Source organism: Salmo salar, chromosome ssa22 (assembly GCF_905237065.1).
Source record: "Salmo salar chromosome ssa22, Ssal_v3.1, whole genome shotgun sequence".
NCBI classification, from domain to species: domain Eukaryota; kingdom Metazoa; phylum Chordata; class Actinopteri; order Salmoniformes; family Salmonidae; genus Salmo; species Salmo salar.
This window is the reverse complement of record NC_059463.1, coordinates 62,645,814-62,758,313: the sequence shown is the minus strand read 5'-3', so window position 1 is coordinate 62,758,313 and position 112,500 is coordinate 62,645,814. Positions and strand designations below refer to the sequence as shown.

The 112,500-nt window shown below is 44.0% G+C and overlaps 2 protein-coding genes across 2 annotated transcripts in view; both read left to right on the top strand.

Annotated features, from left to right (window-relative positions):
• The window catches only part of fbln2 (fibulin 2), a 118,414-nt gene extending 111,866 nt beyond the window's left edge, over nt 1-6,548 (top strand). Inside the window, exons 12-15 of the mRNA XM_045705572.1 lie at nt 4,123-4,239; nt 4,317-4,445; nt 5,011-5,134; nt 5,545-6,548. Coding sequence (XP_045561528.1) covers nt 4,123-4,239; nt 4,317-4,445; nt 5,011-5,134; nt 5,545-5,905 — 731 coding nt within the window. The 3' untranslated portion in view covers nt 5,906-6,548. The remainder of the gene's footprint in view (nt 1-4,122; nt 4,240-4,316; nt 4,446-5,010; nt 5,135-5,544) is intronic.
• A 28,635-nt stretch (nt 6,549-35,183) lies between these two features.
• wnt7aa (wingless-type MMTV integration site family, member 7Aa) lies at nt 35,184-91,756 on the top strand. Its single transcript, XM_045705474.1, has 4 exons — nt 35,184-35,637; nt 36,157-36,383; nt 61,536-61,807; nt 91,242-91,756. Exons 1-4 carry the CDS (start codon nt 35,567-35,569, stop codon nt 91,719-91,721), a joined length of 1,050 nt encoding a protein of 349 aa, XP_045561430.1. The 5' UTR covers nt 35,184-35,566; the 3' UTR covers nt 91,722-91,756.
• Nucleotides 91,757-112,500: the final 20,744 nt, after the last annotated feature.

Below are 112,500 nucleotides of genomic sequence, written 5' to 3'. Positions count from 1 at the left end.
CAGAGTCAGCCTCCAGGGTAAAGCATCAGGGTTTAGACCCAGAGTCAGCCTCCAGGGTAAAGGTCGTCAGGGTTTAGACCCAGAGTCAGCCTCCAGGGTAAAGCATCAGGGTTTAGACCCAGAGTCAGCCTCCAGGGTAAAGCATCAGGGTTTAGACCCAGAGTCAGCCTCCAGGGTAAAGCATCAGGGTTTAGACCCAGAGTCAGCCTCCAGGATAAAGCATCAGGGTTTAGACCCAGAGTCAGCCTCCTGGGTAAAGCATCAGGGTTTAGACCCAGAGTCAGCCTCCAGGGTAAAGCATCAGGGTTTAGACCCAGAGTCAGCCTCCAGGGTAAAGCATCAGGGTTTAGACCCAGAGTCAGCCTCCAGGGTAAAGCATCAGGGTTTAGACCCAGAGTCAGCCTCCAGGGTAAAGCACCAGGGTTTAGACCCAGAGTCAGCCTTCAGGGTAAAACATCAGGGTTTAGACCCAGAGTCAGCCTCCAGGGTAAAGGTCGTCAGGGTTTAGACCCAGAGTCAGCCTCCAGGGTAAAGCATCAGGGTTTAGACCCAGAGTCAGCCTCCAGGGTAAAGCACCAGGGTTTAGGCCCAGAGTCAGCCTTCAGGGTAAAGCACCAGGGTTTAGACCCAGAGTCAGCCTTCAGGGTAAAACATCAGGGTTTAGACCCAGAGTCAGCCTCCAGGGTAAAGGTCGTCAGGGTTTAGACCCAGAGTCAGCCTCCAGGGTAAAGCACCAGGGTTTAGACCCAGAGTCAGCCTCCAGGGTAAAGCACCAGGGTTTAGACCCAGAGTCAGCCTCCAGGGTAAAGCACCAGGGTTTAGACCCAGAGTCAGCCTCCAGGGTAAAGCACCAGGGTTTAGACCCAGAGTCAGCCTCCAGGGTAAATGTCGTCAGGGTTTAGACCCAGAGTCAGCCTCCAGGGTAAAGCATCAGGGTTTAGACCCAGAGTCAGCCTCCAGGGTAAAGCACCAGGGTTTAGTGGCTTGGTGACTTGGTTAGCTGGGTGGCTTGGTGACTTGGTTAGCTGGGTGGCTTGGTGATTTGGTTAGCTGGGTGGCTTGGTGACTTGGTCAGCTGGGTGGCTTGGTGACTTGGTTAGCTGGGTGGCTTGGTGGCTTGGTGACTTGGTTAGCTGGGTGGCTTGGTGATTTGTCCTTGGTGACAGTTGGCTGGGTGGCTTGGTGACTTGGTTAGCTGGGTGGCTTGGTTAGCTGGGTGGCTTGGTGACTTGGTTAGCTGGGTGGCTTGGTGATTTGGTTAGCTGGGTGGCTTGGTGACTTGGTTAGCTGGGTGGCTTGGTGACTTGGTTAGCTGGGTGGCTTGGTGAGTTGGTTGGCTGGGTGGCTTGGGACTTGGTTAGCTGGGTGGCTTGGTGACTTGGTTTGCTGGGTGGCTTGGTGACTTGGTTAGCTGGGTGGCTTGGTGACTTGGTTAGCTGGGTGGCTTGGTTAGCTGGGTGGCTTGGTGACTTGGTTAGCTGGGTGGCTTGGTTAGCTGGGTGGCTTGGTGACTTGGTTAGCTGGGTGGCTTGGTGACTTGGTTAGCTGGGTGGCTTGGTGACTTGGTTAGCTGGGTGGCTTGGTGATTTGTCCTTGGTGACTTGGTTAGCTGGGTGACTTGGTTAGCTGGGTGGCTTGGTGACTTGGTTAGCTGGGTGGCTTGGTGACTTGGTTAGCTGGGTGGCTTGGTGATTTGTCCTTGGTGACTTGGTTAGCTGGGTGGCTTGGTGACTTGGTTGGCTGGGTGGCTTGGTGACTTGTCCTTGGTGACTTGGTTAGCTGGGTGTCTTGGTGACTTGGTTAGCTGGGTGGCTTGGTGACTAGGTTGGCTGGGTGTCTTAGTGACTTGTCTTTGGTGATTTGTCCTTGGTGACTTGGTTGGCTGGATGAGTTGGTGACTTGGTTGGCTGGGTGTCTTAGTGACTTGGTTAGCTGGGTGGCTTGGTGACTTGGTTAGCTGGGTGGCTTGGTGACTTGGTTAGCTGGGTGGCTTGGTTAGCTGGGTGGCTTGGTGACTTGGTTAGCTGGGTGGCTTGGTGACTTGGTTAGCTGGGTGGCTTGGTTAGCTGGGTGACTTGGTGATTTAGTTAGCTGGGTGGCTTGGTTAGCTGGGTGGCTTGGAGACTTGGTTAGCTGGGTGGCTTGGTGACTTGGTTAGCTGGGTGGCTTGGTGACTTGGTTAGCTGGGTGGCTTGGTGACTTGGTTAGCTGGGTGGCTTGGTGACTTGGTTAGCTGGGTGGTTTGGTGACTTGGTTTGCTGGGTGGCTTGGTGACTTGGTTAGCTGGGTGGCTTGGTTAGCTGGGTGGCTTGGAGACTTGGGTAGCTGGGTGGCTTGGTGACTTGGTTAGCTGGGTGGCTTGGTGACTTGGTTAGCTGGGTGGCATGGTTAGCTGGGTGGCTTGGAGACTTGGGTAGCTGGGTGGCTTGGTGACTTGGTTAGCTGGGTGGCTTGGTGACTTGGTTAGCTGGGTGGCTTGGTGACTTGTCCTTGGTGACTTGGTTAGCTGGGTGGCTTGGTGACTTGGTTAGCTGGGTGGCTTGGTTAGCTGGGTGGCTTGGAGACTTGGTTAGCTGGGTGGCTTGGTGACTTGGTTAGCTGGGTGGCTTGGTGACTTGGTTAGCTGGGTGGCTTGGTGACTTGGTTAGTTGGGTGGCTTGGTGACTTGTCCTTGGTGACTTGTTTAGCTGGGTGGCTTGGTGACTTGGTTAGCTGGGTGGCTTGGTTAGCTGGGTGGCTTGGAGACTTGGTTAGCTGGGTGGCTTGGTGACTTGGTTAGCTGGGTGGCTTGGTGACTTGGTTAGCTGGGTGGCTTGGTGACTTGGTTAGCTGGGTGGCTTGGTGATTTGTCCTTGGTGACAGTTGGCTGGGTGGCTTGGTGACTTGGTTAGCTGGGTGGCTTGGTGACTTGGTTTGCTGGGTGGCTTGGTGACTTGGTTAGCTGGGTGGCTTGGTGACTTGGTTAGCTGGGTGGCTTGGTTAGCTGGGTGGCTTGGTTAGCTGGGTGGCTTGGTGACTTGGTTAGCTGGGTGGCTTGGTGATTTGTCCTTGGTGACTTGGTTAGCTGGGTGGCTTGGTGACTTGGTTGGCTGGGTGTCTTAGTGACTTGTCTTTGGTGACTTATCCTTGGTGACTTGGTTGGCTGGATGAGTTGGTGACTTGGTTGGCTGGGTGTCTTAGTGACTTGGTTAGCTGGGTGGCTTGGTTAGCTGGGTGGCTTGGTGACTTGGTTAGCTGGGTGGCTTGGTGACTTGGTTAGCTGGGTGGCTTGGTGATTTGTCCTTGGTGACTTGGTTAGCTGGGTGGCTTGGTGACTTGGTTGGCTGGGTGTCTTAGTGACTTGTCTTTGGTGACTTGTCCTTGGTGACTTGGTTGGCTGGATGAGTTGGTGACTTGGTTGGCTGGGTGTCTTAGTGACTTGGTTAGCTGGGTGGCTTGGTTAGCTGGGTGGCTTGGTGACTTGGTTAGCTGGGTGGCTTGGTGACTTGGTTAGCTGGGTGGCTTGGTGATTTGTCCTTGGTGACTTGGTTGGCTGGGTGTCTTAGTGACTTGTCTTTGGTGACTTGTCTTTGGTGTCTTGGTTGGCTGGATGACTTGTTGACTTTTGGCTGGGTGGCTTGGTGACTTGGTTGGCTGGGTGGCTTGGTGACTTGTCCTTGGTGACTTTGTTGGCTGGGTGACTTGTCCTTGATGACTTGGTGACTTGTCCTTGGTGACTTGGTGAGTTGTTCTTGGTGACTTGGTTGGCTGAGTGACTTGTCCTTGGGTTACTTGGTGAGTTGTTCTTGGTGACTTGGCTGGCTGAGTAACTTGTCCTTGGTTGATGTGAACCTGTTCATTACCCAAGGTTTATAGATTTGATTTCAAGGACTTTGCTGTGTGACTTTGCCTTGGTTGCTGAGCCTGGGGAGCTCTGAGGGGAAATAGCATCCAGAGGACTCATGCAAATTCGTACACATCATTACAGAGCACAGCATTCCCTTGATCTCGGCAGATGTGTTGTTAATCTCTCTCTCTCTCTGTCTCTCTCTCTCTCTCTCTATCGCTCTCTCTCTCTCTTTCTCTCTCTCTGTCTCTCTCTCTCTCTGTCTCTCTCTCTCTTTCTCTCTCTCTCTCTCTCAGATCTGAATGAGTGTGACTCTAGTCCGTGTGGTCAGGAGTGTGCTAACATCTATGGGTCCTACCAATGTTACTGCAGACAGGGCTTCTACCTGAAGGAAGACGGACACACCTGTGAAGGTATCACACCATGACAGCTCTACCACCATGTTACCAATAGCCTGTGTGTTTTGTATTGACATGTTTCTCTATTGCAGATATTGATGAGTGTTCCCAGAGTATTGGCAACCTGTGTGTGTTCCAGTGTGTGAACGTCCCAGGTAGCTATCAGTGTGCCTGTCCCCCTAACGGATACACCATGTCCACCACCGGACACACCTGCAGAGGTACGGACTGACCCAGCGTCTCTCACGCTTTATATACAGGGCTGTTCTATATCCTTATTTCCATATGGGCTGAGCTGTCGCAGGGGTCAGTACCTTCTGATACATATTGATAAATACCTTCTGATACATATTGATCAATACCTTCTGATACATATTGATGAATACCTTCTGATACATATTGATCAATACCTTCCATATGGGCTGAGCTGTCGCAGTGGTCAGTACCTTCTGATACATATTGATCAATACCATCTGATACATATTGATCAATACCTTCTGATACATATTGATAAATACCTTCTGATACATATTGATAAATAGCTTCTGATACATATTGATAAATACCATCTGATACATATTGATAAATACCATCTGATACATATTGATCAATACCTTCTGATACATATTGATAAATACCTTCCATATGGGCTGAGCTGTCACAGTGGTCAGTACCTTCTGATACATATTGATCAATACCATCTGATACATATTGATAAATACACACTGTTTTGTTTTAGTCTGTCTGTTGTAGATATTGATGAGTCTGTCTGTCTGTCTGTTGTAGATATTGACGAGTGTTCAACAGGAGTTCATAACTGCTCTACAGAACAGACCTGCTCCAACGTCCAGGGAGGCTACAGGTGTCTCTCTTTCTCCTGCCCTCCATATTACAGAAAGGTCTCAGATACGTGAGTACAGGGCAGTCACACACACACAACTCTCTCTCTCTCTCTCTCTCTCTCTCTCTCTCTCTCTCTCTCTCTCTCTCTCTCTCTCTCTCTAACCCCCTCACTCTCTCACCAATCCTCTCTCTCTAACCCCCTCTCTCTCTAACCCTCTCACCAATCCTCTCTCTCTAACCCCTTCTCTCTCTAACCCTCTCACTCTCTCCAATCCTCTCTCTCTAACCCCCTTTCTCTCTCACCCTCTCACTCTCGCTCACCCTCTCTCTCGAACCCTCATTCTCTCTCTCTCTAGCCCTCTAATCCACTCTCTCTCTCTCCCTCTCTCTCTATCTAGTCCTTTCTCGCTCTTTAACCCTAACCCTCCCCTCTCTCTAACCGTAAACCATTTTCTCTCTCACCCTAACTCTCTCCAGTCGTTGTGAGCGCAGTGGTTGTCCAGCTAACTCTGTAGACTGCCAGACCTCTCCTCTGAGAATCACCTACTACCAGCTGAGCTTCCAGACCAACATTGTCATCCCCGCTCAGATCTTCAGGATTGGCCCCTCGCCCGCCTACAGGGGAGACAACATTGCTATCTCCATCACCCACGGTAACGAGGAGAACTACTTTTCCACGCGGAAGCTGAACAGTTTTACGGGGGCGGTGTATCTGCAGCGGCAGGTGAGACAGCCGAGAGACTTCCTGATCGATGTGGAGATGAAGCTGTTGAGACAGGGAGCGTTCACTACCTTCCTGGCCCGGATATACGTCTTCATCACCTCTAACACACTGTAGAGTCTAAACACACACCATCCCAGAACAGACTGTCACCTCGCCACTTCTCTAATATTCATATGGTGCTGAACTTTATACTAGTAACTTACATATATATATATTTCATCATACGATCTTATCCAGAGCGACTTACAATATCAAGTGCATACATTTTCATAGTTTTTCATACTGGTCCTCCGTGGGAATCGAACCCACAACCCTGGCGTTATAAGGACCATGCTCTACCAACTGAGACACACACTTCATCAACTGGATTGTTACTAAAGACTAAGTCAGTCTTCTGTTTATACAAGTCTTTTATAATGTAATCTCTTTCAATGCATGTGTCTCAAGCTGAGTGGTTTGACTCTGCCAAGGTGGTCCTCAGAGTGCTAGGATCTGTCCTCCTGCTCCTTAACCTCTTGAACCTTCCAATCTCAACATGAACTTTCAGAGGTTTTGAAGCATGAGTTACTGAATAGAATGGAGAACCCTGGAGCAGTGCTTAGACCAGAGCTTGTAGACACACTGAGGGTACCTCTGTATCTCTCCTCTCTCTCTCTCTCTCCGCTCTCTCTCTCTGCTCTCTCTCTCTGCTCTCTCTCTCCGCTCTCTCTCTGCTCTCTCTCTCTCCGGTCACTCTCTCCGCTCACTCTCTCCACTCTCTCTCTCTCTCCGCTCTTACTCTCTCTCGCCGCTCACTCTCTCCGCTCACTCTCTCCGCTCTCTCTCTCTCCGCTCTGTCTCTCTCTCTCCGCTCACTCTCTCCGCTCTCTCTCTCTCCGCTCTGTCTCTCTCCGGTCACTCTCTCCGCTCTCTCTCTCTCCGCTCTGTCTCTCTCTCTCCGCTCTCTCTCTCTCCACTCACTCTCTCCGCTCTCTCTCTCTCCGCTCTGTCTCTCTCTCCGCTCTCTCTCTCTCCGCTCACTCTCTCCGCTCTCTCTCTCCGCTCTGTCTCTCTCCGCTCTCTCTCTCTCTCTCTCCGGTCACTCTCTCTGCTCTCTCTCTCTCCGCTCACTCTCTCCACTCTCTCTGAGCTCTGTTGCTCTCTCTTTCAATTCAATTCAAGGGGTTTTATTGGCATGGGAAACATATGTTTACATTGCCAAAGCAAGTGAAGTAGATAATGATAAAAGTGAAATAAACAATAAAAATGAACAGTAAACATTACACTCAGAAAAGTTACAAAAGAATAAAGACATTTCAAATGTCATATTATGTCTATATACAGTGTTGTAACAATGTGCAAATTTAAAGTACAAAAGGGAAAATAAATAAACATAAATATGGGTTGTATTTACAATGGTGTTTGTTCTTCACTAGTTGCCCTTTTCTTGTGGCAACAGGTGACAAATCCTGCTGCTGTGATGGAACACTGTGGTATTTCACCCAGTAGATATGGGAGTTTATCAAAATTGAGTTTGTTTTCGAATTCTTTGTGAGTCTGTGTAATCTGAGGGAAATTTGTGTCTCTAATATGGTCATACATTTGACAGGAAGTTAGGAAGTGCAGCTCAGTTTCCACCTCATTTTGTGGGCAGTGTGCACATAGCCTGTCTTCTCTTGAGAACCAGGTCTGCCTACGGCGGCCTTTCTCAATAGCAAGGCTATGGTCACTGAGTCTGTACATAGTCAAAGATTTCCTTAAGTTTGGGTCAGTCACAGTGGTCAGGTATTCTGCCACTGTGTACTCTCTGTTTAGGGCCAAATAACAGTCTAGTTTGCTCTGTTTTTTTGTGAATTCTTTCTAATGTGTCAAGTAATTATCTTTTTGTTTTCTCATGATTTGGTTGAGTTTAATTGTGCTGCTGTCTTGGGGGTCTGTTTGTGTTTGTGAACAGAGCCCCAGGACCAGCTTGCTTAGGGGACTCTTCTCCAGGTTCTCTGTAGGTGATGCCTTTGTTATGGAAGGTTTGGGAATTGCTTCCTTTTAGGTGGTTGTAGAATTTAACGGCTCTTTTCTGGATTTTGATAATTAGTGGGTATCGGCCTAATTCTGCTCTGCATGCATTATTTGGTGTTTTACGCTGTAAACAGAGGATATTTTTGCAGAATCCTGCATGCAGAGTCTCAATTTGGTGTTTGTCCCATTTTGTGAATTCTTGGTTGGCGAGCGGACCCCAGACCTCACAACCATAAAGGGCAATGGGTTCTATAACGGATTCAAGTATTTTTAGCCAGATCCTAATTGGTATGTCGAATTTTATGTTCCTTTTGATGGCATAGAATGCCCTTCTTGCCTTGTCTCTCAGATCGTTCACAGCTTTGTGGAAGTTACCTGTGGCGCTGATGTTTAGGCCGAGGTATGTATAGTTTTTTGTGTGCTCTAGGGCAATGGTGTCTAGACGGAATTTGTATTTGTGGACCTGGTGACTGGACCTTTTTTGGAACACCATTATTTTGGTCTTACTGAGATTTGTTGTCAGGGTCCAGGTCTGACAGAATCTGTGCAGAAGATCTAGGTGCTGCTGTAGGCCCTCCTTGGTTGGGGACAGAAGCACCAGATCATCAGCAAACAGTAGACATTTGACTTCAGGTTCTAGTAGGGTGAGGCCGGGTGCTGCAGACTGTTCTAGTGCCCTCGCCAATTCGTCGATATATATGTTGAAGAGGGTGGGGCTTAAGCTGCATCCCTGTCTCACCCCACGGCCCTGTGGGAAGAAATATGTTTTTTGCCAATTTTAACCGCAGACTTGTTGTTTGTTTACATGGATTTTATAATGTCGTATGTTTTTCCCCCAACACCACTTTCCATCAATTTTTATAGCAGACCCTCAGACCCTCATGGCAAATTGAGTCGAAAGCTTTTTTGAAATCAACAAAGCATGAGAAGACTTTGCCTTTGTTTTGGTTTGTTTGTTTGTCAGTTAGGGTGCGCAGGGTGAATATGTGGTCTGTCATATGATAATTTGGTAAAAAGCCAGTTTGACATTTGATCAGTACATTGTTTTCACTGAGGAAATGTACGAGTCTGCTGTTAATGATAATGCAGAGGATTTTCCCAAGGTTGCTGTTGACACATATCCCATGGTAGTTATTGGGGTCAAATTTGTCTCTAATTTTGTGGATTGGGGTCATCAGTCCTTGGTTCCAAATATTGGGGAAGATGCCAGAGCTGAGGATGACGTTAAAGAGTTTAAGTTTAGCCATTGGGAATTTGTTGTTTGTATATTTTATAATTTCATGTAGGATACCATCAACACCACAGGCCTTTTTGGGTTGGAGGGTTTGTATTTTGTCCTGTAGTTCATTCAATGTAATTGGAGAATCCAGTGGGTTCTGGTCGTCTTTAATAGTTGATTCTAAGATTTGTATTTTATCACGTATATGTTTTTCCTGTTTGTTCTTTGTTATAGAGCCAAAAAGATTGGAGAAGTGGTTTACCCAGACATCTCCATTCTGGATAGATAACTCTTCGTGTTGTTGTTTGTTTAGTGTTTTCCAATTTTCCCAGAAGTGGTTAGATTCTATGGATTCTTCAATTATATTGAGCTGATTTCTGACGTGCTGTTCCTTCTTTTTCCGTAGTGTATTTCTGTATCGTTTTAGTGATTCACCATAGTGAAGGCGTAGACTCTGGGTCTCAATGTTTTTGGTTGCACACGTTTCTCATTTTCTTTCTTTGCATTCTTCATCAAACCATTTGTCATTGTTGATCATTTTCTTTGGTTTTCTGTTTGAAATGTTTAGAATTGTTAGGGAAGTTGAGAGTTTAGGTTTTCTACTGCCAAGTTTACACCTTCACTATTACAGTGAAATGTTTTGTTCAGGAAGTTGTCTAAAAGGGATTGGATTTGTTGTTGTCTAATTGTTTTTTTGGTCGGTTTCCACACTACTTTCCTTCCATCTATAGCATTTCTTAATATTACTCAGTTCCTTTGGCTTTGATGCTTCATGATTTGAGTATTGCTGTGTTCTAGTAGACTGTGATTTTGTTGTGATCTGATAGGGGTGTCAGTGGACTGACTGTGAACGCTCTGAGAGACTCTGGGTTGAGGTCAGTGATAAAGTAGTCTACAGTACTGCTGCCAAGAGATGAGCTATAGGTGTACCTACCATGGGAGTCCCCTCGAAGCCTATGACTATGTACATACCCAGCGTTCGACAGAGCTGTAGGAGTTGTGACCCGTCTATGTTGGTTATGTTGTTTGTCATTTCGTTATGTTATGTTTGTCATAGTTGTGCCTAGGAGGGTATATGGGGGTGAGAATGCTGTCACCTCCAGGCAGGTGTTTGTCCCCCTGTGTGTCTCTCTGTCTCTCTCTCTCGCTCTCTCGCTCTCTCTCTCTCGCTCGCTCTCTCACTTTCAATCCAAGGGGCTTTATTGGCATGGGAAACATGTGTTAACATTGCCAAAGCAAGTGAAGTAAATAATTAACAAAAGTGAAATAAACAACAAAAATTAACAGTAAACATTACACACAACAGTTCCAAAAGAATAAAGACATTTCAAATATCATATTATGTCTATATACAGTGTTGTAACGATGTGCAAAGAGTTAAAGTACAAAAGGGAAAATAAATAAACATAAATATGGGTTGTATTTACAATGGTGTTTGTAATTCACTGGTTGCCCTTTTGTATGTTTCTCTCTCTGTCTCTCTCTCTTACTTTGTCTTTTCCTCTCCCCCGAAGCAGAGTGAGCACAGCCTGTCCTCTCTGGGCAGCTAGGTTTGTCTGTGACGACCGGTCTCTATAGCCAGACTGTCCTCTCTGGGCAGCCAGGTTTGTCTGTGACGACCAGTCTCTGTAGCCAGACTGTCCTCTCTGGGCAGCCAGACTGTCCTCTCTGGGCAGCCAGACTGTCCTCTATGAGTCTGTACCTAGTCAGTGTTTTCCTCAGTTTTCTGTCAGTCACAGTGGTCAGATAGTCTGCCACCATGTACTGTCTGTTTAGAGACAAATAGCATTGAAGTTTATTTTAATATTTTGTGGTGTCTTTCCAATAGGTGATATATTTTTGTTTTTGTTTTGTGATGATTTTGTTGGGCCAGATGTTCTGAGTGCTGTCCTGAGGCTCTATGGGGTTGGTTTGGGTTAGTGAACCAGCTGGCTGAAGGGACTCTTCTCTGGTTTCATCTCTTGACATTGTAGAGCTGTGTGATGGAATGTTTTGGGATCACTTATTTTTAGATGGTTGTAAAATTTGATGGCTCTTTTTTCTATTTGAAAAAGGAGGGGGTATTGGCCCCATTCTGCTCTACATGCGTTATTTGGAGTTTTTCTTTGCACTTCCAATACAGTCTGGCAAAACTATGCATGCAGTATTTCGATTGGATGTTTGTCCCATTTGGAAAATTCATTATTAGAGATTGGACCCCATACTTCACTGACATATAATGTCTCTTCTTGCTTTGTCTCTCAGCTCGTTCACAGCCCTGTGAAAGCTTCCTGTGTTGCTGATATTTAGTCCTAGATATGTGTAGTTTTTGGTGTGTTCTAATAGAACTGTGTCCAAATAGAATTTATATTTGTCATCCTGATTTCCGGACCTTTTTTTGGGTTATCTTTAGATTAGTTTTTTTAGGATAACTGTCAGAGGCCAGATTTGACATAACCTGTGGGAGGCAGCAGCACCAGGTCATCTGTCTACAGCAGACCCTCCTTAGTGGGAGACAGCAGCACCAGATCATCTGTCTACAGCAGACCCTCCTTAGTGGGAGACAGCAGCACCAGGTCATCTGTCTACAGCAGACCCTCCTTAGTGGGAGACAGCAGCACCAGGTCATCTGTCTACAGCAGACCCTCCTTAGTGGGAGGCAGCAGCACCAGGTCATCTGTCTACAGCAGACCCTCCTTAGTGGGAGACAGCAGCACCAGGTCATCTGTCTACAGCAGACACTTGATTTCAGTGTTGTGTAGGGTGAAACCAGGTGCTGCAGATTCTTCTAATGTTTTGGCCAATTCATTAATGTAGATGTTAAATAGTGTTGGACTTATTGGGCAGCCCTGTTTCACTCCCCGTCCCTGAGAGAAGAAGTCTGTTTTCTTGTTGGCAATTTTAACCGCACATTTGTTTTTAGTGTACATTGATTTAATAACATCATATGTTTTCCCTCCAATACCACTTTCTATTTGTTTATAAAAAAACTTTGTGCCAAATTCTTTCTTGAAGAATACAAAATACGAGTAGATCGTGCCTTTGTTTTGGTTTGCTTGATTGTCAATTAGAGTGTGGAGGGTGGAATTGTGGTCTGTTAAAAATCCAATCTGTCTCCTACTTAGGACGTTGTGTTCATCAAGGAAATTATGTAGTCTGCTATTTATGATTCTGATTTTCCCAAAGTTGCTGTTAACGCAAATTCCTCTGTAATTATTTGGGTCAAATTTGTCTCCATTTTTATAGATTGGTGTGATCAATCCCTGATTCCAAATATCGATGAAAATACCTGCAGTGAGGATAATGTTGAAGAGTTTGAGTATAGCTGTCACGTCCTGACCAGTAAAGGGGTTATTTGTTCATATAGTTTGGTCAGGACGTGGCAGGGGGTATTTGTTTTGAGTGGTTCAGGGTGGTTGTGTATGTAGAGGGGTATTTGATTTATTAGTCCAGGGTTTTGGTTATTGTTCTATGTTAGTTTATTTCTATGTTCAGTCTAGTCGTTTGTATTTCTATGTTTAGCTAATTGGTGTCGGGGCTTTCAGTTGGAGGCAGCTGTCTATCGTTGCCTCTGATTGAAGGTCCTATAAATAGGAATGTGTTTGTCATGGGATTTTTGTGGGAGATTGTTTCTTGTTTAGCTGTATGCCTGACGAGACTGTCCAGTTCGTTTGTTTATGTATACGTTGTTTGTGTTTTCCTTCTTATTTTGCCTAGGTAAATAACGGTAAAATAAAATGTTTTTATTTCCTTCTTATTTTGCCTAGTTAAATAACGGTAAAATGTATATTTCACCTTTATTTAACTTGGCAGGTCAGTTAAGAACAAATTCTTATTTTCAATGACGGCCTAGGAACATTGGGTTAACTGCCTTGTCCAGGGGCAGAACGACACATTTGTACGTTGTAGATGTTTACCTTGTCAGCTCGGGGATTTGATCTTGCAACCTTTCAGTTACTAGTCCAACACTCTAACCACTAGGCTACCTGCTACTTGAACTCTGTGAAGCATTTATTTGGGCTGCAATTTCTGAGGCTGGTAACTCTAATGAACTTATCCTCTGCAGCAGAGGTAACTCTGGGTCTTCCTTTCCTGTGGCGGTCCTCATGAGAGCCAGTTTCATCATAGCACTTGATGGATTTTGCGACTGCACTAGAAGAAACTTTCAACGTTCTTGACATTTTCCGGATTGACTGACGTTCTTGTCTTAAAGTAATGATGGACTGTTGTTTCTCTTTGTTTATTTGATCTGTTCTTGCCATAATGTGGACTTGGTCTTTTACCAAATAGGGCTATCTTCTGTATACCATCCCTACCTTGTCACAACACAACCGATTGGCTCAAACTCATTAAGAAGGAAAGAAATTCCACAAATTAACTTTAACAAGGCACACCTATTAATTGAAATGTAATCCAGGTTACTACCTCATTAAGCTGGTTGAGAGAATGCCAAGAGTGTGAAAAGCTGTCATCAAGGCAAAGGATGGCTACTTTGAAAAATCTGAAATATAAAATATATTTTGATTTGTTTAACACCTGGTTACTACATGATTCCATATCTGTTATTTCATAGTTTTGGTGTCTTCACTATTATTGAATGAGTAGGTTTTTCTTTATTTTTACTATTTTCTGTTTACTGAGGAGTGTCTTCTGTCTGGCTACCATAAAGGCCTGATTGGTGGAGTGCTGCAGAGATGGTTGTCCTTCTGGAAGCTCAGAGTGACCATCGGGTTCTTGTTTACCTTCAAGACCCTTCTCCCCAGATTGCTCAGTTTGGTCGGGCGACCAGCTCTAGGAAGAGTCTTGGTGGTTCCAAACTTCTTCCATTTAAGAATGATGGAGGCCACTGTGTTCTTTGGGACCTTCAATGCTGCATACATTTTTGGTTCCTTTCCCCAGATCTGTGCCTCGACACAATCCTGTCTCGGAGGTCTACAGACAATTCCTTTGACCTCATGGCTTGGTTTTTGCTCTGACATGCACTGTGAACTGTGGGACCTTATATAGACAGGTGTGTGCCTTTCCAAATCATGTCCAATCAATTGAATTTACCACAGGTGGACTCCAAGTTGTAGAAGCATCTCAAGGATGATCAATGGAAACAGGATGCACCTGAGCTCAATTTTGAGTCTCATAGTAACAGGTCTGAATACCTATGTAAATAAGGTACACTACCGTTCAAAAGTTTGGGGTCACATAGAAATGTCCTTGTTTTTGAAAGAAAAGCATTTTTTTTTGTCCATTAAAATAACATCAATTTCATCAGAAATACAGTGTAGACCTTGTTAATGTTGTAAATGACTATTGTAGCTGGAAACGGCAGATTTTTTTATGGAATATCTACATAGGCGTACAGAGGCCCATTATCAGCAACCATCACTCCTGTGTTCCAATGGCACGTTGTGTTAGCTAATCCAAGTTTATAATTTTAAAAGGCTAATTGATCATTAGAAAACCCTTTTGCAATTATGTTAGCATAGCTGAAAACCTTTCTAAACAAAGAAGCAATAAAACTGGCCGCCTTTAGACTAGTTGAGTATCTGGAGCATCAGCTGAAAACTGTCGTGGTGAAGCAATACAATAGAAGCAATACAACTGGCTTTGTGCTTTTCTTTCAAAAACAAGGACATTTCTAAGTGACTCCAAACTTTTGAACGGTAGTATATACAATGAGGGAAAAAAGTATTTGATCCCCTGCTGATTTTGTACGTTTGCCCACTGACAAAGAAATGATCAGTCTATAATTTTAAATGCAGGTGTATTGAACAGTGAGAGACAGAATAACAACCAAAAAATCCAGAAAAACGCATGTCAAAAAATGTTATAAATTGATTTGCATTTTAATGAGGGAAATAAGTATTTGACCCCCTCTCAATCAGAAAGATTTCTGGCTCCCAGGTGTCTATTATACAGGTAATGAGCTGAGATTAGAAGCACACTTTTAAAGGGAGTGCTCCTAATCTCAGTTTATTACCTGTATAAAAGACACCTGTCCACAGAAGCAATCAATCAATCAGATTGCAAACTCTCCACCATGGCCAAGACCAAAGAGCTCTCCAAGGATGTCAGGGACAAGATTGTAGACCTACACAAGGCTGGAATGGGCTACAAGACCATCGCCAAGCAGCTTGGTGAGAAGGTGACAACATTTGGTGCGATTATTCGCAAATGGAAGAAACACAAAAGAACTGGCAATCTCCCTCGGCCTGGGGCTCCATGCAAGATCTCACCTCGTGGAGTTGCAATGATCATGAGAACAGTGAGGAATCAGCCCAGAACTACACGGGAGGATCTTGTCAATGATCTCAAGGCAGCTGGGACCATAGTCACCAAGATAACAATTGGTAACACACTACGCCGTGAAGGACTGAAATCCTGCAGCGCCCGCAAGGTCCCCCTGCTCAAGAAAGCACATATACATGCCCGTCTGAAGTTTGCCAATGAAAATCTGAATGATTCAGAGGACAACTGGATGAAAGTGTTGTGGTCAGATGAGACCAAAATTGAGCTCTTTGGCATCAACTCAACTCGCCGTGTTTGGAGGAGGAGGAATGCTGCCTATGACCCCAAGAACACCATCCCCACCGTCAAACATGGAGGTGGAAACATTATGCTTTGGGGGTGTTTTTCTGCTAAGGGGACAGGACAACTTCACCGCATCAAAGGGACGATGGACGGGGCCATGTACCGTCAAATCTTGGGTGAGAACCTCCTTCCCTCAGCCAGGGCATTGAAAATGGGTCGTGGATGGGTATTCCAGCATGACAATGACTCAAAACACACAGCCAAGGCAACAAAGGAGTGGCTCAAGAAGAAGCACATTAAGGTCCTGGAGTGGCCTAGCCAGTCTCCAGACCTTAATCCCATAGAAAATCTGTGGAGGGAGCTGAAGGTTCGAGTTGCCAAACGTCAGCCTCGAAACCTTAATGACTTGGAGAAGACCTGCAAAGAGGAGTTGGACAAAATCCCTCCTGAGATGTGTGCAAACCTGGTGGCCAACTACAAGAAACGTCTGACCTCTGATTGCCAACAATGGTTTTGCCACCAAGTACTAAGTCATGTTTTGCAGAGGGGTCAAATACTTATTTCCCTCATTAAAATGCAAATCATTTTATAACATTTTTGACATGCGTTTTTCTGGATTTTTTTGTTGTTGTTATTCTGTCTCTCACTGTTCAAATAAACCTACCATTAAAATTATAGACTGATCATTTCTTTGTCAGTGGGCAAACGTACAAAATCAGCAGGGGATCAAATACTTTTTTCCCTCACTGTAACTGTTTTCACTTTGTCATTATGAGGGGTTGTGTTTTTTTTAATGTAATCCATTGTAGAATAAGGCTGTAACAAAACAAAATGTGGAAAAAGAGAAGAGGTTCGAATACTTTCCGAATGCACTGTGCCTGCCTTGATGTTATAGCCAGTGGAAACTTCTAGCTGAAAACATGCTCCCAAATGGCAGAATGTGTCATAAATCATGTGTTGACTGATGGAATTGGGAGATGTGGATCACAAGCCCAACTATGGGGTCTCAGGTTAAGATTCTGTCCCGTCAGAGCTCCATGTGACTGACTGGCTGACTGGCTGACTGACTGACTGACTGGCTGACTGGCTGCCTGAATGAATCACTTATATACTGACTGACTGACTGACTGCCTATCTGACTGACTGACTGACTGACTGACTGCCTGACTGACTGACTGACTGACTGAATGAATCACTTATATACTGACTGACTGACTGACTGACTGACTGCCTGACTGCCTGACTGACTGACTGACTGACTGCCTGACTGACTGACTGACTGACTGACTGACTGGCTGACTGTCTGCCTGAATGAATCACTTGTAGACTGACTGACTGACTGACTGACTGACTGACTGGCTGACTGCCTATCTGACTGTCTGCCTGAATGAATCACTTGTAGACTGACTGACTGACTGACTGACTGACTGACTGGCTGACTGCCTATCTGACTGTCTGCCTGAATGAATCACTTGTATACTGACTGACTGGCTGACTGACTGGCTGGCTGGCTGACTGACTGGCTGGCTGGCTGGCTGGCTGGCTGGCTGGCTGACTGACTACCTGAATGACCGCATGTGTCTCTTGCCATGAGCAGACTGACTAAATTGTGACCATCCTCTGTGAATGGTCTGTACAACAGGACATGAGGTCATCACTCTTGACTGTAGTTGTACTTGAAGTCTCCACGTGATAAAAGTGTTTGCCACTAGATAATGATACTAACCACTAATCTGTCAGAGTGGGTCCTCTCTAGATAATGATACTAACCACTAATCTGTCAGAGTGGGTCCTCTCTAGATAATGATACTAACCACTAATCTGTCAGAGTGGGTCCTCTCTAGATAATGATACTAACCACTAATCTGTCAGAGTGGGTCCTCTCTAGATAATGATACTAACCACTAATCTATCAGAGTGGGTCCTCTCTAGATAATGATATGACCACTAATCTGTCAGAGTGGGTCCTCTCTAGATAATGATACTAACCACTAATCTGTCAGTGGGTCCTCTCTAGATAATGATACTAACCACTAATCTGTCAGAGTGGGTCCTCTCTAGATAATGATACTAACCACTAATCTGTCAGAGTGGGTCCTCTCTAGATAATGATACTAACCACTAATCTGTCAGAGTGGGTCCTCTCTAGATAATGATACTAACCACTAATCTATCAGAGTGGGTCCTCTCTAGATAATGATACTAACCACTAATCTGTCAGTGGGTCCTCTCTAGATAATGATACTAACCACTAATCTGTCAGAGTGGGTCCTCTCTAGATAATGATACTAACCACTAATCTGTCAGAGTGGGTCCTCTCTAGATAATGATACTAACCACTAATCTATCAGAGTGGGTCCTCTCTAGATAATGATATGACCACTAATCTGTCAGAGTGGGTCCTCTCTAGATAATGATACTAACCACTAATCTGTCAGTGGGTCCTCTCTAGATAATGATACTAACCACTAATCTATCAGAGTGGGTCCTCTCTAGATAATGATACTAACCACTAATCTGTCAGTGGGTCCTCTCTAGATAATGATACTAACCACTAATCTGTCAGAGTGGGTCCTCTCTAGATAATGATACTAACCACTAATCTGTCAGAGTGGGTCCTCTCTAGATAATGATACTAACCACTAATCTGTCAGAGTGGGTCCTCTCTAGATAATGATACTAACCACTAATCTGTCAGAGTGGGTCCTCTCTAGATAATGATACTAACCACTAATCTGTCAGAGTGGGTCCTCTCTAGATAATGATACTAACCACTAATCTGTCAGAGTGGGTCCTCTCTAGATAATGATACTAACCACTAATCTATCAGAGTGGGTCCTCTCTAGATAATGATATGACCACTAATCTGTCAGATTGGGTCCTCTCTAGATAATGATACTAACCACTAATCTGTCAGTGGGTCCTCTCTAGATAATGATACTAACCACTAATCTGTCAGAGTGGGTCCTCTCTAGATAATGATACTAACTGCTAATCTGTCAGAGTGGGTCCTCTCTAGATAATGATACTAACCACTAATCTGTCAGAGTGGGTCCTCTCTAGATAATGATACTAACCACTAATCTGTCAGAGTGGGTCCTCTCTAGATAATGATACTAACCACTAATCTATCAGAGTGGGTCCTCTCTAGATAATGATACTAACCACTAATCTGTCAGAGTGGGTCCTCTCTAGATAATGATATGACCACTAATCTGTCAGAGTGGGTCCTCTCTAGATAATGATACTAACCACTAATCTGTCAGAGTGGGTCCTCTCTAGATAATGATACTAACCACTAATCTGTCAGAGTGGGTCCTCTCTAGATAATGATACTAACCACTAATCTGTCAGAGTGGGTCCTCTCTAGATAATGATACTAACCACTAATCTGTCAGAGTGGGTCCTCTCTAGATAATGATACTAACCACTAATCTGTCAGAGTGGGTCCTCTCTAGATAATGATATGACCACTAATCTGTCAGAGTGGGTCCTCTCTAGATAATGATACTAACCACTAATCTGTCAGAGTGGGTCCTCTCTAGATAATGATACTAACCACTAATCTGTCAGAGTGGGTCCTCTCTAGATAATGATACTAACCACTAATCTGTCAGAGTGGGTCCTCTCTAGATAATGATACTAACCACTAATCTGTCAGAGTGGGTCCTCTCTAGATAATGATATGACCACTAATCTGTCAGAGTGGGTCCTCTCTAGATAATGATACTAACCACTAATCTGTCAGAGTGGGTCCTCTCTAGATAATGATACTAACCACTAATCTGTCAGAGTGGGTCCTCTCTAGATAATGATACTAACCACTAATCTATCAGAGTGGGTCCTCTCTAGATAATGATACTAACCACTAATCTGTCAGTGGGTCCTCTCTAGATAATGATACTAACCACTAATCTGTCAGAGTGGGTCCTCTCTAGATAATGATACTAACCACTAATCTGTCAGTGGGTCCTCTCTAGATAATGATACTAACTGCTAATCTGTCAGAGTGGGTCCTCTCTAGATAATGATACTAACTGCTAATCTGTCAGAGTGGGTCCTCTCTAGATAATGATACTAACCACTAATCTGTCAGAGTGGGTCCTCTCTAGATAATGATACTAACCACTAATCTGTCAGAGTGGGTCCTCTCTAGATAATGATACTAACCACTAATCTGTCAGAGTGGGTCCTCTCTAGATAATGATACTAACCACTAATCTGTCAGAGTGGGTCCTCTCTAGATAATGATACTAACCACTAATCTGTCAGAGTGGGTCCTCTCTAGATAATGATACTAACCACTAATCTGTCAGAGTGGGTCCTCTCTAGATAATGATACTAACCACTAATCTGTCAGAGTGGGTCCTCTCTAGATAATGATACTAACTGCTAATCTGTCAGAGTGGGTCCTCTCTAGATAATGATACTAACCACTAATCTGTCAGAGTGGGTCCTCTCTAGATAATGATACTAACCACTAATCTGTCAGAGTGGGTCCTCTCTAGATAATGATACTAACCACTAATCTGTCAGAGTGGGTCCTCTCTAGATAATGATACTAACCACTAATCTATCAGAGTGGGTCCTCTCTAGATAATGATATGACCACTAATCTGTCAGAGTGGGTCCTCTCTAGATAATGATACTAACCACTAATCTGTCAGTGGGTCCTCTCGAGATAATGATACTAACCACTAATCTGTCAGAGTGGGTCCTCTCTAGATAATGATACTAACTGCTAATCTGTCAGAGTGGGTCCTCTCTAGATAATGATACTAACCACTAATCTGTCAGAGTGGGTCCTCTCTAGATAATGATACTAACCACTAATCTGTCAGAGTGGGTCCTCTCTAGATAATGATACTAACCACTAATCTGTCAGAGTGGGTCCTCTCTAGATAATGATACTAACCACTAATCTGTCAGAGTGGGTCCTCTCTAGATAATGATATGACCACTAATCTGTCAGAGTGGGTCCTCTCTAGATAATGATACTAACCACTAATCTGTCAGAGTGGGTCCTCTCTAGATAATGATACTAACCACTAATCTGTCAGAGTGGGTCCTCTCTAGATAATGATACTAACCACTAATCTGTCAGAGTGGGTCCTCTCTAGATAATGATACTAACCACTAATCTGTCAGAGTGGGTCCTCTCTAGATAATGATATGACCACTAATCTGTCAGAGTGGGTCCTCTCTAGATAATGATACTAACCACTAATCTGTCAGAGTGGGTCCTCTCTAGATAATGATACTAACCACTAATCTGTCAGAGTGGGTCCTCTCTAGATAATGATACTAACCACTAATCTATCAGAGTGGGTCCTCTCTAGATAATGATACTAACCACTAATCTGTCAGTGGGTCCTCTCTAGATAATGATACTAACCACTAATCTGTCAGAGTGGGTCCTCTCTAGATAATGATACTAACCACTAATCTGTCAGTGGGTCCTCTCTAGATAATGATACTAACTGCTAATCTGTCAGAGTGGGTCCTCTCTAGATAATGATACTAACTGCTAATCTGTCAGAGTGGGTCCTCTCTAGATAATGATACTAACCACTAATCTGTCAGAGTGGGTCCTCTCTAGATAATGATACTAACCACTAATCTGTCAGAGTGGGTCCTCTCTAGATAATGATACTAACCACTAATCTGTCAGAGTGGGTCCTCTCTAGATAATGATACTAACCACTAATCTGTCAGAGTGGGTCCTCTCTAGATAATGATACTAACCACTAATCTGTCAGAGTGGGTCCTCTCTAGATAATGATACTAACTGCTAATCTGTCAGAGTGGGTCCTCTCTAGATAATGATACTAACCACTAATCTGTCAGAGTGGGTCCTCTCTAGATAATGATACTAACTGCTAATCTGTCAGAGTGGGTCCTCTCTAGATAATGATACTAACCACTAATCTGTCAGAGTGGGTCCTCTCTAGATAATGATACTAACCACTAATCTGTCAGAGTGGGTCCTCTCTAGATAATGATACTAACCACTAATCTGTCAGAGTGGGTCCTCTCTAGATAATGATACTAACCACTAATCTGTCAGAGTGGGTCCTCTCTAGATAATGATACTAACCACTAATCTGTCAGAGTGGGTCCTCTCTAGATAATGATACTAACCACTAATCTGTCAGTGGGTCCTCTCTAGATAATGATACTAACCACTAATCTGTCAGAGTGGGTCCTCTCTAGATAATGATACTAACCACTAATCTGTCAGTGGGTCCTCTTCACAACATTTTCCCATTGGATGGCTGATACAAAAGCTGACCACTAGGGGGGGCTGTACTGACGTTAACCACAACATCACACTGTCCTTCAGGTTATAGTGACTAAAGACTAGGAGAACAGTAATATGAATGACAAATGAGAAAAATCAACAACGAAATGACAAAATAAAAATAAAAAATACATAAATATCAAATAACAAAGTCAAGGGTATATTTTCTGAAACAGGGAGAACTATTGTAATGTTAAATCCATAACATTTGTCAGTGAACAAGCGGTAGGTTAATAGAAATGCCCATTAGTTAATTTACATGGTGTTAGCGGGGTTCATCAAACTCCAGGCTGCTTCATTATGTGACGCTATGATGCTTGAGTCTTCCTCAAGGAAGACTGTTAACGTAGTAAAACACAAAAAAAATAGTCTGGAAATGGGAGGAGCCTTCCTGTTTTCAAGGACAAGTTTAACCGTCCTGAGAGACACTATATATACAGCAGTATGACGACACCCCTTCATCCACTATATATACAGCAGTATGACGACACCCCTTCATACACTATATATACAGCAGTATGACGACACCCCTTCATCCACTATATATACAGCAGTATGAGGACACCCCTTCATTCACTATATATACAGCAGTATGAGGACACCCCTTCATACACTATATATACAGCAGTATGAGGACACCCCTTCATACACTATATATACAGCAGTATGAGGACACCCCTTCATACACTATATATACAGCAGTATGAGGACACCCCTTCATCCACTATATATACAGCAGTATGAGGACACCCCTTCATTCACTATATATACAGCAGTATGAGGACACCCCTTCATCCACTATATATACAGCAGTATGAGGACACCCCTTCATTCACTATATATACAGCAGTATGAGGACACCCCTTCATCCACTATATATACAGCAGTATGTGGACACCCCTTCATACACTATATATACATCAGTATGAGGACACCCCATCATACACTATATATACAGCAGTATGAGGACACCCCTTCATCCACTATATATACAGCAGTATGTGGACACCCCTTCATACACTATATATACAGCAGTATGAGGACACCCCTTCATACACTATATATACAGCAGTATGTGGACACCCCTTCATACACTATATATACAGCAGTATGAGGACACCCCTTCATTCACTATATATACAGCAGTATGAGGACACCCCTTCATTCACTATATATACAGCAGTATGAGGACACCCCTTCATACACTATATATACAGCAGTATGAGGACACCCCTTCATTCACTATATATACAGCAGTATGAGGACACCCATTCATTCACTATATATACAGCAGTATGAGGACACCCCTTCATACACTATATATACAGCAGTATGAGGACACCCCTTCATCCACTATATATACAGCAGTATGAGGACACCCCTTCATACACTATATATACAGCAGTATGAGGACACCCCTTCACACACTATATATACAGCAGTATGAGGACACCCCTTCATACACTATATATACAGCAGTATGAGGACACCCCTTCATCCACTATATATACAGCAGTATGAGGACACCCCTTCATACACTATATATACAGCAGTATGAGGACACCCCTTCATACACTATATATACAGCAGTATGTGGACACCCCTTCATACACTATATATACAGCAGTATGAGGACACCCCATCATACACTATATATACAGCAGTATGTGGACACCCCTTCATACACTATATATACAGCAGTATGAGGACACCCCTTCATACACTATATATACAGCAGTATGAGGACACCCCTTCATTCACTATATATACAGCAGTATGAGGACACCCCTTCATACACTATATATACAGCAGTATGAGGACACCCCTTCATTCACTATATATACAGCAGTATGAGGACACCCCTTCATTCACTATATATACAGCAGTATGAGGACACCCATCATACACTATATATACAGCAGTATGAGGACACCTCTTCATCCACTAAATATACAGCAGTATGAGGACACCCCTTCATACACTATATATACAGCAGTATGAGGACACCCCTTCATACACTATATATACAGCAGTATGAGGACACCCCTTCATCCACTATATATACAGCAGTATGAGGACACCCCTTCATCCACTATATATACAGCAGTATGAGTACACCCCTTCATCCACTATATATACAGCAGTATGTGGACACCCCTTCATTCACTATATATACAGCAGTATGAGGACACCCCTTCATACACTATATATACAGCAGTATGAGGACACCCCTTCATCCACTATATATACAGCAGTATGAGGACACCCCTTCATACACTATATATACAGCAGTATGAGGACACCCCTTCATACACTATATATACAGCAGTATGTGGACACCCCTTCATTCACTATATATACAGCAGTATGAGGACACCCCTTCATACACTATATATACAGCAGTATGTGGACACCCCTTCATTCACTATATATACAGCAGTATGTGGACACCCCTTCATCCACTATATATACAGCAGTATGAGGACACCCCTTCATACACTATATATACAGCAGTATGAGGACACCCCTTCATACACTATATATACAGCAGTATGAGGACACCCCTTCATACACTATATATACAGCAGTATGTGGACACCCCTTCATACACTATATATACAGCAGTATGAGGACACCCCTTCATCCACTATATATACAGCAGTATGAGGACACCCCTTCATTCACTATATATACAGCAGTATGAGGACACCCCTTCATACACTATATATACAGCAGTATGTGGACACCCCTTCATACACTATATATACAGCAGTATGAGGACACCCCTTCATACACTATATATACAGCAGTATGAGGACACCCCTTCATCCACTATATATACAGCAGTATGAGGACACCCCTTCATCCACTATGTATACAGCAGTATGAGGACACCCCTTCATCCACTATATATACAGCAGTATGAGGACACCCCTTCATACACTATATATACAGCAGTATGAGGACACCCCTTCATCCACTATATATACAGCAGTATGAGGACACCCCTTCATTCACTATATATACAGCAGTATGAGGACACCCCTTCATTCACTATATATACAGCAGTATGAGGACACCCCTTCATACACTATATATACAGCAGTATGTGGACACCCCTTCATCCACTATATATACAGCAGTATGAGGACACCCCTTCATCCACTATATATACAGCAGTATGTGGACACCCCTTCATACACTATATATACAGCAGTATGAGGACACCCCTTCATACACTATATATACAGCAGTATGTGGACACCCCTTCATACACTATATATACAGCAGTATGTGGACACCCCTTCATACACTATATATACAGCAGTATGTGGACACCCCTTCATACACTATATATACAGCAGTATGAGGACACCCCTTCATACACTATATATACAGCAGTATGTGGACACCCCTTCATCCACTATATATACAGCAGGATGAGGACACCCCTTCATACACTATATATACAGCAGTATGAGGACACCCCTTCATTCACTATATATACAGCAGTATGAGGACACCCCTTCATTCACTATATATACAGCAGTATGAGGACACCCCTTCATACACTATACAGTTGAAGTCGGAAGTTTACATACACTTATGTTGGAGTCAGTAAAACTTGTTTTTCAACCACTCCACAAATTTCTTGTTAACAAACTATAGTTTTGGCAAGTCGGTTAGGACATCTACTTTGTGCATGACACAAGTCATTTTTCCAACAATTGTTTACAGACAGATTATTTCACTTATAATTCACTGTATCACAATTCCAGTGGGTCAGAAGTTTACATACACTAAGTTGACTGTGCCTTTAAAAGTTTGTAAAATTCCAGAAAATGATGTCATGGCTTTAGAAGCTTCTGATAGGCTAATTGACATCATTTGAGTCAATTGGAGGTGTACCTGTGGATGTATTTCAAGGCCTACCTTCAAACTCAGTGTCTCTTTGCTTGACATCATGGGAAAATCAAAAGAAATCAGCCAAGACCTCAGAAAAACAATTGTAGACCTCCACAAGTCTGGTTCATCCTTGGGAACAATTTCCAAATGCCTGAAGCTACCACATTCATCTGTATAAACAATAATATGCAAGTATAAACACCATGGGACCACGCAGCCGTCATACCGCTCAGGAAGGAGACGCGTTCTGTCTCCTAGAGATGAACGTACTTTGCTGCGAAAAGTGCAAATCAATCCCAGAACAATAGCGAAGGACCTTGTGAAGATGCTGGAGGAAACAGGTACAAAAGTATCTATATCCACAGTAAAACGAGTCCTATATTGACATAACCTGAAAGGCCGCTCAGCAAGGAAGAAGCCACTGCTCCAAAACCACCATAAAAAAGCCAGACTACGGTTTGCAACTGCACATGGGACAAAGATTGTACTTTTTTTGGAGAAATGTACTCTGGTCTGATGAAACAAAAATAGAACTGTTTGGCTATAATGACCATCGTTATGTTTGGAGGAAAATGGGGGATGCTCGCAAGCCGAAGAACACCATCCCAACCGTGAAGCACGGGGGTGGCAGCATCATGTTGTGGGCGTGCTTTGCTGCAGGAGGGACTGGTGAACTTCACAAAATAGATTGCATAATGAGAGTGGAAAATTAGGTGGATATATTGAAGCAACATCTCAAGACATCAGTCAGGAAGTTAAAGCTTGGTCGCAAATGGGTCTTCCAAATGGATAATGACCCCAAGCATACTTCCAAAGTTGTGGCAAAATGGCTTAAGGACAACAAAGTCAAGGTATTGGAGTGGCCATCACAAAGCCCTGAACTCAATCCCATAGCAAATGTTTGGGCAGAACTGAAAAAGAGTGTGCGAGCAAGGAGGCCTACAAACCTGACTCAGTTACACCAGCTCTGTCAGGAGGAATGGGCCAAAATTCACCCAGCTTATTGTGGGAAGCTTGTGGAAGGCTACCCGAAATGTTTGACCCAAGTTAAACAATTTAAAGGCAATGCTACCAAATACTAATTGAGTGTATGTAAACTTCTGACCCACTGGGAATGTGATGAAAGAAATAAAAGCTGAAATAAATCATTCTCTCTACTATTATTCTGACATTTCACATTCTTAAAATAAAGTGGTGATCCTAACTGACCTAAGACAGGGAATGTTTACTAGGATTAAATGTCAGGAATTGTGAAAAAGGTGAATGTATTTGGCTAAGGTGTATGTAAACTTCCGACTACAACTATATATACAGCAGTATGAGGACACCCCTTCATTCACTATATATACAGCAGTATAAGGACACCCCTTCATTCACTATATATACAGCAGTATGAGGACACCCCTTCATTCACTATATATACAGCAGTATGAGGACACCCCTTCATACACTATATATACAGCAGTATGAGGACACCCCTTCATCCACTATATATACAGCAGTATGAGGACACCCCTTCATCCACTATATATACAGCAGTATGAGGACACCCCTTCATACACTATATATACAGCAGTATGAGGACACCCCTTCATACAATACAGCAGTATGAGGACACCACTTCATACACTAATACACAGCAGTATGAGGACACCCCTTCATACACTATATACACAGCAGTATGAGGACACCCCTTCATCCACTATATATACAGCAGTATGAGGACACCCCTTCATACACTATATATACAGCAGTATGAGGACACCCCTTCATACACTATATATACAGCAGTATGAGGACACCCCTTCATATACAGCAGTATGAGGACACCCCTTCATACACTATATACACAGCAGTATGAGGACACCCCTTCATCCACTATATATACAGCAGTATGAGGACACCCCTTCATACACTATATATACAGCAGTATGAGGACACCCCTTCATACACTATATATACAGCAGTATGTGGACACCCCTTCATACACTATATATACAGCAGTATGAGGACACCCCTTCATCCACTATATACACAGCAGTATGAGGACACCCCTTCATACACTATATATACAGCAGTATGTGGACACCCCTTCATTCACTATATATACAGCAGTATGAGGACACCCCTTCATACACTATATATACAGCAGTATGAGGACACCCCTTCATCCACTATATATACAGCAGTATGAGGACACCCCTTCATCCACTATATATACAGCAGTATGAGGACACCCCTTCATACACTATATATACAGCAGTATGTGGACACCCCTTCATTCACTATATATACAGCAGTATGTGGACACCCCTTCACACACTATATATACAGCAGTATGTGGACACCCCTTCATTCACTATATATACAGCAGTATGTGGACACCCCTTCATCCACTATATATACAGCAGTATGAGAACACCCCTTCATTCACTATATATACAGCAGTATGAGGACACCCCTTCATTCACTATATATACAGCAGTATGTGGACACCCCTTCATTCACTATATATACAGCAGTATGTGGACACCCCTTCATACACTATATATACAGCAGTATGAGGACACCCCTTCATACACTATATATACAGCAGTATGAGGACACCCCTTCATACACTATATATACAGCAGTATGAGGACACCCCTTCATTCACTATATATACAGCAGTATGAGGACACCCCTTCATACACTATATATACAGCAGTATGTGGACACCCCTTCATCCACTATATATACAGCAGTATGAGGACACCCCTTCATCCACTATATATACAGCAGTATGAGGACACCCCTTCATCCACTATGTATACAGCAGTATGAGGACACCCCTTCATCCACTATATATACAGCAGTATGAGGAAACCCCTTCATCCACTATATATACAGCAGTATGAGGACACCCCTTCATCCACTATATATACAGCAGTATGAGGACACCCCTTCATTCACTATATATACAGCAGTATGAGGACACCCCTTCATACACTATATATACAGCAGTATGAGGACACCCCTTCATACACTATATATACAGCAGTATGAGGACACCCCTTCATCCACTATATATACAGCAGGATGAGGACACCCCTTCATCCACTATATATACAGCAGTATGTGGACACCCCTTCATCCACTATATATACAGCAGTATGAGGACACCCCTTCATCCACTATATATACAGCAGTATGTGGACACCCCTTCATACACTATATATACAGCAGTATGCGGACACCCCTTCATACACTATATATACAGCAGTATGTGGACACCCCTTCATACACTATATATACAGCAGTATGTGGACACCCCTTCATACACTATATATACAGCAGTATGTGGACACCCCTTCATACACTATATATACAGCAGTATGTGGACACCCCTTCATCCACTATATATACAGCAGGATGAGGACACCCCTTCATACACTATATATACAGCAGTATGTGGACACCCCTTCATCCACTATATATACATTAGTGTGTGGACACCCCTTCATACACTATACAGTTGAAGTCGGAAGTTTACATACACTTATGTTGGAGTCAGTAAAACTTGTTTTTCAACCACTCCACAAATTTCTTGTTAACAAACTATAGATTTGGCAAGTCGGTTAGGACATCTACTTTGTGCATGACACAAGTCATTTGTCCAACAATTGTTTACAGACAGATTATTTCACTTATAATTCACTGTATCACAATTCCAGTGGGTCAGAAGTTTACCTACACTAAGTTGACTGTGCCTTTAAACAGCTTGGAAAATTCCAGAAAATGATGTCATGGCTTTAGAAGCTTCTGATAGGCTAATTGACATCATTTGAGTCAATTGGAGGTGTACCTGTGGATGTATTTCAAGGCCTACCTTCAAACTCAGTGTCTCTTTGCTTGACATCATGGGAAAATCAAAAGAAATCAGCCAAGACCTCAGAAAAACAATTGTAGACCTCCACAAGTCTGGTTCATCCTTGGGAACAATTTCCAAATGCCTGAAGCTACCACATTCATCTGTATAAACAATAATATGCAAGTATAAACACCATGGGACCACGCAGCCGTCATACCGCTCAGGAAGGAGACGCGTTCTGTCTCCTAGAGATGAACGTACTTTGGTGCGAAAAGTGCAAATCAATCCCAGAACAATAGCGAAGGACCTTGTGAAGATGCTGGAGGAAACAGGTACAAAAGTATCTATATCCACAGTAAAACGAGTCCTATATTGACATAACCTGAAAGGCCGCTCAGCAAGGAAGAAGCCACTGCTCCAAAACCACCATAAAAAAGCCAGACTACGGTTTGCAACTGCACATGGGACAAAGATTGTACTTTTTTTGGAGAAATGTACTCTGGTCTGATGAAACAAAAATAGAACTGTTTGGCTATAATGACCATCGTTATGTTTGGAGGAAAATGGGGGATGCTCGCAAGCCGAAGAACACCATCCCAACCGTGAAGCACGGGGGTGGCAGCATCATGTTGTGGGCGTGCTTTGCTGCAGGAGGGACTGGTGAACTTCACAAAATAGATTGCATCATGACAGTGGAAAATTAGGTGGATATATTGAAGCAACATCTCAAGACATCAGTCAGGAAGTTAAAGCTTGGTCGCAAATGGGTCTTCCAAATGGACAATGACCCCAAGCATACTTCCAAAGTTGTGGCAAAATGGCTTAAGGACAACAAATCAAGGTATTGGAGAGGCCATCACAAAGCCCTGACCTCAATCCCATAGCAAATGTATGGGCAGAACTGAAAAAGAGTGTGCGAGCAAGGAGGCCTACAAACCTGACTCAGTTACACCAGCTCTGTCAGGAGGAATGGGCCAAAATTCACCCAGCTTATTGTGGGAAGCTTGTGGAAGGCTACCCTAAATGTTTGACCCAAGTTAAACAATTTAAAGGCAATGCTACCAAATACTAATTGAGTGTATGTAAACTTCTGACCCACTGGGAATGTGATGAAAGAAATAAAAGCTGAAATAAATCATTCTCTCTACTATTATTCTGACATTTCACATTCTTAAAATAAAGTGGTGATCCTAACTGACCTAAGACAGGGAATGTTTACTAGGATTAAATGTCAGGAATTGTGAAAAAGGTGAATGTATTTGGCTAAGGTGTATGTAAACTTCCGACTACAACTATATATACAGCAGTATGAGGACACCCCTTCATTCACTATATATACAGCAGTATAAGGACACCCCTTCATTCACTATATATACAGCAGTATGAGGACACCCCTTCATTCACTATATATACAGCAGTATGAGGACACCCCTTCATACACTATATATACAGCAGTATGAGGACACCCCTTCATCCACTATATATACAGCAGTATGAGGACACCCCTTCATACACTATATATACAGCAGTATGAGGACACCCCTTCATACACTATATATACAGCAGTATGAGGACACCCCTTCATATACAGCAGTATGAGGACACCACTTCATACACTATATACACAGCAGTATGAGGACACCCCTTCATCCACTATATATACAGCAGTATGAGGACACCCCTTCATACACTATATATACAGCAGTATGAGGACACCCCTTCATACACTATATATACAGCAGTATGTGGACACCCCTTCATACACTATATATACAGCAGTATGAGGACACCCCTTCATCCACTATATACACAGCAGTATGAGGACACCCCTTCATACACTATATATACAGCAGTATGAGGACACCCTTTCATTCACTATATATACAGCAGTATGAGGACACCCCTTCATCCACTATATATACAGCAGTATGAGGACACCCCTTCATTCACTATATATACAGCAGTATGAGGACACCCCTTCATACACTATATATACAGCAGTATGAGGACACCCCTTCATACACTATATATACAGCAGTATGAGGACACCCCTTCATCCACTATATATACAGCAGTATGAGGACACCCCTTCATCCACTATATATACAGCAGTATGTGGACACCCCTTCATACACTATATATACAGCAGTATGAGGACACCCCTTCATACACTATATATACAGCAGTATGAGGACACCCCTTCATACACTATATATACAGCAGTATGAGGACACCCCTTCATCCACTATATATACAGCAGTATGAGGACACCCCTTCATTCACTATATATACAGCAGTATGTGGACACCCCTTCATTCACTATATATACAGCAGTATGAGGACACCCCTTCATACACTATATATACAGCAGTATGTGGACACCCCTTCATACACTATATATACAGCAGTATGAGGACACCCCTTCATCCACTATATACACAGCAGTATGAGGACACCCCTTCATACACTATATATACAGCAGTATGAGGACACCCTTTCATTCACTATATATACAGCAGTATGAGGACACCCCTTCATCCACTATATATACAGCAGTATGAGGACACCCCTTCATTCACTATATATACAGCAGTATGAGGACACCCCTTCATACACTATATATACAGCAGTATGAGGACACCCCTTCATCCACTATATATACAGCAGTATGAGGACACCCCTTCATCCACTATATATACAGCAGTATGAGGACACCCCTTCATCCACTATATATACAGCAGTATGTGGACACCCCTTCACTCACTATATATACAGCAGTATGAGGACACCCCTTCATACACTATATATACAGCAGTATGAGGACACCCCTTCATACACTATATATACAGCAGTATGAGGACACCCCTTCATCCACTATATATACAGCAGTATGAGGACACCCCTTCATTCACTATATATACAGCAGTATGTGGACACCCCTTCATTCACTATATATACAGCAGTATGAGGACACCCCTTCATACACTATATATACAGCAGTTTGAGGACACCCCTTCATACACTATATATACAGCAGTATGTGGACACCCCTTCATACACTATATATACAGCAGTATGAGGACACCCCTTCATACACTATATATACAGCAGTATGAGGACACCCCTTCATCCACTATATATACAGCAGTATGAGGACACCCCTTCATACACTATATATACAGCAGTATGTAAACACCCCTTCATCCACTATATATACAGCAGTATGAGGACACCCCTTCATCCACTTTATATACAGCAGTATGTGGACACCCCTTCATCCACTATATATACAGCAGGATGAGGACACCCCTTCATCCACTATGTATACAGCAGTATGAGGACACCCCTTCATCCACTATATATACAGCAGTATGAGGACACCCCTTCATCCACTATGTATACAGCAGTATGACACCCCTTCAAATGAGTGGATTCTATTTCAGCCACACCCATTGCTGACAGGTGTATAAAATCGAGCACATAGTCATGCAATCTCCTTAGACAAACATTGGCAGTAGAATGGCCATACTGAAGAGCTCAGTGACTTTCAACGTGGCACCGTCACAGGATGAAACCTTTCCAAAAAGTCTGTTTGTAAAATTTCTGCCCTGCTAGAGCTGCCCCCCGATCAACTGTAAGTGATGTTATTGTGAACTGGAAACATCTAGGAGCAACAACGGCTCAGCCGCGAAGTGGTAGGCCACACAAGCTCACAGAATGGGACCGCCGAGTGCTGAAGCGCGTAGCGTGTAAAAATCGTCTGTCCTCAGTTGCAACACTCACTACCGAGTTCCAAACTGCCTCTGGAAGCAACGTCAGCACAAGAACTGTTAATCGGAAGCTTCATGAAATGGGTTTCCATGGCCGAGCAGCCGTACACAAACCTCAGATCACCATGCATAATGACTACCGTCGGCTGGAATGGTGTAAAGCTCATCGCCATTGGACTCTGGAGCAGTGGAAACACGTTCTCTGGAGTGATGAATCATGCTTCACCATCTGGTAGTCCAACGGACGAATCTGGGTTTGGCGGATGCCAGGAGAACGCTACCTGCCCCAATGCATAGTGCCAACTGTAAAGTTTGGTGGAGGAGGAATAATGGTCTGGGGCTGTTTTTCATGGTTCGGGCCCCTTAGTTCCAGTGAAGGAAATCTTAACACTACAGAATACAATGACATTCTAGACTATTCTGTGCTTCCAACTTTGTGGCAAAAGTTCAGGGAAGGCCCTCTCCTGTTTCAGCTTGACAATGCCCCTTTGCTCAGTAGTCGGCATCAGTGTGGAAGAACTTGACTGGCCTGCACTGAGCCCTGACCTCAACCCCTCAACCTCCATATTAATGTCATGATTTTGGAATGAGATGTTCGATGAGCAGTTGTCTACATGCCGTCGGTTGTGTAGTGTAGACAGTCTACATACCGTTGGTCGTGTAGTGTAGATAGTAGACAGTCTACATACCGTTGGTCGTTACATACCGTTGGTCATGTAGTGTAGATAGTAGACAGTCTACATACCGTTGGTCTGTAGTGTAGATAGCAGACAGTCTACATACCGTTGGTCGTGTAGTGTAGATAGTAGACAGTCTACATACCGTTGGTCGTGTAGTGTAGATAGTAGACAGTCTACATACCGTTGGTCATGTAGTGTTGATAGACAGTCTACATACCGTTGGTCATGTAGTGTAGATAGCAGACAGTCTACATACCGTTGGTCATGTAGTGTAGATAGCAGACAGTCTACATACCGTTGGTCGTGTAGTGTAGATAGCAGACAGTCTACATACCGTTGGTCGTGTAGTGTAGATAGTAGACAGTCTACATACCGTTGGTCATGTAGTGTAGATAGCAGACAGTCTACATACCATTGGTCGTGTAGTGTAGATAGTAGACAGTCTACATACCGTTGGTCATGTAGTGTAGATAGACAGTCTACATACCGTTGGTCGTGTAGTGTAGATAGTAGACAGTCTACATACCGTTGGTCATGTAGTGTAGATAGCAGACAGTCTACATACCGTTGGTAGTGTAGATAGTAGACAGTCTACATACCGTTGGTCATGTAGTGTAGATAGTAGACAGTCTACATACCATTGGTCGTGTAGTGTAGATAGTAGACAGTCTACATACCATTGGTCGTGTTGTGTACCGTTGGTCATGTAGTGTAGATAGTAGACAGTCTACATACCGTTGGTCTGTAGTGTAGATAGTAGACAGTCTACATACCGTTGGTCATGTAGTGTAGATAGTAGACAGTCTACATACCGTTGGTCTGTAGTGTAGATAGACAGTCTACATACCGTTGGTCTGTAGTGTAGATAGTAGACTGTCTACATGGCTTTAAACTAATACCCCACGCTACATTCATTCACTCTGTCATGCAAACTGCGACAGGAACATTATCAATATAAACTTTCAATGCCGTTTATTATATGAATACTTCAAATCGATATTTTGTATCAACAATGTAATAATTTGGAAGGACATGTCAATCGTTTTTTTTTATATATATATATATATACAAATTCGGTCAGTCACTGTTCCAGACGATCCTAGCGAGTGTCGGTGACTTTGTTTCGGGGGGCAGCAGCGGTGTGTCTCAGTGAGAGTCAGTGAGCCGCTCCTGGTGCGTGTATTAGCAGCACGCCCTGATAGATATCAGAGAGAGATACCATCGGCCCTGCAGGCGAGCACTCGGATCTGTTAGATATCTCTTTCTCTTACGGTAACCGGGGAGACAGGCTGACCAATGCGACACAAACAACTTCAGATATACCCCAGGATATTTCAGACTCGTATGCAGAGGAACTTTCATTTGTCCCCCGGAGGCTTTTCTTTCTGTCGCCAATAAGTTTACCTGGAATTCCCGTCTGCCTGTCTGCCCGTCTGCCTGCCTGCCTGCCTGCCCGCCTGCCCGCCCGCCCGCCTGCCTGCCTGCCCGTCTGCCTGCCTGCCTGCCGGTCTGGTTGCAGCGGTCACATCAAACCAACTGGCTGGTTGATCATGAGCATGAAAACGCGCTGCTGGATGTTCCACATGTTTCTCTGCTTGGGAATAGTGTATTTGAAAATAGGGTGAGTAGATTGTGCATGTTGAGACCTGATAGCGTGGAATTAGGGATGAGAGCTGGGGAATGTTGTCAGTGGATAGCTATGGACACAGATCATATGGGACATGTGGGCAGGAAATAATACCTAGATCATTTATTGTCAACGAAATAATATTAGGTAGGACTAGTTTTTTTTATTTCATTGTTCCATTAATTGTGACATCTGAGTAAATGAGCTGTTAGCCCCAATAGACATGTATTAGCGTACTGTTCTGCACAGTGGGATTTATATATAAATAGAGTTTTAACATTAAACAGAGAATGAAACATGAAGAATAACAATAACTCGGATTGAAAATATGTTGAATGGTTTTTGTGTTGTAACGTATGTATGATTCATAGTCCCTGTAAAAAAAAATGTCAATATACTCGCATGATTGTCATTCTCCACTATGTCCAACTATTTTGAAACCATGTTGATGACAAGTATCCAACGCATTATTCATTATTTGCCATAATTGAATGTAACTAATACAATTGACAGGGTTTTTTCGTCCGTGGTGGCATTAGGCGCCAGTATCATCTGTAACAAGATCCCGGGTTTAGCTCCTCGACAGCGGACGATCTGTCAGAGCCGACCGGACGCCATTATAGTGATCGGAGAAGGAGCTCAGATGGGCATCGATGAATGCCAGTTTCAGTTTAAACACGGACGGTGGAACTGTTCTGCCCTGGGACAGAGGACCGTATTTGGAAAAGAGCTGAAAGTGGGTATGTTACAATAATTTCAGTTTCACCACTTACAGAGATATTAAATCGATATTATTAGGATACACCTGACAGCACTCCGTTCCCAATGTATTTGCCAAGTTCTCAGAAATGTTCTTCCTTTTTTGTGAATGGTTTAACACGTGTTCCCCTCTCACTTTAGTTCTGTTTCACCCATCATATGGCATTAGTCCAATTAAAAAGTTGTTTACACTCATCATGTGATAGACTTTAATCATGTCTGGTATCCTGTAATGTGGACATCAGATAGCTGAACAGTGATAGACTTTAATCATGTCTGGTATCCTGTAATGTGGACATCAGATAGCTGAACAGTGATAGACTTTAATCATGTCTGGTATCCTGTAATGTGGACATCAGATAGCTGAACAGTGATAGACTTTAATCATGTCTGGTATCCTGTAATGTGGACATCAGATAGCTGAACAGTGATAGACTTTAATCATGTCTGGTATCCTGTAATGTGGACATCAGATAGCTGAACAGTGATAGACTTTAATCATGTCTGGTATCCTGTAATATGGACATCAGATAGCTGAACAGTGATAGACTTTAATCATGTCTGGTATCCTGTAATGTGGACATCAGATAGCTGAACAGTGATAGACTTTAATCATGTCTGGTATCCTATATTATGGACATCAGACTTGAATTAATTTACCAATTTCTTCCTTTCATAGTTTTTATTCCTGAGATCAAAGTGTTACGTAATCATGTGATGTCTATGCTATGCTATAACCTGACTTTTACTGAATGCTATTCATTACATTTACATTATTTAGCAGACGCTCTTATCCAGAGCGACTTACAGTAGTGAATGCATACATTTCCTAAAAAAAATTTCTCCGTACTCGTCCCCCGTGGGAAACGAACCCACAACCCTGGCGTTGCAAACACCATGTTCTACCAACTGAGCCACATTGGACCTATTCCAAATGAATACCTCCACCTGGCCCAATCTGTAGGTCTAGAATACAGAGGTATGAGATGCTTCAAAAACATGATGGATGGTGGGGCTGGAGATACTGTATCTAACCACTCTCAGATTCATAGACTGGTAGACTGTATGTAATCACTCTGAGATTCATAGACTGGTAGACTGTATGTAACCACTCTGAGATTCATAGACTGGTAGACTGTATGTAACCACTCTCAGATTCATAGACTGGTATGTATGTAACCACTCTCAGATTCATAGACTGGATAGACTGTATGTAACCACTCTCAGATTCATAGACTGGTAGACTGTATGTAACCACTCTCATATTCATAGACTGGTAGACTGTATGTAACCACTCTCAGATTCATAGACTGGTAGACTGTATGTAACCACTCTCAGATTCATAGACTGTATGTAACCACTCTCTGATTCATAGACTGTATGTAACCACTCTCAGATTCATAGACTGTATGTAACCACTCTCATATTCATAGACTGGTAGACTGTATGTAACCACTCTGAGATTCATAGACTGTATGTAACCACTCTCAGATTCATAGACTGGTAGACTGTATGTAACCACTCTCAGATTCATAGACTGGTAGACTGTATGTAACCACTCTGAGATTCATAGACTGCATGTAATCACTCTCAGATTCATAGACTGGTAGACTGTATGTAACCACTCTCTGATTCATAGACTGTATGTAACCACTCTCAGATTCATAGACTGTATGTAACCACTCTCAGATTCATAGACTGTATGTAACCACTCTCATATTCATAGACTGGTAGACTGTATGTAACCACTCTCAGATTCATAGACTGTATGTAATCACTCTCAGATTCATAGACTGTATGTATCACTCTCAGATTCATAGACTGTATGTAATCACTCTCAGATTCATAGACTGGTAGACTGTATATAACCACTCTCAGATTCATAGACTGTATGTAACCACTCTCAGATTCATAGACTGTATGTAATCACTCTCAGATTAATAGACTGTATGTAACCACTCTCTGATTCATAGACTGGTAGACTGTATGTAACCACTCTCTGATTCATAGACTGGTAGACTGTATGTAACCACTCTCAGATTCATAGACTGTATGTAATCACTCTCAGATTCATAGACTGGTAGACTGTATGTAACCACTCTCAGATTCATAGACTGTATGTAACCACTCTCTGATTCATAGACTGGTAGACTGTATGTAACCACTCTCTGATTCATAGACTGTATGTAACCACTCTCAGATTCATAGACTGTATGTAACCACTCTCTGATTCATAGACTGGTAGACTGTATGTAACCACTCTCAGATTCATAGACTGTATGTAACCACTCTCAGATTCATAGACTGTATGTAACCACTCTCATATTCATAGACTGGTAGACTGTATGTAACCACTCTGAGATTCATAGACTGTATGTAATCACTCTCAGATTCATAGACTGGTAGACTGTATGTAACCACTCTCTGATTCATAGACTGTATGTAACCACTCTCAGATTCATAGACTGGTAGACTGTATGTAACCACTCTCTGATTCATAGACTGTATATAACCACTCTCTGATTCATAGACTGGTAGACTGTATGTAACCACTCTCAGATTCATAGACTGTATGTAACCACTCTCTGATTCATAGACTGTTAGACTGTATGTAACCACTCTCTGATTCATAGACTGTATTCAACCACTCTCTGATTCATAGACTGTATGTAACCACTCTCAGATTCATAGACTGTATTCAACCACTCTCAGATTCATAGACTGACTGACCATCAATGATATACAATCATAGTTTGAACCATGTTTTGAGGCTATACTGTGTTTGTTTACTTTGTTTACAAACATTGGAGTAAAACGAAGTGATATGTTGTGTTCTGATGAGGTCGCCAGTTGAACTGAGTTCATGAGGCATTTTTCAGTTAAATTCTTCATCAGTCAATGGGTACATATCCATTATTCAATCAATGGGTACATATCAATTATTCAATCAATGGGTACATATCAATTATTCAATCAATGGGTACATATCCATTATTCAATTATTCAATCAATGGGTACATATCCATTATTCAATTATTCAATCATTGGGTACATATCAATTATTCAATCAATGGGTACATATCAATTATTCAATCAATGGGTACATATCCATTATTCAATCAATGGGTACATATCCATTATTCAATCAATGGGTACATATCAATTATTCAATCAATGGGTACATATCAATTATTCAATCAATGGGTACATATCAATTATTCAATCAATGGGTACATATCCATTATTCAATCAATGGGTACATATCCATTATTCAATCAATGGGTACATATCCATTATTCAATCAATGGGTACATATCCATTATTCAATCAATGGGTACATATCCATTATTCAATCAATGGGTACATATCCATTATTCAATCAATGGGTACATATCCATTATTCAATCAATGGGTACATATCAATTATTCAATCAATGGGTACATATCAATTATTCAATCAATGGGTACATATCAATTATTCAATCAATGGGTACATATCAATTATTCAATCAATGGGTACATATCAATTATTCAATCAATGGGTACATATCCATTATTCAATTATTCAATCAATGGGTACATATCAATTATTCAATCAATGGGTACATATCAATTATTCAATCAATGGGTACATATCAATTATTCAATCAATGGGTACATATCAATTATTCAATCAATGGGAACATATCCATTATTCAATCAATGGGTACATTTTATTTATAAGTCCACAAATGGATGTTGCAACTGCAGATTTCCCCTTTGATTTGCCTGTTTATGGATTTTATACAAATAGCCATAAATATAATAGAATTTACAATCAAATGTAGGCTATTCCTTCTATAGTATGATGTTGTTACATGGAGTAATGGTTGGATTAATATTTAAGTAATGTGTTCAAGTTAATTTGTTTTCAGACTACATTTTTTTACCCCAATGGCTTTGGTGCAAGTCTGTAGTAAATGTACAAAACTCTTAGTACAAAACTAAAATACAGTTACAAATCTGTAAGCACATTTTCAATTGGCTTTAGTACAACTCACAACATCATACAGTCACTTTGTCACCCAACTTAAACAGTGTTTTGTGATACACATTGCAATGCATGTTCATACAGAGCATTTGCTTTTCACAATACAATGTCCAAATGACTGATTGTCTTCTCATTTGCTAAAATGAGAAGACTAGCCCGGATTAGCCCGGACTGTTCTTTCCCCAACAGATGGCGCCCCACTGCTTGTGTTGTGAGACAGAAAAAATATAGAGCTTGAAGGAAAACATGGGGGGTTTTGCTTAGCCATATCTGCTGGGCTGGTCTGGCCATATCTGCTGGGCTGGCCATATCTGCTGGGCTGGTCTGGCCATATCTGCTGGGCTGGCCATATCTGCTGGTCTGGGCTGGCCATATCTGCTGGGCTGGCCATATCTGCTGGGCTGGTCTGGCCATATCTGCTGGGCTGGCCATATCTGCTGGGCTGGTCTGGCCATATCTGCTGGGCTGGCCATATCTGCTGGGCTGGGCTGGCCATATCTGCTGGGCTGGCCATATATGCTGGGCTGGCCATATCTGCTGGGCTGGCCATATCTGCTGTGAGCTGGCCAAATATGCTGGTCTGGCCATATCTGCTGGTCTGGCTATATCTGCTGGGCTGGTCTGGCCATATCTGCTGGGCTGGTCTGGCCATATCTGCTGGGCTGGTCTGGCCATATCTGCTGGTCTGGCTATATCTGCTGGGCTGGTCTGGCTGTATCTGCTGGTCTGGCCATATCTGCTGGTCTGGCCATATCTGCTGGGCTGGTCTGGCTATATCTGCTGGTCTGGCCATATCTGCTGGCTTGGCCATATCTGCTGGGCTGGCCTAGCCATATCTGCTGGCCTGGCTATATCTGCTGTGAGCTGACCTAGCCATATCTGCTGTGAGCTGGCCTAGCCATATCTGCTGTGAGCTGGCCTAGCCATATCTGCTGTGAGCTGGCCTAGCCATATCTGCTGTGAGCTGGCCTAGCCATATCTGCTGTGCTGGGCTGGCCTAGCCATATCTGCTGTGAGCTGGCCTAGCCATATCTGCTGTGAGCTGGCCTAGCCATATCTGCTGTGAGCTGGCCTAGCCATATCTGCTGTGAGCTGGCCTAGCCATATCTGCTGTGAGCTGGCCTAGCCATATCTGCTGTGAGCTGGCCTAGCCATATCTGCTGTGAGCTGGCCTAGCCATATCTGCTGTGAGCTGGCCTAGCCATATCTGCTGTGAGCTGGCCTAGCCATATCTGCTGTGCTGGGCTGGCCTAGCCATATCTGCTGTGAGCTGGCCTAGCCATATCTGCTGTGAGCTGGCCTAGCCATATCTGCTGTGCTGGGCTGGCCTAGCCATATCTGCTGTGAGCTGGCCTAGCCATATCTGCTGTGAGCTGGCCTAGCCATATCTGCTGTGCTGGGCTGGCCTAGCCATATCTGCTGTGAGCTGGCCTAGCCATATCTGCTGTGAGCTGGCCTAGCCATATCTGCTGTCTGGCCATATCTGCTGGGCTGGTCTGGCTATATCTGCTGGTCTGGCCATATCTGCTGTGAGCTGGCCTAGCCATATCTGCTGTGCTGGGCTGGCCTAGCCATATCTGCTGTGAGCTGGCCTAGCCATATCTGCTGTGAGCTGGCCTAGCCATATCTGCTGTGAGCTGGCCTAGCCATATCTGCTGTGAGCTGGCCTAGCCATATCTGCTGTGCGGGCTGGCCTAGCCATATCTGCTGTGAGCTGGCCTAGCCATATCTGCTGTGAGCTGGCCTAGCCATATCTGCTGTGAGCTGGCCTAGCCATATCTGCTGGTCTGGCCATATCTGCTGGGCTGGTCTGGCTATATCTGCTGGTCTGGCCATATCTGCTGTGAGCTGGCCTAGCCATATCTGCTGTGCTGGGCTGGCCTTGGGGAAAAGTGTGTCTTTGCGTAAATGCCGTCCACTTGAGGACCTACATTGTGCCTCGCTCTGGGAGCCAGTGGTGAGAGGAAGCCTCTCCAGCTTGTTACTGCTGCCGCCAGACTGAAACACAGCCTACACATACTGACAAGTGACAAAGTCACAAATAAATGGCCAACGTTCTCCTGTTCAGGTCAGTGTTGATATTGTTGCCTTTATAATCAAGTTAATCTGCTAGCTAGGTAGCCTAGTGGTTAGAGCGTTGGGCCAGAAAGTTTGCTGGATCGAATCCTCGAGCTGACATGGTAAAAATCTATCGTTCTGCCCCTGAGTAAGTTCAGTTAACCCACTGTTACCCGGGCCCTGAGTAAGGCAGTTAACCCACTATTCCCCGGGCCCTGAGTAAGGCAGTTAACCCACTGTTCCCCGGGCCCTGAGTAAGACAGTTAACCCACTGTTCCCCGGGCCCTGAGTAAGACAGTTAACCCACTGTTCCCCGGGCCCTGAGCAAGGCAATTTACCCACTGTTCCCTGGGCGCCGAAGACGTGGATGTCGCTTAAGGCAGCCCCCCTTACCTCTCTGATTCAGAGGGGTTGGGTTAAATGTGGAAGACACATTTCAGTTGAATACATTCAGTTGGACAACTGACTAGGTATCTCCACCTTCCCTTAGCTACTTGCTATCTAACCTTAGCTAGATAGCAAGCATGTTTGATGAGTATGCAGGCCATGGAAGAACTGGGATTTTTATTTGTTTTACTTACAGGAATTGTGTCTAGATCCTTGCGACATGGAGCTGTACATTATCATGCTGAAACATGAGGTGATGGCGGCGGATGAATGACAATGGGCCTCAGGATCCATCAATAAAATGCAATTGTGTTCATTGTCTGTAGCTTATGCCTACCCATACCATTTAAGTGTATTTCTTTTAATTGTATTTCATTTAACCTTTATTTAACTAGGCAAGTCAGTTAAGAACAAATTCTTATTTACAATGATTACCTTCCCCGGCCAAGCTCGGACGACGCTGTGCGCCGCCCTATGGGACTCCCAATCACGGCCGGATGTGATACAGCCTGGATACCATAACCCCACCGCCACCATGGGGGACTCTGTTCACAACATTAACATCAGCAAACCGCTCGGCCACACGACACCATACACGTGGTCTGGAAACACGACGCCATACATGTGGTCCGGCCACACGACGCCATACACGTGGTCTGGCCACACGACGCCATACACGTGGTTTGGCCACACGACGCCATACACGTGGTCCGGCCACACGACGCCATACACGTGGTTTGGCCACACGACGCCATACACGTGGTCTGGCCACACGACGCCATACACGTGGTCTGACCACGCGACGCCATACACGTGGTCTGTGGTTGCTCTCTAAATCGCCATTGGAGGTGGCTTATGGTTGTTTAACATCTAAAGTGAACTAGATACACTGAGTGTACAAAACATTAGGAACAGATTCCTAATATTGAGTTGCAGCCCCTTTTGTCCTTAGAACAGCATCAATTCGTCGTATTTTGTATGTTTGTTGTTTCCTTGGGACTGAGATGTTTACCCCCCTTATGAACTTACCTATGACTGCATTGTTACAGCCTCAAGTCATCGGGGCGTGGACTCTACAAGGTGTCGAAAGCCGTTCCACAGGGATGCTGGCCCCATGTTCACTCCAATGCTTCCCCACAGTTGTGTCCAGTTGGCTGGTAGTGGATCTCTACCTCAAATAGCTAATTTCATCTCATCCCGCAGATGTTTCATTGGACCTTCCCTGTGGCTCAGTTGGTTAGAGCGTGGTGTTTGCAACGCCAGGGTTGTGGGTTCGATTCCCACGGGGGGCCAGCACAGAAAAAAATAAAAATAAATTAAATGTATGCATTCACTACTGTAAGTCGCTCTGGATAAGAGCGTCTGCTAAATGACTAAAATGTAAAATGTATATTGAGATCTGGTGGGCAGAGGCCACTGCTGTAAGCAGATTTCACAACATTCCTAGCCTTGTGGCGTGGGGCATTATCCTGCAGAAAAAAATATGTTCGCAGATGTATACACTGCTGCCATGAAGGCATCTGATTGGCACTAATGTTGAGATATCCTGTGGCATTCAAAAGTTGCTCCACTTTTATTAAGGGGAACCAATGTGTGCCCTGAAAACACAACACCAGCACCAGACTGCAGTGTTGACACGCGGCATAATGGATGCATGTACTCGTGGTATTCTCCATATCCTAGTCCTCCCATCACAACATGATGGATGCAGGTACTCGTGGTATTCTCCATACCCTAGTCCTCCCATCACAACATGATGGATGCATGTACTCGTGGTATTCTCCATATCCTAGTCCTCCCATCACAACATGATGGATGCAGGTACTCATGGTATTCTCCATACCCTAGTCCTCCCATCACAACATGATGGATGCAGGTACTTGTAACCGATGTGAAATGGCTAGTTAGTTAGCGGTGGTCCGCTTGCTTTCAATCGGTGACGTCACTCGCTCGAGACTTGAGTAGGGTTGCCCCTTGCGTTGCAAGGGCCGCGGCTTTTTGGCCGATGGGTAACGATGCTTCGTGGGGTGTCAGTTGTTGATGTGTGCAAGGGTCCCTGGTCGACAGGTTGGCGAGAGAGCTGTTACATCATGGTATTCTCCATACCCTAGTCCTCCCATCACAACATGATGGATGCAGGTACTCATGGTATTCTCCATATCCTAGTCCTCCCATCACAACATGATGGATGCAGGTACTCGTGGTATTCTCCATATCCTAGTCCTCCCATCACAACATGATGGATGCAGGTACTCATGGTATTCTCCATACCCTAGTCCTCCCATCACAACATGATGGATGCAGGTACTCATGGTATTCTCCCTACCCTAGTCCTCCCATCACAACATGATGGATGCAGGTACTCATGGTATTCTCCATACCCTAGTCCTCCCATCACAACATGATGGATGCATGTACTCATGGTATTCTCCATACCCTAGTCCTCCCATCACAACATGATGGATGCAGGTACTCGTGGTATTCTCCATACCCTAGTCCTCCCATCACAACATGATGGATGCAGGTACTCATGGTATTCTCCATACCCTAGTCCTCCCATCACAACATGATGGATGCAGGTACTCATGGTATTCTCCATACCCTAGTCCTCCCATCACAACATGATGGATGCAGGTACTCATGGTATTCTCCATACCCTAGTCCTCCCATCACAACATGATGGATGCAGGTACTCGTGGTATTCTCCATACCCTAGTCCTCCCATCACAACATGATGGATGCAGGTACTCATGGTATTCTCCATACCCTAGTCCTCCCATCACAACATGATGGATGCAGGTACTCATGGTATTCTCCATACCCTAGTCCTCCCATCAGCGTGAAACCGCATGAACCGGGATTCATCAAACCAGGTTTATCCAATTCTCCTGTGTCCAGTGTTTTCGTTCCATAGCCCACTGCAATAGCAGGTTCTTGTTTGGTCGTCAGCTGCCATACCCCATTCGTGTCAAGGTACGACAACTTGTGTATTATTTTATGGGTCTTTGGGAACCAATGTTGTACCGGACTGTTGGTCTGCATAATTTGTGTCAGCCTCCTTTGTCCTTTTTCATCAGTGACCCGTTCTCCACCACTGGCCTGCTGTTGGCTGGATGTCCTTTGGGTGGTGGACCATTCTTGATACACACGGGAAACTGTTAACTAAAAGTTAACTAGACCTATCTAGCTGTTTAGTATCTAACGTTAACTAGACCTATCTATCTGTTTAAGATTTAAAGTTAACTAGATCTATCTAGCTGTTTATATGAAGTTAACTAGATCTATCTAGCTGTTTAGTATCTAATGTTAACTAGACCTATCTATCTGTTTAGGATCTAAAGTTAACTAGATCTATCTAGCTGTTTATATGAAGTTAACTAGATCTATCTAGCTGTTTATATGAAGTTAACTAGATCTATCTAGCTGTTTAGTATCTAATGTTAACTAGATCTATCTAGCTGTTTATATGAAGTTAACTAGACCTATCTAGCTGTTTAGTATCTAAAGTTAACTAGATCTATCTAGCTGTTTAGGATCTAAAGTTAACTAGATCTATCTAGCTGTTTATATGAAGTTAACTAGATCCATCTAGCTGTTTATATGAAGTTAACTAGATCTATCTAGCTGTTTATATGAAGTTAACTAGATCTATCTAGCTGTTTATATGAAGTTAGCTAGATCTATCTAGCTGTTTATATGAAGTTAACTAGATCTATCTAGCTGTTTATATGAAGTTAACTAGATCTATCTAGCTGTTTATATGAAGTTAACTAGATCTATCTAGCTGTTTATATGAAGTTAACTAGATCTATCTAGCTGTTTAGGATCTAAAGTTAACTAGATCTATCTAGCTGTTTAGGATCTAAAGTTAACTAGATCTATCTAGCTGTTTATATGAAGTTAACTAGATCTATCTAGCTGTTTATATGAAGTTAACTAGATCTATCTAGCTGTTTATATGAAGTTAACTAGATCTATCTAGCTGTTTATCTGAAGTGTTCCTGAGGAGAGCCAGGCCTCACTTCACTCCACATGATATTTTAAAACATTTCAATTGATTGCCCTGTCAGTTATTCAGTGTGCAATGTTCTGCATACCTGTAGCTATCGGTCCAGAACTGTGAAACTCATAACGCTGGCAGACAGAACATATATCATCTACTGGTGTAGACACAGAAACATGGTGTACATTTCCTACAATTACATTTTCGGACAAAGAGTACTTCCTCTCACCTGCAGGTGCTCAGACATGATTGGTCAGGATTAACCAGAGTAAACTAGTGAACCATTTTCACTGCCTCTGCTCTGGGTTGCAAGGGTTAGGATATTATACACACTAAAACAAATGGTTCTATATAGTTTCAAATAGGAGTTATTTGGCTTGTTAGCAAAGGGGAACCATTTTTAGCGCTATTGTAAATAGAAACTTGTTTTGAAGGTTCTATAAAGAACCGTTAATAAAATGTTCTATATAGCACCAAAGAAGGGTTCTGCTATGATTAAAACCCCTTTTTTTGGGTTTTAAATCAAATTCAAATCAAATTTTATTTGTCACATACACATGGTTAGCAGGTGTTAATGTGAGTGTAGCGAAATGCTTGTGCTTCTAGTTCCGACCATGCAGTAATATCTAACAAGTAATCTACCAATTCCACAACAATTACCTTATACACACAAACGTAAAGGAAAGAATAAGAATATGTACATATAAATATATAAATGAGTGATGGCCGAACGGCATAGGCAAAGATGCAGTAGATGGTATAGAGTACAGTATATACATATGAGATGAGTAATGTAGGGTATGTAAACATTATAAAAAGTGGCATTGTTTAAAGTGGCTAGTGATACATTTATTACATCCAATTTTTAATTATTAAAGTGGCTAGAGATTTGAGTCAGTATGTTGGCAGCAGCCACTCAATGTTAGTGATGGCTGTTTAACAATCTGATGGCCTTGAGATAGAAGCTGTTTTTCAGTCTCTCGGTCCCAGCTTTGATGCACCTGTACTGACCTCGCCTTCTGGATGTTAGCAGGGTGAACAGGCAGTGGCTCGGATGGTTGATGTCCTTGATGATCTTTTTGGCCTTCCTGTGACATCGGGTGGTGTAGGTGTCCTGGAGGGCAGGTAGTTTGCCCCCGGTGATGCGTTGTGCAGACCTCACTACCCTCTGGAGAGCCTTACGGTTGTGGGCGGAGCAGTTGCCGTACCAGGCGGTGATACATCCCGACAGGATGCTCACGATTGTGCATCTGTAAAGGTTTGTGAGTGTTTTTGGTGACAAGTAAAATTTCTTCAGCCTCCTGAGGTTGAAGAGGTGCTGCTGCACCTTCTTCACCACGCTGTCTGTGTGGGTGGACCATTTCAGTTTGTCCGTGATGTGTACGCCGAGGAACTTAAAACTTTCCACCTTCTCCACCACTGTACCGTTGATGTGGCTGCTCCCTCTGCTGTTTCCTGAAGTCCACGATCATCTCCTTTGTTTTGTTGACATTGAGTGTGAGGTTATTTTCCTGACACCACACTCCGAGGGCCCTCACCTCCTCCCTGTAGGCCGTCTCGTCGTTGTTGGTAATCAAGCCTACCACTGTAATGTCATCTGCAAACTTGATGATTGAGTTGGAGGCGTGCATGGCCACGCAGTCATGAGTGAACAGGGAGTACAGGAGAGGGCTGAGAACGCACCCTTGTGGGGCCCCAGTGTTGAGGATCAGCGGGGTGGAGATGTTGTTACCTACCCTCACCACCTGGGGGCGGCCCGTCAGGAAGTCCAGGACCCAGTTGCACAGGGCGGGGTTGAGACCCAGGGTCTCGAGCTTAATGACGAGTTTGGAGGGTACTATGGTGTTAAATGCTGAGCTGTAATCGATGAACAGCATTCTTACATAGGTATTCCTCTTGTCCAGATGGGTTAGGGCAGTGTGCCATGTGATTGCGATTGCGTCATCTGTGGACCTATTGGGGCGGTAAGCAAATCGGAGTGGGTCTAGGGTGTCAGGTAGGGTGGAGGTGATATGATCCTTGACTAGTCTCTCAAAGCACTTCATGATGACGGAAGTGAGTGCTATGGGGCAATAGTCATTTAGCTCAGTTACCTTAGCTTTCTTGGGAACAGGAACAATGGTGGCCCTCTTGAAGCATGTGGGAACAGCAGACTGGGATAAGGATTGATTGAATATGTCCGTAAACACATCAGCCAGCTGGTCTGCGCATGCTCTGAGGACGCGGCTAGGGATGCCGTCTGGGCCGGCAGCCTTGCGAGGGTTAACACGTTTAAATGTTTTACTCACGTTGGCTGCAGTGAAAGACAACCCGCGGGTTTTGGTAGCGGGCTGTGTCAGTGGCACTGTATTGTCCTCAAAGCGAGCAAAGAATTTGTTTAGTTTGTCTGGGAGCAAGACATCGTGGTCCGTGACAGGGCTGGTTTTCTTTTTGTAATCCGTGATTGACTGTAGACCCTGCCACATACCTCTCGTGTCTGAGCCGTTGAATTGCGACTCCACTTTGTCTCTATACTGACGCTTAGTTTGTTTGATTGCCTTGCGGAGGGAATAGCTACACTGTTTGTATTCGGTCATGTTTCTGGTTGCCTTGCCCTGATTAAAAGCAGTGGTTTGCGCTTTCAGTTTTGCACAAATGCTGCCATCAATCCACGGTTTCTGGTTAGGGAAGGTTTTAATCGTCACAGTGGGTACAACATCACCGATGCACTTGCTAATAAACTCACTCACCGAATCAGCGTATTCGCTGTATTGTTCGACGCTATGCGGAACATATCCCAGTCCACGTGATCGAAGCAATCTTGAAGCGTGGAATCCGATTGGTCAGACCAGCATTGAACAGACCTGAGCGCGGGAGCTTCCTGTTTTAGTTTCTGTCTATAGGCTGGGAGCAACAAAATGGAGTCGTGGTCAGATTTTCTAAAAGGAAGGCGGGGGAGGGCTTTGTATGCGTCGCGGAAGTTAGAATAACAATGATCCAGGGTTTTGCCAGCCCGGGTCGCGCATTCGATATGCTGATAAAATTTAGGGAGCCTTGTTTTCAGATTAGCCTTGTTAAAATCCCCAGCTACAATAAATGCAGCCTCAGGATATGTGGTTTCCAGTTTACATAGAGTCCAATGAAGTTCTTTCAGGGCGGTCGATGTGTCTGCTTGGGGTGGGATATACACGACTGTGATTATAATCTAAGAGAATTCTCTTGGTAGATAATGCGGTCGGCATTTGAATTCTAGGTCAGGTAAACAAAAGGACTTAGCTATAGAACCCTTTTTAATGGTTCTTTATAGAGAATGATTCTATAAAGAAACTTTCTCAATCTTTAGGTTCTAGAAAGAACATTTTGAAGAACCAAACAGGGTTATTTTTTCTGGTTAGCCATTTTATATTGTTACAATTTCGTTGGTTTTATTATTGTGTTAACCTCTTGGGGCTAGGTGGGACGCTAGCGTGCCACCCGTGGTGCACTCCATCAACAGCAGGTGCATTTCAAGAGCGGCAAATTTGAATCCAAATAAATGTCAAAATTCAAATTTTTCAAAAATACAACTATTTTACACCATTTGAAAGATAAACATCTCCTTAATCTAACCACGTTTTACGATTTCAAAAAGGTTTTACGGCGAAAGCATAAATTTAGAGTATGTTAGGACAGTACATTTACAAGAGTTGTGTGTAATGTTTTGTCAAGTCAAAGACAGGGTCACCAAAACCATAAAACCAGCTAAAATGATGCACTAACCTTTTACAATCTCCATCAGATCAAATTCAAATCAAATTTATTTTTATATAGCCCTTCGTACATCAGCTGATATTCTCAAAGTGCTGTACAGAAACGCAGCCTAAAACCCCCAAACAGCAAGCAAAGCATGTGAAAGAAGCACGGTGGCTAGGAAAAACTCCCTAGGAAAAACTCCCTAGAAAGGCCAAAAACCTAGGAAGAAACCTAGAGAGGAACCAGGCTATGAGGGGTGGCCAGTCCTCTTCTGGCTGTGCAGGGTGGATATTATAACAGAACATGGTCAAAATGTTAAAATGTTAAAATGTTCATAAATGACCAGCATGGTCAAATAATAATAATCATAGTAGTTGTCGAGGGTGCAACAAGCACGTCCGGTGAACAGGTCAGGGTTCCATAGCCGCAGGCAGAACAGTTGAAACTGGAGCAGCAGCACGGCCAGGTGGACTGGGGACAGCAAGGAGTCATCATACCAGGTAGTCCTGAGGCATGGTCCTAGGGCTCAGGTCCTCCGAGAGAAAGACAGAAAGAGAGAAAGAGAGAATTAGAGAGAGCATATTTAAATACACACAGGACACCGGATAAGACAAGAGAAATACTCCAGATGTAACAGACTGACCCTAGCCCCCCGACACATAAACTACTGCAGCATAAATACTGGAGGCTGAGACAGGAGGGATCAGAAGACACTGTGGCCCCATCCGATGATACCCCGGGACAGGGCCAAACAGGCAGGATATAACCCCACCCACTTTGCCAAAGCACAGCCCCCACACCACTAGAGGGATGTCTCCAACCACCAACTTACCGTCCTAAGACAAGGCCGAGTATAGCCCACAACGATCTCCGCCATGGCACAACCCAAGGGGGGGGGCGCCAACCCAGACAGGAAGACCACGTCAGTGACTCAACCCACTCAAGTGACGCACCCCTCCCATGGACGGCAAGGAAGAACACCAGTAGGCCAGTGACTCAGCCTCTGTAAAAGGGTTAGAGGCAGAGAATCCCAGTGGAAAGAGGGGAACCGGCAAGGCAGAGACAGCAAGGGCGGTTCGTTGCTCCAGCCTTTCCGTTCACCTTCACACTCCTGGGCCAGACTATACTTAATCATAGGACCTACTGAAGAGATAAGTCTTCAGTAAAGACTTAAAGGTTGAGACTGAGTCTGCGTCTCTCACATTGGTAGGCAGACCATTCCATAAAAATGGAGCTCTATAGGAGAAAGCCCTACCTCCAGCCGTTTGCTTAGAAATTCTAGGGACAATTAGGAGGCCTGCGTCTTGTGACCGTAGCGTACGTGTAGGTATGTACGGCAGGACCAAATCGGAAAGATAGGTAGGAGCAAGCCCATGTAATGCTTTGTAGGTTAGCAGTAAAACCTTGAAATCAGCCCTTGCCTTAACAGGAAGCCAGTGTAGGGAGGCTAACACTGGAGTAATATGATCAAATTTTTTGGTTCTAGTCAGGATTCTAGCAGCCGTATTTAGCACTAACTGAAGTTTATTTAGTGCTTTATCCGGGTAGCCGGAAAGTAGAGCATTGCAGTAGTCCAGCCTAGAAGTAACAAAAGCATGGATTAATTTTTCTGCGTCATTTTTGGACAGAAAATTTCTGATTTTTGCAATGTTACGTAGATGGAAAAAAGCTGTCCTTGAAACAGTCTTGATATGTTCTTCAAAAGAGAGATCAGGGTCCAGAGTAACGCCGAGGTCCTTCACAGTTTTATTTGAGACGACTGTACAACCATCCAGATTAATTGTCAGATTCAACAGAAGATCTCTTTGTTTCTTGGGACCTAGAACAAGCATCTCTGTTTTGTCCGAGTTTAAAAGTAGAAAGTTTGCAGCCATCCACTTCTTTATGTCTGAAACACAGGCTTCTAGCGAGGGCAATTTTGGGGCTTCACCATGTTTCATTGAAATGTACAGCTGTGTGTCGTCTGCATAGCAGTGAAATTTAACATTATGTTTTCGAATGACATCCCCAAGAGGTAAAATATATAGTGAAAACAATAGTGGTCCTAAAACGGAACCTTGAGGAACACCGAAATTTACAATTGATTTGTCAGAGGACAAACCATTCACAGAGACAAACTGATATCTTTCCGACAGATAAGATCTAAACCAGGCCAGAACTTGTCCATGTAGACCAATTTGGGTTTCCAATCTCTCCAAAAGAATGTGGTGATCGATGGTATCAAAAGCGGCACTAAGATCTAGGAGCACGAGGACAGATGCAGAGCCTCGGTCTGACGTCATTAAAAGGTCATTTACCACCTTCACAAGTGCAGTCTCAGTGCTATGATGGGGTCTAAAACCAGACTGAAGCGTTTCGTATACATTGTTTGTCTTCAGGAAGGCAGTCAGTTGCTGTGCAACAGCTTTTTCTAAAATTTTGGAGAGGAATGGAAGATTCGATATAGGCCGATAGTTTTTTATAATTTCTGGATCAAGATTCGGCTTTTTCAAGAGAGGCTTTATTACTGCCACTTTTAGTGAGCTTGGTACACATCCGGTGGATAGAGAGCCGTTTATTATGTTCAACATAGGAGGGCCAAGCACAGGAAGCAGCTCTTTCAGTAGTTTAGTTGGAATAGGGTCCAGTATGCAGCTTGAGGGTTTGGAGGCCATGATTATTTTCATCATTGCGTCAAGAGATATAGTACTAAAACACTTAAGTATCTCCCTTGATCCTAGGTCCTGGCAGAGTTGTGCAGACTCAGGACAATGGAGCTTTGGAGGAATACCCAGATTTAAAGAGGAGTCTGTAATTTGCTTTCTAATGATCATGATCTTTTCCTCAAAGAAGTTCATAAATGTATTACTGCTGAAGTGAAAGCCATCCTCCATTTGCGAAGGCTGCTTTTTAGTTAGCTTTGCGACAGTATCAAAAAGAAATTTCGGATTGTTCTTATTTTCCTCAATTAAGTTGGAAAAATAGGATGATCGAGCAGCAGTAAGGGCTCTTCGATACTGCACGGTACTGTCTTTCCAAGCTAGTCGGAAGACTTCCAGTTTGGTGTGGCGCCATTTCCGTTCCAATTTTCTGGAAGCTTGCTTCAGAGCTCGTGTATTTTCTGTATACCAGGGAGCTAGTTTCTTATGACAGATGTTTTTAGTTTTTAGGGGTGCAACTGCATCTAGGGTATTGCGCAAGGTTAAATTGAGTTCCTCGGTTAGGTGGTTAACTGATTTTTGTCCTCTGACGTCCTTGGGTAGGCAGAGGCAGTCTGGAAGGGCATCAAGGAATCTTTGGGTTGTCTGAGAATTTATAGCACGACTTTTAATGCTCCTTGGTTGGGGTCTGAGCAGATTATTTGTTGCAATTGCAAACGTAATAAAATGGTGGTCCGATAGTCCAGGATTATGAGGAAAAACATTTAGATCCACAACATTTATTCCATGGGACAAAACTAGGTCCAGAGTATGACTGTGGCAGTGAGTAGGTCCAGAGACATGTTGGACAAAACCCACTGAGTCGATGATGGCTCCGAAAGCCTTTTGGAGTGGGTCTGTGGACTTTTCCATGTGAATGTTAAAGTCACCAAAAATTAGAATATTATCTGCTATGACTACAAGATCCGATAGGAATTCAGGGAACTCAGTGAGGAACACTGCATATGGCCCAGGAGGCCTATAAACAGTAGCTATAAAAAGTGAGTGAGTAGGCTGCATAGATTTCATGACTAGAAGCTCAAAAGACGAAAACGTCATTGTTGTTTTTTTTTTGTAAATTGAAATTTGCTATCGTAAATGTTAGCAACACCTCCGCCTTTGCCGGATGCACGGGGGTATGGTCACTAATGTAACCTGGGGGTGAGGCCTCATTTAACACAGTAAATTCATCAGGCTTAAGCCATGTTTCAGTCAGGCCAATCACATCAAGATTATTATCAGTGATTAGTTCATTGACTATAACTGCCTTGGAAGTGAGGGATCTAACATTAAGTAACCCAATTTTGAGATGTGAGGTATCACAATCTCTTTCAATAATGGCAGGAATGGAGGAGGTCTTTATACTAGTGAGATTGCTAAAGCGAACACCGCCATTTTTAATTTTGCCCAACCTAGATCGAGGCACAGACACGGTCTCAATGGGGAAAGCTGAGCTGACTACACTGACTGTGCTAGTGGCAGACTCCACTAAGCTGGCAGGCTGGCTAACAGCCTGCTGCCTGGCCTGCACCCTATTTCATTGTGGAGCTAGAGGAGTTAGAGCCCTGTCTATGTTCGTAGATAAGATGAGAGCACCCCTCCAGCTAGGATGGAGTCCGTCACTCCTCAACAGGCCAGGCTTGGTCCTGTTTGTGATGACACTCCTAGGACATTATGTTATGTAGGATGTTATGTTAGACAATGCATGCATTTTTAGTTCTATCAAGTTCATATTTATATCCAAAAACAGCGTTTTACTATGGCATTGATGTTGAGGAAATCGTTTCCCTCCAATAACCGGCAGACAAGTCAGCGTCACAAATTAAATAATTAAAATTAGAAAACATTGGTAAAATATTATATTGTCATTTAAAGAATTATAGATTTACATCTCTTGAACGCAATCAACTTGCCAGATTTAAAAATAACCTTACTGGGAAATCACACTTTGCAATAATCTGAGCACTGCGCCCAGAAAAATACGCGTTGCGATACAGACTAGACGTCATGTTGGGGAGATCTAAAATCGAAAATACTATGTAAATAATCCATTACCTTTGATTCTCTTCATCAGATGTCACTTCCAGGTATCACAGGTCCATAATGAATGTAGTTTTGTTCAAAAAAGCTCATCATTTATGTCCAAAAATCTCCGTCTCGTTAGCACATGATGTAAGCCAGCCGGACTTCTCGTCATGAACGAGGGGAAAAAATATATTTCCGTTCGTTCAAACATGTCAAACGTTGTATAGCATAAATCATTAGGGCCTTTTTAACCAGAACATGAATAATATTCAAGGTGGACGAATGCATACTCTTTTATAACGTATTGGAACGAGGGTACCCAACATGAACTCGCGCGCCAGGTGTCTAATGGGACATCATCGTTCCATGGCTCTTGTTCGGTCAGATCTCCCTCCAGAAGACTCAAAACACTTTGTAAAGGCTGGTGACATCTAGTGGAAGCAATAGGAAGTGCCAAAATATTCCTAAGCCCCTGTGTTTTTCAATGGGATAGGTTTAAAGTCAATACAACACATCAGGTATCCACTTCCTGTCAGAAAATGTCTCAGGGTTTTGCCTGCCAAATGAGTTCTGTTATACTCACAGACACCATTCAAACAGTTTTAGAAACTTTAGAGTGTTTTCTATCCATATATAATAAGTATATGCATATTCTAGTTACTGGGTAGGATTAGTAACCAGATTAAATCGGGTACATTTTTTTTTATCCAGACGTGCAAATGCTGCCCCCTAGACCCAACAGGTTAACTAAGTTGAATCAGGCGTTCTAGATCGGCAATGGCTGGGGGGGGTCCTTGAGGAGAACCACTGGTTTAGACATCAGTTAACAATTGACTCAAGGCCGTACGTGAGTCTTTCACTAGACACCATCACGGGCCGTAGTCACCTTTTAATTATCACTAAAAGAGCCAAGAACCCTTTTGTGAACCATTGAAGAGCTCTAATCGTTCTTAGAGTCATTATGGTTCCACATAGAACCATCAACCTTCCCAAAGAACCCTTGAGGAACCCTCTTTTCTAAGTGTTTAGGGGGGCTAGGGGTTGATTTGGAATACAGGGTCTGTTTCCTTGGTTGTAGGGTCAGAGTGTTGTAGGGTTAATTAAGGTGTAAATGATTGATCGGGGGGAGAGTTGACCAGGCAAGCCAGTAACACTGCTTATCAATACTGTAATGATGATGATGATGATGATGATGGGACTCTGAAACTGCTGAGGCTACAGCATTCAATCAATCCCCAAAAAATGTAGCCCTTACATCAGCTGATGTCACAAAGTGCTGTACAGAAACCCAGCCTAAAACCCCAAACAGCAAGCAATGCAGGTGTAGAAGCACGGTGGCTAGGAAAAACTCCCTAGAAAGGCCAAAACCCAGGAAGAAACCTAGAGAGGAACCAGGCTTTGAGGGGTGGCCAGTCCGCTTCTGACTGTGCCGGGTGGAGATTATAACAGAACATGGCCAAGATGAACAAATGTTCATAGATGACCAGCAGGGACAAATAATAATAATCACAGTGGTTGTCGAGGATGAACAGGTCAGCACCTCAGGAGTAAATGTCAGTTGGCTTTTCATAGCCGATCATTCAGAGTATCTCTACCGCTCCTGCTGTCTCTAGAGAGTTGAAAACAGCAGGTCTGGGACAGGTAGCACGTCTGGTGAACAGGTCAGGGTTCCATAGCCGCAGGCAGAACTCCAGAAACTGGAGCAGCAGCACGGCCAGGTGGACTGGGGCCAGCAAGGAGTCATCAGGCCAGGTAGTCCTGAGGCATGGTCCTAGGGCTCAGGTCCTCTGAGAGAGAGAGAAAGAAAGAAATAAAGAGAGAGAAAGAGAGAGAGAGAGAATTAGAGAGAGCATACTGAAATTCATACAGGACACCGGAGAAGACAGGAGAAATACTCCAGATATAACAGACTGACTCTAGCCCCCCAACACATAAACTATTGCAGCATAAATACTGGCTTCAAATCTACTGAGATTTGTCCTGATAGGATGTGATTAGATTACAGTATGGTACTATTACTGACCAGCTCATGGGTGTTTTCATTTCCTGTGTATTTTATTTTCAATAGTATATAGACCTGTAAATTGTTATCTGCATTTTAATTAAGAATGAGGCTAACCTGGTAGTGGTGTATGGGGTGGAACCCTGTGGTATCAGAACCATGTGGTATCAAAACCATGTGGTATCACAACCCTGTGGTATCAAAACCATGTGTTATTAAAACCCTGTCGTATCAGAATCTAGTGGTATCAGATCAGAACCCTGTGGTATCAGAATATAACTCGGTGGTATCAGAATCTAGTGGTATCAGAACAGAACCCTGTGGTATCAGAACAGAACCCTGTGGTATCAGAACCCTGTGGTATCAGAACAGAACCTTGTGGTATCAGAACAGAACCCTGTGATATCAGAACAGAACCTGTGGTATCTGAACAGAACCCTGTGGTATCAGAACCCTGTAGTATCAGAACAGAACCTTGTGGTATCAGAACATAACCCTGTGGTATCAGAACAGAACCTTGTGGTATTAGAACCCTGTGGTATCAGAACAGAACCCTGTGGTATCAGAACAGAACCTTGTGGTATTAGAACCTTGTGGTATCAGAACAGAACCCTGTGGTATCAGAACAGAACCTTGTGGTATTAGAACCTTGTGGTATCAGAACAGAACCCTGTGGTATCAGAACCCTATGGTATTAGAACAGAACCTTGTGGTATCAGAACAGAACCCTGTGGTATTAGAACCCTATGGTATTAGAACAGAACCCTGTGGTATCAGAACAGAACCCTGTGGTATTAGAACCCTATGGTATTAGAACAGAACCCTGTGGTATTAGAACAGAACCCTGTGGTATTTTTTATTTATTTTATTTTATTTACCTTTATTTAATAACCAGGTAGGCCAGTTGAGAACAAGTTCTCATTTACAACTGCGACCTGACCAAGGTAAAGCAAAGCAATTTGACACATACAACAACACAGAGTTACACATGGAGTAAACAAACATACAGTCAATAATACAGTAGAAAAAAGAAAACAAAAAGTCTATATACAGTGAGTGCAAATGAGGTAAGTTAAGGCAATAAATAGGCCATGGTGGCGAAGTAATTACGATATAGCAATTAAACACTGGAATGGTAGATGTGCAGAAGATGAATGTGCAAGTAGAGATACTGGGGTGCAAAGGAGCAAGATAAATAAATAAATACAGTATTGGGATGAGGTAGATAGATGGGCTGTTTACAGATGGGCTATGTACAGGTGCAGTGATCTGTGAGCTGCTCTGACAGCTGGTGCTTAAAGCTAGTGAGGGAGATAAGTGTTTCCAGTTTCAGAGATTTTTGTAGTTCGTTCCAGTCATTGGCAGCAGAGAACTGGAAGGAAAGACGACCAAAGGAGGAATTGGCTTTGGGGGTGACCAGAGAGATATACCTGCTGGAGCGCGTGCTACAGGTGGGTGCTGCTATGGTGACCAGTGAGCTGAGATAAGGCGGGGCTTTACCTAGCAGAGACTTGTAGATAACCTGTAGCCAGTGGGTTTGGCGACGAGTATGAAGCGAGGGCCAACCAACAAGAGCATACAGGTCGCAATAGTGGGTAGTGTATGGGGCTTTGGTGACAAAACGGATGGCACTGTGATAGACTGCATCCTGTTTGCTGAGTAGGGTGTTGGAGGCTATTTTATAGATGACATCACCGAAGTCGAGGATCGGTAGGATGGTCAGTTTTACGAGGGTATGTTTGGCAGCATGAGTGAAGGATGCTTTATAGCGAAATAGGAAGCCGATTCTAGATTTAATTTTGGATTGGAGATGCTTAATGTGAGTCTGGAAGGAGAGTTTACAGTCTAACCAGACACCCAGGTATTTGTAGTTGTCCACGCATTCTAAGTCAGAACCATCCAGAGTAGTGATGCTGGACGGGCGGGCAGGTGCGGGCAGCGATCGGTTGAAGAGCATGCATTTAGTTTTACTAGCATTTAAGAGCAGTTGGAGGCCACGGAAGGAGAGTTGTATGGCATTGAAGCTCGTCTGGAGGTTAGTTAACACAGTATCAGAACAGAACCCTGTGGTATTTCATCAGAACCCTGTGGTATTTTATCAGAACCCTGTGGTATTTTATCAGAACCCTGTGGTATTTCATCAGAACCCTGTGGTATTTCATCAGACCCCTGTGGTATTTTATCAGAACCCTGTGGTATTTCATCAGAACCCTGTGGTATTTCATCAGACCCCTGTGGTATTTTATCAGAACCCTGTGGTATTTCATCAGAACCCTGTGGTATTTTATCAGAACCCTGTGGTATTTCATCAGAACCCTGTGGTATTTTATCAGAACCCTGTGGTGTTAGAAAAGATGGCTGCAGAGACAGAATGTTGCTCTTTTAAAGTTTGTTTCATGCAATTCTACACATTTTGTCATGGGGCGGAATTTTTGTTGTTGTTGAGTTTAAAGCTAATTTCCTAGAATTATACACATTTTGCCGTGGCTTATCCTGTGTTGTGGTATCAGAACCCTGTGGTGTCAGAACAGAACCCTGTGGTGTCAGAACAGAACCCTGTGGTGTCAGAACAGAACTCTGTGGTATCAGAACAGAACTCTGTGATATCAGAACAGAACTCTGTGATATCAAAACAGAACCCTGTGGTGTCAGAACAGAACTCTGTGGTATCAGAACAGAACTCTGTGGTATCTGAACAGAACTCTGTGATATCAGAACAGAACTCTGTGGTATCAGAACAGAACACTGTGGTATCAGAACAGAACTCTGTGCTGTCAGAACAGAACACTGTGGTATCAGAACAGAACTCTGTGATATCAGAACAGAACTCTGTGGTGTCAGAACAGAACACTGTGGTATCAGAACTCTGTTGTGTCAGAACCCTGTGGTATCAGAACAGAACTCTGTGGTATCAGAACAGAACTCTGTGGTATCAGAACTCTGTGGTATCAGAACAGAACTCTGTGGTATCAGAAATCTGTGATATCAGAACAGAACCCTGTGGTATCAGAACTCTGTGGCATCAGAACTCTGTGGTATCAGAACAGAACTCTGTGGCATCAGAACTCTGTGGCATCAGAACTCTGTGGTATCAGAAATCTGTGGTATCAGAACAAAACCCCGGTCTGATCAGAACCTTGTGGTACCGTATTAGTGTGGGGTGTAATGGTGTGGTATCAGGCGGTCCATCTAGGGAGGGTCTGCATGCCTCTCAGCCCTCAGGCTCACCTCAAGGAGCTGCCAGCTGTGCGACAGGAGCTGGGCTGCAGGCCAGATTCTAAACATCACAACATTATCTCTCCCTCTGGGTGCACTGTTAAATACAGCTCTGACCATTGTATTGTTGCAATACATGGACTTTCCCTTCCTGGATTGACCTGGTTGACCAGTGTTGACCTGGAGGTTGACCTGCTGAGAGACCGTGTTGACCTGCTGAGAGACAGTGTTGACCTGGTACTCTGTCTGTCTGTCTGTCTGTCTGTCTGTCTGTCTGTCTGTCTGTCTGTCTGTCTGTCTGTCTGTCTGTCTGTCTGTCTGTCTGTCTGTCTGTCTGTCTGTCTGTCTGTCTGTCTGTCTGTCTGTCTGTCTGTCTGTCTGTCTGTCTGTCTGTCCAGAGACTGGTGGTTGCTGCCTGTCTTGACTAATGATTCCTCTGTCTGACAGCAGAATAAAGGACAGTGTTTGCTGTACATCTAGTATGCCCTCTGAGATTGATACTTTCTCTTCTGCATAGTAAACTAAGTTTGGATTCTATCTCCTACAGATATCTGTGAGCTCACAATACTCAGAGCCCTTCAGGTGCATTAGTCTCCCCCCTTTCCCTCCTCTCCTCCTTTCACCGTGCCCTCCTCCTCCTCTTCTCCTCTCCCCCTTTCTCTGCTCTCCTCCCCCCCTTTCCCTGCCCTCCTCTCCTCCTCTCCTCCTCTCCTTCCTCCTTCCCCCTGCTGCCCTCCCCCTGCCCCTCACCCCCCTACCGTCATTAATCTGTTTAAAGCAGCCGTGATAAATGAACTAAACTTGGCTTACCTCGCACATTTTATGATTTGGTTTGAACAAGCTATGTCAGGTATGTGAGGAGGCTTGATACCGCCCTGACAGAGGGTCATGTTGTCAGCGATTAATGATTCAAAATGTTCTTTCTTTATATATTTCATTTCTGTGCAAAACAAATTCCCATCAGGGAAATGGTTTCAATCAATCAACCTGTCAACCAATCAAATCCTCTCTCCTCTCTCCCAGGTAGTAAAGAGGCAGCGTTTACCTATGCCATCATCGCCGCAGGTGTGGCCCATGCCATCACAGCAGCGTGTACCCAGGGGAAGCTGTCCGACTGCGGCTGTGATAAGGACAAGCAGGGGACCTACAGCCAGGACGAGGGCTGGAAGTGGGGAGGTTGCTCGGCTGACGTGAGCTATGGCCTGGGGTTCTCTAAGGTCTTCGTAGACGCGCGAGAGATCAAACAGAACGCCAGAACTTTAATGAACCTCCACAACAACGAGGTGGGACGCAAGGTATGTAGATACGAAAGTGGACATTCCACTTCCTGTAGGAAGTCATGTCAATGTTTCCCCTCACTAAACAATGTCTAACAGGAAGATCATTTTATTATATTGAGACGTGGTATAAAACACCTTTATTGTAGTCTGATAGACCACCATAGCATGAGGTAGAGCAACAAACAGACCCTCCTCTCATGTAATCATTATAACCTGGAAGACTCCGGTCGCAAGAAGAGCTGGAAGCAGCGGACGGTGCTGTAACCTTGTCTGTATGCTCTGGAGAATACACCACAGGAAGTAGTCAGACGCATCAGAGAGGAAGTAACCTGTAATGGAACCATGGCAGGCGTTACAGAGGAGGGAAAACACAGGAAGTAGTCAGACGCATCAGAGAGGAAGTAACCTGTAACGGAACCATGGCAGGCGTTACAGAGGAAGGAAAACACAGGAAGTAGTCAGATGCATCAGAGAGGAAGTAACCTGTAATGGAACCATGGCAGGCGTTACAGAGGAGGGAAAACACAGGAAGTAGTCAGACGCATCAGAGAGGAAGTAGCCTGTAATGGAACCATGGCAGGCGTTACAGAGGAGGGAAAACACAGGAAGTAGTCAGACGCATCAGAGAGGAAGTAACTTGTAATGGAACCATGGCAGGCGTTACAGAGGAGGGAAAACACAGGAAGTAGTCAGACGCATCAGAGAGGAAGTAACCTGTAATGGAACAATGGCAGGCGTTACAGAGGAGGAAAAACACAGGAAGTAGTCAGACGCATCAGAGAGGAAGTAACCTGTAATGGAACCATGGCAGGCGTTAAAGAGGAGGGAAAATACAGGAAGGTGTGATCACATCTTAAATCTGGACCTGGTGTGGACCTGGAAACTGTTCTCTCTCTGTTCTCGGACTCTTCCATCAAAAGAAAGTACATGGTGAGCTATATTAAGTACTTCCTCTATGAACAGTCTGAATTTAGATGTAGTAACTGTTTTGATGACATGATGAGATCAATTAAGAAAACAAGCTCGACATGTTGTGATGATGTTTCCACTTCACAGAGCCCTCTCTCTCTCTCTCTCTCTGTGTCTGGAGATGCACCACTGGCTGATAGGACCTTTACATTTATTAAGGTTCAAAATTTTCTTGGTTTTATGACATGTCTTTCTTGCTCCATGTTGATATATTGCCCTCACTCTGCAGAGATGAGGAAAGTGTTTCAGCACTCTGGACAGAGCTGGTTGGGGATATGACCTGACCCTACAGGGCTGAATGGGGATATGATATGATATGATATGACCCTACAGGGCTGGTTGGGGATATGATATGTTATGATATGATATGACCCTACAGGGCTGGTTGGGGATATGATATGATATGACCCTATAGAGCTGGTTGGGGATATGATATGATATGACTCTACAGGGCTGGTTGGGGATATGATATGATATGACCCTATAGAGCTGGTTGGGGATATGATATGATATGACCCTATAGAGCTGGTTGGGGATATGATATGATATGACCCTACAGGGCTGATTGGGATATGATATGATATGATATGACCCTACAGGGCTGGTTGGGGATATGATATGATAAGATCCTACAGGGCTGGTTGGGGATATGACATGACATGATATGACCCTACAGGGCTGGTTGGGGATATGATATGATATGACCCTACAGGGCTGGTTGGGGATATGATATGATATGATATGACCCTACAGGGCTGGTTGGGGATATGATATGACCCTACAGGGCTGGTTGGGGATATGATATGACTCTACAGGGCTGGTTGGGGATATGATATGATATGACCCTACAGGGCTGACTGGGGATATGATATGATATGACCCTACAGGGCTGGTTGGGGATATGAGATGATATGACCCTACACGGCTGGTTGGGGATATGATATGATATGACTCTACAGGGCTGGTTGGGGATATGATATGATATGATATGACCCTACAGGGCTGGTTGGGGATATGATATGATATGATATGATAATATGACCCTACAGGGCTGGTTGGGGATATGATATGATATGACCCTACAGGGCTGGTTGGGGATATGAAATGACCCTACAGGGCTGGTTGGGGATATGACATGACCCTACAGGGCTGGTTGGGGATATGATATGATATGATATAATATGACCCTACAGGGCTGGTTGGGGATATGATATGATATGATATGACCCTACAGGGCTGGTTGGGGATATGATATGATATGACCCTACAGGGCTGGTTGGGGATATGATATGATATGATCCCTACAGGGCTGGTTGGGGATATGATATGACCCTACAGGGCTGGTTGGGGATATGATATGATATGACCCTACAGGGCTGACTGGGGATATGATATGATATGATATGACCTGACCCTACAGGGCTGGTTGGGGATATGATATGATATGATATGATATGACCCTACAGGGCTGGTTGGGGATATGACATGATATGATATGACCCTACCGGGCTGGTTGGGGATATGACATGATATGATATGACCCTACAGGGCTGACTGGGGATATGATATGATATGATATGATATGGCCCTACAGGGCTGACTGGGGATATGATATGATATGACCCTACAGGGCTGGTTGGGGATATGACATGATATGATATGACCCTACAGGGCTGGTTGGGGATAAGATATGATATGACCCTACAGGGCTGGTTGGGGATATGATCAGATATGACCCTACAGAGCTGGTTGGGGATATGATATGATATGATATGATATGACCCTACATGGCTGACTGGGGATGTGATATGATATGACCCTACAGGGCTGGTTGGGGATATGATATGATATGACCCTACAGGGCTGATTGGGGATATGATATGATATGACATGATATGATATGACCCTACAGGGCTGGTTGGGGATATGATATGACCCTACAGGGCTGGTTGGGGATATTATATGATATAACCCTACAGAGCTGGTTGGGGATATGATATGATATGATATGACCCTACAGGGCTGGTTGGGGATATGATATGATATGACCCTACAGGGCTGGTTGGGGATATGACATGACATGATATGACCCTACAGGGCTGGTTTGGGATATGATATGATATGACCCTACAGGGCTGGTTGGGGATATGATATGATATGACCCTACAGGGCTGGTTGGGGATATGATATGATATGATATGACCCTACAGGGCTGGCTGGGGATATGATATGATATGACCCTACAGGGCTGGTTGGGGATATGAGATGATATGACCCTACAGGGCTGGTTGGGGATATGATATGATATGACTCTACAGGGCTGGTTGGGGATATGATATGATATGATATGACCCTACAGGGCTGGTTGGGGATATGATATGATATTATATAATATGACCCTACAGGGCTGGTTGGGGATATGATATGATATGATATGACCCTACAGGGCTGGTTGGGGATATGAAATGACCCTACAGGGCTGGTTGGGGATATGATATGACCCTACAGGGCTGGTTGGGGATATGATATGATATGATATAATATGACCCTACAGGGCTGGTTGGGGATATGATATGATATGATATTACCCTACAGGGCTGGTTGGGGATATGATATGATATGACCCTACAGGGCTGGTTGGGGATATGATATGATATGATATGACCCTACAGGGCTGGTTGGGGATATGAGATGATATGACCCTACAGGGCTGGTTGGGGATATGATATGATATGACTCTACAGGGCTGGTTGGGGATATGATATGACCCTACAGGGCTGGTTGGGGATATGATATGATATAATATGACCCTACAGGGCTGGTTGGGGATATGATATGATATGATATGACTCTACAGGGCTGGTTGGGGATATGAAATGACCCTACAGGGCTGGTTGGGGATATGATATGACCCTACAGGGCTGGTTGGGGATATGATATGATATGACCCTACAGGGCTGACTGGGCATATGATATGATATGATATGACCTGACCCTACAGGGCTGGTTGGGGATATGATATGATATGACCCTACAGGGCTGGTTGGGGATATGACATGATATGATATGACCCTACAGGGCTGGTTGGGGATAAGATATGATATGACCCTACAGGGCTGGTTGGGGATATGATCAGATATGACCCTACAGGGCTGATTGGGGATATGATATGATATGACATGATATGATATGACCCTACAGGGCTGGTTGGGGATATGATATGATATGACCCTACAGGGCTGGTTGGGGATATTATATGATATAACCCTACAGAGCTGGTTGGGGATATGATATGATATGATATGACCCTACAGGGCTGGTTGGGGATATGATATGATATGACCCTACAGGGCTGGTTGGGGATATTATATGATATAACCCTACAGAGCTGGTTGGGGATATGATATGATATGACCCTACAGGGCTGGTTGGGGATATGATATGATATGATATTACCCTACAGGGCTGGTTGGGGATATGATATGATATGACCCTACAGGGCTGGTTGGGGATATGATATGACTCTACAGGGCTGGTTGGGGATATTATATGATATGATATGATATGACCCTACAGGGCTGGCTGGGGATATGATATGATATGACCCTACAGGGCTGGTTGGGGATATGAGATGATATGACCCTACAGGGCTGGTTGGGGATATGATATGATATGACTCTACAGGGCTGGTTGGGGATATGATATGATATGACCCTACAGGGCTGGTTGGGGATATGATATGATATAATATGACCCTACAGGGCTGGTTGGGGATATGATATGATATGATATGACTCTACAGGGCTGGTTGGGGATATGAAATGACCCTACAGGGCTGGTTGGGGATATGATATGACCCTACAGGGCTGGTTGGGGATATGATATGATATCATATAATATGACCCTACAGGGCTGGTTAGGGATATGATATGATATGATATGACCCTTCAGGGCTGGTTGGGGATATGATATGATATGACCCTACAGGGCTGGTTGGGGATATGATATGATATGACCCTACAGGGCTGGTTGGGGATATGAGATGATATGACCCTACAGGGCTGGTTGGGGATATGATATGATATGACTCTACAGGGCTGGTTGGGGATATGATATGATATGACCCTACAGGGCTGGTTGGGGATATGATATGATATGATAATATGACCCTACAGGGCTGGTTGGGGATATGATATGATATGACCCTACAGGGCTGGTTGGGGATATGAAATGACCCTACAGGGCTGGTTGGGGATATGATATGACCCTACAGGGCTGGTTGGGGATATGATATGATATGATATAATATGACCCTACAGGGCTGGTTGGGGATATGATATGATATGATGTGACCCTACAGGGCTGGTTGGGGATATGATATGATTTGACCCTACAGGGCTGGTTGGGGATATGATATGATATGATATGATATGACCCTACAGGGCTGGTTGGGGATATGATATGACCCTACAGGGCTGGTTGGGGATATGATATGATATGACCCTACAGGGCTGACTGGGGATATGATATGATATGATATGACCTGACCCTACAGGGCTGGTTTGGGATATGATATGATATGATATGACTCTACAGGGCTGGTTGGGGATATGAAATGACCCTACAGGGCTGGTTGGGGATATGACATGATATGATATGACCCTACAGGGCTGGTTGGGGATATGATATGATATGACCCTACAGGGCTGGTTGGGGATATGATATGATATGATATGACCCTACAGGGCTGGTTGGGGATATGATATGACCCTACAGGGCTGGTTGGGGATATGATATGATATGACCCTACAGGGCTGACTGGGGATATGATATGATATGATATGACCTGACCCTACAGGGCTGGTTGGGGATATGATATGATATGATATGATATGACCCTACAGTGCTGGTTGGGGATATGACATGATATGATATGACCCTATAGGGCTGGTTGGGGATATGATCATGATATGATATGACCCTACAGGGCTGACTGGGGATATGATATGATATGATATGGCCCTACAGGGCTGATTGGGGATATGATATGATATGATATGACCCTACAGGGCTGGTTGGGGATATGACATGATATGACCCTACAGGGCTGGTTGGGGATAAGATATGATATGACCCTACAGGGCTGGTTGGGGATATGATCAGATATGACCCTACAGAGCTGGTTGGGGATATGATATGATATGACCCTACAGGGCTGACTGGGGATATGATATGATATGACCCTACAGGGCTGGTTGGGGATATGACATGATATGATATGACCCTACAGGGCTGGTTGGGGATATGATATGATATGACCCTACAGGGCTGGTTGGGGATATGATATGATATGATATGACCCTACAGGGCTGGTTGGGGATATGATATGACCCTACAGGGCTGGTTGGGGATATGATATGATATGACCCTACAGGGCTGACTGGGGATATGATATGATATGATATGACCTGACCCTACAGGGCTGGTTGGGGATATGATATGATATGATATGATATGACCCTACAGTGCTGGTTGGGGATATGACATGATATGATATGACCCTATAGGGCTGGTTGGGGATATGATCATGATATGATATGACCCTACAGGGCTGACTGGGGATATGATATGATATGATATGGCCCTACAGGGCTGATTGGGGATATGATATGATATGATATGACCCTACAGGGCTGGTTGGGGATATGACATGATATGACCCTACAGGGCTGGTTGGGGATAAGATATGATATGACCCTACAGGGCTGGTTGGGGATATGATCAGATATGACCCTACAGAGCTGGTTGGGGATATGATATGATATGACCCTACAGGGCTGACTGGGGATATGATATGATATGACCCTACAGGGCTGGTTGGGGATATGATATGATATGACCCTTCAGGGCTGATTGGGGATATGATATGATATGACATGATATGATATGACCCTACAGGGCTGGTTGGGGATATGATATGATATGACCCTACAGGGCTGGTTGGGGATATTATATGATATAACCCTACAGAGCTGGTTGGGGATATGATATGATATGATATGACCCTACAGGGCTGGTTGGGGATATGATATGATATGATATGACCCCCCTACAGGGCTGGTTGGGGATATGATATGATATGACCCGTACAGGGCTGGTTGGGGATATGATATGATATGACCCTACAGGGCTGGTTGGGGATATGATATGATATGACCCTACAGGGCTGATTGGGGATATGATATGATATGATATGATATGACCCTACAGGGCTGGTTGGGGATATGATATGATATGATATGATATGACCCGACCCTACAGGGCTGGTTGGGGATATGATATGATATGACCTATGATATGATATGATATGACCCGACCCTACAGGGCTGGTTGGGGATATGATATGATATGACCCTACAGGGCTGGTTGGGGATATGATATGATATGACCCTACAGGGCTGACTGGGGATATGATATGATATGATATGATATGACCTGACCCTACAGGGCTGGTTTGGGATATGATATGATATGATATGACCCTACAGGGCTGGTTGGGGATATGACATGATATGATATGACCCTACAGGGCTGGTTGGGGATATGATATGATATGACCCTACAGGGCTGGTTGGGGATATGATATGATATGATATGACCCTACAGGGCTGGTTGGGGATATGATATGACCCTACAGGGCTGGTTGGGGATATGATATGATATGACCCTACAGGGCTGACTGGGGATATGATATGATATGATTACCTGACCCTACAGGGCTGGTTGGGGATATGATATGATATGATATGACCCTACAGTGCTGGTTGGGGATATGACATGATATGATATGACCCTATAGGGCTGGTTGGGGATATGATCATGATATGATATGACCCTACAGGGCTGACTGGGGATATGATATGATATGATATGGCCCTACAGGGCTGATTGGGGATATGATATGATATGATATGACCCTACAGGGCTGGTTGGGGATATGACATGATATGACCCTACAGGGCTGGTTGGGGATAAGATATGATATGACCCTACAGGGCTGGTTGGGGATATGATCAGATATGACCCTACAGAGCTGGTTGGGGATATGATATGATATGACCCTACAGGGCTGACTGGGGATATGATATGATATGACCCTACAGGGCTGGTTGGGGATATGATATGATATGACCCTTCAGGGCTGATTGGGGATATGATATGATATGACATGATATGATATGACCCTACAGGGCTGGTTGGGGATATGATATGATATGACCCTACAGGGCTGGTTGGGGATATTATATGATATAACCCTACAGAGCTGGTTGGGGATATGATATGATATGATATGACCCTACAGGGCTGGTTGGGGATATGATATGATATGATATGACCCTACAGGGCTGGTTGGGGATATGATATGATATGACCCTACAGGGCTGGTTGGGGATATGATATGATATGACCCTACAGGGCTGGTTGGGGATATGATATGATATGACCCTACAGGGCTGGTTGGGATATGATATGATATGATATGATATGACCCTACAGGGCTGGTTGGGGATATGATATGATATGATATGATATGACCCGACCCTACAGGGCTGGTTGGGGATATGATATGATATGATATGATATGATATGATATGACCCGACCCTACAGGGCTGGTTGGGGATATGATATGATATGACCCTACAGGGCTGGTTGGGGATATGATATGACCCTACAGGGCTGGTTGGGGATATGATATGATATGACCCTACAGGGCTGGTTGGGGATATGATATGACCCTACAGGGCTGGTTGGGGATATGATATGACCCTACAGGGCTGGTTGGGGATATGATATGACCCTACAGGGCTGGTTGGGGATATGATATGATAATCCCTGAAGTGTTCTACTTCCTCCTCTCTGCAACAACAAATGAATTCACTGGACTCATTACGGACAAAAATGCCATCATTGATGCATTTAGTCACTATTTTTTTCAGTATTTTATTTCTCTTTGAATGAGCTAATTCTATTTACAGTGATATTGAGCTGGTTGCTGACAGGGGAAACTTGCTGAATGATGAAAGTATTGCTATTTACAGAGAAAGAGGTCCTGGATGGTTTGCTAGGAATAGACAACAAGAAATCCACAGGGATTGGCCAATTGGATCCTGGTCTGCTTACGTGTACAGTGTTGGCTCGATAACCCACAATCTTTTATTTAACATTATAAACTGGGTGGTTCGAGCCCTGAATGCTGATTGGCTGAAATCTGTGGTATATCAAACCGTATACCATGGGTATGACAAAACATTTTTTTTTTACTGCCCTAATTACATTAGTAACCAGTTTATAATAGCAATAATACACCTCGGGGGTTTGTGGTATATCAACAATATACCACGGCTAAGGGCTGTTCTTAGACACGCAACAACTAGGTCTATTTCCCATACACATTATACACATTAAAATACAAAAACACAGCCATGGGAAGCACAAATAAAACACCACAAATCACCCAGAAAAACAGTTACATTTCTCCACAAATAAATCCCCAATCAATACTTTAAATTGCCCCAACGGCACCAGAACATCCAGATGAAATAGTTTAGAATTTTATTCCAGCAGTACGGCGCATTAAAACTAAAAGCAGATTTCCGTAGCTCGGTGGAGACCATAGGATTCTCAAGAGTTAACAAATCCTGTGAAAGGGTTAGGCAACTTCGGTGCCTTCGGAAAGTATTCAGACCCCTTGAATTTTTCTACATTTTGTTACGTTACAGCCTTATTCTACAATTGATTCAATTCTTCCCCCCCCCCCCTCATCAATCTACACACAATACCCCATAATGACAACGCAAAAACAGATTTTTAGAAATGTTTGCTAATTTATTAAAAATAAAAAACAGATATCACATTTACATAAGTATTCAGACCCTTTACTCAGTACTTTGTTGAAGCACCTTTGGCAGCGATTACAGCCTTGAGTCTTCTTGGGTATGACGCTACAAGCTTTGCACACCTGTATTTGGGGAGTTTCTCCCATTCTTCTCTGCAGATCCTCTCAAGCTCTGTCAGGTTGGATGGGGAGCGTTGCTACAAAGCTATTTTGAAGTCTCTCCAAGTCCGGGCTCTGGCTGGCCCACTAAATGACATTCAGAGACTTGTCCCGAAGCCACTCCTGCATTGTCTTGACTGTGTGTTTAGGGTCGTTGTCCTGTTGGAAGTTGAACCTTCACCCCAGTCTGAGGTCCTGGGCACTCTGGAGCAGGTTTTCATCAAGAATCTCTCTATACTTTGCTCCATTCATCTTTCCCTCGATCCAGACTAGTCTCCCAGTCCCTGCCGCTGAAAAACATCCCCACAGCATGATGCTGCCACCACCATGCTTCACCGTTTGGAGATTCCCAGGTTTCCTCCAGACGTGACGCTTGGCATTCAGGCCAAAGAGTTGAATCTTGGTATCATCAGACCAGAGAATCTTGTTCCTCATGGTCTGAGAGTCCTTTAGGTGCCATTTGGCAAACTCCAAGGGGGCTGTCATGTGCCTTTTACTGAGGAACGGCTTCTTTCTGGCCACTCTACCATAAAGGCCTGATTGGTGGAGTGCTGCAGAGATGGTTGTACTTCTGGAAGGTTCTTCCACAGAGTGACCATCGGGTTCTTGGTCACCTCCCTGACCAAGGCCCTTCTCCCCTGATTGCTCAGTTTGGCCGGGCGGCCAGCTCTAGGAAGAGTCTTGGTGGTCCCAAACTTCTTCCATTTAAGAATGATGGAGGCCACTGTGTTCTTGTGGACCTTCAATGCTGCAGACATTTTTTGGTGTCCTTCCCCAGATCTGTGCCTCGACACAATCCTGTCTCGGAGCTCTACGGACATTTCCTTCGACCTCATGGCTTGGTTTTTGCTTTGACATGCACTGTCAACTGTGGGACCTTATATAGACAGATGTGTACCTTTCCAAATCATGTGCAATCAATGGAATTTACCACAAGTGGACTCCAATCAAGTTGTAGAAACATCTCAAGGATCTTCAATGGAAACAGGATGCACCTGAGCTCAATATCAAGGCTGAATTTCGAGTCTCATAGCAAGTGGTCTGAATACTTATGTAAATAAGGTATTTCTGTTTTAATTTTTTCAGCAAAAAAAATCTACAAACCTGTATTCGAATTGCCATTATGGGGCTATTGCTGAGGATTTTTTTTATTCAATTCATTTTAGAATAAGATTATTAAGTAACAAAGTTGAAAAAGTCAAGGGGTCTGAATACTTTCTGAAGGCACTGTACTTCAACATCAAAGTTAGATAAGATGGACGTTTATGAATGTAGACATCTATGGGTCTTTAGTGAAGTCCAGCCAACCTTTAGATACAGGATGCAGTGATGAGTATCAAACCTTTCACCTGTAACAAAACAAAGGGCATTATGGGAAATGGCATCCAAAGGTTTAACAGTAGTACAGTAGCAGCTGCACTTTGATTAATAATATCACCATAATCAACAGATAAAAAGGTTGACTGAATAATCTGCTTCCTACTGCTTAGAGAAAGGCACCATCTGTTTCTGTAGAAAAAGACAACTTTAAATCTTAGTTTCTTAACCAGATCATCTGTTATATAAACATCAAATCCATATCAGCCCAAATGCCTCAGTATTTATATGTGGGAACACATTCCAATGGAGAACCGTCTAATGAGTGAACATGCAGTTAATCTGGAACCTTCTCACTACCTGGCACCAGGTACCCTCCAGACTGGCACTATGCTGGCACCAGGTACCCTCCAGACTGGCACTATGCTGGCACCAGGTACCCTCCAGACTGGCACTATGCTGGCACCAGGTACCCTCCAGACTGGCACTATGCTGGCACCAGGTACCCTCCAGACTGGCACAATGCTGGCACCAGGTACCCTGCAGACTGGCACTATGCTGGCACCAGGTACCCTCCAGACTGGCACTATGCTGGCACCAGGTACCCTGCAGACTGGCACTATGCTGGCACCAGGTACCCTCCAGACTGGCACTATGCTGGCACCAGGTACCCTCCAGACTGGCACTATGCTGGCACCAGGTACCCTCCAGACTGGCACTATGCTGGCACCAGGTACCCTCCAGACTGGCACTATGCTGGCACCAGGTACCCTCCAGACGGCACTATGCTGGCACCAGGTACCCTCCAGACTGGCACAATGCTGGCACCAGGTACCCTCCAGACTGGCACTACGCTGGCACCAGGTACCCTCCAGACTGGCACTATGCTGGCACCAGGTACCCTCCAGACTGGCACTATGCTGGCACCAGGTACCCTCCAGACTGGCACTATGCTGGCACCAGGTACCCTCCAGACTGGCACTATGCTGGCACCAGGTACCCTCCAGACTGGCACTATGCTGGCTGCTGGCACCAGGTACCCTGCAGACGGGCACTATGCTGGCACCAGGTACCCTCCAGACTGGCACAATGCTGGCACCAGGTACCCTCCAGACTGGCACTATGCTGGCACCAGGTACCCTCCAGACTGGCACTATGCTGGCACCAGGTACCCTCCAGACTGGCACTATGCTGGCACCAGGTACCCTCCAGACTGGCACTATGCTGGCACCAGGTACCCTCCAGACTGGCACTATGCTGGCACCAGGTACCCTCCAGACTGGCACTATGCTGGCACCAGGTACCCTCCAGACTGGCACTATGCTGGCACCAGGTACCCTCCAGACGGGCACCAGGCTTTTTGTGACACATCAAGACTGGCACATTGCTAGGTTAATGATCTGAGAATCCCTGTCCTGTAGTTTGTCATCATTAGATCCTGCACACCCAGTATTTCTCCGCTTGGCCAGCGTAGTCTGTCACCTGGGCACCGACTGGCCAAGTCATTGCTCTGGGACAGAGCATAGCTTTGATGACATCAAAGGGCTTTGAGCTTTGATGTCTGCAACTGTCTTCCTACTTGAGCTTCCAGGGGGTCTGAATGTTAAACCGACAACAACATCTTCATGGGCATGTACCTTCAACGTAGCTTCAATCAGCTCCATGAATGTAGTGTTTCTCAGGAGTCTGAGGCATTAACATACTAAGCTGCTGTGCTCCCAGGGCTTCTGATGATTACCCACCTGACTCCAGCCTGTCTGAGGGGGGGAGAAAGAGAGGAGGGGAGAGAAGGAGGAATTGAATCATTAAGAATAGGGTGAGGGTAGAAGAGCGAGAGATAGACAGGGAGTGGGATATGAGAGAAGGGGGAATCATTAAGAACAGAGAGAGAGAGGTGAGTGAGCAAGATATAAAAGGGGGATATTTTTATTTTACCTTTATTTAACTTGGCAAGTCAGTTAAGAACAAATTCTTATTTTCAATGAGGGCCTAGGAACAGTGGGTTAACTGCCTTGTTCAGGGGCAGAACGACAGATTTTTACCATGTCAGCTCGGCTATTCGATCTTGCTATTTTTCAATTACTGGGCCAACGCTCTAACCACTAGGCTACCTGCCGCCCCGAGATGGGGGGAGAGAGAGAGAGATGGGGGAGAGAGAGGGGGGAGAAGGGGGAATGGAGTCATTAAAGACAGAGGTGAGTCAGAGAGAGAGAGCGAGAGAGAGAGGTGAGTGAGCAAGAGCGAGAGAGACAGAGGTGAGTCAGAGAGAGAGAGCGAGAGAGAGAGGTGAGTGAGAAAGAGAGGGGGGAGAAAATGAGGGAGAGATATAGTGTAATGAATAAAAGGGGTGCGGCTTCTGTCTGGGAAGGAGAGAGATGATGTCATTCAGTGGATTTTTTGGGGGATTTTTTTTATTTCACCTTTATTCAACCAGGTAGGCTAGTTGAGAACAAGTTCTCATTTGCAACTGCGACCTGGCCAAGATAAAGCGTAGCAATTCGACACATACAACAACACAGAGTTACACATGGAATAAACAAAACATACAGTCAATAATACAGTAGAACAAAAGAAAACAAAAAGTCTATATACAGTAACTGCAAATGAGGTAAGTTAAGGCAATAAATATGCCATGGTGGCGAAGTAATTACGATATAGCAATTAAACACTGGAATGGTAGATGTGCAGAAGATGAATGTGCAAGTAGAGATACTGGGGTGCAAAGGAGCAAGATAAATAAATACAGTATGGGGATGAGGTAGTTGGATGGGCTATTTACAGATGGGCTATGTACAGGTGCAGTAATCTGTGAGCTGCTCTGACAGCTGGTGCTTAAAGCTAGTGAGGGAGATATGAGTCTCCCGCTTCAGAGATTTTTGTAGTTCGTTCCAGGCATTGGCAGCAGAGAACTGGAAGGAAAGATGACCAAAGGAGGAATTGGCTTTGGGGGTGACCAGAGAGATATACCTGCTGGAGTGCATGCTATGAGTGGGTGCTGCTATGGTGACCAGTGAGCTGAGATAAGGCGTGGCTTTACCTAGCAGAGACTTGCAGATAACCTGTAGCCAGTGGGTTTGGCGACGAGTATGAAGCGAGGGCCAACCAACAAGAGCATACAGGTCGCAATGGTGGGTAGTGTATGGGGCTTTGGTGACAAAACGGATGGCACTGTGATAGACTGCATCCAGTTTGTTGAGTAGAGTGTTGGAGGCTATTTTATAGATGACATCACCGAAGTCGAGGATCGGTAGGATGGTCAGTTTTACGAGGGTGTGTTTGGCAGCATGAGTGAAGGATGCTTTGTTGCGATATGGGAAGCCAATTCTAGATTTAATTTTGGATTGGAGATGTTTAATGTGAGTCTGGAAGGAGAGTTTACAGTCTAACCAGACACCCAGGTATTTGTAGTTGTCCACAAATTCTAAGCCCAAACCGTCCAGAGTAGTGATGTTGGACGGGCGGGCAGGTGCGGGCAGTGATTGATTGAATAGCATGCATTTAGTTTTACTTGCATTTAAGAGCAGTTGGAGGCCACGGAAGGAGAGTTGTATGGCATTGAAGCTCGTCTGGAGGGTTGTTAACCTCTTGGGGCTAGGTGGGACGCTAGCGTGCCACCCGTGGTGCACTCCATCAACAGCAGGTGCATTTCAAGAGCGGCAAATTTGAATCCAAATAAATGTCAAAATTCAAATTTTTCAAAAATACAACTATTTTACACCATTTGAAAGATAAACATCTCCTTAATCTAACCACGTTTTACGATTTCAAAAAGGTTTTACGGCGAAAGCATAAATTTAGAGTATGTTAGGACAGTACATTTACAAGAGTTGTGTGTAATGTTTTGTCAAGTCAAAGACAGGGTCACCAAAACCATAAAACCAGCTAAAATGATGCACTAACCTTTTACAATCTCCATCAGATGACACTCCTAGGACATTATGTTAGACAATGCATGCATTTTTAGTTCTATCAAGTTCATATTTATATCCAAAAACAGCGTTTTACTATGGCATTGATGTTGAGGAAATCGTTTCCCTCCAATAACCGGCAGTCAAGTCAGCGTAACAAATTAAATAATTAAAATTAGAAAACATTGGTAAAATATTATATTGTCATTTAAAGAATTATAGATTTACATCTCTTGAACGCAATCAACTTGCCAGATTTAAAAATAACCTTACTGGGAAATCACACTTTGCAATAATCTGAGCACTGCGCCCAGAAAAATACGCGTTGCGATACAGACTAGACGTCATGTTGGGGAGATCTAAAATCGAAAATACTATGTAAATAATCCATTACCTTTGATTCTCTTCATCAGATGTCACTTCCAGGTATCACAGGTCCATAACGAATGTAGTTTTGTTCAAAAAAGCTCATCATTTATGTCCAAAAATCTCCGTCTCGTTAGCACATGATGTAAGCCAGCCGGACTTCTCGTCATGAACGAGGGGAAAAAATATATTTCCGTTCGTTCAAACATGTCAAACGTTGTATAGCATAAATCATTAGGGCCTTTTTTAACCAGAACATGAATAATATTCAAGGTGGACGAATGCATACTCTTTTATAACGTATTGGAACGAGGGTACCCAACATGAACTAGCGCGCCAGGTGTCTAATGGGACATCATCGTTCCATGGCTCTTGTTCGGTCAGATCTCCCTCCAGAAGACTCAAAACACTTTGTAAAGGCTGGTGACAAAATATTCCTAAACCCCTGTGTTTTTCAATGGGATAGGTTTAAAGTCAATACAACACATCAGGTATCCACTTCCTGTCAGAAAATGTCTCAGGGTTTTGCCTGCCAAATGAGTTCTGTTATACTCACAGACACCATTCAAACAGTTTTAGAAACTTTAGAGTGTTTTCTATCCATATATAATACGTATATGCATATTCTAGTTACTGGGTAGGATTAGTAACCAGATTAAATCGGGTACATTTTTTTTATCCAGACGTGCAAATGCTGCCCCCTAGCCCTAACAGGTTAACACAGTATCCAAAGAAGGGCCAGAAGTAAATAGAATGGTGTCGTCTGCATAGAGGTGGATCAGAGAATCACCAGCAGCAAGAGCGATATCATTGATGTATACAGAGAAGAGAGTCGGCCCGAGAATTGAACCCTGTGGCACACCCATAGAGACTGCCAGAGGTCTGGACAACAGGCCCTCCGATTTGACACTCTGAACTCTATCAGAGAAGTAGTTGGTGAACCAGGCGAGGCAATCATTTGAGAAACCAAGGCTGTCGAGTCTGCCGATAAGAATGCGGTGAGGGTCGGATAGATATAGGGTAGGATAGATATAGGTCTATAGGGGGATTACTGTGGCGGCTTTCCAACCTTTGGGAATCTCAGACGATACGAAAGAGAGGTTGAACAGGCTAGTAATAGGGGCTGCAACAATTTCGGCAGATCATTTTAGAAAGAGAGGGTCCAGATTGTCCAGCCCGGCTGATTTGTATGGGTCCAGATTTTGCAGCTCTTTCAGAACATCAGCTATCTGGATTTGGGAGAAGGAGAAATGGTGGGGGCTTTGGCGGGTTGCTGTGGAAGGTGTCGGGCAGTTGACCGGGGTAGGGGTAGCCAGGTGGAAAGCATGGCCAGCCGTAGAGAAATGCTTATTGAAATTCTCAATTATCGTGGATTTATCGGTTGTGACAGTGTTTCCAAGCCTCAGTGCAGTGGGCAGCTGGGAGGAGGTGCTCTTATTCTCCATGGACTTTACAGTGTCCCAGCACTTTTTTGAGTTTGTGCTACAGGATGCAAATTTCTGTTTGAAAAAGCTAGCCTTAGCTTTCCTAACTGCCTGTGTATATTGGTTCCTAACTTCCCTGAAAAGTTGCATATTGCGGGGGTTATTCGATGCTAATGCAGTACACCACAGGATGTTTTTGTGCTGGTCAAGGGCAGACAGGTCTGGAGTGAACCAAGGTCTCTATCTATTGCTAGTTCAAAGTTTTTGATTGGGGCATGCTTATTTAAGATGGTGAGGAAGGCACTTTTAAAGAATAGCCAGGCATCATCTACTGACAGGATGAGGTCAATGTCATTCCAGGATACCCCGGCCAGGTCGATTTGAAAGGCCTGCTCGCAGAAGTGTTTTAGGGAGCGTTTGACAGTGATGAGGGGTGGTCGTTTGACCACAGACCCATTACGTATGCAGGTAATGAGGCAGTGATCGCTGAGATCTTGGTTGAAGACAGCAGAGGTGTATTTGGAGGGCGAGTTGGTTAGGATGACATCTATGAGGGTGCCCGTGTCTACGGATTTGGGATTGTACCTGGTAGGTTCATTGATAATTTGTGTGAGATTGAGGGCATCAAGCTTAGATTGTAGGATGGCCGGGGTGTTAACCAGAACATGAATAATATTCAAGGTGGACGAATGCATTCTCTTTTAAAACGTATTGGAACGAGGGTACCCAACATGACCTCGCGCGCCAGAGTCTAATCGGCCATCACCGTTCCAAGGCTCTTGTTCAGTCAGATCTCATAGTAGAAGACTCAAAACACTTTGTAAAGGCTGGTGACATCTAGTGGAAGCAATAGGAAGTGCCAAAACATTAATCAGCCCCTGTGTGTTTCAATGGCATAGGCTTAAAGGTAATTCAACACATCAGGTATCCACTTCCTGTCAGAAAATGTCTCAGGGTTTTGCCTGCCAAATGAGTTCTGTTATACTCACAGACACCATTCAAACAGTTTTAGAAACTTTAGGGTGTTTTCTATCCATATATAATAAGTATATGCATATTCTAATTACTGGGTAGGATTAGTAACCAGATTAAATCGGGTACGTTTTTTTATCCAGCCGTGAAAATACTGCCCCCTAGCCCCAACAGGTTAAACATGTCCCAGTTTAGGTCACCTTGTAGCACGAGCTCAGAAGATAGATGGGGGGCAATCAATTCACATATGGTATCGAGGGCACAGCTGGGGCAGAGGGAGGTCTATAGCAAGCGGCAACAGTGAGAGACTTGTTTCTTGAAAGGTACATTTTTAGAAGTAGAAGCTCGAATTGTTTGGGTACAGACTTGAATAGTAATACTGAACTCTGCAGGCTATCTTTGCAGTAGATTGCAACAACGCCACCTTTGGCAGTTCTATCTTGGCGGAAAATGTTATAGTTAGCGATGGAGATTTCAGGGTTTTTGGTGGTTTTCCTAAGCCAGGATTCAGACATGGCTAAGACATCCGGGTTGGCAGAGTGTGCTAAAGCAGTGAGTAAAACAAACTTAGGGAGTAGGCTTCTAATGTTAAAAACCTCTTACATCTAGACGTTCCGCTAGCGGAACACCTGCTCCAATATCCAATGATAGGCGTGGCGCGAATGACAAATTCCTCAAAAATACAAAAACTTCAATTTTTCAAACATATGACTATTTCACAGCATTTTAAAGACAAGACTCTCCTTTATCTAACCACACTGTCCGATTTCAAAAAGGCTTTACAGCGAAAGCAAAACATTAGATTATGTCAGCAGAGTATCAAGCCAGAAATAATCAGACACCCATTTTTCAAGCTAGCATATAATGTCACAAAAACCCAGAAGACAGCTAAATGCAGCACTAACCTTTGATGATCTTCATCAGATGACACACCTAGGACATTATGTTATACAATACATGCATGTTTTGTTCAATCAAGTTCATATTTATATCAAAAAACAGCTTTTTACATTAGCATGTGACGTTGAGAACTAGCAAACTTCCGGGGAATTTGCTAACAATTTACTAAATTACTCACGATAAACGTTCACAAAAAGCATAACAATTATTTTAATTATAGATACAGAACTCCTCTATGCACTCGATATGTCCGATTTTAAAATAGCTTTTTGGTGAAAGCACATTTTGCAATATTCTAAGTACATAGCCCAGGCATCACGGGCTAGCTATTTAGACACCCGGCAAGTTTAGCACTCACCAATATCAGATGTACTATTATAAAAGTTTGATCACCTTTTGTTGTCTTCGTCAGAATGCACTTCCAGGACTGCTACTTCAATAACAAATGTTGGTTTGGTCCAAAATAATCCATCGTTATATCCGAATAGCGGCGTTTTGTTCGTGCGTCCCAGACACTATCCGAATGGTAAAGAAGGGTCGTGCGCATGGCGCAATTCGTGACAAAAAAAATCTAAATATTCCATTACCGTACTTCGAAGCATGTCAACCGCTGTTTAAAATCCATTTTTATGCCATTTTTCTCGTAAAAAAGCGATAATATTCCGACCGGGAATGTCCATTTAGCTAAACAGAGGAAAGAAAACAAAGCTTTCGGTCGACGCGGGCACGAGCCTGAGTCTCACAGTACTGTAACCAGCCACTACCCAAACGCGCTACTTTGTTTCAGCCAGAGCCTGCAAAGCCACGATTCAGCTTTTTTCCGCCTTCTGAGAACCTATGGCAGCCGTAGGAAGTGTCATGGGACAGCTAAGATCCTCACTCTTCAATAAACAGAGACAAGAAGAACGACACCTTGTCAGACAGGCCACTTCCTGCATGAAACCTTCTCAGGTTTTTGCCTGCCATATGAGTTCTGTTATACTCACAGACACCATTCAAACAGTTTTAGAAACTTTAGGGTGTTTTCTATCCAAAGCCAATAATTATATGCATATTCTAGTTACTGGGCAGGAGTAGTAACCAGATTAAATCGGGTACGTTTTTTATCCAGCCGTGAAAATACTGCCCCCTAGCCATAACAGGTTAACATGCATGAAACCAAGGCTTTTACGGTTACAGAAGTCAACAAATGAGAGCACCTGGGGAGTGGGAGTGGAGCTAGGCACTGCAGGACCTGGATTAACCTCCACATCACCAGAGGAACAGAGGAGAAGTAGGATAAGGGTACGGCTAAAGGCTATACGAACTGGCCGTCTAGCACGTTCGGAACAGAGCATAAAAGGAGCAGGTTTCTGGGAACGATAGCATAGATTCAAGGCATAGTGTACAGACAAAGGTAAGGTAGGATGTGAGTACATTGGAGGTAAACCTAGGCATTGAGTAATGATGAGAGAGATATAGTCTCTAGAGATGTTTAAACCAGGTGATGTCATCGCATATGTAGGAGGTGGAACAACATGGTTGGTTAAGGCATATTGATCAGGGCTAGAGGCTCTACAGTGAAATAAGACAGTAATCACTAACCAGGACAGTATTGGACGAGGCATATTGATATTAGAGAGAGGCATGCGTAGCCAAGTGAACATATGGGTCCAGTGATTGGTTGGGCTGACTGGGGACACGGCGATTCAGACAGTTAGCGGGCCGATGCTAACAAGCTAACAGTTAGTAGGCCGGGGCTAAACAAGCTAGCAATTAGCAGACCAGGGCTGGCAAGCTAGCAGTTAGCAGACCGGGGCTAGCAGTTAGCAGACCGGGGCAGGCAAGCTAGCAGTTAGCAGACCGGGTTAGCAAGCAAGCAGTTGGCAGACCGGGGCTAGCAGTTAGCAGACCGGGGCAGGCAAGCTAGCAGTTAGCAGACCGGGTTAGCAAGCTAGCAGTTAGCGACCGGGGCAGGCAAGCTAGCAGTTAGCAGACCGGGGCAGGCAAGCTAGCAGTTAGCAGACCGTGGCTTGCAAGTTAGCCTTTGGGGGACGTTGCGATGGGGGTAAGTCTGTTTTTGCCTCTTCGTGCTGTGACATCGATAGACCAGACGTGGAATTAGTAGGGTTCCAAGTAGCTCTAGATAGCTAGAAGGCCGGTTAGCAGAATGGGCCTTCAGCAGATGTCGCGCCTGAGGGGCCTGTTGGAATCCTCAGGCAGATCATGTCGGTATTCCAGTCGTAGAGGATCGGCGGGGTTCCGTGCCCCGTACCGGCAGTAGAAGGGGTCCGGATATTGTAGCCCAGGAGTGGGCTTCGGTGGTAGCACAGAAGCCCTGGCCGGGCTAGCTTCAGGCTAATTGGTTCTTGCTCCGGGATGGAAACGCTAGCCAGGAGTAGTCACCCGGGATTGCGGTTAGCTAGTTGCGAAGATCCAGATGAAAATGTTCAGAGTTTGCGGTAGGAATCTGGGGATATGGGGGGAAAAAAATATATAAAATAATAATAGGTCCGTTATGCTCTGGTTTGAGTCACGTTGTTCAAACTGGCGAGAGCTTTCCGAGCTAAAGGTTAGCTTATGACCGCTAGCAATGGTTTGCTGACTGATAGCTGGTAGGTAGTTAGCTGGCTAGCTTCAGTTGAGGGATTCCAGATCCGAAGTAAATAGAAATACTTGAGAAAAAAAATATATATCCACGCCACATTGGGTGAGGCGGGTTGCAGGGGAGTATTTAGAAGTTGAGGTTTAGGAAAATATTTAAAAAAGATATGCGAAGAAAAATATGTAAAAAGCTATATACAAGGGACACGACAGGACAAAGATGTCTGACTGCTACGCCATCTTGGAAATCGGGGAGTAGACTGAAAGAGAGAGATGGAAACAGACTGAAAGAGAGAGATGCAGAGAGAGATGGAGACAGACTGAAAGAGAGATATGCAGAGAGAGATGGAAACAGAATGAAAGAGAGAGATGCAGAGAGAGATGGAGACAGACTGAAGAGAGATGGATACAGACTGAAAGAGAGAGATGGAGACAGACTGAAAGAGAGATGGAGGCAGATTGAAAGAGAGAGATGGAAACAGACTGAAAGAGAGATGGAGGCAGACTGAAAGAGATAAATGGAGACAGACTGAAGAGCGATGGAGACAGACTGAAAGAGAGAGATTGATGCAGAGACTAAAAGAGAGATGGAGGCAGAAAGAGAGAGACTAGAATACCAACCTCTAACAGGCTGTTTACATTTTTGTCATTTAACAGACACTCTTATACAGAGTGACTTACAGGCGCAGTTAGGGTTAAGTGCCTTGCTTGTTCACCTAGTCAGCTCGGGGATTCAAACCAGCAACCTTTTGGTTACTGGCCCAACCTCTGAACCGCTAGGCTACTTGCCACCAGTCAGCAAGACCTTTATAGATTCCTCTAGACACCTAGTCTGTATTCCAACTATCACCCTATTCCCTAGACTGTATAGTGAACCACTACCCTATGGCCCTGGTCTAAAATAGTGTACTACATAGGGAATAGGGTGCCATATGGGACTAATACATTGAGCCCCATAGGCATTCAGGATTCACCGGCTTTATCAAATCAAAATCAAATCAAATTTATTTTTATATAGCCCTTCGTACATCAGCTGATATTCTCAAAGTGCTGTACAGAAACCCAGCCTAAAACCCCAAACAGCAAGCAAAGCATGTGAAAGAAGCACGGTGGCTAGGAAATACTCCCTAGGAAAAACTCCCTAGAAAGGCCAAAAACCTAGGAAGAAACCTAGAGAGGAACCAGGCTATGAGGGGTGGCCAGTCCTCTTCTGGCTGTGCAGGGTGGATATTATAACAGAACATGGTCAAAATGTTAAAATGTTAAAATGTTCATAAATGACCAGCATGGTCAAATAATAATAATCATAGTAGTTGTCGAGGGTGCAACAAGCACGTCCGGTGAACAGGTCAGGGTTCCATAGCCGCAGGCAGAACAGTTGAAACTGGAGCAGCAGCACGGCCAGGTGGACTGGGGACAGCAAGGAGTCATCATACCAGGTAGTCCTGAGGCATGGTCCTAGGGCTCAGGTCCTCCGAGAGAAAGACAGAAAGAGAGAAAGAGAGAATTAGAGAGAGCATATTTAAATACACACAGGACACCGGATAAGACAAGAGAAATACTCCAGATGTAACAGACTGACCCTAGCCCCCCGACACATAAACTACTGCAGCATAAATACTGGAGGCTGAGACAGGAGGGATCAGAAGACACTGTGGCCCCATCCGATGATACCCCCGGACAGGGCCAAACAGGCAGGATATAACCCCACCCACTTTGCCAAAGCACAGCCCCCACACCACTAGAGGGATGTCTCCAACCACCAACTTACCGTCCTAAGACAAGGCCGAGTATAGCCCAGCCCTTTATGAAGGAGAAAGGCAGGCAACATGGAGTAGCTGAAACCTGACTCTTGAGATTAATCTGTGTACACTACACACATATAAACACTACACACATATAAACACTACACACATATAAACACACCCACATACAAACACACCCACATATGAACACACACACATATGAACACACACACATATGAACACACCCACATATAAACACACCCACATATGAACACACCCACATATAAACACACCCACATATGAACACACACACATATGAACACACCCACATATGATCACACCCACATATAAACACACACACATATGAACACACCCACATATGAACACACCCACATATGAACACACCCACATATGAACACACCCACATATAAACACACCCACATATAAACACACCCACATATGAACACACCCACATATAAACACACCCACATATAAACACACCCACATATAAACACACCCACATATAAACACACCCACATATGAACACACCCACATATAAACACACCCACATATAAACACACCCACATATAAACACACCCACATGTTGTTTTAGGCACGAGGTGCTCATCATTCATACTGTGTTCAAATCAAATGTTATTGGTCGCATACTAGCAGATGTTATTGCAGGTGTAGAGGAATTTTTGTTCCCAGCTTCAACAGTGCAGTAATATCTAACAATTCACAACAATACACACAAATCTAAAAGTAAAAGAATGGAATTAAGAAATATATTAATATTAGGATGAGCAATGTCAGAGAGTCCAGAGTATAAAAAAAATATATATTATTTTTTATTTATTTAAATAAGAACAAATTCTTATTTACATTGACTGCCTACCAAAAGGCAAAAGGCCTCCTGCGGGGACTGGGGCCTGGGATTAAAAATAAAAATATCATGACAAAACACACATCACGACAAGAGAGACACCTCAACACTACAGAGAGACTTAAGACAACAACACAGCATGGCAGCAACACATGACAACACAGCATGGTAGCAACACAACATGACAACACAGCATGGCAGCAACACAACATAGTAGCAGCACAAAACACGGTACAAACATTATTGGGCACAGACAACAGCACAAAGGTCAAGAAGGTAGAGACAACAATACATCACGCAAAGCAGCCACAACTGTCATTAAGTGTGTCCATGAATGAGTCTTTCAATTAAGAGATTGAGATAAAACTGTCCAGTTTGAATGTTTTTTTGCAGCTCGTTCCAGTCGCTAGCTGCAGCGAACTGAAAAGAGGTGCGACCCAAGGATGTGTGCGCTTTGGGGACCTATGAGTACGGCCTTAGCACAAATGACAGATGATTGGTTAAAGAGTATGGATGACAGGAAGTTAGTTGGTGCGGTGTTGCTAGATTTCAGTGCTGCTTTTGATGTAATTGATCATGAACTGTTACTCGCAAATGTTATGTTCTTTAATGGTAGCTTTTCAAACAGTAAAGATATACACTGTGGTGTTCCTCAAGGAAGCTGCCTAGGCCCACTGCTCTACTCTATCTTTACTAATGATTTACCTTCAGTAATGAACAAAGGAAGAGTGGTCATGTATGCTGATGACTCTACAATGTATAGCGCAGCATCAGAATGTAATGAGCTAACAGATGTACTGAGCAGTGAACTAAGAATGGTGTCTGAGTGGGTTGATATGAACAAATTGGTGTTGAACATTTCTAAAACTAAGTGTATTGTATTTGGTTGAAGATATGTGCTTGCTGATGAATAGAACACATGTAGAGGAAGTGAAAAAAAAAAAAATGCAAGGCATCATGTTGGAAGCAGCTTCATCACGGTCAGAACACATAGATAATATCGTTATTAAGATGGGTGAGGGAATTACTGTTACAAGAACATGTTCAGAGTATGTAACATCTAGCACTCTGAATCAGGTGATTCAATCCCTGGTCCTGTCACACTTAGAGTACTGTCCAGTTATATGGTCAATCCCTGGTCCTGTCACACTTAGAGTACTGTCCAGTTATATGGTCAATCCCTGGTACCATCACACCTAGAGTACTGTCCAGTTATATGGTCAATCCCTGGTACCATCACACCTAGAGTACTGTCCAGTTATATGGTCAATCCCTGGTACCATCACACTTAGAGTACTGTCCAGTTATATGGTCAATCCCTGGTCCTATCACACTTAGAGTACTGTCCAGTTATATGGTCAATCCCTGGTCCAATCACACTTAGAGTACTGTCCAGTTATATGGTCAATCCCTGGTCCCTGGACCATATGACTGGACAGGAAATAGAAAGAACATCTAATGCATAAGACCATATGACTTGACAGGAAATTGTTACGGCTGTCGTAGAGAGGGGACCAAAGCGCAGCGTGGTAAGTGTTCATATTATTTATTAAACAATGAAACACGATAACAAAGAAACAAACCGAAAAGCCAAACAGTTCCGTCAGGTAACGAATACAAAACCAAAAATAACTACCCACAAAACACAGGTGGGAAAAGGCTGCCTAAGTATGATTCCTAATCAGAGACAACGATAGACAGCTGCCTCTGATAAGGAACCATACTCGGCCCAACACAAAGACATACAAAACATAGACTGCCCACCCCACACGCTGACCTAACAAAATAGAGAAATAAACCGTCTCTCTCAGGTCAGGGCGTGACAGAAATAGAAAGAACATCTAATGTGTAAGACTATATTACTGGACAGGAAATAGAAAGAACATCTAATGCGTAAGACAGTATTACTGGACAGGAAATAGAAAGAACATCTAATGTGATAGACCATATTACTGGACAGGAAATAGAAAGAACATCTAATGTGATAGACCATATTACTGGACAGGAAATAGAAAGACGATCTAATGCGTAAGACCATATTACTGGACAGGAAATAGAAAGAACATCCAAGGCAGCAGCTACTCTTCCTGGGGTTTATTATGGATCCCCATTAGTTCCTGCCAAGTCAGCAGCTACTCTTCCTGGGGTTTATTATGGATCCTCATTAGTTCCTGCCAAGGCAGCAGCTACTCTTCCTGGGGTTTATTATGGATCCCCATTAGTTCCTGCCAAGGCAGCAGCTACTCTTTCTGGGGTTTATTATGGATCCCCATTAGTTCCTGCCAAGGCAGCTGCTACTCTTCCAGGGGTTTATTATGGATCCCCATTAGTTCCTGTCAAGGCAGCAGCTACTCTTCCTGGGGTTTATTATGGATCCCCATTAGTTCCTGCCAAGGCAGCAGCTACTCTTCCTGGGGTTTATTATGGATCCCCATTAGTTCCTGCCAAGGCAGCAGCTACTCTTTCTGGGGTTTATTATGGATTCCCATTAGTTCCTGCCAAGGCAGCAGCTACTCTTCCTGGGGTTTATTATGGATCCCCATTAGTTCCTGCCAAGGCAGCAGCTACTCTTCCTGGGGTTTATTATGGATCCCCATTAGTTCCTGCCAAGGCAGCAGCTACTCTTCCTGGGGTTTATTATGGATCCCCATTAGTTCCTGCCAAGGCAGCAGCTACTCTTCCTGGGGTTTATTATGGATCCCCATTAGTTCCTGCCAAGGCAGCAGCTACTCTTCCTGGGGTTTAATATGGGTCCCCATTAGTTCCTGTCAAGGCAGCAGCTACTCTTCCTGGGGTTTATTATGGATCCCCATTAGTTCCTGTCAAGGCAGCAGCTACTCTTCCTGGGGTTTATTATGGATCCCCATTAGTTCCTGCCAAGGCAGCAGCTACTCTTCCTGGGGTTTATTATGGATCCCCATTAGTTCCTGCCAAGGCAGCAGCTACTCTTTCTGGGGTTTATTATGGATCCCCATTAGTTCCTGCCAAGGCAGCAGCTACTCTTCCTGGGGTTTATTATGGATCCCCATTAGTTCCTGCCAAGGCAGCAGCTACTCTTCCTGGGGTTTATTATGGATCCCCATTAGTTCCTGCCAAGGCAGCAGCTACTCTTCCTGGGGTTTAATATGGATCCCCATTAGTTCCTGCCAAGGCAGCAGCTACTCTTCCTGGGGTTTATTATGGATCCCCATTAGTTCCTGCCAAGGCAGCAGCTACTCTTCCTGGGGTTTATTATGGATCTCCATTAGTTCCTGCCAAGGCAGCAGCTACTCTTTCTGGGGTTTATTATGGATCTCCATTAGTTCCTGTCAAGGCAGCAGCTACTCTTCCTGGGGTTTATTATGGGTCTCCATTAGTTCCTGCCAAGGCAGTATCTACTCTTCCCGGGGTTTATTATGGATCCCCATTAGTTCCTGCCAAGGCAGCATGTCAGTGGTGGGTGTAGCTGGTGCATGGAAGTCAGGCGCAGGAGAGCAGAGATGAGTGGACAAAGCACTTTACTGAGGCAATTATATCAACAGAATGCAATCGTGTCACAAAAACAAAATGCCCAAAGAACAAGTGAGGCAGCACAAAGTACCACAAACAAAGTACAAAGTACCGGCTGCCACAAAGCACGGGTATAAAACAAAACCCGGCGCAAACCAGCCGGAAGCGTGCCAACCTGACAAATAAACAATACCCCACACAGACATGGAGGGAACAGAGGGCTAAATACACATAGTAATTAGTAGGAGATGAAAACCAGGTGTTCAGGAAAACAAGACGAAACAAATGGAAAATGAAAGGTGGATCAGCGATGGCTAGAAGACCGGGGACGTCGACCACCGAACGCCGCCCGAACAAGGAGAGGAACCGACTTCGGCGGAAGTCGTGACAGTACCACCCCCCCCCCCCCTTGCTCCAGCCGTGCGCCGACACCGGCCTCGAGGACGACCCGGAGGGCGAGGCGCAGGGCGATCCGGACGGAGATGGTGGAACTCCAGCAGCATTGAAGGGTCCAACACGTCCTCCACCGGAACCCAGCACCTCTCCTCCGGACCGTACCCCTCCTAGTCCACCAGGTACTGATGGCCCCTCACCCGACGCCTCGAATCCAGTATGGAGCGAACGGAGTACGCCGGGGCACCCTCGATGTCCAGAGGGGGCGGAGGAACCTCCCGAAACCTCAGACTCCTGGAGCGGGCCAGCCACCACCGGCCTGAGGAGAGACACATGGAACGAGGGGCTAATACGGTAATCGGGGGGAAGCTGTAACCTGTAACTCACCTCATTCAGTCTCCTCAGGACTTTAAATGGCCCCACAAACCGCGGACCCAGCTTCTGGCAGGAGGGGCAGGTTTCGGGTCGAGAGCCAGACCCGGTGGGGGCCTCACTGCGGTGACGGTCTGCGCCGGCTTTCTGGCGCAGCACGGTACGCTGAAGGTGAACATGGGCGGCGTCCCATGTCTCCTCCACACACCGGAACCAGTCGTCCACCACAGGAGCCTCGGTCTGACTCTGATGCCAAGGAGCCAGAACCGGCTGGTACCCCAGTACGCACTGGAAGGGGGAGAGGTTAGTGGAGGAGTGGCGGAGTGGCGGAGCGAGTTCTGGGCCATCTCTGTCCAGGGCACGAACGCCGCCCACTCCCCCGGCCGGTCCTGGCAATAAGACCTCAGAAACCTACCCACATCCTGGTTAACTCTCTCCACCTGCCCGTTACTCTCGGGGTGAAAACCTGAGGTAAGGCTGATCGAGACCCACAGACGTTCCATGAACGCCCTCCAGACCCTCGAAGTGAACTGGGGACCCCGATCAGACACTATATCCTCAGGCACCCCGTAGTGCCGGAAGACGTATGTAAACAAGGCCTCCTCAGTCTGTAGGGCCGTAGGGAGACCGGGCAGAGGGAGGAGACGGCAGGACTTAGAAAAAAACCAACAGCCCGAGACTAATAAAATAGAAAAAGGCTTTATCGTTGAGTTTTTTACAGAAAGGTTTGGCGATAGACTAGAAATGCCTTGGAGATCGACAAGTTGATCGCGATCGACTGGTTGGTGACCACTGCTGTAGACTGAACCATGTTGTTGTGTACTGTAGACTGAACCATGTTGTTGTTGTTGTGGTCTGTCTGTCTGTCTGTCTGTCTGTCTGTCTGTCTGTCACTAAAGCATAGTCTAAATTGAAATCAAATCAAAACTTGTTGTTCTGATTGGTTTCTTACACAGATTTGCATATGTCATCGAAGGTGCAGAGAAATGCTTGTGTTTGTAGCTCCAACAGTGAATTGAAGGCGATGTATATGACCCTGTGTTCCTCTCTCTCTCTGTGTGTGTTCCAGATCCTGGAGAAGAGTATGCGTTTGGAGTGTAACTGTCATGGAGTGTCGGGATCCTGCACCACTAGGACGTGTTGGACCAGGCTGCCGATGTTCCGCCAGCTGGGGTACATGCTGAGGGACAAGTACAACCAGGCCGTGCACGTCGAACCGGTACGCGCCACGCGACACAAACGACCCACCTTCCTGAAGGTCAAGAAGGCCCACTCTTACAGGAAGCCCACGGAAACAGACTTGGTGTACGTAGAGAGGAGCCCTAACTACTGCGAGGCTGACCTGGTCACGGGCAGCGTGGGTACTCACGGGAGGTCTTGTAACAAGACAGCCCAGCAGACTAATGGCTGTGACCTGTTGTGTTGTGGACGAGGCTACGACACTCACCTGTACTCTAGAGTCTGGCAGTGCAACTGCCACTTTCTCTGGTGCTGCTATGTGAAGTGTAATACCTGCAGAGAGAGGACAGAGGTATACACCTGTAAATAAGGGTAATATGTGGGTTACAGTGTCTTATCATTTGGGGGGGGAGACTTCACTAGTCTCCTTAGTGTCTTATCATTTAGGGGGGGTGGAGACTTCACTAGTCTCCTTGGTGTCTTATCATTTAGGGGGTGGAGACTTCACTATTCTCTTTAGTGTCTTATCATTTAAGAGGGTGGAGACTTCACTAGTCTCCTTAGTGTCTTATCATTTAGGGGTAGTGGAGACTTCACTAGTCTCCTTAGTGTCTTATCATTTAGGGGGGTGGAGACTTCACTAGTCTCCTTAGTGTCTTATCATTTAGGGGTAGTGGAGACTTCACTAGTCTCCTTAGTATCTTATCATTTAGGGGGTGGAGACTTCACTAGTCTCCTTAGTGTCTTATCATTTAGGGGGTGGAGACTTCACTAGTCTCCTTAGTGTCTTATCATTTAGGGGTAGTGGAGACTTCACTAGTCTCCTTAGTGTCTTATCATTTAGGGGTAGTGGAGACTTCACTAGTCTCCTTAGTGTCTTATCATTTAGGGGTAGTGGAGACTTCACTAGTCTCCTTAGTGTCTTATCATTTAGGGGTAGTGGAGACTTCACTAGTCTCCTTAGTGTCTTATCATTTAGGGGGGTGGAGACTTCACTAGTCTCCTTAGTGTCTTATCATTTAGGGGTAGTGGAGACTTCACTAGTCTCCTTAGTATCTTATCATTTAGGGGGTGGAGACTTCACTAGTCTCCTTAGTATCTTATCATTTAGGGGGTGGAGACTTCACTAGTCTCCTTAGTGTCTTATCATTTAGGGGTAGTGGAGACTTCACTAGTCTCCTTAGTGTCTTATCATTTAGGGGTGTGGAGACTTCACTAGTCTCCTTAGTGTCTTATCATATAGGGGGGTGGAGACTTCACTAGTCTCCTTAGTATCTTATCTCATACATCTCTCTCCAGAACCTAATCCAGCATCTGTCACAATGAAGTGTTCATAAGTCTGAGAGAGAGAGGCTTATTTCAGTGACAGGGATGTCTGTGGCTGACATGGATGTTACAATGATAGGAGTGGAGAGTAAGAGATGTATGGTATCTTCTGGTCTGTTCATGGACATACTGTTTACTATGATGACCCAGAGCTGGACAGTACTTCCTGTGCTACTGGACTACTACAACACTGGACTACTATTGTACAAACTCCCTGCTCCTTCAGTCACAAGCTGTCCCTTCGAGCCGGATGATAGACTTCCCTTATCACTGCTTTGATGGCCCAGAACTGGACAATAGAACTGGACAGAACTGAACAGAGCTGCCAGAACTACTGCACTACTAACTGGAAATCTACAGTGCCATGGTCCAGAACTGGACAGAACTGCCTCTGTGGATAACAGTGACTGGTGTAGCTTGTAATTGATCCCTACTTGTTCAGTGAGTCTTCGGCAGGTGGATTGACATTATCCATGTCTGAAGTCTGGTTTGCCTACTACCTACTTAAACTACGTACTAATCATACGACATATTATTTACAACATTTAGCAAAAACGTATGCAGTAAGCTACAAATATCAGCATGCTAGGCTCCTCCTACTGAGAATATCAGCATGCTAGGCTCCCCCTACTGAGAATATCAGCATGCTAGGCTCCTCCTACTGAGAATATCAGCATGCTAGGCTCCTCCTACTGAGAATATCAGCATGCTAGGCTCCTCCTACTGAGAATATCAGCATGCTAGGCTCCTCCTACTGAGAATATCAGCATGCTAGGCTCCTCCTACTGAGAATATCAGCATGCTAGGCTCCTCCTACTGAGAATGCATAATCTAATGCTCAATTCATTTTGGTACAGCGTGTCACATTATGTGATTATCAGCTGTTGTCAGATACAACGGTCTTGAAAGACGATTCTATAAACCTTTTTTTTTCACCTACTATTTAGAAGAAGCAAGTTATGAAGAAGCACATTATGATCTTCTGGCATGAATCAACTGAAGCAGGATTGCAATATCTAACTTTATTTTTTAGGAACCACTAGACTAAAATTAATTTATTTAAATGAGCAAACTACTGATGTTTGTCAGAATTCTTTGGTCAGATCTGGTCAGATCTGGTGTGATCTGGTGTGATCTGGTATGATCTGGTGTGCTCTGGTCAGATCTGGTGTGATCTGGTGTGATCTGGTATGATCTGGTGTGATCTGGTATGATCTGGTCAGATCTGGTGTGATCTGGTATGATCTGGTGTGATCTGGTGTGATCTGGTATGATCTGGTGTGATCTGGTCAGATCTGGTGTGATCTGGAGTGATCTGGTCAGATCTGGTATGATCTGGAGTGATCTGGTGTGATCTGGTCAGACCTGGTGTGATCTGGTGTGATCTGGTGTGATCTGGTGTGATCTGGTCAGATCTGGTATGATCTGGAGTGATCTGGTGTGATCTGGTCAGATCTGGTTAGATCTGTTATGATCTGGTGTGATCTGGTCAGATCTGGTGTTATCTGGTCAGATCTGGTGTGATCTGGTCAGATCTGTTATGATCTGGTCAGATCTGATCCCTGTGAAGTCTATCAGTGTTGTTTTAAGACGGAATACTAAATACCCACTCTCTCATACGCTATCTGTAAACCAAATGATACACGCTGTGATTTACTGGAGCTAGCTATGTGAACTCAAGTTTATACACTGGACCTGTACTTACTGTAAGAGTGGAAGATGATTTGTGTCAACGTTTATGCAACTAGCTACATCACATTCAAACTTGAAAAATCAAACGTTCTTAAATTAATTTAACAGAATACACCACGGCCAATCAGATGCAGCTTCATCTTGAAGGATGATATTTCTGAGAATCTGATCGATTCACAGAAAATAAATAGTTTTTGGACAATTTGGCTTCCATTCACAAGAGCAACAAGATTGGACTGGAGGGCCAGGATGTATTTGTCTTTATTATGGATCCCCATTAGTTCCTGCCAAGGCAGCAGCTACTCTTCCTGGGGTTTATAATGGATCCCCATTAGTTCCTGCCAAGGCAGCAGTTACTCTTCCTGGGGTCTATTATGGATCCCCATTAGTTCCTGTCAAGGCAGCAGCTACTCTTCCTGGGGTTTATTATGGATCCCCATTAGTTCCTGCCAAGGCAGCAGCTACTCTTCCTGGGGTTTATTATGGATCCCCATTAGTTCCTGCCAAGGCAGCAGCTACTCTTCCTGGGGTTTATTATGGATCCCCATTAGTTCCTGCCAAGGCAGCAGCTACTCTTCCTGGGGTTTATTATGGATCCCCATTAGTTCCTGCCAAGGCAGCAGCTACTCTTCCTGGGGTTTATTATGGACCCCCATTAGTTCCTGCCAAGGCAGCAGCTACTCTTCCTGGGGTTTATTATGGATCCCCATTAGTTCCTGCCAAGGCAGCAGCTACTCTTCCTGGGGTTTACTATGGATCCCCATTAGTTCCTGCCAAGGCAGCAGCTACTCTACCTGGGGTTTATTATGGATCCCCATTAGTTCCTGACAAGGCAGCAGCTACTCTTCCTGGGGTTTATTATGGACCCCCATTAGTTCCTGTCAAGGCAGCAGCTACTCTTCCCGGGGTTTATTATGGACCCCCATTAGTTCCTGTCAAGGCAGCAGCTACTCTTCCCGGGGTTTATTATGGATCCCCATTAGTTCTTGTCAAGGCAGCAGCTGTTCTTCCTGGGGTTTATATGGATCCCCATTAGTCCTGCCAAGGCAGCAGCTACTCTTCCTGGGGTTTATTATGGATCCCCATTAGTTCCTGCCAAGGCAGCAGCTACTCTACCTGGGGTTTATTATGGATCCCCATTAGTTCCTGTCAAGGCAGCAGCTACTCTTCATGGTGTTTATTATGGATCCCCATTAGCTTCTGCCTTGGCAGGAACTACTCTTCCTGGGGTTTATTATGGATCCCCATTAGTTCCTGTCAAGGCAGCAGCTACTCTTCCTGGGGTTTATTATGGATCCCCATTAGTTCCTGCCAAGGCAGCAGCTACTCTTCCTGGGGTTTATTATGGATCCCCATTAGTTCCTGCCAAGGCAGCAGCTACTCTACCTGGGGTTTATTATGGATCCCCATTAGTTCCTGACAAGGCAGCAGCTACTCTTCCTGGGGTTTATTATGGACCCCCATTAGTTCCTGCCAAGGCAGCAGCTACTCTTCCTGGGGTTTATTATGGATCCCCATTAGTTCCTGCCAAGGCAGCAGCTGCTCTTCCTGGAGTTTATTATGGATCCCCATTAGTTATTGTCAAGGCAGCAGCTGCTCTTCCTGGGGTTTATTATGGATCCCCATTAGTTCCTGTCAAGGCAGCAGCTACTCTTCCCGGGGTTTATTATGGATCCCCATTAGTTCTTGTCAAGGCAGCAGCTGTTCTTCCTGGGGTTTATATGGATCCCCATTAGTCCTGCCAAGGCAGCAGCTACTCTTCCTGGGGTTTATTATGGATCCCCATTAGTTCCTGCCAAGGCAGCAGCTACTCTACCTGGGGTTTATTATGGATCCCCATTAGTTCCTGTCAAGGCAGCAGCTACTCTTCATGGTGTTTATTATGGATCCCCATTAGCTTCTGCCTTGGCAGGAACTACTCTTCCTGGGGTTTATTATGGATCCCCATTAGTTCCTGTCAAGGCAGCAGCTACTCTTCCTGGGGTTTATTATGGATCCCCATTAGTTCCTGCCAAGGCAGCAGCTACTCTTCCTGGGGTTTATTATGGATCCCCATTAGTTCCTGCCAAGACAGCAGCTTCTCTTCCTGGGGTTTATTATGGATCCCCATTAGTTCCTGCCAAGGCAGCAGCTACTCTTCCTGGGGTTTATTATGGATCCCCATTAGTTCCTGCCAAGACAGCAGCTTATCTTCCTGGGGTCCAGCAAAATTAAGGCAGTTTATACTATTTTAAAAATCTTACAATACATTCAGGCCCCTACTCCACCACTACCACATACAGTGGGGAGAACAAGTATTTGATACACTGCCTATTTTGCAGGTTTTTCTACTTACAAAGCATGTAGAGGTCTGTAATTTTTATCATAGGTACACTTCAACTGTGAGAGACGGAATCTAAAACAAAAATCCCGAAAATCACATTGTATAATTTTTAAGTAATTAATTTGCATTTTATTGCATGACATAAGTATTTGATCACCTACCAACCAGTAAGAATTCCGTCTCTCACAGACGTGTTAGTTTTTCTTTAAGAAGCCCTCCTGTTCTCCACTCATTACCTGTATTAACTGCACCTGTTTGAACTCGTTACCTGTATAAAAGACACCTGTCCACACACTCAATCAAACAGACTCCAACCTCTCCACAATGGCCAAGACCAGAGAGCTGTGTAAGGACATCAAGGCTGGGATGGGCTACAGGACAATAGGCAAGCAGCTTGGTGAGAAGGCAACAACTGTTGGCGCAATTATTAGAAAATGGAAGAAGTTCAAGATGACGGTCAATCACCCTCGGTCTGGGGCTCCATGCAAGATCTCACCTCTTGGGGCATCAGTGATCATGAGGAAGGTAAGGGATCAGCCCAGAACTACACGGCAGGACCTGGTCAATGAACTGAAGAGAGCTGGGACCACAGTCTCAAAGAAAACCATTAGTAACACACTACGCCGTCATGGATTAAAATCCTGCAGCGCACGCAAGGTCCCCCTGCTCAAGCCAGCGCATGTCCAGGCCCGTCTGAAGTTTTCCAATGACCATCTGGATGATCCAGAGGAGGAATGGGAGAAGGTAATGTGGTCTGATGAGACAAAAATAGAGCTTTTTGGTCTAAACTCCACTCGCCGTGTTTGGAGGAAGAAGAAGGATGAGTACAACCCCAAATACACCATCCAAACCGTGAAGCATGGAGGTGGAAACATCATTCTTTGGGGATGCTTTTCTGCAAAGGGGACAGGACGACTGCACCGTATTGAGGGGAGGATGGATGGGGCCATGTATCGCGAGATCTTGGCCAACAACCTCCTTCCCTCAGTAAGAGCATTGAAGATGGGTCGTGGCTGGGTCTTCCAGCATGACAACGACCCGAAACACACAGCCAGGGCAACTAAGGAGTGGCTCCGTAAGAAGCATCTCAAGGTCCTGGAGTGGCCTAGCCAGTCTCCAGACCTGAACCCAATAGAAAATCTTTGGAGGGAGCTGAAAGTCCGTATTGCCCAGCGACAGCCCCGAAACCTGAAGGATCTGGAGAAGGTCTGTATGGAGGAGTGGGCCAAAATCCCTGCTGCAGTGTGTGCAAACCTGGTCAAGAACTACAGGAAACGTATGATCTCTGTAATTGCAAACAAAGGTTTCTGTACCAAATATTAAGTTCTGCTTTTCTGATGTATCAAATACTTATGTCATGCAATAAAATGCAAATGAATTACTTAAAAATCATACAATGTTATTTTCTGGATTTTTGTTTTAGATTCCGTCTCTCACAGTTGAAGTGTACCTATGATAAAAATTACAGACCTCTACATGCTTTGTAAGTAAAAAAACCTGCAAAATCGTCAGTGTATCAAATACTTGTTCTCCCCACTGTATATACAGTACAAAATCCATGTGTATGCTATCGTGTGTGTGTGTGTATGCGCCTATGTTTTTGTTGCTTCACAGTCCCCGCTGTTCCATAAGTTATTTTTGTATCTGTTTTTTTTAAATCTAATTTTACTGCTTGCATGAGTTACTTGATGTGGAATAGAGTTCCATGCAGTACTGTGCTCCTCCCATAGTCTGTTCTGGACTTGGGGACTGTGAAGAGACCTCTTGTGGCATGTCTTGTGTGGTATGCATGGGTGTCCGAGCTGTGCGCCAGTAGTTCAAACAGACAGCTCGGTCTGTCTGTTTGAACTAGAGATGTCTCTACCATGTTTTAACCACCTGTTTGCTGCTAGTAGTCTGCAGAATCATGCAGGTTGAGATGACCAACCTTACTGACCAGAGCTATGTCTCTGATTTTACTGACTGTAACCTTACTGACTGTTACCTTACTGACTGTTTACTGAGGGTCAGCTTTACGGACTGTTACCTTACTGACTGTAACCTTACTGACTAACCTTACTGACTGTAACCTTCCTGCTTGTTACCTGAGGGTCAGCCTTACTGACTGTTACCTTACTGACTGTTACCTGAGGGTCAGTCTTACTGACTGTTACCTTACTGACTGTTACCTGAGGGTCAGTCTTACTGACTGTTACCTTACTGACTGTAACCTTACTGATTTTACCTTCCTGCTTGTTACCTGACGGTCAGCCTTACTGACTGTTGCCTTACTGACTGTTACCTGTCCACAAAGACTAAACCATTCTTATTCCAAAACACATTTTTCCCGTTGTTGACATTGTTTAATAGAATATATTTTGTAAGAGATTATTTTTATATGAATATTTAATTTATTTTATTTCTTTGTGTAATATACCCTCCTCTCAGCCCTTGTTGTAACTGTTGGAGTTCAGTAAAGACAGGACGATAAGGTAGGTAGTTTGGTTAGGTAATGTTTTGTTCATGTCAGATGGTGACCAACTGAAACACAAAATGTCTGACTCTAAAGAACCTGCAAATAGGACGTCATCCTGATTACAGGAAGCTACATACTGAACTGATATTTTTCCAAACTGATAATAGTTGATGTCTGTATTGTCATGTCTGATCTAACAGAAATATGATGTTCTGTTTCAGTGTTAATAAACCAACAGATAAAAGTGATTTCCTGTGTTTGTCATTCTCACATCCAGGTTGTTAAACTGTTAGAGATGACCTAGGGCTTGACCAATCTGTATTGCTGAAGATTTGCATTAAATGACAAGTTAAATTTTAAAGGTCATTTCCGATTGAGCCGACAAATGAAGCGTTTACTTCAATGCCGTCTCCGCTAACGCAGAAACATCGCCTTTGCCTTTCAATCAATGGTACAGCGCGGATCTTCAGCACTACGGATTGAATCTAGACTGTAGATAGCAAACGGAAATCTAGGAAATAGTACTTCTCGATGTACTATTCCTCAAATTAGGTAGCAATGTGTCATTGGTAACAAAACAGTTGTAAATACCTTGTTATTGTTGTCTGTTTGGTTCGACAGGTTTTACTAGCTATGTGAATAATCTCAGAACAAGAGTTTTAGTGTTTAATCTAAGAACAACAATTTACTAGCTATATGAATAATCTCAGAATAATAGTTTACTAGCTATGTGAATAATCTCACACCAAGAGTTTACTGTATGTATGACTAGAGGGCAGGAAAGCAGATGAGGAAAGTGGTAGAGTTGTAATGGTAACCCTAACCCTATTACTGCATTAGGAGAGGATGCTGTGGGGTGATATTCCTCATTAGGAGAGGATGCTGTGGGGTGATATTCTTCATTAGGAGAGGATGCTGTGGGGTGATATTCCCCATTAGGAGAGGATGCTGTGGGGTGATATTCCTACATTAGGAGAGGATGCTGTGGGGTGATATTCCTCATTAGGAGAGGATGCTGTGGGGTGATATCCCCCATTAGGAGAGGATGCTGTGGGGTGATATTCCTCATTAGGAGAGGATGCTGTGGGGTGATATTCCTCATTAGGAGAGGATGCTGTGGGGTAATATCCCTCATTAGGAGAGGATGCTGTGAGGTGATATTCCTCATTAGGAGAGGATGCTATGAGGTGATATTCCTGCATTAGGAGAGGATGCTGTGGGGTGATATCCCTCATTAGCAGAGGATGCTGTGGGGTGATATTCCTACATTAGGAGAGGATGCTGTGGGGTGATATCCCTCATTAAGAGAGGATGCTGTGGGGTGATATTCAGCATTAGGAGAGGATGCTGTGGGGTGATATTCCACATTAGGAGAGGATGCTGTGGGGGTGATATTCCCTCATTAGGAGAGGATGCTGTGGGGTGATATCCCTCATTAGAAGAGGATGCTGTGGGGTGATATTGAGCATTAGGAGAGGATGCTGTGGGGTGATATTGAGCATTAGGAGAGGATGCTGTGGGGTGATATTCCTCATTAGGAGAGGATGCTGTGGGGTGATATTCCTGCATTAGGAGAGGATGCTGTGGGGTGATATCCCTCATTAGGAGAGGATGTTGTGGGGTGATATCCCCCATTAGGAGAGGATGCTGTGGGGTGATATACCTCATTAGGAGAGGATGCTGTGGGGTGATATCCCCCATTAGGAGAGGATGCTGTGGGGTGATATACCTCATTAGGAGAGGATGCTGTGGGGTAATATCCCTCATTAGGAGAGGATGCTGTGGGGTGATATTCCCCATTAGGAGAGGATGCTCTGAGGTGATATTCCTCATTAGGAGAGGATGCTGTGGGGTGATATTCCTCATTAGGAGAGGATGCTGTGGGGTGATATTGCTCATTAGGAGAGGATGCTGTGAGGGTGATATTCCTCATTAGGAGAGGATGCTGTGGGGTAATATCCCTCATTAGGAGAGGATGCTGTGAGGTGATATTCCTCATTAGGAGAGGATGCTGTGAGGTGATATTCCTGCATTAGGAGAGGATGCTGTGGGTGCTCTTACCTCTTCAGTAAGTGGTGGGAGTTGTTGGGACCTGAGCTTTGGATTAATGGAGCCGGGTGCTGTAAGACTGGCAGGCAGAAGGACTGGAGAAGCAGTAGCTGATCGGTGGAGTTTCACTCCTGTAGAAGGTTGAGGCGGTTGGGGCGCTGAGCTGCGTAGAGCTGAGAGGAGCAGAGCTTTGTTTGCTAAGCTGCGGTGTGAATTACTCTGACATCTGCTTTCATCGCCGCTCACCCTGGTTGCCACAACATCTGCTAATCACCCTCAAAAATGCTAAATGTTAACTGTGTTAAACCATGGGGGGGAGAAAGAGAGAAGGGGGGGAGAAAGAGTGAAGGAGGGGAGGGGGAGAGAAGGGGGGGAAGAGAGAAGGAGGGGAGGGGGAGAGAAGGGGGGAGAAAGAGAGGAGGAGGGGGGAGAAAGAGAGAAGGAAGGGAAGGGGGAGAAGAGGAGGAGGGGAGGGGGACAAAGAGAGGGGGGAGATGGAAAGAGGGGGAGAAAGAGAGGAGAAGGAGGGGGAGAAAGAGATGGAGAAAGAAAGAGAGAGAAAGAAGGATGGGAAAGAGAGAAAGAAGGATAGGAAGCGAGAAAGGGGGAGAAAGAAAAAAAAAAGAAAGATTTACAATGGTGAAAGATAATGTGTAGAAGAAGAGAGGATCTTAACTTCCTGAATAATCCTCAGCTCTTCTTCATTAGGGTTAGGGGTACGGGCGCTTGGAGAAAACAGCTGGCCAAACAGACTAACAGACACCATGACTGGTTAGAGTAGGAACACCCAGGCTCTGTCTCTGTTGGTCTCTCAGATGAATTACATTGTATTTCCAAGAGGAGCTGTGAATGAGATGCACAATGCTACGTAATTTAACACTGCTCCATAGGATCAGCCCCCCCCCGGATGAATGGTTGCAAAATTCTGATAACCTTCCCAAAATTACCAGGTTTTCCAGAAACCACGGTGGGAATATTCCTGGAATCAGAAGAGATTTAGCACGAAATCCAGAAGCCTTCAACCAGGAGTACCAGAATGTTGCATCCCGAAACTCTTAGAGAAAAAAAAGGAGTTAAGTAGAACCATTCTTGGTGCTGGGTGGAACCCTTTGCAGAGGGATCTAGAACCCTCTACATAGAACCCCCCCCCCCTAAAGTTTCTTCCTAGTACCGCCTATGAAGGGTTCTAATGCAAACCCTTTATCTTTGTAGGGTTCTTCCTAGAACCCTCTATGAACTGGTAGAACCCACCAGCCTTATTAGCCTTTACAATGTAATTATTTACATTACATATATCATAAGGCCTTTCTTTGAGTGCTCAGTTATTCCCTAACACAGTGGCGTTAGGAATCTCCAGGTTTACAGGCCACATCAGGCCTGCAAGTCACATTATAATGGGCTTGAAAAGTGATGTGTAATTCCTATTGGAATCTAGTCAGAGTTAGGACATCCAACAAGTGGAATTGTTCATCACCTGCAACCGGCATTCCGGATAACTGTCTGGGAAGGTAAGATGGAATACTGAGACCACCATCATCATCTAAACTGAAACAACCATCTCAGTAGCAGGTACAATACATCCAACTATTAACAGATTGGATTAGTTTAAAAAAAACATTGTTATTTATCTTTGTGTAGCATAAAATGAATCAACCAATGCAAAAACATAGGTATTACAGTAAAACAAACAATTATGAAAATCTCCCTGCAATAGAGCATGCTGGGAAATATTATATATGGTCCTATGTAGAACCCTTCTTGCCTTCCAAAGAACCCTTCCTGCCTTCCAAAGAACCCTTTCTGCCTTCCAAAGAACCCTTCCTGCCTTCCAAAGAACCCTTCCTGCCTTCCAAAGAACCCTTTCTGCCTTCCAAAGAACCCTTCCTGCCTTCCAAAGAACCCTCAAATAACCTTTCCGTTGGTTCTTAGGATGTTAAAAGTTCTAGGTCGAACCCTTTGCCTTACGAAGAACCCTTGTCTTCTAAAAAAATTGTTATTTTGATCAAAACAGTTGTTGGTAGAACCCTATCCAGCCGCAAAGAACCGTTTTGGAAGCCTTTTTTCTAAGGTTGTAATCAGATGTTTTTCACTAAGCTACTCCAAACTAACAGCAGTCAGTCACAGGTCTCAGCCTAGTTCAGCCTCTCATGTCTTCACATTCTCAACGACCTCAGGAACACACTCAAGTATTCCATTCTGCTACCACACAATACATACCATTCCATTCTGCTACCAAACAATACATACTATGATGCTACCACACAAGACATACAATTCCATTCTGCTACCACATAAGAAATACCACTCCATTCTGCTACCACACAATACATACAATTCCATTCTCCTACCACACAATACATACCAATTTATGATGCTACCACACAAGACATACCAATTCCAATCTGCTAACATACCATTCTATGCTGTTAAAATTATAACAAGTGTACCATATTACGTATTGGATCATTAAAAAATACAGTGTTTACACTACCTTGTAGTTTACCAATAAAATAGGCGGATGGTGAAGTAGACATACTTAGTATTCACATCTCAAAAAATATAAATGAACTTACAATTACTTTCAATAGAAATGTAGCAAAAAAATAGATAAGATTCTGCAACCATGGAGAGGTAAATACTTGTCTATTTATGAAAAAAAATCACATTGATTAAATCTTTGGTCCTGTGACGTTCGTCGTTAAAGGGTAGACCACGGCGCAGCGTGTGTCGGGCTCATCATATTTTATTTAACGGTGAACCGGCAAAAACCAAAAACAATAAACAACACAACGAACGAAAAGTTTTGCAGGTTACTAACAGCAATACAAAAACAAGATCCCACAAAACACAGGTGGAAAAAATGCTGCCTAAGTATGGTTCCTAATCAGAGACAACGATAGACAGCTGCCTCTGATTGGAAACCATACCTGACCAAAACATAGAAAATAAAACATAGAATGCCCACCCCACACCCTGACCTAACCACATAGAGAAACAAACCCTCTCTCTCAGGTCATGGCGTGTCACCATGTATATAGCATTCTGTTGGTGTTGAGTGTTTTCCTGTATGGTACCACTGGGTCTGTCCTAAAGGTATGGTACCACTGGGTCTGTCCTAAAGGTATGGTTACACTGGGTCTGCCTAAAGGTATGGTACCACTGGGTCTGTCCTAAAGGTATGGTATCACTGGGTCTGTCCTAAAGGTATGGTACCACTGGGTCTGTCCTAAAGGTATGGTACCACTGGGTCTGTCCTAAAGGTATGGTTACACTGGGTCTGTCCTAAAGGTATGGTTACCACTGGTCTGTCCTAAAGGTATGGTTACACTGGGCCTGCCTTAAAGGTATGGTTACACTGGGTCTGTCCTAAAGGTATGGTTACACTGGGTCTGTCCTAAAGGTATGGTACCACTGGTCTGTCCTAAAGGTATGGTTACACTGGGTCTGTCCTAAAGGTATGGTACCACTGGTCTGTCCTAAAGGTATGGTTACACTGGGCCTGCCTTAAAGGTATGGTTACACTGGGTCTGTCCTAAAGGCTTTAGCTCAGTGGGCTCAAACAGTCTTGTCACGCACAGGAGACCCAGCTTCAAACACAGACAGTCACACATGGATGTCACTACCCACCTGTCTGAGTTACTGGTAAAACAGTGAATTGGGGACTGGGTAAATTGGGGACTGGGTGAATTGGGGACTGGGTGAATTGGGGTCTGGGTGAATTGGGGACTGGGTGAATTGGGGTCTGGGTGAATTGGGGTCTGGTTGAATTGGGGACTGGGTAAATTGGGGACTGGGTGAATTGGGGACTGGGTGAATTGGAGTCTGGGTGAATTGGGGACTGGGTGAATTGGGGACTGGGTGGATTGGGGTCTGGGTAAATTGGTGACTGGATGAATTGGGGACTGGGTGAATTGGGGACTGGGTGAATTTGGTTCTGGGTGAATTTGGGACTGGGTAAATTGGGGACTGGGTGAATTGGGGACTGGGTGAATTGGGGACTGGGTAAATTGGGGACTGGGTGAATTGGGGTCTGGGTGAATTGGGGTCTGGGTGAATTGGGGTCTGGGTGAATTGGGGTCTGGGTAAATTGGGGTCTGGGTGAATTGGGGTCTGGGTGAATTTGGTTCTGGGTGAATTTGGGACTGGGTAAATTGGGGACTGGGTGAATTGGGGACTGGGTGATTTGGGGTCTGGGTGAATTGGGGTCTGGGTAAATTGGGGTCTGGGTGAATTGGGGTCTGGGTAAATTGGGACGAGACAGTCGAAGTTCAACAATAATAAAGTTATGCCACTTGTCTGGTCTGTTCTAACAGACACACCTCTCAATGGGAAGAATATTTTTTTCCGTTCGTCACGCCATCTTCTGTCATGGTGCCCAGGAACTCCCTCCTCCTATTGGTGTGTCAATGTGTGGTTCAGTATCAGGTCACAGCTCTAGCAGCGACAGAATGGAAACTAGGAAATCAGAGATACATCCTAAATGGCATCCTATTCCTTATTTAGTGCACTACTTTTGAGCAGGCCTCTGATCAAAAGTAATGCATTCTAAAGAGAATATTCCACCTTTAACCACACGTAACAGCATGTAACTAAGACTGACTATTATTATAAGGTGACTGTGTCTTAGTCATGTGACCTGGAGTTGGCAGCATCGGGATAGGTGAACTCTCTCTCTCTCTCTCTCTCTCTCTCTCTCTCTCTCTCTCTCTCTCTCTCTCTCTCTCTCTCTCTCTCTCTCTCTCTCTCTCTCTCTCTCTCTCTCTCTCTCTCTCTCTCTCTCTCTCTCTCTCTCTCTCTCTCTCTCTCTCTCTCTCTCTCTCTGTTTCAATTTAATGGTCTTTATTGGCATGGGAAACATATGTTTACATTGCCAAAGCAAGTGAAATAGATAATAAACAAAAGTGAAACAAACAATAAAGAATTACAGTAAACATTAGACTCACATAAATCTCAAAGGAATATAGATAGTTTAAATGTCATATTATATCTATATACAGTGTTGTAACGATGTGCAAATTGTTGAAGTACAAAAGGGAAAATAAATAAACATAAATATGGGTTGTATTTACAACGATGTTTGTTTTTCAATGGTTGCTCTTTTCTTACGGCAATAGGTCACAAAGCTTGCTGCTGTGATGGCACAGAAGCAAGATCTGCCCTTAAATTCAGGATTAAGGGCAGAGAGAAGCCTTGGTTTACTAAGGAATTTACAAAAATCATTAGGGAACGAAGTGTTATGTGGGCTAATGCAAGAGGGACTGGTTTGGCAGATGATTGGATGGCTATTAAACATCTTCGAAATATGGGTGTGGCTATGATCTGTAAATTGAAAGCAGACCACTACCTGAAATCTACTTCACAAAATGTAAATAATCCATCCAAATTTTGGCAAGTAGTGAAAGGTTTGGAGTGCAAAAAATATACACAACTTCCCAAACAATTGTTGGTAGACACACAGATTGTAACTGAGAGAACCTCCATTCTGAAAGCCTTGAATCAATTTTTTTTTTAGATGCAGGCAGTTTATTTGAAAAGGTTCGAAGGTATAATTGAGCCCCCTATGAATTTACCGGACACCCCAGTGCACTCCTTCACCAGGTTCTCCCTTTCATCCTTCTCTGTTTCAGAATTATGTAATGTCCTGAAAGAAATTGATGGAAATAAATCCCCTGGCCCTGATGAACTAGACCCCCGCCTCCTACACCGAGCTGCAGACATCATTGCTCGCCACTTAATATGTATTTTTAACCTCACGCTTGATGTTAAGGAAATCCCCAAGTTATGGAAATCTGCTTTTGTACTTCCTCTCCTGAAAGGTGGAGATCCTTCGCTACTTGACAACTATCGACCCATATCAAAGCTGTCTGTACTGTCTAAGGTACTGGAGTCCTTAGTTAGTAGGCAGCTGAAGGTCTACTTCCAAGAAAACAACATCTTAAATGAAATGCAATCAGGGTTTAGGTCTGGCCACAGCTCTGCTTCAGCAACATCCACTGTGCTCTTGATAAGAAGTTACATTGTGTGTCTGTTTTTATTGATTTGTCGAAGGCTTTTGACACCGTAGACCATGCTGTGTTGGTGAAAAGGTTCTAATGTTGTGGAATTACTGGTCATGCTCTAGATTGGTTTATAAATTACCTATCAAATCGTACACAATATGTAAATGGCGGATGGTTGTAAATCTGAGTCCATAGAGGTGTGCTCAGGTGTTCCGCAAGGTTCTATTTTGGGCCCACTGTTGTTCATTTTGTATATCAACAACATTGGGGGTCTGATTGAAACAGTGGATGTTCATTTTTATGCAGATGATACTGTTCTTTATTCAAGTGGTAGTAGTTTAGCTTTTGAAAATGCCCACATAGCATTTAACATCATACAACAGAATCTGAATGATTTAAAGCTGGTTCTAAATTCACGTAAAACAAAATGCATGGTATTTTCAAATGCCATGCATGTTACTAATCATGTCATTGCTACATTGGCTGGACATACTATAGAGCAAGTTAAAGTGTACAAATATTTTGGTGCGTGGGTTGATGATAAGCTGAGCTTTACTGTGCATGTAGAGAACTTGATAAGAAAGCTCAAGCTGAAAATAGGTTTTTATTACCGGAATAAGGCTTGTTTTTCTTTTGAGGCCAGGAAGGAGCTGGTACGATGTACATTACTGGTGGTTTTAGATTTTAGTGATGTTATATATATGCAGGCCTCAACCACTACCCTGAGAGCACTTGATTCAGTATATCTTGCAGCCCTCAGGTTCATTACAAATCAGAAACGTCTAACACATCATTGTGATCTCTACAGCGCTGTTGGCTGGTCGTCATTGACCTTGCGTAGGCTTAAACACTGGTATACACTGATTCATAAGGCCATATTGGGTAAAATGCCATTTCATCTCTGTTCTTTTTTAATCAGGTCAGTAAATAAATATCAATTACGGTCCTATTCTCATTTGCTTCTGACAGTACCAAAAATTAGACCAGGTCATGGTAGAAATAGTTTTAGTTACTCAGCTCCGTGGTCCTGGAATTCTCTCCTGAACATTTTGTGATGTGATGATCTAGTTTCGTTGGTGGAGTTTAAACACTTGATCGATGTTTATATTCATAGAAGAGTGGAATTGTTTTTAGGCCAGCTGTTTTTAGTCAAGATGTTTGTGCTTTTAATGTAAAATGTTGTTGTTGTACTGGATGTGTTTATAGTTGTGTTTAATGTTGCGTTAGTATGTAATTGTTGTACTGTATGTGTGTTTATAGTTGTGTTTAATGTTGTGTTAGTGTATGTAAGTTGTTTTGTCTGAAACGTTGTTCCCCTGCTGCTATTGGAACAGGTCTCTCTTGGAAAAGAGATATTTATCTCAATGAGAAAAATAAATAAATAAAGGTAATAAATAAAGGTAAAATAAAAACAACTACAGGCTAAACATTAATATTAGACTACACACTACAGACTACACACTACTAGACTACACACTACAGACTAAACACTATAGACTACACACTAGACTACACACTAGACTACACACTAGACTACACACTAGACTACACACTAGACTACACACTACAGACTACACACTAGACTACACACTAGACTACACACTAGACTACACACTACAGACTAAACACTATAGACTACACACTAGACTACACACTAGACTACACACTAGACTACACACTAGACTACACACTATAGACTAAACACTATAGACTACACACTAGACTACACACTAGACTACACACTAGACTACACACTACAGACTAAACACTACAGACTACACACTAGACTACACACTAGACTACACACTAGACTACACACTACAGACTAAACACTATAGACTACACACTAGACTACACACTAGACTACACACTAGACTACACACTAGACTACACACTAGACTACACACTAGACTACACACTAGACTACACACTATAGACTACGGACTACAGACTAAACACTATAGACTACGGACTACAAAATATACTACACATTACAACTACAGACTAAAGATTAACATTAGACTACACACTACAGACTAAACACTATAGACTACGGACTACAAAATATACTACACATTACAACTACAGACTAAACATTAACATTAGACTACAGACACATTACAGATTAGACTACAGACACATTACAACTACAGACTAAACACTATAGACTACGGACTACAAAATATACTACACATTACAACTACAGGCTAAACATTAATATTAGACTACACACTACAGACTACACACTAGACTACACACTAGACTACACACTAGACTACACACTATAGACTATACACTACAGACTACACACTACAGACTACACACTAGACTACACACTAGACTACACACTAGACTACACACTACAGACTATACACTACACACTGCACACTACAGACTGCACACTACAGACTGCACACTACAGACTACACACTAGACTACACACTAGACTACACACTAGACTACACACTATAGACTATGGACTACAGACTAAACACTATAGACTACGGACTACAAAATATACTACACATTACAACTACAGACTAAACATTAACATTAGACTACACACTACAGACTAAACACTATAGACTACGGACTGCAAAATATACTACACATTACAACTACAGGCTAAACATTAATATTAGACTACACACTACAGACTACACACTAGACTACACACTAGACTACACACTAGACTACACACTACAGACTATACACTACAGACTACACACTACAGACTACACACTAGACTACACACTAGACTACACACTACAGACTATACACTACACACTGCACACTACAGACTGCACACTACAGACTGCACACTACAGACTACACACTAGACTACACACTAGACTACACACTAGACTACACACTACAGACTATACACTACACACTGCACACTACAGACTGCACACTACAGACTGCACACTATAGACTGCACACTATAGACTGCACACTACAGACTAAACACTATAGACTACGGACTACAAAATATACTACACATTACAACTACAGACTAAACATTAACATTAGACTACAGACACATTACAGATTAGACTACACAGTACCGACTACACATAAATAAAGGTTAAATAAAAAATTAATTAAAAACTGGTATTTCATGTAATAGAGTTTTTCAAAATTGGATTTGTTTTTTAATTCTTTGTGGGTCTGTGTAATCTGAGGGAAATGTGTATCTCTAATATGGTCATACATTTGGCAGGAGGTTAGGAAGTGCAGCTCAGTTTCCACCTCACTTTGTAGGCATTGCTGCACATAGCCTGTCTTCTCTTGAGAGCCAGGTCTGCCTACGGCAACCTTTCTCAATAGCAAGGCTATGCTCACTGAGTCTGTATATAGTAAAAAACATTCCGTGATTTGGGGTCAGTCACAATGGTCAGGTATTCTATCTCTCTCTCTCTCTCTGCTGTGTTGCTTTAAAAACAACACATTTTAACAGGCGAGGCCACATTCTGCAGGAGAAAGTCCTCAGATACTGTGGGTCAAATGTCAGGGCTGGGGAAGCAAAGGCTGCAGGGGTAGTTAGATACTGTCAAAGTTTTTTATAAGACACATGAATTTGTTGAAAATCCCAAATTGTTTGCGTAGTCAACTTACACACAGCTTTGACACACACACACTTACCCCTCCAGACATGCCACCAGGGGTCTTTTCATAGTCCCCAAATCCAGAACAAATTCTAGAAAGCATACAGTATTATACAGTTGAAATTGGAAGTTCACATACACCTTAGCCAAATACATTTAAACTCAGTTTTTCACAATTCCAGACATTTAATCCTAGTAAAAATTCCCTGTCTTAGGTCAGTTAGGATCACCACTTTATTTTATGTGAATGTGAAATGCCAGAATAATAGTAGAGAGAATGATTTATTTCAGCTTTTATTTCTTTCATGACATTCCCAGTTGGTTAGAAGTTTACATACACTCAATTAGTATTTGGTAGCATTGCCATTAAATTGTTTAACTTGGGTCAAACATTTTGGGTAGCCTTCCACAAGCTTCCCACAATAAGTTGGGTGAATTTTGACCCATTCCTCCTGACAGAGCTGGTGTAACTGAGTCAGGTTTATAGGCCTCCTTGCTCGCACACGCTTTTTCAGTTCTGTCCACACATTTTCTACAGGATTGCTTTCCTTTATTTATATAGCCCTTCTTACATCAGCCGATGTCACAAAGTGCTGTACAGAAACCCAGCCTAAAACCCCAAACAGCAAGCAATGCAGGTGTAGAAGCACGGTGGCTAGGAAAAACTCCCTAGAAAGGCCAAAACCTAGGAAGAAACCTAGAGAGGAACCAGGCTCTGAGGGGTGGCCAGTCCTCTTCTGGCTGTGCTGGGTGGAGATTATAACAGAACATGTCCAAGATGTTCAAATGTTCATAGATGACCAGCATGGTCAAATAATAATAATCACAGTGGTTGTCGAGGGTGCAAAAGGTCAGCACCTCAGGAGTAAATGTCAGTTGGCTTTTCATAGCCGATCATTGAGAGTATCTCTACCGCTCCTGCTGTCTCTAGAGAGTTGAAAACAGCAGGTCTGGGACAGGTAGCACGTCCGGTTACCACTCCTACCCAGTAACTAGAATATGCATATACTTATTACATATGGATAGAAAACACCCTAAATTTTCTAAAACTGTTTGAATGGTGTCTGTGAGTATAACAGAACTCAAATGGCAGGTCAAAACCTGAGAGATTCCTTTACAGGAAGTGGCCTGTCTGACCATTTCTTGAACTTCTTTTCCATCTCTATCATTTACTAAGGATCTCTGCTCTAACGTGACACTTCCCACGTCGTCCATAGGCGCTCAGAGCCCGGGAAAAAACAGAATGTCGTCATTCCAGCCCCAGGCTGAAACACATTATCGCCTTTCTCAAGTGGCCGATCAAGGGATACTGGGCTTATGCTCGTGACCCCGACCGCCCCGCCTTTGGGATTTTTTCCTCTGTTTGCCGAAAAGGAGATTCCCTGTCGGAATATTATCGCTTTTCTACGAGAAAAATGTTGTAAAAATTGATTTTAAACAGCGGTTGACATGCTTCGAAGTACGGTAATGGAATATTTAGAATTTTATTGTCACGAATTGCGCCATGCGCGCGACACTTCTTTACTATTTCGGATAGTGTCTGGAACGCACGAACAAAACGCCGCTATTCGGATATAACGATGGATTATTTTGGACCAAACCAACATTTGTTATTGAAGTAGCAGTCCTGGGTGTGCATTCTGACGAAGACAACAAAAGGTAATGAAACTTTTATAATAGTAAATATGATTTTGGTG

What these genes read in the sequence shown, in the direction of transcription:
- wnt7aa (XM_045705474.1), top strand. Translation starts at nt 35,567, where the DNA reads ATGAGCATGAAAACGCGCTGCTGGATGTTCCACATGTTTCTCTGCTTG. An exon ending in TGGAAAAGAGCTGAAAGTGG is followed by an intron (nt 36,384 to 61,535) that starts GTATGTTACAAT and finishes CCTCTCTCCCAG; the next exon opens with GTAGTAAAGAGGCAGCGTTT. An exon ending in ACAACGAGGTGGGACGCAAG is followed by an intron (nt 61,808 to 91,241) that starts GTATGTAGATAC and finishes TGTGTGTTCCAG; the next exon opens with ATCCTGGAGAAGAGTATGCG.